General features: G+C 40.6%; 1 protein-coding gene and 5 pseudogenes across 2 annotated transcripts; 1 reads left to right on the top strand and 5 right to left on the bottom strand.

Annotated features, from left to right (window-relative positions):
• Positions 1-6,174: 6,174 nt before the first annotated feature.
• Positions 6,175-74,851, bottom strand: PZP (PZP alpha-2-macroglobulin like). Of its 2 annotated transcripts, none has more exons than XM_039471936.2 (36): positions 74,521-74,851; positions 70,148-70,331; positions 69,220-69,379; positions 69,010-69,062; positions 68,020-68,040; positions 67,587-67,755; positions 67,066-67,150; positions 64,505-64,616; positions 64,055-64,169; positions 63,807-63,916; positions 61,802-61,963; positions 59,936-60,163; positions 58,017-58,080; positions 47,815-47,957; positions 46,779-46,928; positions 34,104-34,268; positions 33,548-33,653; positions 28,979-29,126; positions 28,049-28,277; positions 26,868-26,994; positions 26,406-26,527; positions 25,647-25,698; positions 24,104-24,187; positions 23,670-23,846; positions 23,300-23,387; positions 21,458-21,614; positions 20,461-20,535; positions 19,868-20,048; positions 17,077-17,300; positions 11,369-11,587; positions 11,067-11,194; positions 10,162-10,252; positions 9,551-9,619; positions 8,607-8,709; positions 6,558-6,599; positions 6,175-6,326 (listed from the first exon to the last, which is right to left on the bottom strand). In XM_039471936.2, the coding sequence occupies exons 1-36, from the start codon at positions 74,601-74,603 to the stop codon at positions 6,304-6,306; spliced, it is 4,449 nt and encodes a 1,482-aa protein (XP_039327870.1). In that variant the 5' UTR covers positions 74,604-74,851; the 3' UTR covers positions 6,175-6,303. The 2 variants fall into 2 exon arrangements, with proteins under 2 accessions (XP_039327870.1, XP_003926725.2); XM_003926676.4 differs by having other exon boundaries at positions 28,979-29,129; positions 74,521-74,850.
• On the bottom strand, positions 17,323-19,156 carry LOC104651157 (translationally-controlled tumor protein-like; annotated as a pseudogene).
• LOC141585173 (large ribosomal subunit protein uL30-like 1 pseudogene) lies at positions 34,537-40,283 on the bottom strand (annotated as a pseudogene).
• Positions 58,447-59,251, bottom strand: LOC120364943 (M-phase phosphoprotein 6 pseudogene; annotated as a pseudogene).
• A 1,966-nt stretch (positions 74,852-76,817) lies between the features above and the next one.
• LOC101030299 (SH3 domain-containing kinase-binding protein 1-like) lies at positions 76,818-79,055 on the bottom strand (annotated as a pseudogene).
• A 19,970-nt stretch (positions 79,056-99,025) lies between these two features.
• On the top strand, positions 99,026-101,786 carry LOC101038321 (E3 ubiquitin-protein ligase pellino homolog 1 pseudogene; annotated as a pseudogene).
• Positions 101,787-122,965: the final 21,179 nt, after the last annotated feature.

Below are 122,965 nucleotides of genomic sequence, written 5' to 3'. Positions count from 1 at the left end.
GTGAGGAGTTGTGATTCCCTGGAGGTGAAGAGGCATTCTGGTTTTGGGTGTTTTCATCCTTTTTGTGTTGGTTTCTTCCCATCTTTGTGGATTTATCTACCGGTGGTCTTTGTAGTTGGTGACTTTTGGTTGGGGTCTCTGAGGTGACATCCTTTTTGTTGATGATGAAGTTATTTCTTTCTGTTTCTTAGTTTTCCTTCTAACAGTCAGGCCCCTCTGTTGTAGGACTGCTGCTGGAGGACCTCTGCTGGAAGTTCACTGCAGATCCTGCTTGCCTGGAGATCACTTGCAGTGGCCGCTGAACAGTAAGTGTTCCTGCTGGTTTCTTCTTCTGTTATCTTTGTCCCAGAAGGATACCCACCAGATGTTAGCCTGAGCTCTCCTTTATGAGGTGTCTCTGGATATATGGGGTTGGGGAGCTGCTTGTGGAGACAGTCTGTCCCTTACAGGAGCTCAAGTGCTGAGCTGGGAGCTCCATTGTTCCATTCAGAGCTGCTGGGCAGGTATGTTTAAGTCTGCTGCAGTGGAACTCATAACTGCCTTTTTCCTCAGGTGCTCTGTCCTTAGAAGGTGGGGCTTTATTTATAAGTTCCTGATGTGCTGCTGCCTTTTTTCAGAGCTTCCCTGTGCAGCAAGGAGGTAGCCTAGTCACAGTCTGCCAGAAGAGGTGTTGCTGAGCTGTCATGGGCTTTACCCAGCTGCTGTGTGAACTTCCTTGCAGTTTTGTTTACAGAGGTATAGTTAGAACTGCCTTGGTAATGGTGGTCTGCCTCAGTAATGGTGGACTGCCTCAATAATGGGGGACTGCCTCAGTAATGGTGGATTGCCTCGGTAATGTCAGATTGCCTAGGTAATGTGAGACTGCCTCAGTAATGGCAGACTGCCTCGGTAATGGCAGACTGCCTTGGTAATGGCAGTTTCAATTTATTCAATTTCTGGTGATGTTAAATTCGGTTACCCTATTAAGGTCATATGTGCCAAGATTCTGGCCTATGAAGTTATTTTTTCCTTGATAATTAATAAACATTTTATGGGAGATAGTATCAGGCTGTATAAATATACTCTCTCATCAAAATTTTAATTTATTAATTCCAGCATGGAGTCTTGGTTTCCTTTTATCCAATGGGTAATAATCTGTTACTTTTGTTATTTATTTTTATGCTCAAATTATCCCAGATGTGGTCAGAAATCCCTTCAATTGTACCTTTGTGTCCTTAAGTGAGCTTGATATTGAGTTTTATTTTCTGTACTTCTGGTAATAATAAACTCTTAAAAGTCTTATTTGTATATGTAATCTTTTTCTATTCACTAAATAGCATATTTAAGGTAGGAATTATCTCTTTCTTGAAAGCTTGGTAAAGCTTTGTAAAATATTTTTGTGATACAATCTTTTGCAAATGAAAGAATGCTTATTACTAATGATTCAATTTCATTATGTCATTAATTGACTTAATTTTTCAAGATACTTTTAAGTTGATGTAGGTCATTTCTGTAATTTTTGTATTTCAAGAATATTGTCCTTTGCAGCTAGGTTTCCAAATTATCAATTAATCTTTATTTTAATTTTTATTTCTTTATTAATCTTTACTAATTATTAAACTTTTAGGATATTAACTTTTTGTTTCTTGAGTCTATCATTTCTCTGATTTCCAATTTTTTGGTTTCTGTTCTCCATAATCACTTCTGAAAACACTTTCTATATTAAAAAAAATTCATTTTATAGCTTTTTTAAAGCTCATGTCATCTATTTTTAATTTTTTTCTTGAATGTTCAATTCATGTAGTTTAGTTTTAGTAAATGAAATTTTAAGTTTTACTTTAAACAACTTCACATTTTTTTTTTCCTTTTTAGAGACAGCATCTTGCTCTGTCACCCAGACTATAGGGCAGTGGTGTGATTGTAGTTCACTATGACCTCAAACTCCTGGATCAAGCTATCTTCCTGCCTCAGCTTCCTGTGTAGCTGAGATTACAGGCATGAGCCACCACCCCTGACCCAACCTAGGTATTTTGATATTTAATGCTTTAATTATTTTTGTGACTTTCATTATTATTCACTTTTAATTTTCAAGTTTCTATGACAAAGAGTTTCAAACAAAACAAAATCAGACAAGACAGTATAATGAATCCAGACATACTTACCATACTATAATACTAAAATATATCCACCATGTGCATACCCAGTATCCATTAACCCACGTACAATTTTGCCCTTTCTACATCCTATCCATATTGCCAACTACATTTCACCACTCTCCCTCTCCTACTATCATTTGGAAGCAAAATCCTTAAGTATTTGAGTGTATGTTTCTAAAAGATAAGGATTTCCTTCAAACAAAAACACAATATTATTGTTATATACAAGCATTTAGTAAAAATATTTTCATATCATAAGTATTCAAATATTCAGCTGCTACAAATTTCTAATTGCTTATTAAATGTCCTAATTTGTTTGTATGTTGTTTGAATCAAGATGCAATTTAGGTTTATACTTTGTGATTGTCTTTTAAATCTCTTTTTAACTTATAAGTGTTCTCTGAGATAATGTATTTATGGGAGAATTTGGAATGTTTTCCTTCATGTACAAATTTTGCAGATGACATCCCCATTACATAACTTAACATGTTCCTTTGAACTCTGTGTTTTCTGAAAATTAATAGATAAAGCTAAGCTTGAGCAGAGTTAGTTTTAATTTTCTGGACCTTTTTTTCCAACCTCACAGACAGTATTTTATTCACTTATCAAGATGCCCCAAGTATCTGATTATTTCACTTTTTGTAAAGTTAGGAACCGTTGGTGTGCAAGGCTTCAATCTATTATTTCATTATGAGCTGCAAAATGGTCATTTTGGAGTTCAGCTTCTATGTGGAATATAAAAAGCTGCACTAAAATGTTGCTTTCATTGTAACAAGGAGAAAGCACATGGCACAATATTACAAAACTATAGCCTTTCTTGCACTCATTAGTGATCTAAGGTTGCAAGGTAACCAAGTGGAATGGATTGATTCTGAAAATATTCTATAGGATTTAACCATAAGTAAAAGCTGATCAAGCTTTGCCATTAACGTTTGAGCATTTTATGGTATATAAATTATATCTTAATAAAAGAGAATTCTGTAGCAAATCTTTTTATATATAATTCGTTTATATAACAAAATGTCATATATATGTTGTTAGTATACAGTAAGATATTTGGAAATAAACTAAGATACACACACACACACACACACACACACATATCCTACATAGAAAAAACTTTAAAATACTGAACCACACATAAGGAGACTTGAAAATGACAATTAAAATAAATACAACCTGTTCTTGGTTAAGAGAACTCAACCTCAAAAAGCTGACAATACTCCCTATGTTAATGAACACATTTGATGAGATTCCAACTTTTTTTTAAAAAAATAACAAAGTTGATTCTAAAGTTCATATGAGAAAATAACAAAGGCATAGTTAAGAAAAATCAGAAAAATAAGAGCAATAATGAGGAACCAACTCTATGAGATATTAAAACATATTATAAAGTTCTAGCAATTAAAATGATGTGATATATGAATATACAGAGAGAGCAAAGAAACAGACTAGAAATTCTTTAAAACCCCATAAAACATGGGAATTTAATATAGGATAAAAGCACCCTTTCAAATGTGTGTGTTATAGATGAACTATTTTTTTTTTTTTTGAGATGGAGTCTCACACTGTCACCTGTGCCAGAGTGCAATAGTGGGTTCTCGGCTCACTGTAACCTTCACCTCCCTGGTTCAAGTGACTCTCCTGCTGGGATTACAGGTGCCTGCCACCATGCCTGTCTAATTTTTTGTATTTTTAGTAGAGAAGGGGTTTCACTATGTTGGCCAGGCTGGTCTCAAACTCCTGACCTCATGATCCACCCGACCTCATGATCCTCCCAAAGAGCTGGGATTACAGGTGGGAGTTACCACGCCAGCCTAGGTGAACTATTAAATAAAAGCTTTTGAGATTAAGTTGTATTTATGTTTCACTCTAGTGTGGAATTATATTCTTTTTCTTAATTATCTACTGTTGTCCCTGTAAGGGAACTATGTATATCTGCCCATTGCCACGTGGCTTGTGTGCCTGCCTGTGGGAAAAGTCACAGCACCCCACCATCAACCTTACTAGTAAAGCATTAAAGCCAGTCTTGGTCATCTGACTTGCTTTAGCCAATAGAATGTAAGTGAAACTGACATACAACTCATTTGAGCAGAAGCATTGAGCCATTGCTTGATTCAGTTACTTCTTGTTTCCCTCTTCCAGGAGAATGGCACATTCTCATAAATATACTTTGAGGTAGAACTGAAACCAACCCAATAGTCCCATAGACTGTTATTTTGGATAAACATAGAAATTGACCTGTCTGGTCTTAAAACTTGAAACATATTTGTCTTATTTGACTTCCTTCTTCAAGAAAGGACTTTTAGGTCACTTAAAAAAAAAGTATAAAGAACTGAAACTCACCAGATTACCATATCCAGACAAAAAGACATTGGATCCCTCATTCATCATGATTGCTTCCTTGCCCCCCCACAGTTCCTGTTTTCTTACACATTGTTGCATTTCTTCCCTGCTATATAACCCCCTGGATTTAGTTAGGCAGGGAGATGCATTTGGAACTGAACTCCCAACACCTCAGCTGCAGCACCCAATTAAAGCCTTGTTCCTTGGCAATACTTGTCTCAGTGACTGGCTCTCTGTGCAGCAAGCAGCAGGACCTAGACTGGACCCGTGTTATTTCAGTAATAGAATCTGTTGTTACTTTCATCTCAATGAGGAAGCTGAAGCAGTGAGGTTAAACAGCTGCCCTACAATGGACTAAAATTCAAAAACAGACATCCATGTGGCCAACAAACATAAGAAAAAAAGCTCAACATCACTGATCATTAGAGAAATACAAATCAAAATGACAATGAGATACCATTATGCTAGTCAGAATGGTGATTATCAAAAAGTCAAGAAACAACAGATGCTGGTGAAGTTGCAGAGAAAAATGATTGCTTTTACTCTGTTATGGGAGTGTAAATTAGTTAAATCATTGTGGAAGATAGTGTGACAATTCCTCAGAGATTTAGAGGCAGAAATACCATTTGACCCAGCAATCCCATTACTGGGTATATTCACAATAGTGTATAAATCAGTCTATTATAAAGATATAAACATACATGCACACGTATGTTCATTGCAGCACCATTCACAATAGCAAAGACATGGAATCAAACAAAATGTCTATCAATGATAGACTGTATAAAGAAAACATAGTACGTATACACCATGGAATATTATGTAGCCACAAAAAGGAATAAAAGCATATCCTTTTCAGGGACATGGATGGAATTGGAAGCCAGTAACCTCAGCAGATTAATGCAGGAACAGAAAACCAAATGTCGCATGTTCTCACTTATAAGTGGGAGCGGAATGATGAGAACACATGGACACATGATGGAGAACAACGCCTGTTGCCGCCTGTAAGGGAGTGTGGGGTGCGGGAGAGCATCACAAGAAGAGTTAATGGATCCTGGGCTTAATACTTAGGTGATGGGTTGACTGTGCAGCAAACCACTATGGCACACGTTTACCTATGTAACAAACTTGCAGATTCTACACATGTACCCTGGAATTTAAAAGAAACATTGAAGAAAAAAAAAAAAAGAAACCCTCACAGGGGGAAAGGATAGTGGGGAAAAAAAAGCTGCCCTAGTGACTTAGTTGGTGAGGCAGGGGTGGAATCAGGATTCCAACCGAGGCAGTTAGGCTCTAGGGTCTGGAATTTAACCACTGTACAATGCTACCTCTTTCCAACATAGTCTACATTTACTCCAATTATTTTAGCTTCCTGTCAAATCAATTTTTGATGCTTTTCCTTAGGATATTCTTTCTCACGAAATATTTATGCCTTCCTAATTATTAATCAATATTACATAGTTTTGCCTTTAGCTCCTAAAAGAAAGCTTCCTAGACCAAAGAGCACATTTTTTTCTAATGTCTCTTAGAACACCAGTTATTTAAAATTATCCTTGATTTGACTTTACATGCACATTTGGAATACAAGCAGATGTGTGGCACAACTGTATTCTTTATATTATTTGAAACAACATAACTCATCATGTGAACACGTTATTAATGCCTGATGAATGAATGATGCAACAAACAATAGTTTGGCCAGAAATACACATTTATTCAGCAAGCCTTTTTAGTGTCTATTTTATAGAGACAAACAACTCCATTCCTTCTAAGGAAATGTGTAGGACAGAGAATCCAGCAAAATATACAGCCTGTGTGGTCCTCAAACATTTCCATGCTTTGTATCTATGGAGAGAAGAAAAACATGAGGTTGTAGGGGCTCCTGAGGAGCATTCAGTTAAATGTGGGCAGCAGAGCGAGCTAGTGCAGGGACAGCAAACTTTGTCTGTGAAAGGCCAGAGGGTTAAATATTTTAGGTTTATATGCCACGTGACCTGTCATGACTAATCAGCTCACAAAGGAAGCCGTAGACAGGAAGTGGAGAGCGGGTTAATGGGGTCTGCTGTGATCTCTTACCTGTGCTGCAGGGGGCAATATACTCAGCAACCGCAGACTCATCTGAAAGAAACGTTGGGTGAAGGAAGAAACAAAAGATCTGTCAACTAGGGACCATGGTAAGTCTATCCAGTCACTTTACTACTGCAGAGAAGCACGCCTATCAGAATTGTCAAAACTCCATGGAAATAGAACAGAATGAAACAGAATCATTCACATGTTTATATTCTCTTTCCCTGAGAATGGAGATAGGGATTGAAGCCTGCTCAGACAGCAGCTGTTCACATTTTAAATACTTGGGGAATTTAACTTAGAACTAGAAATACCATTTGACCCAGCAATCCCATTACTGAGTATATACACGAAAGGATATAAATCATTCTATTATAAAGATATAAACTTACATGCACATGTACATTCATTACAGCACTTTTGGGTATGTATAATACTCAAAGGATTATAAATCATTCTACTATAAAGACGCATGCACACGTATGTTTATTGCGGCACTGTTCACAATTTCAAAGACTTGGAACCAACCCAAATGCCCATCAATGATAGACTGGATAAAGAAAATGTGGCACATATACACCATGGAATACTATGCAGTCATAAAAAAGGATGAGTTCATGTCCTTTGCAGGGACATGAATGAAGCTGGAAACTATAGTTCTCAGCAAACTGACACAAGAACAGAAAACCAAACACCACATGTTCTCACTCGTAAGTGGGAGTTGAACAATGAGAACACATGGACACAGGGAGGGGAACATTACACACCAGGGCCTGTCTGTGGGTTTGGGGGCTAGGGGAGGGATAGCATTAGGAGAAATACCTAATGTAGATGACGGGTTGATGGGTGCAGGAAACCACCATGGCCTGTGTGTACCTGTGTAACAAACCTGCACGTTCTGCACATGTACCGAGAACTTAAAAGTATAATTTAAAAAAAGAGGCCAGGTGTGGTGGCTCACACCTGTAATTCCAGTACATTGGGAGGCTGAGGCAGGCGGATCACAAAGTTAAGAGATGGAGACCATCCTGGCCAACATGGTAAAACCCCGTCTTTACTAAAAATACAAAAATTAGCTGGACGTGGTGGCGCGCGCCTATAGTCCCAGCTACTCGGGAGGCTGAGGCAGAAGAACTGCTTGAACCCAGGAGGCGGAGGTTGCGGTGAACCGAGGTCGCGCCATTGCACTCCAGCCTGGCGCCTGGTGACGGAATGAGACTCTGTCTCAAAAAAAAAAAAAAAAAAAACCAGACTACTATCCAAACCTCTGAAGTTCTTCAAGTGTCTCTGCCTGATCCCTTCACATGCCACCCCACCCTCTAAGGTAACTAGTATCTTGAATTTTATGTTTGCCACCGTTGTTGAGTATTGTTACCCGTTTGTATGCATTCCTAAACTAAAATTTCTTTCATTTTATATGTTTTTGGATGCTTTATAAATTGAGTTATGCTATGTATTCTCTGATGAACTACACATTTAAAAAATAAATTCTTGGAAAGTTATCATAATGGCATTAATCTGTAGTTCTTTCTTCCATCACCTCTCTGCTTCTCTTCGCTTTGTTCAGCTTGCTCCCTTAATTCCTTTTCTAAGATTATTGTTCCAGCTTGAAACACTTTTCCTACTTCTATAGACCCCAAAATTGTATTCACCATCCAGGAGCCAAATCAGTTCTTTCTCCCTGTTTGTTCTGCCGAAGCACCAGTCTTCTGTGCTGTTTTGCCTCTCAAACTTATTGCTTAGCTCACTAACACTCAGTTGTCACGAATCGTCTTTGCCTGTTATATAATCTTTTAATCTGTATTATGTTACCTATGTCTCCAGACTACTTGGGGGCTGTGACTATATATTATCATTCTTTTCAAATTCTTCCGTTTCTGACTCAAGAAACACAATTGATAAATTTGCTTAGTAAGGTGTTTTTATAGTGCACATCTTGGAGGAAGGAAACAAAATATTACTGTTGACTAAGTGGGCTAAGAACAGGATCAGCTGTCACAACAGGATTCACTTCTTGGCTCTGGTTAAGATTAACTGCCTCATTTTTCTCTCACTCACCTGTCTCATAGTAATCATAGACTTTAACAATTGCTGGCTTCAGGTCTCTTACTGGGACGTCTTGCAGAACCGTGAAGGAAAAACTTAGTGTCTGATTTGTCACCTGAAAGGAAAAGTGGGAGTAATCAAGCACCTAGAAAGCCTCCTTCTTTCTCCCATGGGCAAAACGTATTCTTTATTGTTCTTTGATTCTTTTTCACCAGTGTCTATAGGTGAGCAGACATTTGTGGATGTCAGGTTTTAGAACGCTTCCTTGGGAACGCTTTACAGTGAACAAATTTCTACAGATAGTCTTGTAAGCAACTGAGACAACCATATTCTTTTGTAGCCCCTTGTTATGAGATTAACTCTCTGGGCCCATGTGAACATATTCTAAGCTGCAGAAACATGGTTTCATACAATCTGTAATTAAAACGACAAAGTATTCTTTCTGTTTGGATACATAACACATTTTCTTTGTTTTATGGTCATATTTGAAGATATTCATGAAATCCACATTTTATTTTATATAGTGCCATATTGGAATGTTAACATTATTATTAGTCAGTCACTGGGGTCATATTTATTCATTTTGTGAAGGTGGGCTTTAAAATAACAGGAATGCATAACAAACCTTTTGTCCTATTATCATGTTAAATTTAATATTTATTCATATTGTCGGGGAGGGTCTTTAAAACAACAGGAATACTGGCAAACCTTTTGTTCTATTGATATCACACTTTAAATTTTGTGGAAATACTCCTATTCCAATTTTAACATAATTAAAATATAACAGAACACTACATGGAGTTCAAAGGAGGTTTCCCCTCTTCTTCTTGGCATAGAGAAACTTTCTGGAAGAGCATGAGTGTTTTCCTTATATTGATTATTTACTATTCTAGTAAAGAGACCCACTTAAAGAGATGATCTATATGTAATATCAGCCAGGACGCCAGAGTCCTCACCTGTTCCACATAAATGAGGGCATGGTTGTTGCTTACTTCTGTCCGGCTCACGGAGCTCGATCTTTCAAGCTGAAGAGAATTGGAAAACCCCAAAAGTTAGAGAACACAGGTGAGAATGCTGTGAGACCTAGAGCAGATTGTAATAAGGGACAAATAGCCATTCTCTGAAGAGAAGAAAGCTAACTGTTTTCAGGTAAGGAGTTCCACTATTCTTCTGTATCCAAGTAACATATTAGACCCTCTGGCATCTTTGATACTTCTAGTTCACATTAATTTTTTTTTTCTTCACAAACTTTTAGTGCATATCAGTCAGTATGGTTCTTAAACCATATCCTATCTCTCTTGGGTTGTTTTATTTTTTGTGCCCATGGCTTTAAATTCCTAACTAAACTGCGAGTGGCTGAAGGATAGGGACTCCTTGTGCATTTATCTGGTATCGTATATGTCCCTTAGCTTAGTGCCAAAGAAACGTTCATCTACTTCCTGGGTTTGGGGAAAATATTTTTTTGAGGCAGAGTAATGTTGACATGGCTTTGGTATTGGTATGGTCTTAGGGAGGGATAACAGAACATCCTTTTGTATGAGGTCTGTTAGGATCAAAATACACCTACCATTTTTACTGTTGGCTTTAGGGGAATAAAACCAGATACCATCTTTACATCAACAATCACCATATTGGAAGCAGGACGGTTTCCTGTGTAACTGTAGTGTCAAAGAAAAAAGAAGTTAGGGTTTCTTATGTGAAAGAAAGCCAGATTTTCCCTTTCAAGAGTCACCTTAAACCTGTCTGTCTTTAAGAAGTTGTCCCTAACAATATTCTGCAAAGATCTGTGCTCCCTGGACATGTGTAACATTGACATCGGCCACATGAATATACATCAGATGTTTAAGCAGCCCTCCAAAACTATCAAACGAAAATCTTCGGTAGTGAATCTTGCTAACTGGCATTTAAAGATATCTATGGTTTTTGGACACCTCATCTATATGGTTCATTTGTTATTTAGTATATATTACTTTTATATTTTTAGTAGAGAAAGGATCATGTCATAATGATAAAAGGCTAAATTCATTTATAGATATATCAATTCTAAATTATATTAATCTAATAACATATCTTCCAAATGGACTATTAATTGCTGTTAGTTCTGGCTGGGTGCAGCGGCTCATGCCTGTAATTCCAGCACCTTGGGAGGCCGAGGTGGGAGGATTGTGTGAGATCTGGAGTTTGAGACCAGCCCGGTCAACATGGTGAAACCCTGTCTCTAATAAAAATATTTTTAAAATTAGCCAGGTGTGGTGGCAGGCTCCTGTAGTCCCAGCTACTCTGTAGGCTGAGGCTGGAGAATCACTTCAACCTGGGATGTGGAGGTTACAGTGAGCCCAGATTGCACCGCTGCACTCCGGCCTAGGCAACACAAGTGAAACTCCGTCTCAAAAAAAAAAAAAAAAAAAAAATTCTGTTAGTTCCAAGTTGCTTTTGGGTGAAAGATCAGTTGATTAGGTCAGAACATCTTGCCTGATGGTTAGTGAGATCTCAAAGCTGGTGTGGGCTTTGTGTCCATCACAAGTTTGGGGCACAGTCTGCACTTTCAAAGTAAATGGAGCGTCCTCTCTCTCTGGAAGGATATTGTATTTCATGGATGTCTGTGAAACCAAAGAGACACTATCAGTTTCTCTCTTTTTCTGGGACCACTCACTTCCTCATTATTTAACAGCTCCAGATTTGTCCTTTACTTTCCCAGGAAGTAAGGAACAGAGCTTTCATTTCAATTGGCAAGTTTAAAGTTGGCTCTCCCCTGTACAACCTTGGAGACTCACCTGAAGATATACACATCTTTCCCCAGTTACTGTTATCACGTATTCTCCAGGCAGCTCTGGCAATGAGGTCTGCTGCAGTAGCAGGAGGTTGTTGTTGTCTACTTGGAAATTTGTGGAAAAGGTCTGTGAATCCTTAACGGTGACCTGTGCAGTTTTCTCAGTTCTGGTGAAAGTGGCTGCTCCATACCTGGACAGGGCATGTAGAGCCACCACTGTGTCCTGGAAGATATGAGTGGACAAGCACCCCAAAGAGTAAATTTTTGGCACCTAGGATTTTCTTCCAAAGTCTGTGTTAACCACCATGAGGGAAGCTGGTTTTTCACCCCTAAAGTAGATCTTCACTAATTGCTTTTCCTTTTTCTGTGCCTTTCAGGCTTGATCAAAATTGTGCTATAGTTTCGCCAAATGAAATAAACGGCTACTAATGTTTATTAATTTCACAATTTATTTTCATCTACAGTCTTCTTCGATATATTCTTCAAAGAATAGGTCTAAAACTAAGAAGTTAAGACAAAAAGAGTGACCTTTTTAAAGTAGATGATTGATGACCAGTTAGATGGAAGAGTGATAAAAATTTAACTGTTCATAACCAGTACCAACCACTCCAAGAACGTACCAAATGGTAAAGAGCATCGACACAATGAAGAAACTGCATCAACTAATGGGGAAAACAACCAGCTAGCGTCAAAATGGCAGCATCAGATTCACACATGACAATATTAACCTTAAATGTAAATGGGCTAAATGCCCCAAACAAAAGACACAGACTGGCAAATTGGATAAAAAATCAAAACCCATCAGTGTGCTGTATCCAGGAAACCCATCTCACATGCAAGGACACACATAGGTGCAAAATAAAGGGATGGAGGAAGATTTACCAAGCAAATGGAGAGTAAAAAAAAAAAAAAAAGCAGGAGTTGCAATCCTAGTCTCTGATAAAATAGACTTTAAAGCAACAAAGATCAAAAGAGACAAAAAAGGGCATTACATAATGGTAAAAGGATCACTGCAACAAGAAGAGCTAACGACCCTAAATATATACACACCCAATACAGGAGCACCCAGGTACATAAAGCAAGTTCTTAACAACCTACAAAGAAACTTAGACTCCCACACAATAATAGTGGGAGAATTTACCACTCCAATGTCACTATTAGACAGATTAACAAGACAGAAAATTAACAAGCATATCCAGGACTTGAACTCAGATCTGGACCAAGCAAACCTAATAGAAATCTACAGAACTCTCCACCCCAAAATCCACAAAATATACGTTCTTCTCAGCACTGCATCACACCTACTCTAAAACTGACCACATAATGGGAAATAAATCACTCCTCAGCAAATGCAAAAGAATGGAAATCATAACAAACATTCTCTCAGAACACAGTGCAATCAAGTTAGAACTCAGAACTCAAAAACTAATTCAGAACCGTGCAACCTCATGGAAACTGAACAACTGGCTATTGAATGTTGACTGGATAAACAATGAAATGAAGGCAGAAATAAAGATGTTCTTCGAAACCAATGAGAATGAAGACAAAACATACCAGAATCTCTGAGACACATTTAAAGCAGTCTCTAGAGGAAAATATACAGCAATGAGTGCCCACATGAGAAGCAAGGAAAGATCTAAAATTGCCAACCTATTAACAAAATTGAAAGAGCTAGAGGAGCAAGATTAAAAAAACTCAAAAGCTAGCAGAAATAACCAAGATTTTTCTGGTTATTCAAGACAAGAAATAACCAAGATCAGAGCAGAACTGAAGGAGATAGAGACAAAAATCCATTCAAAGAATCAATAAATCCAGGAGCTGTTTTTTTGAAAAGATCAACAAAATAGACCACTAGCCAGATTAATAAAAAAGAAAAGACAGAAGAATCAAATAGATGCAATAAAAAACGATAAATGGGATATCACCACCAATTCCACAGAAATAAAAACTACCATCAGAGATTACTACAAACAACTCTATGCACATAAACCAGTAAACTTGGAAGAAATGGATAAATTCCTGGACAGTTGCACCCTCACATGCCTAAACCAGGAAGAAATTGAAAACCTGAATAGACCAATAACAAGGGCTGAAGTAGAGGCAGCAATTAATAGCTGCCTCAAAAAAAGCCCAGGTCCAGATGGGTTCACAGCCAAATTCTACCAGACATACAAAGAGGAGCTGTTACCACTCTTTCTGAAACTATTCCAAACAATCCAAAAGGAGGAAATCCTTCCCAAATCATTTTATGAAACCAACATCATCCTGGTAACAAAACCCGGCAGAGACTCAACAATAAAAGAAAACTTCAGACCATTATCCACAATGAACATAGATGCAAAAATCTTCAATAAAATACTGGCAAACCGATTGCAACAGTACATCAAGAAGTTTATCCATCACTCTCAGGTAGGCTTCATCCTGGGGATGCAAGGCTGGTTCAACATACACAAGTCTGTAAACGTAATCCATGACATAAACAGAACCAAAGGCAAAAACCACATGATTATCTCAATCGATGCAGAGAAGGCCTTTGACAAAATGCAACAGCCCTTTATGCTAAAAACACTCAATAAACTAGGTATCTACGGAATGTATCACAAAATAATAAAAGCTATTTATGACAAACCCACAGCCAATATCATACTGAATAGGCAAAAACTGGAAGCATTCCCTTTGAAATCTGGCACTAGATAAGGATGCCCTGTCTCACCACTCCTATTCAATATAGTATTGGAAGTTCTAGCAGAGCAATTAGGCAAGAAAAAGAAATAAAGAGCATTCAATTATGAAAGGAGGAAGTCAAATTGTCTCTATTTGCAGATGACATGATTGTATATTTAGAAGACCCCACCATCTCAATCCAAAATCTCCTTAAACTGATAAGCAACTTCAGCAAAGTCTCAGGATAGAAAATCAATGTGCAAAAATCATAAGCATTCCTATATGTCAATAACAGACTTAAAGAGAGCCATATCAAGAACAAACTGCCATTCACAATTGCTACAAAGAGAATAAAATACATAGGAATACAACTAACAAAGGATGTAAAGGACCTCTTCAAGGATAACTACAAACCACTGTTCAAGGAAATAACAGAGGACACAAACAGATGGAAAAATATTTCATGCTCATGATTAGGAAGAATCAATATTGTGAAAAGTAATTTAAAGCTTCAATGCTATCCCCATCAAGCTACCTAAGACCCTCTTCACAGAACTGAAAAAAACCACTTTAAGCTTCATCTGGAACCAAAAGGGAGCCTGCATAGCCAAGACAATTCTAAGCAAAAAAGCTGGAGGCACCATGCTACCTGACTTCAAATTATACTACAAGGCTACAATAATCAAAACAGCATGGTACTGATACCAAAACAGAGATATAGACCAATGGAACAGAGGCCTTGGAGGCAATGACACACATCTACAACTACATGATCTTTGACCAAACCTGACAAAAACAAACAATGGGGAAAGGATTCCCTGTTTAATAAATGGTGTAGGGAAAACTGGCTAGCCATGTGCAGAAAGCAGAAACTGGACCCCTTCCTAACACCTTGCACTAAAATAAACTCCAGATGGATTAAAGATTTAAACATCAGACCTAATACCATAAAAACCCTAGAAGAAAATCTAGACAAAGGCATTTAGGACATAGGCATAGGCAAGAACTTCATTACTAAAACACCAAACGCATTGGCAACAAAAGCCAAAATAGACAAATGGGATCCAATTAAACTGCAGAGCTTCCGTAGAGCAAAAGAAACAATCAGTAGACTGAACCAGCAACCAACAGAATGGGAAAAAATTTTTGCAATCTACCCCTCTGACAAAGGGCTAATATCCAGAATTACAAAGAACTAAAACAGATTTACTAGAAGAAAACAAACAAATCCATTCAAAAGTGGGTGAAGGACATGAACAGACACTTTTCAAAAGAAGACATATATGAGGCCAACAAACATATAAAAAACTGCTCATCATCACTGGTCATTAGAGAAATGCAAATCAAAACCACATTGAGAAAACATCTCCCTCCAGTTAGAATGGTGATCATTAAAAAATCTGGAGACAACAGATGCTGGAGAGGATGCGGAGAAACAGGAACACTTTTACACTGTTGGTGGGAGTGTAAATTAGTCAAACCATCATGGAAGACAGTGTGGCAATTCCTTTAGGGCCTAAAGACAGAAATTCCATTTGACCCAGCAATTCCGTCACTGGGTATATATCCAAAGGATTATAAATCCTTCTATTAAAAAGATACATGCACATGTATGTTCATTGCAGTATTGTTTACAATGGCAAAGACCTGGAACCAACCCAAATGCCCATTGACGATAGACTGGACAAGGAAAATGTGGCATATATACACCATGGAATACTATGCAGCCATAAAAAACGATGACTTCATGTCCCTTGTAGGGACATGGATGAACCTGGAAACCATCATTCTCAGCAAACTGACACAAGAACAGAAAATCAAATACCACATGTTCTCACTCATAGGTGGGTGTTGAATAATGAGAACACATGGACACAGGGAGGGGAGCATCACACACTGGGGTCTGTTGAGGGGAATAGAGGAGGGACAGAGGGGGTTAGGGAGGTTGGGGAGGGATAACATGGGGTGAAATGCCAGATACAGGTGACGGAGGGATGGAGGGAAAAAACCATCTTGCTATGTATGTACCTATGCAACAATCCTGCATGTTCTGCACATTTACCCTAGAACCTAAAGAGCAATTATATATACATATAAACATAAGAAGTTTAATAAATGTCATATGCAAAATAAATTTTACTGTTCATAATAAGAATGGTATGAGTCAAGCTGCTCTTTCTTATTTTTCTTTTCATCTAGCTTGTTTTTACTTCCCTCACCCAATCTCTCTGTAAAACAAACGTTTCACTATGTAGATCCTAATGTTGAAAGAAGACAAATGGGAGGGAAAAGCCAGACTCTCTGGATGTTTAATACAATCATTTATACTCTCGATAAAATATTTTCAGAATTATGCTAGAAAAATATATTTTCAAGAGCTTCAGCTTAAAAAAAAATCAACCTAAATGGAAAGTAAGAAGAGCACTCTCAGAGAAAGTAGAAAGGAGTGAAGAGGCAGAGCTACTTGTAGTAGTTGAAATGGAACTTCTCAGTCATAAAAATATCAATGTGAACTTTACTTAGTCACTGTCCTTTCAATCACATTTTTTGGGGGGGGATTCATCTTAGAGGATTTCTTGTTAGATTCTGAAGATGTCTGGAATGCTGATTTCCAACTGGAGGAATTTTTTCTTGTTTCAACTGGAAGTGGGGTGCTACTGGCATCTAAGGGGGAGAGGCCAGGGATGCTATTGAACATCTTCTAATGTGGAGGATAGCTCCTTTACAATGATGATCTGGCTTCAAATATCAATAGCGTTGATGCTGAAAAGCTCTGGTCTAGAATGTGTGCATGGACCACAGCACAGCTTTAGGGGGTAAAGATGCTTGTTTTAAGTCTCCATGTTGCTGATATACTAACATAGGGCTTAGTGAAAATTGTTGTGGGGGATGTCTTAAGTATTTCCTTTAAAGTCCCATGGTCCTCAAATATTCCTTAATACTTCCATGTTTTAATAATTGCCTTCTGTTTTCCTGTAACTGTTCTATTTTTAAGTCTTCGAATTGGCAAGTGAACTTGGAACATAAGACTCTTTGGGAACTACTGACCTGGGTAGAGGAGAAACCGCCCTGAGAGTTCTGCTGCTTCATGATCCACTTCACAATGTTCGTTGCAGTGGTCAGGTCCGCTGACGTGGCGGCCGGCTGGGCCGTGAGGTGAGCGAGGAGCACATAGGACGTCATCTCCACCTCAGCAGAGGGAGCCTGGGGCTGGTAAAAATGCTCCACTGGTGCCTTGGGTTTTTGAGGGCGCTCCCAATGGATGTGGTTGTCTTAAGGGTGAGAAAAAGGAGATAATTGTAATTGGCAAATAAGCAATTGCAACTGGCAAACAAGAGAATGCACATTCATAATACATGGAAATAATACAGGAGAAGCAAGTTCTTCTCTGTGATAAAATCCACTAGAACTCCTAAAACCCACTGACATACTTCTATGTTGAACTTGATTTAGTTCTGTGGGATGAAGGTAGGGTAGGCTGATGGAGGAAGAAGCATAGAGCAGACACACCTATCTCTCAAATGTTTAGTTCGACTGATAGAAAAGTGGTAGAGAGAGTTCCTTTATTGTTTGCGATATTTCCTGAGAACTGCAGTATAGACTAGAGTATAAAACCTAACCATTGATCTCAGATGACTTTTGTGAGCCCCTCTCTCTGGCAAATAGAGATAAAAATACTTTGAAAATTTCATTGCATTTTCTTTCTTCTTTTGTATCTCTTTTCTTTTTTTTTTTCTCCGCAATTGAATCAGTCCCTTTTTATTCCTTTGGTAATCTCTTCCACAGCTAACTACTTCCATTGTAGGTGATAAAATATTTAAGGCTCCACTTCAAATATTGGCACTGCTATACGCATGTTCTTTCCCGTTAATTCAACTCAGAATTAAACCTTTTGATTCTTGATAGTTTGTGCTCCAGTCTCAGACATAGTTTCCACTGTAGAAGTTATCTGTTGACAGTCATATTCTTTCTAGTAGTGGTCTGCAACCAGACTCCAGTTTCTCCAGGAACACCACAAAATGGATTGAGTTTAAATATATACTAAACTAAAAGACGCTCTTTCAAATGAGTTGGAATGCATTTTATTTTTAGACAACCTATATGACATTTTTTCTTTAAAAACAATGCCACCACTCCGAGTACATCATGGTCAAAATGAATGAAGATCTGAAGATGACATGAGACCCACTTGCCTAAGTCCTGGTGCTGTGTGGATGACAAGCAGAATCCAGTTATGAATGATAGGCGATACATCCAAAGAAGCTGCCAAAGTTGTTAACACTTCTCCATTTCTAAACCATAGAAAATCATCTATGGAGTCACACCATCCTCACGGTAATCCAGTAGAGGCGCCGTGCCATGTGGGTTCATGTTTTCACTAATAAAGAACTGGTAGTTTTTTTTTTTTTTTTTTTTTTTTTTTTTTTGTTTTGTTTTTTTGTTTTTTTGAGACGGAGTTTCGCTCTTGTTACCCAGGCTGGAGTGCAATGGCTCGATCTCGGCTCACCGCAACCTCCGCCTCCTGGGTTCAGGCAATTCTCCTGCCTCAGCCTCCTGAGTGGCTGGGATTACAGGCACGTGCCACCATGCCCAGCTAATTTTTTGTATTTTTAGTTGAGACGGGGTTTCACTATGTTGACCGGGATGGTCTCGATCTCTTGACCTCGTGATCCACCCGCCTCAGCCTCCCAAAGTGCTGGGATTACAGGCTTGAGCCACCGCGCCCGGCTAGAACTGGTAGTTTTTATCACTTCTCAGCCTCTTGGCTAAGATCAAGTGAAGAACTGGTAATTTTTGAGATTAGCAAGAGTGCGCTTGATTTGTTCTGTAGCTTCTGTCATAAAAGGTTTTACGCTTTCTGGTCTCTGTTCAAGTTTGCCTTTGACTTTATGTGCGCTTTGATGTACTTCTTGTAGGTTTCTTTTGTGAAGTTAGTTCCTGCAAGTGATTGTTCATGACAATATCAACACCAGTGATTACTCTGCTTCCAGTATCAGTGGAGGCATTTCCACCAATGAGCGAGTCATCAATGTCACCCTCTGTCCTACTGACCATTTTCCCTCCACCTCCAGGCAGTCCTTCCTCCATCTCCGGATCTTGTAAATGTCAGAACATTCCAGTGTGACTGATGAGATCCTGGTAGATAATTATGATGATAGCTGAAAAGAGACTACAGCAGTGCTAGCTTAGCAGGAGCAAGGAGCATGGGGCAGCCAGGATGGTGTTGGGTAGGGAGTTGCGGGGGAGTGTGGAAGAGCTGTCGTACCTCTTTTTATTCAAGTAAGTGGGCCGAAATCATGAAAATTCTGCAATTTATCTGCAGCAGTATAATTATATTCTATTCTGTATAACGTATGCAGTCCCAGAGAAGATAGATTTGTAAGAGGTGTTCTGATCTCATAATGTATGACTTGGCTAAAGAATTACAGATGAAGCTTGTGTACTTCAGCAGGAATATATTTCTCCCCTTTACGTAGAATCAGTGTAAGTGGAGAGGGAAATTTGGTACCATTTACTGTTTGCTCTCACCTTCTTTATTTTTGCACACTTTTTAAAACTTTTACTTTTTATTTATTTCTTTTTTAAATTTTATTTTATTTTATTTTAGATTCTGGGATACATGTGCAGGACGTGCAGGTTTGTTACACAGGTAAATGTGTGCCATGGGGATTTCCTGCATCTGTCAACCCATCACCTAGTTATTAGGTCCCACATGCAGTAGCTATTTATCCTGATGCTCTCCCTCCCCACATGTCCCTGACAGGCCCCAATGTGTGTTGTTCCCCTCCCTGTGTCTATGTGTTCTCATTGTTCAGTTCCCACTTATAAGTGTTCTCACCTTCTTTCACAGCTTCCTCATCAAGTGAGTTCAGTATTTCTCTACGCCGATTTTGGTTTCCCACTAGGGAAAAAGCATAGGCCAGCAATGCCTTGGTGTAGACATGGCTCCCATGGGTCCCCTCCTTTGCTACATTCCAGGCCGACTCCAGGCAGAACAGGGCATTGCGAACAATAGGGTGCTGTAAAGGCAGAAAGATGGTTGTGCCAAACCAGGGTGAATAGAGGCCAGAGCAAACCCAGAGCTGGATATTGACCGTCCTATGTTATTAACAGATTTCAGACAGATAGGCAGACAGCTAGATAGTCATTAAATTTAAATAGAAAAGTATTTTCAATCACTTTGCTTTATAGTTCAATCCCAAAGAGTAAGACTAGAGAACCTGTTTTTAGATTAGTTCTGATACATAGTCTAAGGAGATTACTGGCCAAGTGTAAATCCCTCTTAACACATCAACCAAAGAGCTTATCAGTCTGAGAAATGCCTCATCATTGAACCAACGGAGACCAGAGACTCAGCCCTTAACAGGGTGGCGTTCCAGACAGTAGGTCTACAGTTTTCATGGTAGGGAATGGGATTGAGCTGGTACCTACAGTGACTGGGAGAGGAATCTCCAGAAGGGCAATAGTAACATAGGCGGAAAGGGTCACTTCATCTTCTACTCCTCCCTGTGAATACAACATTGATTTGATTAATTTCAATGCCGAGTGGTAGCACATTCTCTTCTGTTGTTTGATGGAAACAAATTTTCAGTATGTTTCTATCAGGTAAAGTAACATCCCCATTCAAAATATACAATTTCTCCCCCTCCTTCTCTCTCTCTTTTTTTTTTCTTTTTTTTTTGTTGCATTTTAGGTTTTGGGGTACATGTGAAGAACATGCAAGATTGTTGCATAGGTACACACATGGCAGTGTGGTTTTCTGCCTTCCGTTCCCTTGCCTGTATCTGTCATTTCTCCCCATGCTATCTCTTCCCACCTCCCCACCCCCCATCCCTCCCCCATTTCCCCCCAACGGACCCCAGTGTGTAGTGCTCCCCTCCCTGTGTCCATGTGTTCTCACTGTTCAACACCTGCCTATGAGTGAGAACATGCAGTGTTCGATTTTCTCTCTCTTTTTCTTTTACTTTTTTTTTTTTTTTTTTTTTTTGAGGTAGGGTCTTGCTCTGCAGCTCAGGCTGGAGTGCAGTGGCGCTATCATACCTCATGGCAGCCTCAAGCAATTATCTTGCCTCAGCTTCTCAAGTAGCTACAACCACAGGCACACACTACCATGCCTGGCTAATTTTGTTAAAAAAAAAAAATTTTGTAGAGAATGAGTGTTGCTATGTTGCCCAGGCTAGTCTTGAACTCCTGGGCTCAAGCGGTCCACCTGCTTTGGCCGCCCAAAATGTTGTGATTCTAGGTGAGAGCCATTGCATCTGGTCCAATTTCTTCCTTCTCTGTAGAAGGTGTAATACTCTTTCCCTGATGCCGTCCCACACCATCCAGGACTTCATCTTTGCAATTTCCTGTGCCTTCTTCCTCCCCCCGCCCTTGTGGGATGCTACATGGATATGTCATAGGCTCAGAAGTTCACAGAACAGTTCACCTTTATGGCATTGTTGAACAGTGACCCAGAGCTCCTAAAACAGCCATTGTCCTTCTGCATCTGAGAGAGCCATGTGAGAGATTCGGTGATGTGCGCTTCATCAATGAAGATGTAGGTTCGAGCCTGGGCGAAAGTCTTCAGTACAAAAGCTGTGAGCCTTAGGGGGAGGAAGAACTCAGTGCTGAGGCTGTTCTCATTTAGCATCTCACTGCTCTGTTTTGCACACCGGGACCCCCCATCACAATGTGCCCCCAAGAAAGTCAACTGGCTATTACTGAGAGTTTGGAGACTTTTTTTTTTTTTTTTTTTTTTTTTTGTGGCCACAGGTTATTCAATCCATTACCAACTTGTCCTTGCTTCCTACGGCATTTCTATGCCACTTTAGAGATTCAGGTTCCTTCTAGTTTTCTTAGTTGTTAATTAAGATATTTGCTTTTGCATTGTAGGCTTTATGCATTTATTTCTTTTCATAGATGTCTGAGCTTACTTTCTGTAGTGTTTTTTTTTTTTTTTTTTTTTTTTTTTTTTGAGACAGAGTTTCGCTCTCGTTACCCAGGCTGGAGTGCAATGGCGCGATCTCGGCCGGCTCACCACAGCCTCCGCCTCCTGGGTTCAGGCAATTCTCCTGCCTCAGCCTCCCGAGTAGCTGGGATTACAGGCATGCGCCACCATGCCCAGCTAATTTTTGTATTTTTAGTAGAGAGGGGGTTTCACCGTGTTGACCAGGATGGTCTCTATCTCTTGACCTTGTGATCCACCCACTTTGGCCTCCCAAAGTGCTGGGATTACAGGCGTGAGCCAGTGCGCCCGGCCACTTTCTGTAGTTTTAACCCTACTCTAATGAGGCAACTTCTAATGTCCAGCTTTAGTAACTATTTCCCTCCGTCATCCTGGCCTTCCACTTTTCTTTCCTGTGTTTGCCTGTGTGGTAAGACTAACACACACACACACACACACACACACACACACACACAGAGAGAGAGAGAGAGAGAGAGAGAGAGAGGGAGAGAGAGAGAAAGGATATCATCTAGTAGAGGTGGTCACGTATGCTCTTGTCAGTGATGGTTGTAGTTTTTCTAGCATTTTTCTAACACCTCTTAGTGCTGAACAGCAATTTAAGGGGGCAAGTTCCAAACTTATAATATTCCCGTAGCAACATGAGAAGGAAGAGAGTCTGGGTACATTGGATTTAAAAAGTCAACTTCAAAGTAATGTTGCTACTGCTTAGATGTTTGCTCCTGCCACATTTATTTATCCACACTGAATATTAGTTTTCTCCTCTGTAAAATGAAGCTAATAACTCTCACTTCGCAGGGTAGCTGTAAGAATCAAATAGGGTAACATTATGGTTTAGAAATGCTTTCTCCACCAAAACTCATGTTAAAACTTAATCCCCAATGTGGTAGCATTGAGAGGTGGAGCCTTTAAGAGGTGATTGGATCATGAGAGCTCTGCCCTCATGAATGGAATCCATCCCTAGACAAAAAGGCTGTCAGAATGGGACTGGTGGCTTCATAAGAAGAGGAGGAGATGCTAGCCCAGTCTCTAAAAGTAAAGTAAAGAAAATAAAAGAAGAGGAGAGACCTGAGTGAGCACATTCAATCCTCTTGCCATGTGATGCCCTGAATCATCTTGGGACTCTTGAGAATTCACACCAGCAAGAAGACTCTCAACTAGATGCAGGCCCTTGACTTTGGACTCAGCCTTCATGGCTGTAAGAAATAACTTTCTTTTCTGTATAAACTACCTAGTTTCAGGTATTCTGTTATAAGCAACAGAAAATGAACGAAGGCGGCTGATCTCTGTGCATGTTTTCAACTCAGAATAGATTTTCTTCCTTACCAGGTGTTGCCCTGGTTCCAGCCATGCTGTTCCCCAAAGGTGCTGTACGAGCCGTCTTGGTGTTTGTAGTTCAGCTGTCTCTGGTAACCTGAAATGGAAGGCTTCAGATGGTTCACGAAGCATTAAAGACAGGCCATCCATATGTGCGGGCTGATGCATCCAGGAGCCGTGGACATTTTATGACCTCCTGTGATCTGTAGTTGTGCGGATGTTACGGATGTATCAAAACATAACATCATATGAGAGTGTGGGATGATAGCTGTTTTCATAAAAATTATCATCATAGGTTAATATTTGATGATCTAACTGAAGCCTAATTAGGAAAAGTTTCATTAGAGTCACAAAATAAATTTTTTTCTGTCTCACTTACCACTGATGAGATAGCCAATGGCCTTGGCCTTGATCTCCTCTGTCAGCTGCTGGGTTTCATTCAGATAGCTCAAGACATAGATGTTAGGAGCAAACAGGACCATGTTCTGTTCTCCACAGCCATAGGGCATCTGGAGGAGATTCTGTATATTTTGCATAGCAGAACCTAGTATGTCACCTGGGGAATGTGAAAGATTGGATGTCAGAATAATTTCAGCTCATAAGTAGCCAACGTTATTTTTAAAAATGGCTTTTATATTCAGAGTCACATGCTCTATCATTTAGATAAGAAAAGTTCTACACATAGAGTGTGACTTCCAGGATCCTAATAAGAATAACAGCTCTCGAGAACTTGATAATTCAAATACAACACACAGATGAGCCGTGCAGTGGCAATTCTTTTGGTCCAGGTTTACTACATGCAAAGTGACTCACCCAGAACTGAGAAAGAGGCTCTGGCAGATTCTTTGATCACGTTTGATGGGAGCTTCAAGGACAGCTGCTCAGACACCTCAGCACCTTTAGAAACAGACAGCACATGTTAAAGAAGGACATCTATGATTACAACATAATTTACTGATTATAATGTAGTGAAGCCTCAGAGCCACACTGCCTGGATATGGTACTGGCCCTGCTTTGTGACCTTGGGTAAATTGTGATGATGCGATGAAAACATACATGTAAAACATCAGAACAGTATTTGCAACATATTAAATTTCAATGAAAGTGAGCAATTATTATTATTGTGGTTATTTTATTATTATAATTAGCAGTAATACTATTATATCTCCTTGAGAAACTCTGGATGCAATGAATAAGAATTTGACTTAATGATGAAATTACCTTTAATAGTCTAATTTCTTTTGGTACTCTGTGACTTCCAGAGTCCTTCCTCTTCTCATTTAACTATGTTTTGCATTGCTGGGCTCAGTAGCTTTCTAAAAGAAGTCTAGGACCTGGTGGGGAACCATCATTCTCTACTTTATTGAAGCAATATTAAGACTTATGCCCACAATAATACAAATTACTGGCTCTCTTACTCTATATAATATTTGAATAAATTCCCATGTTTATAAACAGATAATATGAACATATCTTAAATTAGCCCTTCTCAAATGACAAATACAGTGTTATATACACTCTGGATACAGAAATAATAACAGAGAGCTGTATAAAAGTAAAACTGGTTCTTAGTGATATGATGAAGTCAAATGTAAGTTATTTTCTGACATGGACAACACACAGTTTTTAGTGAGAAGGGTAGAAAATGTCTATGTTTCATCAGCAGCTGTTTTAGAGACTATCTGTTGGGATTCAAACTTATCGTGACCCTGCTCTCTTTCATTGTTTTTTTTTTTTTTTGACAGAGTCTCACTCTTTCACCCAGGCTGGAGTGAAGTGGCACAATCTCGGCTCACTGCAACTCTGCCTCTGGGGGTTCAAGGGATTCTTGTGCCTCAGCCCCCGAAGTAGCTGTGACTATGGTGCCCGCCACCACGCCTGGCTAATTTTTGTAGTTTTAGTAGAGACAGGGTTTCACCATGTCAGCCAAGCTGGTCTCAAACTCCCAGCCTGAAGTGAGCCTTCCGCCTCAGCCTCCCAAAGTGCTGAGATTACAGCTGTGAGCCATGGTGCTTGGCTAACCCTGCTCTCTTTCTACCTTGTCCTGGTACACTCGAAGCTTCTGCAGCTGGGCTTGTGGCAGCAGCCACTGGGCTATCCAGGTAAAAGAGCTACATGTGAACAAAGAAAGCACAGGTATTAGTCCTTTCTGTGCCACCTGAGCCACATTAACTTGCTCTCTTGGCCTCAATGTCTTCATTTGTAAAACCTATCTAAAGAAATATTAAGTATTACGCTGCCTTTAATGGAACACTCTGACAACTGGGAGATCATATCTATAAATGTGCATTGTAACTTGAGGTTTGTACCCCTGTGTGGCTTTGATCTCACTATGATTATGAGGAGGGACTCTTACCTGAGGCACAGGTCATGGAATTGAAAGTCTTTTCTTTCTCAATACCTTCAGCCTTGGATGAAAAGAAAGAGAAGGAGCAAAAAAATTATAAACATCCCAGCGAGAAGAGAGCCACCACTGATTCCTTTCTTTGATGGGTAGGGCTTTCATGAATGATGTTTAGCATCCTACTTTTTATCTTTCCAACTGTTAAGTTCAAGGGGAGGCATGTAGGATGTGCGGGTTTGGTACACAGGTAAGTGTGTGCCATCGTGGTTTGCTGCACAGACCGTCTTATCACGTAGGTTTTAAGCCCAGCACCCATTAGCTATTCTTCCTGATGATCTCCCGCCTTCCACTCCCGCCCTCAGACAGACCCCAGTATGTGTGGCTCCCCTCCATGTGTCCATGTGTTTGCATCATTCAGCTCCCACTTATAAGTGAGAACATAACGTTCTCTTGTTATACAAATCCATGAACAATGAAGAACCAGGGAGGCTGGTAGAGAGAAAATGCAGAGATAGTAAGGGCAGTGAATCAAAGGTAATAGGTATGAGAGACACATGAATCTTAGGAGAGAGGTGGAGATCAGGAAGTTGCACTCAAATAATTAGTGAAAAAAGTTTTACAGTAGCTGGCAGTGTCTGCTGCAGGGCTTTTAGGATGGGAAATTCCATTAGTCTGAAAGGATGTATTGTGTGAGCAAAATTTAATGGTCTCAAGAGTGACCACCCAGTGTTTTATTCTTACAGTTGTTAGGGTCTCCCCAAAATATGTTACCTCCACCAACAAGGTTTTGATGACTGTGTCTTTTCTTTTAATCTCAGGGACCTCAGAAACCTCATTTCCACAGAGTTCTAGGGACTGCATTGCCTCTGCACTCACTGAGAAGTTCACCTTCCCTAAAACAAGGAATATTGCAAACATGAGTATCCATCTTGATAGTCCAATCACCGTTAAGGGGTCTGTTTTAAATTTACAATTGGCCAGGATAGAAAATAAAGCTGATAAAAAAACCCAACAAAGTTAGTGTGTACTGAGTAGCCAATATCCAGGAGTAGTGATTACGGGGACTAGCCTGGGTGGGAATAGTGGGAGAAGGTCATTGTAGGTAGAAATAGGAATAAAATGTAACTTTACAGAATTATATCCATGGCAAGTAAAGCAGAATATGATGAAAAAAGGGCTCAGATAGCCACCATCCTTGTTGATTGATAGGCCCTTTGGGGTACTGTCACTCACCCAGAGTTTTAGGAGTCACTGTCCAAGACAAGGTTTGTCTCTCATTTCCACAGATACAATAGGATTCTTCTCCCTTTGTATTTTGGGAAGCTAGGAAGGCCGGAGAGGCTTTGAGCTGCACACTGACCTATCACCCCATGTGAGGCAGAGACAGAAATCATCAGAATACGGGAAGGCACGAACATGTAGAATTGGGGCCAAGTGTGGGATGCTGCAGTAAATTGAGATTTGTAAGAAAAATGCATGTCACATAGATTCATCCATGCTTTAAGAAGCATGGAAATGGCAGTGATACAAATCAAGGTTGGTTATGTAGCAGGAGGATTTGGCATCTGCATTACGGTAGGCTGGGAAAGTGTGCAGACGTGGCAGTGGTGCAGGAAACGGAAAAGCAGTGGTTGTATATCGCCCTATGGAGTACTATCTGCTGCTATGTAGATTTCCTTACTGTTTCTTACTTCCTCCCTTCTCCTTTTTCTTACAACGTATATTACATGTCTACTCCATGGGAGGCATAGAACACTGGGAATGATGGATGAGCTGCCTCCGATCTTGAGGATATTGTGTTATAAGAAAGATGATCTATGGGAGGCTAAGGTAGGAGAATTGCTTGAACCAGGACCCCGGAGGCAGAGGTTGCAGTGAGCGAAGATCACACCACTGCATTCCAACCTGGGATATAGAGCGAGACCCCATCTCAAAAAAAAAAAAAAAAAAAAAAAAAAGGAAAGAAAGAAAGAAAGAAAGAAATGATCTATACACAACCACTACTACATAGTTTACAAAGAGATAAGTGCTATAAGATAAATTAAAATGATATATTGTGGAGATTTTGAGACGCGGGCTTAGAGAATGACACTCATGGAACTGAGGAAGCTGAGTTGTGTGTCAGCTGCAAGAATGTTCCTGGCATCAAATCTAATTGCGGCAAAGGATTCTGCAAGTGCTAAGAAATAAAAAAGCAAGCTGTGGCTTAGAGAGCCATGGTTTAAGCACCCATAGCACATATATCACTGTAGTATCTCTCTGATCATGTCTTGCTTTGCTTAGCACTCATTATTCACATTGCGAACACATAATTCTCTGAATTATCCTTAGTATTGGGAACAGAATCAGTAGGTGACTGATCAAAGGAATCTTTTGTTCTATCCACGCTGTCTCTTCACCCTCATTTTCCTTACCCGGATGCATTTGGGAAGGTAGTTTAGGACAGTGGCCTTGAGTGTGAAGACCTCTCCACGGATCACAGAGTAGGGCATTGTGAGCTCCACAAAGAAGGGCTGGAAGGCTCGGAGAGAGGCGGTGGGAGAGATACCAAGTCCAGCGTCTTCGGACAGGCAGAAGGCCCCTGCCTTCCACTCGGTGATGGTGTCAGGGACTGTTACTCCTACCTCAGCCTCACCTGATGAGCTGGGGAGGGGGGTAATTGAAGAATGGAAATAAATGTGAGCCACTTTTCTCAAGTGAGAATCAATCTGCTTAAACTAATGTCAAGAACTGAATTTACTTAAGGGTATATAGGTGTCTGCATGCCTGTGAACACTAGATTAGTGTTCACTGATCCCAGGACATATCCTGGGATCTGAGTCGGGAAAATAAAAGGCACTAAATGGTACCTCTCCCCCTTATCAGCAAGTAGTCATAACCCACATGTCTGTACTTTGAATACAAACGTTTGAATTGTGATTCATTTTGGTCTTTAACTTTCCTTGCTATTGCATAATCCCATAAATAAGCATTTTTAAGAATCATGACCAACAGTTAGACCCTTGGATTAACACAGCCTGATTTGTTTATGTGCCTGCCCCAGCCCTGATATTTACAGAAGGCTCCCTGAATGACATTAAACAGTACATATAGAATTGGATATTTATAGCTCCCATCTCTACTATTTGACAGCATCAGAAATAATTATTTTAGAATTGCTCGGCACTGAGACAATTACATTAATAAGCTTATACAGTTGCAGAATTTAACTTAGGTTTGTCCTAAAAAGTAAGAGATTAAGATAATTATCCAGAACTTTTCAGAAAGATTATCTTAGAATTGAAAATGCTGGAGGAACCACATCCCCTTCCCTCCAGCCAATGGAGGAAAGTCAATTCACTTACTCCACTGCCACCAACTCCCAGATCCAAGTCTCAGGAAAATAACTCCGCATGGTTTCAGGGACCGGCCCTGAATTTTGTTCATTAGTTACAGGTATTATATTATGTTCGTTAAATTGAGGAGAATATGGCATCGCTGCCATTCCTGAAGCTACTAAAGAGAGAGAGAATTGTCTAGTTAGGGAAAAGCATGCATTAATTTCATGGTGCACATGTGTGACTTTGGAGAACAAATCTTCAGTTTTTCTGCTCAGACTGTCCTAAAAGTCTTGTAGAAGTTGTAGAACTTGGGAAATACTTTGTGATCCCTCATTCTCTGAACAGAGAGGAGTCTTTGTCAGAGGTGGAAATTCTGGGTATCCCAGACGTAGCATAATTTGATGTGAATGGAAGCTGGGAAAACAAGATCACTTGGAGACAGTTTTATGGGTTTTGTGGGGAAGGGCCGGTTTTGAAGTTGAGAGAGTATTGCTTCATTCTTAGAGAAACTGAGGTATTGTAAAATGCTCTTTAAGCATTGCGAGTGGTGGCAATACTGAAAATGGAATTACCAGTGGAGTGAACAGAATTTAATGATTTAAATTCTGTGTACTGTATGGAAGTTTGCAGAATGTTATTCTCTGTGTAATAAGATGAGGCATTAGATTTTATTCTATTTATTTTTTGACATCTGAAATAAATAATTCAGATGTCAAAACAGATATTTCCATTAGGAATAGCTGTATGGTTGAGACAAAGAAATCATTTACTATCTTGACAGGGCAGAGAGCTAGACATGAAGGCAATTTTGTGCATGTTGTGCCTGAAATCATGCTTAATAATTGAATTTGAGTTAAGATCTCCCTCCATGTACCCCACGTGATATTTCAGAAATACCTTGTGAAAGAATACTTGTAAGCAAAAACACATTTCTGGCAATCTCACCATAATACTTTTTACCACTGATAAAAGCATCAGTAGTAATTTCTTAAGTGAATATTACACACCTTCTTGCCCCATGTCCTGCCAAGAGGCAACGATTTCTATCTTTGACTCTGATTTTTCACTGATGTTCTGTCTTACACTGTCTTCACTGTTATCTTAAATACTGAAATATCTAAAAGGAGGATGCACCTAAATGAACTATTTTCCATTTTCTCCTGAAGATGTCAAGGGTCCTTCACCTCCTCAAGTTACTGCAGTTAACATGTCACGGCATCTGGTGGAAGATGGCTATATCTTTCCTACTCTTACTGTCAGCTTGACTTTCCATGTGTCCTTTCGTAGTCTCTGTATCTCAGTTTTATTCTCCTGCATCCCAGAACTAATAAACTCTACAGTAAGTGCCTTTAAATCAGTTTCCCAAGACAAAAATCTTATTTGTTTTTCTTGCTGCTTTTTTCCATTTGACTTCATGAAAATGTGCTGAACTCTGGACTAAGCCACTCATACTCTGCCTTGTTGCTGATCCCAAAATACTTGCAGTGAAATGTTCTGTTCATAACTTAAAAAGGGCTGCTCAACCCAGCTTCATAATACTTTTTTGACCTTTAATGCCTTCAAACAAACAACAACAATTAAAACAAAAAAAAAAAACCCTGAAAATTTTCTTTTAATTTAGAATCTAGTGTGATCGAGACACATATTAGATCATGTCACTCCTCTTCTGAAAAGCTCCTTATTTCACTCATAGTATAAAAGTCAAGTCCTTACTATGACCTACAAGCCCCACACAGTGCAGCCTCAGTATTGCTCTGATCTCTCTCTCCAACTGCTCACACTTTATTCACGCTGTTCTAGTCACACTGGTTTCCTTTCTCTGCCTAGAATAATTCAGGCATGCTCTCACCTCAAAGCCTTTGAGAGATAGATTAGTGAGGAGGTTATGAATGTGGGATGTGGAATCAAACTTCCTGACTCGAATCTACCCCATGCCACATCTTATTGGCTATGACATCTTAGTGGCTGAGTTATTTAGCCTTTCTGGGTCTCAGTTTTTCTATATGTAAAATCGTGTTAAGAATACCCACCTTGTAAGGTTACTGCAAGAATTAAGGAAATCTATCTAAAATCATCTATCTGTAACTATCGGTCTATCAATCATCTACCCATCTCCCTACTATCTATATCCTGGAGCATAGAAAGCACTCCATTTAAGTATTTTCTGTTATTGATATTATTTCCTATGACTATAATATTCTTTTTCCAGAGAGTCACATGGCTTGTTGTCTTCCTTCAAATGTTTGCTCAGATTTCACTCTCTTGGTAAGGTCTTTACTGACCCCCTCATTTAAATTTGCAACTTCCTTCAGTCTCAAAATCCCTTCCCTACTTGAATTTTCCTATATAGTATTTATAACCTTATAGTGAGCCATACAATATTCTCTCACTGCCTATTAGAACATAACCTTCATATTGTTGAAGATTTTTGTTCCTATTTTTTGTTATATAAACAGAAACTAGGTCAATTAATATTGAACACATGAATTTAAATTTGTAACTTCTTAATTTTTATAGTTTCAGGTACTAGTCATGTCTTTCATTGTCTAGCATAATTATCTTTCACTCTTCCTCTCTTTTAGGCCCTACCAACACTACTGAATTTATCTTCTTCATATCTTCATATGTACTGTTCTTTTTTTTTCTTTTTTGAGATGTTATCTCACTCGGTCACCAGGCTTCAGTGCAGTGGTGCAATCTTGGCTCACTACAACCTCCACCTCCTGGGTTCAAGTAATTCTCCTGTCTCCACTTCTGGATCAGCTGGGACTACAGGCATTTGCCACCACACCCAGCTAATTTTTGTATTTTTAGTAGACATCGGTTTCACCATGTTGGCCAGGATGGTCTTGACCTCCTGACCTTGTGATCCACCCACCATGGCCTCCCAAAGTGCTGGGATCACATGCATGTGCCACCATGCCCGGCCTCATATGTACTGCTCTATACCATCAAATACCTTCAGGGTGTATGATGGCTTCCCAAATAGTCATGGAAGTGGCTATTTTCCTTGAACTTATTTTCAAGAAATATCACAAGATATTTCAGTTTTCTTAGCTCTTTTATTTCCTCATATACCTGACTGATTTATCTCTACTAATTTCAATCTCCATGGTGTATTCATCACACATTTTAGAAGGCTTTTTTTTCTGAGTGTTATTATATGATCCCAAATCCATTTTTAATAAATTCCAGAACATTTCCTTCATCCTTAACTTCCATGGTTTAAACTTGATGTTTGTTCTATTTAAGTCTCTTGGCTATTTTCCTTTCCCTTATGCTCTATTCTCATTATTTATATGTCTTTGATATATGACAAAATCATGTTTACCATTTTTGAGATATTGTTAGAAACGTGTGCTATCACTGAATGTATACTTAGAGATAAACAGTCCATGGCCCTTTAACAGGTGTCATTTTCTTTTCTTTTCTTTTCTTTTTTTGAGACGGAGTTTCGCTCTTGTTACCCAGGCTGGAGTGCAATGGCGCGATCTCGGCTCACCGCAACCTCTGCCTCCTGGGTTCAGGCAGTTCTCCTGCCTCAGCCTCCTGAGTAGCTGGGATTACAGGCATGCGCCACCATGCCCAGCTAATTTTTTGTATTTTTAGTAGAGACGGGGTTTCACCATGTTGACCAGGATGGTCTCGATCTCTTGACCTCGTGATCCACCCACCTTGGCCTCCCAAAGTGCTGGGATTACAGGCGTGAGCCACCGCACCGGCCGGGTGTCATTTTCTTTATAATAAAGCTCATTTAAAGATGGATATTAACCTTAAATGTAATCCAAATGCCAAGGAACATAAAAATGCTACTTAAACAATCAAAAGGTCTTAATTTGCTTTGGTACATTCTATTTAGTTATCTTGTTGGGCATTTTCCAACATCTTCAAGAACCATTAGTCAAAGTCCTTTAATTTATTAATGGAGGATTTGAGGCTTAGCGTGGAGATGTGACACACCCACTTCACATATAGGACTTCTGATTTCCAATCTGAGCTCAAGGCATATACATTTTGTTAGCAGATGGACATCAGGAATATTTTGGAGAAAAGGGGAGTGGAATCAGGAGAGAGGGATGAGGCAGAGCTGGACAGTGTTCAAGTGTAAATAGACCTGGTGATGGAACAGATGTTTTAATAAGTTGAAGGGTCTTGAAAATGTCTGCTCTATTTGAGTAGTGGTTTTGGCCACGGAATGGGAGATATTTCTGAGAAGTTCATATCGTTTCTTGTCACCAGTGAAGGATTTTGTCCTTCTTTATGTTTTTCAAAATACAGCATTCCTATGAATGTCTTTCCTGTTTCCATAATCAGAATTATTCTCTCCTCCATTGTAAGTATTTTCCTTCTCCTATGGTATATCAGAATCTTGTATTTTATCTGATTTTTTGCCCTGAAATATCTGATGTAGCTAAAAAAAGTCTCTGATCAGTTTTGGTTATCACCAGCTAAGTTAGCAAGAAACAACTAATTTGAATCTTGCTTTCTCTGTGTTTATAAAATGGAAATGGGACTACATTATCTCATTTTATACTTTTGGCATAGTAATATTATTGGACATGAAATAAAATTAAAAGCAAATTGCTATTATACCTCCATAGTGTCCTTGACTCATTCCTCTTACAGGCACAATGGGGGTGACTGAACATGACTTTGGTTTTCGGACTTTTGAGTTAGTGAACACCTTTAATCCCATCTCCTGGAAAAAATGATTATTCCATCAACTTGTAAGCTCGATTAGAATATATAAAACATACAATCCTTAGAAACTGCCTTATGTAATTCCAGTAGCCTTATATTAATTCTATGGTGAAACACCGACAGTAAATCTAGAATAGCGAAATGACTACACTTATGGACTATTAAGATTGTATTCTTTATTTGCTATTGTTTACTTTGTGAAAAAATGCCTACACATAACTAAAAGGTATCTGGATGAATAGGCAGAGATTAGATCTAGCCCTGACTGACAAACTGAGTTTTTGCATGATCCTGACAGAGACTTTAACCTTTTTATAGGCTTCGTTTTTCTCCACTGAAAAATGAGGAGGCAAGTCTAAATAATTATTAAAATTATGCATAGATACAGAGTTTCATTAACATTCAAAAAATCACAAGCCAGCATGTTAAGAAGTAGGGAGAATTTTACCTTGAGGAAGCTATAAACATCTGCTTCATTATTACTTAATAAGGGAACGTAGAAGGCCCCATAATGAAAGATGAAAGGATTGGGACAGGGTTCGTGTTCTTCCTCCTGCTGGTTCACATCGTCAGGAAAACTGGTGAGATCCTTCACAGTTAGCAGATTATATACCTGTAGCAGTGGCGAGATCAAAGGCAGAACTCTTACTATGCTTTTGAAATAGTCAGAAGGAGCTGAGAGAAATATAATAATCAGCAATCCTTTCTAGAGTACGTTCATGTAGCTGGCATCTTAGAGATAAGTTGAAGATTTTGCTTATATTTAACAGTGTTATTTTGTTATAAAGAAATAAAATCTACTTGAAAAAATGTTTCCAAAGATTAATAAAATCTTGTTATGAAGGATTAATTAAAATTTCATTGTAGAATCTAGAGGAAAAAATAGACTATAAAAATATAGGAAAAGATCTGACTTGCATCTGTGTTTGATTAATACTTAATGCCCCAAGGAATTTAGCTACACATTATTATTGCCACCTGTTAAATAACTATGTCTACTCAGGCTTATTCTCAGATAGAAAATCATATAGACAGCCGATTAGAAGCAGCTGCCGTCTGCCGTCTGCAGCACTTACGAAGCGGAATGAAAAGGGGTGAGTAAAGTCAGCACCTTCAGCTGAAATATCCAGGTTCTCACAATGAGACTGGCTAGGCAAGCAAGTGGACCCACAGAGAACAAAGAAAAGCAGCGCGGGTGGAGGTGGAGGTGGAGGAGGGCAACAGAAGGAATCCCCACTGCCAGCCAAGGGAAGCAGTGGGTGATTGTGCGACCTTGCCTGGGAAGTCACACTTCTTCCATGGATCTTTGCAACCCGTGATCAGGAGATACCCTCGTAAGCCCATGCCACCAGGGCCTTGGGTCTGATACACAGAGCTATGTGGAGTCGGCAGAGCAGCCGCTCAGGCACACAGAGACCCAGGAGTTTTACGTACTCCAGGCCCGGCATCCGCGGACAGGCAGGAAATCTGTTTGTACAGATCCCTAGGAAGGAGGCTGAATTCAGGGAGCCAAAGAGCATCATCCTGTGGACCCCACTTCCACAGCATCTCACAAGTGAAGACCCATGGTCTTGGAATCTCAGCCAGCCAATGGCAGTGGGTTGGAGTCCACCTGAGATGGATCTGAGCTCCTGGCAGGAGAGGCGGCTGCCATCTTTGTGGTTCTGAGGACTCAGCCACTCCAGCCTGCAGGCTTGGAAAACACACATGCTCAGGATGCGGAAGGGTCCCCCACAATGCAGTACAGCTGCCTTGCCAGATTGTGACCAGACTGCTTCTTTAAGTGGGACCCTGATCCATTCCTCCCCACTGAGTGGGACCTCTCCTTAGGGGCTTCAGGTACTCCAGCCAGGGTTCTACAGACAGAGCTTTGACCTCTCCCTGGGTTGGAGCTCCTGGAGGGCAGGGGTGTCTGCTGTCTCTGCAGTTTGGTTGACTCTGCCCCTCCAACCTGCTGGCTTTGGAGAATACAGGTGTGGTCCAGACGAGGAAGGGTCCCACCCAATGCAGCACACCTGCTCTATCAAAAAGCAGCCAGACTGTTTCTTTGAACAGGTTCCTGATCCCATTTTTCCTGACCGGGTGAGATCTCCCAATGAGGAGCCATCTCCAACAGTTGCATGTGGGCCGGCAACAAGTTAGTACCCCCGTGGGATGGGGCTTCCAGAGAAAGGCATAGGCTGCCATCTTTGATGTTTCATGGCCTTTGCTGGTGATACCTCCAGGTACGGGAGAAACCAAGGCAACTGGGGTCTGCAATGGACTCCTAGAAAACCACAGCAGCCCTATGATAGAGTGGCTCGACTGTTAAAAGAAAAACAAATAAACAGAAAACAACATCAACAAAAAGGACCCCACAAAAATCTAATTCAAAGGGAAGCAACCTCAAGGGTTAAAGGTAGATAAGCTGCAAAGATGAGAAGGAATTAATTCAAAAACACTGAAAACCCAAAATGCCAGAGGCCTCATCTCTTCCAAATGACGGCAATACCTCTCCAGCAAGGGCACAGAACTGAGCTGAGGCTAAGATGGTTGAATTGACAGAAGTAGGATTCGTAAGGTGGATAATAATGAACTTTGCTGAGCTAATGGAGAATATTGTAACCCAATGAAAAGAAGCTAAGATTCATGATAAAACAATACAGGAGCTGGTAGCCAGAACAGCCAGTTTAGAAAGGAAGATAATCAACCTGATGGAGCTGAAAACCACATCACAGGAACTTCACAATGCAATCCCAAGTATCAATAGCAGGATAGACAAAGAGGAGGAAAGAATCTCAGAGCTTGAAGATTATCTGTCTGAAATAAGACAGGCAGACAAGAAAGAAAAAAAGAATGAAAACAAATGAACAAAACCTCTGAGAAATATGAGGTTATGTAAAAAGACCAAACCTGTGATTAATTGGCGTCCTTGAAAGAGACAGGAAGAATGGAACCAAGTTGGAAAACATACTTCAGGATATCATCCAGGAGAACTTCCCCAACCCAGCAAGACAGGCCAACCTTCAAATTCAGGAAATGCAGAGCAGGCCAGTAAGATCAACCCAAAGACAAAATCGTCAGGTCCTCCAAGGTCAAAATGAAAGAAAACATGTTAAGAGCAGCCAGAGAGACAGGCTAGGTGGCCCATAAAAGGAAACACATCATACTAAGAGTGGATCTCTCAGCCAAAAACATACAAGCCAGAAGAAATTGGGGACCAATATTGAAGAATCCTTTTTTTTTTTTTTTTTTTTGCAGAGACAAGTGAACATGTATTTTTGTACCTTTCCTCCTATGTATATTTCAAGTCTTTTTCACAACAAAGACCCAGGAATCTCCAGATTCAGTTATGTCCCTGGGCTTGTCCACTGCTGCAGGAGTCTTAGGGAGCCTTGTGCAAATGCTAGAGTTACTCAATTACTAACATTAAACCCTAGGATAGAAGATGCAGCAAAGTAGGACTCCTTCCTCCATGGAATGTGCGATTTCAGACGAGGCAGCAGCCAATGTAGAAAATGCTGGAATTTTTCCTTGGAACTGGATTGTGATGAGAGGTTCTTGCCATGATCATAAGCTACTGTTTTTTCTTTTGAGACAGAGTTTCACTCTTGTTGCCCAGGCTAGAGTGCAATGGCACGATCTTGGCTCAACACAACCTCTGCCTCCCAGGTTCAAGCGATTCTCCTGCCTCAGCCTCCCCAGTAGCTGAGATTACAGGCATGGGCCACCACACCCCGCTAATTTTTGTATTTTTAGTAGAGATGGGGTTTCACCATGGTGGTCAGGCTGATCTCAAACTCCCCACCTTAGGTGGTCCACCTTCCTCACCCTCCCAAAGTACTGGGATTACAGGCATGAGCCACCACACCTGGCCAGCTACTGTCTTTTCGTTGACCCTTCCTTTCCAGTTTTTGAAGACAAAGCAGGAAATAATCTCCAAAGATACTTAATACAAATTCTCCAAAACCCGAAAACACATGCTTCCATCTCATTGATAACAATTTATTACAGTTTGGCACTTGGGTCTAGTTCAGCTGGCAGATGAGCTGATTGATGCATCCAGTCTGATAGCCAGGAGTCCCCATGTCCTTGAGGAAGCCCACTCTATTTTTAGTAGCAGGACGGGCCACCGAGAGGTGGAAAGGGCGCAAGACCCATTAGATCTCCTGGAAATGCTTCCCCGTGAAGGTAGTTTCATGAATGAGGTCTTCCAAGCAAATGACACCAAACTTCTCCAGGTGCTCCTCCGGCACCATGTTGTCTGTCAGAGGGATGGTCTTATTCTTGACCCTGGCTTGTCCATGTTTCAAAATGAGTTCCCGGACAGACTTCAGATTTGGAAATCCCCAGGTCACATAAGGTTCCACTATTTGCAGCATTTTTAGGTTCTGGGGGGTGACTTTTATAAAGACACCACTAAAAATGTTCTTTAGGCAAAGTCTTGCACCAGTTCTCTGCACCAGTAAACTGACACCATCATTTTTTTCTATGCACATGACAAAAGCATGTTTACCTGGCAATTTGAAGGCATGAGGCTTCACTTCTAGTCATCTGACATGCACCTTGTCACGTGTCCGCTGCCAGGAATCATGTAGGAATGACTCCAGTCACTCAAACCTAGGCCCTTTTCCTTTCCTCTGCTCCTTCTTTGCCAAAAGTACCTGGTTTGCCTGAGTGGCTTTCAGGGCTTGATAAGCCTTGTTCTTTTTCAGAAGATTTTCTGGAACCAAAGGGATTTTTTTCTTTGCTCTTGCTCTGCCATCCTTCTAGTGTAGCAGCTACTGATCAATATTCAATAACCTTAAAGAAAATAATTTCTAACCCAGAATTTTATACCTGGCCAAACTAAGCTTCATAAGCAAAGGAGAAATGAGATGCTTTTCAAACAAGTGAATGCTTAGGAAATTCATCACCACAAGGCCTGCCTGGCAAGAGCTCCTGAAGAAAGCACTAAATATGGAAAAGAAAGACCATTACCAGCCACTGCAAAACACACTGAAGTACAAAGACCAGAACACGATGAAGTAACCACATAACCACATAAACAAGTCTGCCAAAAAGCACCACAATCAAATTCACACATAAATATATTAACCTTAAATGTAAATCGGCTAAATGCTCCAGTTAAAAGACACAGAATGGTAAGCTGGATAAAAGCGAAGACCCATCAGTATGCTGTCTTTAAAAGTCCCATCTCATGTGCAAGGACAGATACAGGCTCAAAATAAAGAGATGGAGAAAAAACGTGCCACACAAATGGAAAACAGAAAAAAGCAATGCTAGTTTCTGACAAAACAGACTTTAAACAAAGATCAAACAAAGAAAGGTATTAAATAATGGTAAAGGGTTCAATTCAACAAGAAGAGCTAATTATTCTAAATATATATGCACCCAGTACAGAAGCACCCAGATTCATAAAGCAAGTGCCTAGACACCTATAAAGAGACTTAGACTCCTACGCAATAATAGTGGGAGACTTGAACACCCCACTGACAATATTAGACAGATGATTAAGATAGAAGATTAACGAAGATATTTAGAACCCGAACTCAGCCCTGGGTCAAGTGGATGTGATAGATATCTATACAACTCTTCACCCAAATTCAACAGAATATACATTCTTCTCATTGCCACATGGCATTTACTCAAAAATTGATCACATAATTGGAAGTAAAACACTCCTCAGCAAATGCAAAAGAACTGAAATTATAGCAGTCTTTCTGATGACAGTGCAATCAAATTAGAACTTGAGATTAAGAAATTCACTCAAAACCACACAACTACATGGAAATTAAATAACCTGCTTCTGAATGACTCTTGAGTAAACGAAATTAAGGCAGAAATCAGTGAGAACAAAGAACTAGTGAGAACAAAGAGATAATGTATGGAAATCTGTGGATGCAGCTAAAACAGTGTTAAGTGGGAAATTGATAGCACTAAATGACTACATAAGAAAGCTAGAAAGATCTCAAATCAGTGACCTAACATCTCAACTAAGAGAATTAGAGAACCAAGAGCAAACAAACCCAAAGCTAGCAGAAGACAAGAAATAACAAATATCAGACTGGAACTGAAGTAGATAGAGACATAAAAAAACCTCAAAAAAAATCTTGATGAATCCAGGAGCCCCTTTTTGGAAAAAATAAAATAAAATAAAATAGACTGCTAGCTGTACTAATAAAGAAGCAAAAAAAGAGAAGAATCAAGTAGACACAATCAGAAATGATAGGGGGATATCACCACTGAACTCACAGAAATACAAACAACTATCAGAGAATACTATAAACACCTCTGTGTACATAAACCAGAAAATGTAGAAGAAATTTGTAAATTACTGGATACATACACCCTCTCAAGACTGAACCAGGAAGAAATTGAATCTTTGAATAGACCAATAACAAGTTCTGAAATTGAGGCAGTAATAAATAGTCTACTAACCAAAAATAGCCCAGGACCAGATGGATTCACAGCTGAATTCTACCAGAGGTAGAAAGAAGAGCTGGTACCATTTCTACTAAAACTATGCCAAAAATTAAAAAGGAAGGACTTCCCCTAACTTACGAGACCACCATCAGCTTGATGCCAAAACCTGGCAGAGACACAGCAAGAAAAGAAAGCTTCAGGCCACTATCTCTGATGAACTTCGATACAAACAGCCTCAACAAAATACTTGCAAATCAAATTTGGCAGCACAGCAAAAGCTTATCTACCACAACCAAGTAGGCTTCATCCCTGGGATGCAAGCTTGGCTCAACATACACAAGTCAATAAATGCAATTCATTACATAAACAGAACTAAAGACAAAAATCACACGATTTCTCAATAGATGAAGAAAAGGCCTTTGATAAAATTCAACATCCCTTTTTGTTAAAAACTCTCGATAAACTAAGTATTGAAGGAAAATACCTCATAAGAGCCATATATGACAAGCACAGAGCCAGTATCATACTGAACGGGCAAAAGCTGGGAGCATTTCCCTTGAAAACCAGCAAAAGAGAGGGATGCCCTCTCTCACCACACCCATTCAACATGGAAGTGGAATTTCTGGCCAGGGCAAACAGGGAAGAGAAAGAAACAAAATATAATCGAAAAGGAAGAGAGAAAGTCAAATTATCTTTATTTGCAGATGACATGATTTTATATCTAGAAAACCTTATTATCTTAACCCTAAAAGATTCTAAAGCTGATAAGCAACTTAAGCAAAGTCTCAGGATACAAAATCAATGTGCAAAAATCACAACCATTCCTATACACCGACAACAGACAAGCAGAGAGCCAAATCATGAATGAACTCCCATTCACAATTGCTAGAAAACAATACAATACCTACAAATATAGCTAACAAGGGAAGTGAGGGACCTCTTTAAGAGAACTACAAACCACTGCTCAAGGAAATCAGAGAGACACAAACAAATGGAGAAACATTTCATGCTCATGGATAAGAAGAATCAATGTAATGACAATGGCCTTGCAGCCTAAAGTAGCTTTAAATTCAATGCTATTTTCATTAAACTACCATTAACATTCTTCACAGAATTAGAAAAGTCTATTTTAAAATTCGTATCAAACCAAAATGAGCCTGAATAGCCAAGACAATTCTAAGCAAGAAGAACAAAGCTGGAAGCATCATGTTACCTGACTTCAAACTACTACAAGGCTACAGTAACCAAAACAGGATGGTAGTGGTACAAAAACAGTCGCATACACCAATGGTACAGAATACAGAACTCAGAAATAAAACTGCACACCTACAACCATCTGATCTTTGACAAACTTGACAAAACCAAGCAAGGGGGAAAGAATTCCCTATTCAATATATGGTGCTGGGGGTGCTGGCTAGCCATATGCAGAAAACTGAAACACGACCCCTTCGTTACACCATATACAATAATTAACTCAAGGTGAATTAAAGACTTAAATGTGAAACCCAAAACTATAAAGATCCTGGAAGAAAATCCAGGCAATGCTATTCAGGAGATAGGCACAGGCAAAGATTTCATGGTGAAAATGCCAAAAGCAACTGAAATAAAAGCAAAATTTTACAAATGGGATCTAATTAAAGAGCTCCATGCAGCAAAAGAAACTATCATCAGAATGAACAGACAACTGAAAGAATGAGAGAAAATTTTTGCAATCTGTTAACCTGAGAAAGGCCTAATATCCAGAGTCTACAAGGAACTTAAACAAATTTACAAAAAGTAAGATCTCATCTAAAAATTGGCAAAGGACACGAACAGACACTTCTCAAAACAAGACATACATAGAGCCAACAAATGTATGAAAAAAACCCTCAGAATCATTATTTCTCTAATTTCTCATTAGAGAAACGTGAATCAAAACCACAATGAGATACCATCTCACACCAATCAGAATGGCTGCTATTAAAAACTAAAAAAGCAACAGATTCTGGTGAGGTTGTGGAGAAAAAGGACTGCTTTTTAAATGTTGGTTGGAGTATACATTAGCTCAACCATTGTGGAATAAAGTGTGGTAATTCTTCGAAGACCTAGAGGCGAAAATACCATTTGACTCAGCAATCGCATTACTGGGTGTATACTCAAAGGAATAGAAATCATTCTGTTGTAAAGATACATGCATGCATATGTTCACTGCAGCACTCTTCATGATAGCAAAGAGATGGGATCTATCTAAATGCCCATTAGTGGTAGACTAGATAAAGAAAATGTGGTACATATACACACAGTGGGATACTACGCAGCCATAAAAAGGAATGAGTTCATGTCCTTTGCAGGGACATGGTTAGAGCTGAAACCCATTATCCCCAGAAAGCTAACACAGAAACAGAAAACCAAACACTGCATGTTCTCACTTATCAGTGGGAGCTGAACGATGAGAACACATGGGGAGAGCAACACTTAGTAGGGCCTGTCAGAGGTCAGGGTGTGGGGAGGGAGAGCATCAAGAAGAATAGCTAATAGATGCTTGGCTTAATTCCCAGATGTGTTTGTCATACCTCTGAAGTTAAAATAAAAGTTGAATCAATAAATAAAACGTAGTCCATATTTGAAATAAAAATAAAGGAATCACATAGGCACATAAGTGAACTTATATCATGTATATTGGATAGACCAATGTCTATGCAATTGCAAACAAAGGGTATTGTTTACGGAAAAAAGATGACTCAACAGAATCAAGAATCCACAGGGCAGGGCCAGAGGCCTGAATATTTATCCCTGGACTGGTGTTAAGATTGAGTCTGAATCACAGAACTTCCATTTGCCTGGCTTGATCTCAGAGTAACATGGACTGGTAACCCTTGAGGGCCTCTGGCTTCCCCCTTTTTGAACAGGAGTGTCAATAATGATTGTTCTATACCAGTTCTACCATTGTATGTTGAGTGTGTGAGGCCAAATAACTTGAGTACATGTTAGTTCAATGCCTTTGTATTTAGAGGTATTGTACCTGAGGAATCATATCTGAGGGGCATTATCTGTACTTGGACCCAATTTAAATGATATTTAACCTGTGAGTTGTTACTATTTTATAATGAGAATTTCAGGGACCTCAGAGAGAGGATACAGCATATTTTACATGTGGGAGCTCATAAAGTTCTGGGAGTCAGAGGTCAGGCTGTGGAGACAGCTTCCAAAATTGCCCACAACCATCTCTGCCTCCTGGTATTCATGCCCTAACATTATTCGTGCCACAATGAATAAGGTAGACCGCTGTAGCCAACAGGCTATTGTGGAAGTGAGGAGACATGACTTTCAAGCCTAGGTCATAGACGATATTACAACTTTAGCACTCTCGGAACACATTAGCTCTCCTGGATCACATGCTCTGGAGAAAATCAGGACACTGGCAGCTCTAGGACGTCTGTGTGGTGAGGAACTGAGGCCTCCTGACAATAGCATTCCAGAAACCTGTCTTGGAAGCAGATCTTCTAAGCTGTCAAGCTGGCAGGTGACTGCAGCTCTGGCCACCATGCTAATCACATTCGCTACAGATGACCCACCTAGCTAAGCGGCTCTGAATTCCTGACTCACAGAAGCTGCATGTGATAAGAAATGTTGATTGTTTTAGGCCACTAGGTTTTGAAGAAAATTGTTAAGCAGCAGTGGACAGCTAACACAAAACCCTTTCTACTGCTTTCTTTACCTTTGTTTTTGAGTAGAATTAAACAGGTATGTCAATGAACATGTATTATTTATATTGGGTGAACTAATGATTTCTGTTGTTATTCAAAGCAACCAAGCTTAAAGGTTTTTATAATTTTATCATCTAAAATCTCCAGTTATGTTCATAATTCCCTCCCACCTCCACAACATTCAAAGCTTACCAACCCTTACTGAAGCGACTATTAAATGTATACTACTAAACAGAATAAGACGGACGTGAACTGTTGAGAGGCAGACTAAAGTCCTTTACGCCACGCTGAAATTAATAGCTTAGAATAAACTGTCGTCAATACGGAGTATAAAAATATCAGGCATGTTTCCAAACAAAGCACTCAGAAAGTTTTCTTGTTTCAGGTTAACTTCTTGAAGTTGTTTTCTCTAACTAAAATACAGAAACATAGTCATTGTCTCTTGCATAATAGTTATATGCTACGAGGAGATATTTTGACCTATTAATAAAATACAAATCAAGATTGAGAAAAACTTTGATTATAGGAGCCCCCCCAATCTGCGGTTTTGGTTTCCAAGATTTCCACGATCTGTGGTCAACTGTGATCCAAATATACTAAATGGAAAATTCAGAAATCAACAATTCATAAATTTTAAATTGCTGCTATTCTGAGCAGCGCGATGAAATCTCACACCATCCTGCTCAGGATGCGAATTCTCCCTTTTTCCGGTGGATCCACACTGTAGTCACTCCCTGCCCTTTAGTCACCTAGTCTCCTCAGTTGTAAGATTGACTGTCACAGTATCACAGTGCCACAGTATTGAGTCACCCTTATTTTACTTTATAATGGCCCCATTGGACCAGAGTACTGAGGCTGGCAATTCAGAGGTGAGAGAGAAGCTGGGAAGTACTTCCTTTAAGAGAAAAGGTGAAAGTTCTCCACTTGATAAGGAAAGAAAAGAAAATGTATGCTGAGGTTGCTAAGATCTATGGCAAGAACGAATCTTCTATCCATCTAATTGTGAAGAAGGAAAAAGAAATTCATGTTAGTTTTGCTGTCACATCTCAAACTACAAAAATTATGGCTACAGCGTGCGATAAGTGCTTCGTTAAGATGGAAAAGGCATTAAAGTTGTGGGCGGAAGACAGGAACAGAAACGTGTTCTGGTTGATGGCATTGGGTTCAGTGCTATCCACAGTTTCAGACATCCACTGAAGGTCTTGGGACATACCCCTGCAGATAAGGGGGCACTAGTGGGTATGCTCCAACCTCAAGAATGTTAATTTTGATAAGTAAAAATAAGACAGGGTCTCGGCTATAGTTATCTCACAGTTATTATTAGTAGTATTATTATTTTTGAGATGGGTGTCTCACTTTATTGCCCAGGCTGGAGTGCAGTGGTGCTATCTTGGCTCACTGCAACCTCTGCCACCCAGATTCCAGTGATTCTCCTGCCTCAGCCTCCTGAGTAGCTGGGATTACAGGCACCCACCTCTGCAGCCGGCTAATTTTTGTATTTTTAGTAGAGACGGGTTTCACCGTCTTGGTCAGTGTGGTCTTGAATTCCTGACCTTGTGATTCACACGCCTCGGCCTCCCAAAGTGGTGGGATTACAGGCATGAGCTACCGCGCCAAGCCTATCTCAGAGTTTAAAATTTTAATAGACATGAAGTAGAAACTAGAACAAACAAAAGAAAGTTTCATATTTCTAATTTGTCAACCAACATTGAAAATCAATACTACCTACCAAACAGATAAGTTGACTGACCCTTTTAAATGATGATTCATGAGGCAGTTAAAGCTATAAAATTTCTCATAACTTTTTGTCAATGATCAAATCATAACAACCTCATTTTTCTTGTATTATGTTAAAAAATTTCAAATATGAGTAATCTAGTTTTAAATAGGTTAGACAAGTAGATTCTGAGCTTTTCCCTTCCTTCTGAAAATTGTTCTTCAAAAATCTCATATTAGATAGTATTTTCTCCAAATGGCAATTATTAACCAATGTTCACCTTTTATTTTGCTGAGCCTTTTTATTAATTGACCTTCTATAAGGACAATTATTAATTAGTTTCTCATGCTGTCTTATAGGTTTTCTTACTTAATCTGCCCAACATTCTGGAGAGTATTAGTCCCAGTTTAAGATGAGAAAGTGAATTCAGAATAGTTGAGAGCCTTTTTATTAATTGACCCTCTATAAGGACAAGGACTGTGGCATGTTTCCTTCTGTTTCCTCAGCTTCTACAACAGATCCAGCATGTAGTAAGCTTGAAATAATAAAATAAATAAATCATCATGACATGCCAAATGTTACCCTCATGAATTAATATAACTTAGTAAATAGCAGAGAATTAAAATTTTAGTCTGTGAATCGAGATTACTAACAAAGGTGTAGTAGGGCTTTTTTTAAAAAATAGAAAATAATTTTCAAATCACTTATTATCACTTTCACAGATCCCAACAATTCTCGAGACAGAAATAGTTAGATGTGTTAAAAGATACGTGACTTCCCTTATGTTTGCAGGTATTAATTTTACAACAAGCTTACCTACTCCAGTGACCAAAAGTGATTCCCTGAGACAGGGTCCAAATTATCTAATACTTTGGCAACACATTAATTTACTCACTGTTTTAAACATGAGTATCACATAAGTGTGGAATCTTAACAAAATATAGTTTCATTAAGATTATTTTAAGACATTAATTACTGAGGTTGGGATTTGATTCTTTATAGAAATAGAAATTGTGTCATAGAAGGAATCAAAACTTGCAGGCAGAGTTTCAGAATCACATCTCAGCTTATGTCACTCAGTCTTGAACAAATCTCTCAACTATTCCGAATTCACTTTCTCATCTTAAACCGGAACTAATACTCTCCAGAATGTTGGGCAGATGAAGCGAGAAAACCTACAAGACACCATGAGAAACTACCAAGGACTAGACAAATGGTAAGTATTTTTACCGCTACATTTTACTCTCAATAGAGGCTTCTTGCTCTGAGCCCCTGGAATGGCCCTTCCTGGTCCCTGAGGCCACTGGAAACTCACTGAGGACGTGGAGAGTTCAGCCTCAGGCTTCATGAGCAGCACACTTTGGTCCACAGCACGAAGGGCACAGAGAGACTGCGGAGCAGCTGCCACTCGCAGGTGGGCGTGTGAGGCTGGGAGACTTTGTGCCGGGCTGAAGCTCAAGTCCACCTGTGGGAAATGAAGGAAAAGTCAACCAGTGTTTTCCCTACTTCTGTGATCTTGCAGTCACCTGCATTTCCTCAGTCATCTTTATATTCAGTTGATATGACTACGTTGTTAATTTCAGTCAGAAATCTGTTTTACATCTTTCCTTTACTATATTGCAAAGGCTTCTTAGTGGCTTAGTCTTGTCCATGGAGACAACTGAGGCAGAATAAGGATGGATACCTTGTTTAACTTTTAGATGGCCATCTTTTGTTTTGTTTTGTTTTGTGATGGAGTCTTGCTCTGTAACCAGGCCTGAGTGCAATGGCATGATCTCAGCACACTGCAACCTCCACCCCTGGGTTCAAGAGATTATTCTGCCTTAGCCTCCTGAGTAGCTGGGATTACAGGTGCATGCTACCACACTCAGGTCTTTTTTATATTTTTAGTAGTGACAGGGCTCCTTCATGTTGGCCAGAGTTGTCTCGAACTCCTGACCACATGATCCACCTGCCTCAGCTTCCCAAAGTGCTGGGATTACAGGCGTGAGTCACCGCGCCCCACTGGCCATCTTTATCTTTGATACATGATAAGGTAATTCTCGGTATTTGTACTTACTCTTCAGGATTTGGGAACTTTTGAGTCTTAGCATTTTACATACTCACACAACTGAATCAGCAGAGACCATCCTAACACAACACTGTATTTTATTTGGTAGCAGCTTTGTGTAATGGAAAAAGTGCTGTGCTAAATGCCTAGAAATGTGGGTCTTAGATAAACTTGTTGAGAACTGTTGGGCAACCCATTTTGCTTTTCTGAACTCAGTTTTCTCTGGAGTGAAATAGATGGCAGTATCTAGATTACAGTATCATTTATTTGTGTTCTTTGAATTTTATGTTAAATCACTCACCTTGTTGGCTAGACAGTTTTCAATCTCAAAATTTTCAGAGTCTCCAACAACTTCTCCATCTGGTAAAATGGCAAAGATGAACATTCGTGCAATGGGAGCAATGTCTGACTCCACAGGGAAGGTTAAGACAAAACCGCCTTTCACTGGAACACGGAGAGAGTGAGACAAAATGGTGATAAGTCAGGACGCTGTTCCTTGGTCTCACCCAGTTTAGACTGTGTCCATTTGTTCAATGGCTTAGTAATTTAGTTACGTGGTGAGATTAGTAGGCCAATGTATCCCTTCAGAACTTCACTTGTTGCCTAAGTTAACAAAGTTCCTTTCACTTACATTTTAAAAATCTGATATTCCACTTAACTGTTGCCTGAATCAATTAAATATCAGTAGCTCCAAATTTTATGCATATATATGTGACAATATTTTATTTACATTTCAGGCTAGAGGTGATTCTCAATTTAAATATAGAGGTATCATTTATAAGATATAATGAGTTTATTTGATAATATATGACTTTTAAAAAGCACTGTATGTAAAAAAAAAAGTTCATAGTAGTTGAACTTCGTAAAAGAATATTTAATTTTTAGAGTTTTCGTTGCGGTGTTAAATTCTTCTAAGTACGTTAGTATATTTCTACTGGAAGTATTAAATGGTAGCAGAAAACACTTCAGAAAATATTACATTTTAAAGCAGGCTAAAGGGCCATCAGGTAGTTACAAAAGGGTAACAACAATGATAAGACCATTCCATTTTCTGAATAGTCCATTGGTGACTTGAGTAGATGGCCCACATTTAGTTGAATAATGGTAATTATACAACCATGAGAGACTTAAGGACAGCAAAGGTTCTGTGATGTTGGTACATAAAGAGAAGACAGATGCCATCTGGTATTGGTTCCTCGTCTTCCTTTCCTCTACCCTTCTGTCCCAGATTCTCAGCTATATTGCTTTAAATTTCTGTGCTTCCAAGTTCTTTTCCAGTAACTTCTTCTTGGTGCAGTTAGACAATACATACAGTAACGGAGTCTCTAGACATTGCTGAAACTCAAAATCGTAATGTAGGATAAGGACATTCATAACTGTAGAAGAACTATAATTGATTTTATTTTTTCTTGACCATATGTGTTAAAAATTAAGTCTAATATCCTTAGAAATATTTTACAAAGTGTAATATAATATCCGGATGAACAAGGATAGCTATCTAATACACAACATGAAGACTGTAGTTAATAAAATGGTAGTAAATTTTAGATTTCTGCTAAATGAGTACATTTTAGCTGTTCTTGCCACAAGCACAAACACAAATGAGTAAGTAGGTGAGATGATGGTGATGGCCATGTTACTTTGCATCAGTGTAGTAGCCATTTTACTATCTATATGTGTCCCATAACGTTATGTTGTACACGTTAAATAAATGCAATTTTTTTGAGACAGGGTCTTGCTCTGTTGACCAGGCTGGAATGCCGTGGTGCAATCATAGCTCAATGCAACCTCAATCTTCTGGGTTCATGTGATTGTACTGCCTCAGCCTCCCCAGTAGCTGGGATTACAGGTGCACAACACCACGTTTGGCTAATTTTTTGTATATTTTTGTAGAGATAGGGTCTTGCTATGTATCCCAAGCTGGTCCCAAACTCCTGAGTTCAAGCAACTCTCCCAAAGTGCTGCGATTACAGGCAGCAGCCACTGTGCACAGACACAATTTCCTTTTTACAAGTGATGATATTAAAGCCCTGAGATGGGTGGTTCTCAATTAAAAGCTGTTTTACCTCTATGTAGAATACGGAATTTTTCCAACTTTATGTAAATTTTATGTTAGCCTAACATTACCTATTATTTTATATCACTATGTATTTATACTTCAAAACTCTAAGTTTGAGAAGAAAGGAAGTTTAAAATATCATTAAGGCTGTGTCATGCCATTCATATTTCTGTTGAGTTGGACAGATCGAGCTTTAGCTCAAACCTCAAAAAGGAAATAAGTTCCTTTTCTAAAAGGAAGGAAGCCTTTCTATCACTGTGTCTTGAGTTCAACATGGAAAGTGGGGAGATTGAAATGTCATGAAAACATAAAAAAAATGGTGACTTTATTGCAAAGAACAGTGGTAGGAAATTAAAGCTTTTAATAACAACATTTCCCAGCACACGTGTGTGCATGCACCCTGCCTTGCCATGGCTGGCAGCCTGAGTACAATCCATCGCTCCCTACCCCATCACACTGCCACTGACGTAAGAGCATTGGCAGGCACTAAGTCCACCAACCCCACCCCTGCCAGGACTCTGCCCCTGCACTGGGGCTGCCAGTGCAAAACAAGGTGCAAAACGCACAGACCCACCCCTAGCCACGTACAGACACTGCTGCCAGTGTGAATGCACACAAAAGATTCATGCAGTCCTGCACCCACCAGAGCCCCAGCCCCATGCTAACAGCACCATCAATGCAAATGCATGCACAGTTGCTGGTGGGGATCTCCCAATCCCCTGAGCCATACTGCCATGACCACTACTGTGAATGCCGGCACGAAGGCCAGCAGCCTGGCACCTGCTAGCACCCTGCCATAGCTGATGAGTGTGTACTCCACCACTCTGCCACTGCCTCTGCTGCTGGTACATGTGAACGAGGATTGATCCCGCTCCCACTGTCCTGCAAAGTGCTTTGGCTGTGTTGTGATCAGTGGTCTGGGAGTACCTTGGCCCCTTCAGTGCAGCAGGTTCCTAACCTCGAGGAGCCAGAGAACAAAGTTGGAGCCACATACCAGTTTCCCAGAGTTACAGCATGCAATCCAGGAGCCCTGAGCTAAGCCTTGCCTCTCCTGGTCTCTACTGCCCATGAATCTTCTGGTAACAAAGTCAGTTAACTGAACCCACCTTATACCACAACCAAACCCCCAAGGTCATCAAATAACATAAAAGGAAAAAATTGAAACAACAGCAATTTCTTTTTTCTTTCTTTCTTTCTTTTTTTTTTTTTAAAGACAGAGTTTTGTTCTGTCACCCAGGCTGGAGTGCAATGGTACAATTTTGGCTCACCACAGCCTCTGCCTCCATGATTCCCCTGCCTCAGGCTCCCAAGTAGCTGGGATTACAGGCATGAACCACCACCCCTGGCTAATTTTGTATTTTTAGTAGAAATGGGGTTTCTCCATGTTGGTCGGGCTGGTCTTGAACTCCCGACCGCAGATGATCTGCCCACCTCAACCTCCCAAAGTGCAGGGATTACAGGCATGAGCCACTGTGCTCAGCAAACAACAGCAATTTCTGAGACCGAAGAAACATCAGCTCACAAAGATGAGAAAGAACCAGCACAAGAACTCTGACAACACAAAAAGCCAGAGCATCTTCTTTCCTCCAAACGATTACACCAGTTCTCGAGCAAGGGTTCTTAACGGGGCTGAGATGGCTGAAATGACAGAAATATAATTCAGCATGTGGATAGGAATGAAGATCATTGAGAGTCAGGAGAATGTTGAAACCCAATCTAAGAAGCTAAGAATCACAATAAAATGATGCAGGAGCTGACAGACACAATAATAAGTACAGAAAAGATTACAACCAACCTGATAGAGCTAAACAACATTCTACAAGAATTTCATAATGTAATCACAAGCATTAACAGCAGAATACATCAAGCTGTTGGAAGAATCTCAGGCACTAAGTCCACCAACCCCACCCTGCCGGGACTCTGCCCCTGCACTGGGGCTGCCAGTGCAAAACTAGCTACAAGATTGACTTTCTGAAATACAACAATCAGAGAAGAATGAAGAAAAAAGAATGAAAAGGAATGCACTAAACCTCTGATTGAGAAATATTGGATTATGTATGTAAAAAGACTTAATCTGCAACTCTTTGGCCTCCCTGAAGGAGATGAGCAGAATGAAAGCTACTTGGAAAACATATTTTAGGATATCATCCATGAAAACTTCCCCTCCTAACTAGAGAGACCAAATTTGAATTCAGAAAGTACAGAGAACCCCAAAATATACTTCACAAGAAGGTCATCCCTAAGACATGTAATCATCACATTCACCAAGGTTGAAATGAAAGAAAAAAAAGTGTTAAAGGCAGCCAGAGAGAAAGAACAAATCATCTACAAAGAGAAGCTCATCAGATTAACAGCGGGGCTCTTAGCAGACACCTTACAAGTCATAAAAGATTGGGAGCCTCTTTTTCTTTGAGACGGAGTCTCTGTCACCAGCTGGAGTGCTGTGGCAAGATCTCATCTCACTGTAACTTCTACCTCCTGGGTTCAAGTGGTTCTTCTCCCTCAGCCCCCTGAGTAGCTGGGAGTACAGGTACACACCACCACACCCAGTTAATTTTTGTATTATTGGTAGAGATGGGGGTTCATCATGTTGGCCAGGATGGTCTCCATCTGACCTCATGATCTGCCCACCTCAACCACCCAAAGTGCTGGGATTACAGGCATGAGCCACCGTGCCCAGCCAACATTCTTAAAGAAAATGAATTTCAACCTAGAACTTCATATCTGGCCAAACTAAACTTCCTAAGTGAAGGAGAAATAAGATCCTTCTCAGACAAGCAAATGCTGAAGGAATTTGTTACCACCAGACCCATCTTACAAGAGCTCTAGGAAGAGGCACTAAATATAAAATGGAGAGACTATTACCAGCCACTACAAAAACACACTGAAGTACACAGAGCAGTGACACTACAGAGCAACTACACAAACAAGTTGACAGATAGCTAACAACGTGATGACAGTTTCAAATTCACACATCTCAGTATTAACCTCAAATGTAAACAGACTAAATGCCTCAAGAGGGACACTGGCAAGCTGGAGGAAGAAGCAAGACCCAGTAGTATGCTGTCTTTAAGAGACCCATCTCACTTGCACTGACACCTATAGGTTCAAGATAAATGGAAGGAGAAAAACCTGCCAAGCAAATGGAAATTAGAAAAAAGCAGTGATTGCAACACTAATTTCAGACAAAACAGACTTTAAACCAAGAAAGCACACACACACACACACACACACACACACACACACACACACAAAAAAAAAAAAAAAAAGACAAAGAAGGGAATTGCATAATGGTAAAGGGTTTCATGCAACAAGAAGACCTAACTAAACAAAATCTATATGCACCCAACACAGGAGCTCCCAGATTCATAAAACAAGTTCTTAGTGACCTTCAAAGAGAGTTAGACTCCCACACAATAAAACTGATAAACTTCCACACTCCACTGACAGCATTAGACAGATCATTGTGGCAGAAAATTAACAAAGACATTTAGGATCTGAGCTCAACACTGGATGAAAATGGATCTGGTAGATATCTACAGAACTATCCACCCCAAAACAACAAGAAGTATATTCTTCCCAACTGCACATGGCACTACTCTAAAATTGATCACACAATCAGACATAAAACAATCCTCAGCAAATTGAGAAAAATGAAATCATGCAATCCACACTCATGGACCACCATATGATTAAAATGGAATTCAATATGAAGAGAATCTCTCAAAATCATACAATTACATAGAAATTAAACAACCTGCTCCTGGATGACGTTTGGGCAAATAATACAATTTAGGCAGAAATCAGGAAGTTCTTTAAAACTAACGAGAGCTGGGCGCGGTGGCTCAAGCCTGTAATCCTAGCACTTTGGGAGGTCGAGAGATCAAGACCATCCTGTCAACATGGTGAAACCACGTCTCTACTAAAAATACAAAAAATTAGCTAGGCATGGTGGCGCATGCCTGTAATCCCAGCTACTCAGGAGGCTGAGGCAGGAGAATTGCCTGAACCCAGGAGGCAGAGATTGCGGTGAGCCGAGATCGCGCCATTGCACTCCAGCTTGGGTAACAAGAGCGAAAACTCCGTCTCAAAAAAAAAAAAAAAACCCAAACAAACAAACAAAAAAACTAACGAGAAAAAAGATACAATATACCAGGATTTCTGGGACACAGCTAAGGCAGTGTTAAGAGGTAAACTTATAGCACTAAACGTTCACATCAAAAAGTTAGAAAGATCTCAAATTAACAACCTTACATCTCAACTAAAAGAACTAGTGGGTCAGCTGTGCTGTGCAGGGAATCCATGCCACACCCTAATCCCTACTTGATCTGCAGAACCTGAAAGTTACAGCAATGGAGGCTGCAAGACAGAAAAAATGGCAGCCAGCCTGCCTCTCCTTCTCTGAATTCTGTCTCAGGGAAATGTTGAGTTGCTACCAGCCTGAAAACCCTGATGGGGGTGGGGTGGTGGTGGCTGGAGTCCCGGGTTGTGGGGTCCCCCACAATGAGGAGAAGTGGGATTCACATAAAAAATAGTCTGATCAAACATCCTTGATGAAGGCTGATGCAAAAATCCTCAACAAAATGTTTGCAAACCAAATCCAGCAGCACTTTAAAAAGCTTATCCACCATGATCAAGTAGACTTCATCCCTGGGATGCAAGGTTGATTCAACATATGCAAATAAATAAAGGTGATTCACCATAGAAACAGAACTATAGACAAAAACTGATGGTTACCTCAACAGATGCAGAAAATGATTTCAGTAAAATTCAACACCTCTTCATGCTAAAAACTCCCAATAAATTGGATATTGAAAGAACATACCTCAAAATAATAAGAGCCATCTATGACAAACTCACAGTCAACATCATACTGAATGGGCAAAAGCTGGAAGCATTCTGCTTAAAAACTGGCACAAGACAAGGATGTCCTCTTTCACCATTCCTATTCAACATAGCATTGGAAGTCCTGGCCAGAACAATCAGGCAAGACAAAGAAATAAAGGGCATCCAAATAGGAAGAAATGAAGTCAAACTATCTGCGTTTGCAGATGACGTTGATTCTATATCCAGAAAACCCTATAGTCTTGGCCCAAAAGCTCCTTTGTACAAAAATTACTAGCATTCCTGTACCAACAACAGCCAAGCCAACAGCCAAATCAGGAATGCAATTCCATTTACAACTGTCACAAAAAGAATAAAATACTTAGAAATACAGCTAACCAGGGAGGCAAAAGATCTCTACAATGAGAATTATAAAACACTGCTCAAAGAAATCAGAGATGACAAAAATGGAAATATATTCCATGCTCATGGATAGGAAGAATAAGTATCATGAAAATGGTCATATTACCCAAAGCAACTTATAGATTCAACGCTATTCCTATCAAATGACCAATGGTGTCCTTCACAGACCTAGAAAAAACTATTTTAAAATTCATATGGAACTAACAAAAAGACCAAATAGTCTAGGCAATCCTAAGCAAAAAGAACAAAGGAGGATGCATCATGCTACTCAACTTCAAACTATACTAAAGGGATACGGTTACCAAAACAGCATGGTACTGGTACAAAAACAGACACACAGATCAATGGGACAGAATACAGACAGCAGAAATAATACTGCACACCTACAACTATCTGATCTTCAAGAAAGCCGACAAACACAAGGAAAGGACTCCCTATTCAATAAATGGCGCTGAGATAACTGGCTAGCCATAGGCAGAAGACTGAAACTGGACCCTTATACAATATACAAAAAATCAACTCAAGATGGGTTAAAGACTGAAATGTAAACCCAAAAAGCATAAAAACTCTGGAAGACAACCTAGACAATACCATTCTGGACATAGGAACTGAAAAGCTTTCATGAAGAAAAGGCTTAAAGCAATTGCAACAAAAGCAGAAATTGACAAATGGTGTCTAATTAACCTAACGAGCTTCTTTTGCACAGCCAAAGAAACTATCCATAAAGTAAACAGACAACTTAGAGAATGAGAGAAGGCTGTTGCAAACTGTGCATCCAATAAAGATCTAGTATCTACCATCTATGAAATTTAAACAAATTTACAAGGAAAAAACAAACCGCCACATTAAAAAGTGGGCAAATGACATGAATAAACACTTTTCAAAAGAAAATCTACATGTGGCCAACAAGCAAATGAAAAAAGCTAAATGCAACTGATTATTAGAGAAATGCAAATCAAAACCACAATGAGATATCATGTCACATCAGTCAGAATGGCTATCATTAAAAGTCAAAAACTAACAGACATTGGCAAGGTTGTGGAGAAAAGGGAATGCTTGTACACTGCTGGTGGGAGTGTAAATTAGTTCAGTCTTCGTGGAAAGCAGTGTGGCAATTCCTCAAAGAGCTAAAAACAGAACTATCATTCAAGTCAAGAATTTCAGTACTGGGTATATTCCCAAAGAACAGAAATTGTTCTGTCATAAAGACACATGCACACTTATGTTCACTGCAACCCTATTCACAATTGCAAAGACATGGAATCAACACAAATGCCCATCAGTGGAAGACTGGATAAAGAAAATGTGGTACATATACACCATGGAACTATGCAGCCATAAAAAAGTACACTATTGTGTCCTTTGCAGGAACATAGATGGAGCTAGAAGCTATTACTCTTAGCAAAATAATGCAGGAACAGAAAACCAAATGCTGCACATTCTCAGTCATAAGTGGGAGCTAAATGATGAGAACATAAGGTTACAAAGAGGAGAACACCACCCAGTGGGGCCTATCTGAGGGCGGGAGGAGGGAGAGCGGAAGACACAGGCCTACTGGAGGGTGGAGGGGGGTGGAGGAAGAAGATCAGACAAAGTAACTGTTGAGTACTAGGCTTAGAACCTGGGTAATGAAATAATCTGCACAACAATCCCTGTGGCATGAGTTTACCTATATAACAAACCTGCACATATATCCTTCAAACCTAAAATAAAAGATTAAAAAACAAAATAAAAATAAACAGTAAAATTTGAGAAGCCTTCATTATTTAAAATCTGAATTCTGAAAATTAAACAGACAAATAGTTTAGGAATAATAATTTGGATGGTGTGAAGAACAGTGTAAAAAGAAAACAGTATGAGGAAGCTCAACTTGGACAATTTGAAAAGTTTTAAAAATTTGAATTTAGGCAAATTGTGAACAAATTTCTTTCTTGTATCTTAGCGGTGTAAGGGCTTTCAATAATTCTTCTGTGGAAAGTAAATCAGTAATTAGAAGTATTAAAATTTGCGGTTAACTTTTTTTTTGATGAAACAATTGATGTAATTAGCTATATAGAGAAATTTTTTCTAATTGACTCAGTTACTTTCAATACAATGTGGCATCTTCACAAAGTAAATAATTAAATAACGCTTCCTCATTTTACTATATAGAGATTTTTACACAGGCTCTGCCTTTTATGGAGAAAATTCAAGTTGAAATATTAGAAAAGAAAAAAATAAATATTTTAAAACCTTCCACTGTTGCTGTGAATGTCATGCATATAGCAGTATTGGAAGAAAATTATTCACCAAGAATTGAGGGGGTGCAATCTACACATTGGGGTCCAGTCTCCATATCTAAATGTCTCTACACTAGTAGTTGGAAAAACCAATATTCAAAACTGGCAGCAATCTTTAATGCTTAATTAAAATAATTATTTATTATTAGAGTACTGATTAATAACTTGTATAATTCAACCTTCTCAAAATTGTTTCAATTTTCAAAATTGAAAAATAAAAATTAAAAATAGACATTTTATTTTTCCAGCTTAGCAGGAGAGAAAACACAAAAAGAGAAAATATTAGGCATGAAGCAAATCCTAGTGGTTATTAAGTTTAGCTCAGGGGTGTGGTGAAAATTGGTAAAATGTTTGCCTTAGTTTAGCTTAATTACAAAAATGTTCATGGGTTCTCTTTTCAGTGGTTTAACCTCTACATTATTTGACTTAGAATGGAAAATAACCTTGGTTCCTTAGTCCCCATTTTATTCTTGAAGGGAATCCAACTTCATGCATAAAGCACTCATGGCCCAGCTCAGAAAAAAAAAAAAAAAAATCAGCACCTTTCTTCCTTCCCATTTCCCATAATCACTCTGTTCTTCTCGGCAATATTAACATAATCAACGTACATTTTATTAGGGGTGGAGATGAATAGAAGTAAGCTTAGATTTTAAAAAGATTTTTATTTTACTGTTAGAAGAAACTAAAGTGAAAAAATAGTGTCCTTTAGCAGAGTGACTGATACAGAGTAGAAAACAAAATGTATCTGTGGAGCGTTGAATTTTAAAATGCCAAAGAGTCACAAGAAGAGTGTTTTCCTGTGTGTCGTCCTTACTGTGAAGAGGTGATAGAAATGATTTCCCCATTGGTGAACTGTCACCGAGGGAAGGGTAAGGATGTGTTAGGGAAGCAAGGAGAGATGAACCTGAGGATACTCACTGTCTCCTGACTCCACAGGCAGAGTGTGGGTTCCAGATCTGACTATGCCTCCTTTAGCCATGACCTGAAATGAAAAACAGTAAAGAACTTTTCTTGAGCTGGACACGGATCTCAGCATCCTATCCTCACATGACTCACTTTCTTTTTTTTTTTTTTTTAAATGTCAAAGTAGATTTTTATTACAGAATAATTTTTTCTGTTAATTAAATGCTTTAAATAAAGCAACATAATACCATAAGCTGATAATGACCTCGTAGCATGTAAATACATAAGGCCGGAGAGGCATGTTTATTCTTGATAAATATAATAAAGGGCAATTTAAACTTTGGCATTAGTTTACATGAGTCAATTCAAGGTCGAGGGAGTGGGAGGGAGAAAGGGAGGGGGAGGGGGAGGGGGAGGGAGGAGGGGGAGGGGGACTGGAGAACTGGAGAACTGTATTAAGAGAAACCGGAGGTCAAAATACTCTTCAGGAAGGAGCCCTCTAACAATGTACATTTGAAGATCAGGGGGCTAAAAATCCACTCTGAACACCATTAAGCCAAGGATGTACAACATCCATCAACATCTGTTTCAAAAACAGCATGTTTCTAAGATGATACATGTCTTTACAAAGTAAACATTACAGTGTTAATAACTACAGAGACACCATTGGGATGAGCTCCAGATCCGCCGCTGACTTCCATGGAGCCCCCGTGGGCCATGGCTTAAGGCATCCATCTTAGTCCTGGGGCTTTAAGAACATGTTCTTTGCTTTAATCGGTTGTTATGTCTCCATTTTCACCTTCTTCATAATTGGCATGGTCTGTCTTTCTGGCAAACTTTTTCCCAACTGTCCCCACCACGGTCTCGTATCTTCTAGCCATCGCTTCATCTGACACATCGAGCTCCACCGCTGCATCTTCCACTTCTGCTGCATTGAGCCTAGTATTCACACGAAGCATCAATTTCTCAACCTCAGGATGAAATCCTCGGAGTGACGTTCTTCCATGGAGAAAACCTTCACGTAGTAAGAAACTCGGCTCTTCTGTTAGGAAACTCTCTTTCTCTTTAAGCTCTGGCAGACCCACGTACCGGCGCTCTTCACTAACGATTTTCTTTTCTTCCCCTGCCAGTCGTCTCCTGGTTTCTGAGTCCAGTCCCCTTTGCATAAACCTCCTGCGTAGCCGATTCTTGGACACCTTTGTCTTGCGCTCGGCTGCCACGTGGCTCCGCCCAGTGCCGCACTCGCCGCGAGCCCCACCGCACGCGCCCACTGCCCGGGCCTGTTGGGAGGATGGGCCGGGCGGGTGGTTGGGGGAGAACCCGGCCCAGCCCCACGTGGCTCACAGGCAGTGCTCTGTAAAGAGTTGTTATAATTTAGCTGCACGTTAGCATTTTAGTCTTTGGCATTTTACTGTTTGGGAGGTAGATTCATACAAAGTATATTCCGTAAAAAAAAAAAAAAAAAAGGCTTTCAGATGTCGAGTCTCTGCTGGAGAGAATCAACCTCATGGAAACTCACGAAATGGAGGGCGCGCAGAGAACGCAGCATGGCTGTGTGCACGTACTTTGTTTGGACATTCCTGAGCCTACTGATGACTTTTGCCCACTGACGAGCTGCAGTTGTATTCCAAGGCTTCATTCTTTTTTATTTTTTTATTTTTTTATTTTTATTTGAGACGGAGTTTCGCTCTTGTTACCCAGGCTGGAGTGCAATGGCGCGATCTCGGCTCACCGCAACCTCCGCCTCCTGGGCTCAGGCAATTCTCCTGCCTCAGCCTCCTGAGTAGCTGGGATTACAGGCACGCGCCACCACGCCCAGCTAATGTTTTGTATTTTTAGTAGAGACGGGGTTTCACCATGTTGACCCGGATGGTCTCGATCTCTCGACCTCGTGATCCACCCACCTCGGCCTCCCACCAAGGCTTCATTCTTACCAGGTGATGGAAACTGATCTCCGACAGCTCTCCCACGGCCTGTCCCTTCAGCACGTAGTGTGCCCTGATGGTCTGTGTGTGGCCGCAGGGCAGAGTGCCAGCCACAGGCTCCAGGTCCACGTAACTCCCACTGAGGGAGAAGACGTGACTTGCAGCGTGCTGCGCAGGCTCGTGGACTTCTGCTACCCACGAATAGGGCAAACAGAAGCTGGGATGCTCACTGGAAACCTGAGCAGACACAAAAACAAAGTGGGAAGATCGCCTTGGGATTCTTCGCCTTAGCTGCTCACCGAAATGAATAGTCAAAACTGTGTCTTCCACCCTAAAATACACTACGGCTCTCCCTCATACGGGTTGACAGTGAAATAAATGAATTTTCAGCCTCCCAACATTCAAATAAAAGGAAATCATCCACAAATTTCTCTCTTTTGCCCTGATTCTGCTAACTCATTACTACTTTGACATTTTCCTTCTGCCCCTCAGAACTGGAAGAAAAATGACGTCCCAGTGAGAATGATAAATAACTCCAACAAGTGGAAATGGGATTTTTCAGGTATTAGAATTACCTCATAAACCAGCTTAATTAAAATTAGGTTTTATATTAATATAACATTCTATTAACCTAAGGGCTTCAAAATTGTTTGTAGTAATCCTTAGTAAATTAGCATTTATGCCTCTTATCATTACTATGACTTCCAACCTTAAAACCTACGTGGTTTCTGAAACTTTGAGCCTCGCATATACTGTTCACCACATGATTCTACCCATTTCCCTTGCGGTAACTGCTCCTTCGCTTTTCTCCAGAGTGCACTCATTTTTTCCTAAATTGATGAGGCATATGTTATGGGCTCCTCTATTTGCTCTCATAATAAAGTTCCTATTTAAAAAAAAAGCCTTTTGCATGTAAGCACTTCATACTAATAATTCACAGATCTGTTAACTCTATGAAAATAGGAATGTTTGAAGTGTAGGGACACTATTCACCTTTTAAATCCTAGGGAAGGCAAGCGTCTATCACATAGAAAACATTAAACGTCATTACATATTTTTAAACTGAATTAATAAGTAAACATTAAGAAACAGAAATGATTTATGTTATTTATCTACATGAAATCCATAAATTGTGGTCTTTTATCACTTCTTTGTCTAAGATAACCAGCATGAAAACTTTTTAGCTATAGAAATGTTTCGATCATCATCATTAGACAATGTGTATTGTGTGTGTGTGTGTGTGTGTGATCACTTTACAAAATTTCTAAGTACACATGGAAAAAATAACATAAAACAAATTACATGAATTACTGAAGCAGCTGATATTGTTCAAGACCCAAATCAAATAAGATTTTTTTTCATAATATATAAAATGTTATAGATAATGATAGTGAAACGATCAGGCAATTCTGTAGTGCCTTTTCTTTTTTTTCTTTTTGAGATAGAGTCTCGCTCTGTTGCCAGGCACCAGGCTGGAGTGCAGTGGCATGATCTCGGCTCACTGCAACCTCCACCTCCCGGGTTCAAGCAATTCTCCTGCCTCAGCCTCCCAAGTAGCTGGGACTATGGGCATGTGCCACCATGCCTAGCTAAATTTTGTATTCTTTTAGTAGAGACGGGGTTTCACCATGTTGGCCAGGATGGTCTCAATCTCTCGACCTTGTGATCCGCCTGCCTCAGCCTCCCCTGTAGTGTCTTTTCTAATGCCTTTATTATTTTTCATGAAATTCTATTATCGGCAAATTTATAACCTCAAAGCTAGATATGTTCTTATTTCTTACTCTTATATGCAATCTGTGTCTTTCTTCACTTCTGAATATGTCACTGTTCTTAATATTTCCTTTTGACCTCAGAGGTTTGTCTTTCCATACTTACTGTGACAAAAAGAGTACTAGCCATGATATTAGTAGTCTCGATTGAAAACCGTACAAGACCCTGTTCATTGGTGGTTGTATTAAAGTGATAGTTGGCTTCATTCGCAGAGATGAAGATGAGTTTATTGGGGATGGGCGCACCTTTCCCATCCACCAGAAGCACCTAAAGAAGAAAAGTACTTGATAATTGATGTGGATAACACCCAGAGAGGACTGAAGTCATATGGACAAATGCTTTTGCTGCTGTAACTAAAACAACAACCTCCTTCCCGCCCAGAAACCCCCAGCAAACCTGCATATTTACTACAGAATGTTTCCGCCTATTTGGATCCTAATTCCTACATAGCTTATCTATGACACTTTGGAGCATTTCCGTTAGAGTCAGGGAGGCTTTTAATAACTACAACATGCCGCTTAATATGCACCTGGTGTTAGAAAAACAGACATGAATTTAAACCGGCTGTTTTCCCTTTCACGTAGATGGAGGCTGGAATGCTTGGCTGCGTACTGAACTCTTCTCTGGCAGCTAAAAATGTCACGTAACCTTTCTGTGCTTCAGTTTTCCACCTTCATTAAAAGGGGGATAATAGTATTGCCTCCTTCATATAGTAGTATTGAAGATTAAATAATTATTTAAAAATACATTCGAGGAGTAGGGTGACTATAGTTTTCAATCATCTGTTGTGATTTAAAAATAGCCAGAAGAGAATCATTTGAATTTTTAACAGAAAAAGGACAAATATTTAAGGAGATGAATATCTCAATTATACTGATTGGTTCTTGACAAATTATTTGAATGTATTAAATAATCACATGTACTCCCCCAAACTGATAACTATGATGTATCAATTAAAAAAATTTAAATAATAAAAATACATTAGAAGATATTTGGTATATGATAATTATTCCATAAACGTTAGTTAATAACATTATTATTATCTCCTACAACAAATCACCTAAAATAACCCACCTGAGAAAGTTTTTTCCCTTCCCTTCCCTTCCCTGTCCTGCCCTCCCCTCCCCTCCGTTCCCCTCCCCTCCCCTTCTCTTCCCTTCCCTTCTTCCCTGTTTTCCTTCTCTGCCTTTTCCCGTTCCCTTTCCTTTTCTTCTTTTCTTTTCTTCCATAACAGGTCTTTCTCTGTTGCCCAGGCTGGAGTGCAGTGGTACCATCATAGCTCACAGCAGCATCAAAGTTCTGAGCTCAAGGGATCCTCCAGCCTCAACTTCCCAAGTAGCTGGTACTACAATGCATGCCACTAAGCACCAGCCTGCTGCTTTTTTTTTTTTTTTCCTTTTTTTTTTGGTAGAGGCAAAGTCTCACTATGTTTCCAGGGCTGAGCTAGAACTCCTGGCCTCAGGCGATCCTCCCCACCCCACCCCTCACCCTGGCCTCCCAAAGTGCTGAGATTATAAGCATGAGCCACTATGTCTGGTCAAATGTCTTATTTACTAATTATAAAACTGGTAAAATTATGTATATGAATGAAATTAATATTTTATTTGTTTTGTTCTTGTTAAAATATATACATTAAACATATAAACAATACAATAATAATAACCATGAAAGGCACACTATTTTAATACCTATACCTAAAATTAAAGACTTATTTACTATGTCTAAAGAGAGTAGCAGATGAAAAAAGGACACAGCCAGCCATAAATGTTATAAACTCTGAAACCTCTGATGCTGGCTGAGTCATGACAGAAATATCATTTATTCTAAACTAGATGAAAGAAGAAATTTGATATAATAACTAAGTCACATTACATTAAGTATCTTTATTAGCTACATATTAAAACAGATCTCTGATTCTCATAATAGTTTAGTGTGTGTCTGTACATTTCATCAGTGATATTTAGAAAGGAAAGTATTTCTCCTTGGTTTCATGGTTTTGGTCATATTAATTAACTGGTAATACCAACCAAATGTGGGCTACAACATTGTAGCACCTGGGCTTAGGTGCATCTGGACAGTTTGCTTACCTGTGAATTAAAATATATCCCACCTGTCCAGAAAAGGGGACTCCTCGTCTAAAGTGTGAATCCACTTTCACGAATGTGAGTTTGGATGCAACGTTTGTGATTTCACTTATCCCATTTGCAGTGACTACCACATCTAAAAAATATAAAGAGTCAGTACTTTTAGAAGTTACTTTAGTTCTAAAATTTCTTTCCTACAAATGACCCTTATTTTGTTATGGGAAGTCAATGAATGTTTATTGTTTTCTTTCCCACATTCGTTCCGTACTCACACCTGTTCCCTCTTCTCTGATCCTGGCTTCCACTCTGAGCTTCATTTCAAAGCCTGTATTTTTAATCTGGAGCATGTTCGCTTTTACTTGTTGGGTGATGCAGCCATTGCTGTTGAGCTGAGAAAAATACCAAAACCAATAAATATCATACCAATTAAGACCAATAGTCACTAAATCTACTATTCTCTCTATAATGACAAGAAAACTTTTTTGTGTGGTAAGCATGTTAATTGACCTTCAATAAGTCAATACTCAGATCTGCTTTGTAACCTCCACAGTTAGTCATCCAAAGGAGAATCTTGTTGACTAAGAACAGAAATTCCTTTTTTGGTTGTGTATATTTTGGGATGAGCTTGTCCTGATACCGTCTTTCTATGTCATAAAATGGAGTCATGGAGTCTCTCACTGTTTGTAGAAAGTGACAGCATTGAGAGAGAATACCACTTACTAACCTGCTGACTGAATTCCTCACAGATCTCCTTGATAGCACAGTAAGAAACAGGAAAATGTTTTCTACACAGGCTCACAGTTGCAAGTCCTGGGACAGGCTTCCCATAGGTGTATCTGGCATATGAGAAATAAATCAGGAATTGAGAACAGCCATTTGCATTTTCCACTACCAGTCAGTTCCCTACACATCTATCATCTGGGCACCCATCAAGTAGAAACCTGTCTGGAAAATGTCTCTCTCAAGAAATGTTATCCATTAAAACCTTTGAAACTTGACTGCACTGTACCACCACATTTTCTTTGGAATTAATTTTTTTCCCATTTGTCTAGGTGCAGTGACTCATGCCTACAACCCCAAAGCTTTGAGAAGCCAAGAAGAAGGATCGCTTGAGGCCAAAAGTTCCCGACTAGCATAGGTAACACAGCAGGACCCAGTCTCTACAACACTTTTAAAAAAATTAGCCGGTATGATGACATGCACCTGCAGTCCTAGCTCCTTAGGAGGTTTAGGCAGGAGATTCACATGAGCCCAGGAGTGTGAGGCTACAGTGAGCCAAGATGACTCCACTGCGCTCCAGCCTGGGGGAGAGACTCTTCCTTTTAATCTATTTATTTTCTATCATTCTTTTTGATTTTGCTTTAATAATATCAAAGCTTATTCTGTATACCATGTAACCAAATTTAGATGACAAACTGAATACAAATAAGTACATAATAACTAAGCAAATCTAACACAAAATGCACAAACACAAAAAAACAACTTTTACACACATGCGAAGAGAAGAGAGGGGAGAGGTAGAAAAAGAGGCCAAAGAACACCGTGAGGCATGTAAAAACAAGCTAATTCGTGGGGATATGTGTGTGCACGTGTTATATTAGTTCTTTCTCTCATTAGAAGACAGGTAACAGAATAATAAACAATAATTATTTCTCGGGACATTAGTTTTCCTTTCTCTTTGCAAATGCCTCTGAAATCGCTTTATATAAAAAGGTAGAATCCAAAGAGATTTTTCTGAAACTCCTCTCCAAGATATAGACATCTGCAACAGGGCACTATCAAGTTAGGCACATAACTCCTTGGCCATTGCTCTGAGGCTGAAATGTGGCAGAGGCCTCAGCGTTTTGGTGATTCTGGTATATAGCATCGAGGCTGGCATATTTCTTTACCCTGCATGCTTTCTCTGGGACTGCTTGTAGGCAATCAGTTTGGCTTCTCGAGGCTAAAAGGAACTGTAAGAGGTATCTGTAATCACAGAGGGCAACAGTGGAAAGGAACCTCACGGGTCAGGTTCATGCCCTCTGTCTACCGCTTAAGGGATAGAGGTTCAGAGAAGCCGCAGAATGCCGAGTTAAACGGGAAGTTCTGGTAGGGGATGCACACTCATCACTGCCGATTCTGGGTCTAGTACCCTTCCTAGTCATGACATCAGTCACTGGATCATTTATATTAGGTCTAAATCACTCCTATACACTCCTAATTATTGGCTTTTGCCCGGTAATTGTGACCTATGAGCTTTAGGCTTCCATGTCGCATTTTTGGTCCATCTTATCAGCTCATCCTCTTTCCTCAATAGAGGATTGGTGTTTATGGTACACATATGAAGAAAAGGAGAAAGTGAAATCGCCTGGATTATCAAAATCTGGGGAGAGAGTATTTCAGGTTATTAAACAATTTGTTCTACCACTGCACTATTTCTGGTTATTAAACAATTGTTCTATGACAAAAGATCGATGTAAAACATTCAATGTATCCTCTTAAACTTGCCCAGAGGAAAGATGAGGCATAATTAATTCAATGTTCCATGAGGAAATGAGCAGGCAGATTCAGCAAACGAGACTTTTAGGGGCCAAATAATGATCTTCAGTGAAATGTCATTAAAAAAGGGAGGTTAAAGATTTAAAACCTTTAAGATATTTATAGCTTCCTATGGCTTTCTTTAAAGTATTAGAGCTAAAAACTACACAGGGGAGGAAATGGGACAAAAAGAACCTGGAAAATTTTTAAAATAGGTGATAGGTGCATGAAATTATATTTTAATACTCTTGTTAATTTTTGCATGTGATTGAAAATTTACACTGTAGAGCATTTGGATAAAGAAGGTACTTAGGAGTCATAATATCCAAAACCAGTGTGTGAACACCAGCTTTATGAGACAATTATTAGGAAAACTGAAGATACTTGACTTTAAACTTGGAAATAGTTTTGGAAAATTAATTTTGGTAAGTGTGATCATGGTAAGTGGAAAAATGTCTCTGTATTTTAGAGGTACATCCTACTGCATAGAGAAGCAAATATCATGATCTTTGTGACTTATCCTAAAATGTTAAAGCAAAATATATAACAAAACAATGTGGAAAGATGTTTATCATTAAATCATAATTAAGGGTGCTTCTATTCTTTTGTGTATTTGAAAATTTTAATAATAAGTCATTAAACAAAGAGAAGCCAATGGAGTAATATTACCGAAGTGCAAAGGGAAAGTAAATTTATAATTTTGAACTTACAAAACCACTCAGAATTGAGGCAAAATATAAAATTATAGATAAAAACAGTATAACTCACTTTCCACATACTGTTATGTTCACTTTTTCATCCATGATACTGATTATCTTTGGCACCTGAATTTCGACCTCAAACTTGGAAAGCACTGTTAGTAGAGACAATATGAATAAAGAAGGTGGTAAACATGAATTGGAAATACAAAGAATTTCACTGTATCAATGATTTCTCCCAAAATGATACCCTGAATGTTAGATTTATTTTTTAATGTATCGACTTTAAGATGGTAAGGTTGATCAGTTCATGCAGAATCTAACTGACCTCTTGAGCACAGCAGACCTCAGTGATACTAACAAATGACGGTGGTTTCATTGAAGCAGGAAGTTTGGTACTTGGCAAAGCATAATTTTCTACTGAAAATCAGCAAGGTCAGTAGCTGATTAGCTAATCCTAATAGTCTTTGAAGCAGGTATGTTTGACTCTACTGCAACTTCAACATACCTATGGGAAATTCAAGGGATCTAAGTGAGCTCCCACTCTAGCAATCAAAACGTCATGCCTTTTTCATCTTCCATAATCCATACCAAATTCCTCCACGGTGAAGGGGTGCTCTATCCTTCCACCTGATTCTGTGTGTACCACCACCTTGTAGGAGCCCTGAATGGGTTCTGATGAGAGGGGAAATGACAACTGATTGAGGCCACCCTCTAGCTTGAGACTCTGCCATTGTGCGACTCGATTTCTTCTTGGATTCTGAAGGTAAACAAGAAGCATGAGGAGTAATCATTTAGTCGCAATAGTCCTTGGGCATCTCAAATGATTTTGAGGTGATAATTGGCATTGCCTCAGGAAAGACAAACACAGAAGGAAGAGAAAATACAATCAACCTGAGAACTGGGAGTGAGAGTAATTCAGATCTGGACGTTTTTAGAGTATTTCATCTGTCTGAAATATTATCAGAACCTCTTACTCTCTAAAAGTACTAATTTATCATAAGATACTTTTTCTGATACTTACCTCAAGGTATATCAGAGGAATCTATATGATAAAAGGAAAAAAGATATGTGATTAGAATTCCAGCAAAGGCTATACAATTTCAGACTTGTGATCAAACAACCTACTGAGGAAGAATCCTATCTGTAGCTAAATTCAATAAGAAACATCACAGAATTGAAAAAATCTCAGGGAAATTATTCAATAGTTCCAGGATGAGCATAAACAATATATTCCACAATTATTATGTGCTGCCATTTTCCTGAAAATTATTGGTGAATGATATTATTGAATCTTTATGTATGAATATTATTTGGATACTAAATTTCTCCTAATGAATAGTATGACCAATTGATTACTTTCATAAATTGAGAAATAAATATTAATAGAGTTATATATCATTATGATTTAAACCTACAGAAAGATAATTCCCAGAATTATTTGGTTGAAAGTAAAGCAAGAATATTTCTTCTGATTTTAACATTGTCTATTTTCTACCTATTAAAAGCAGCTTTGTTCCTTTGTGTTAATATTGAAGGTGAGTTGAAAAGAGGGAAATTCAATTAGCATAAAAAATCTTTGTGTATAACAGATGCTATACTATGTGTATAGATTACATAATAAAATTATAATATAATCTATTGTGTATACCTGTATATTCAGAAAAGTATAATTTGTTGCTTTTTAACCATAAATTCATTGAAAGTATGACTATGAATAGTGCCTCTTATACGCTTCTTCATTACTCTTAATGTAGTGTGTTCAGAGCAATACATGTCGCTGTTGCCAGACTGATTAGCTACTGTTATAAGAGAAAGAACTTCCTCATTTCTTGTCCCTCAATTTTGTGTTGTATAAGACTGCAAATCTGTGCTGGGGCTGGAGCCAAGTTCAGAAACAAGTGTCTTTCATCCCCTTACTTTTTGTACCTTTCTACCTCACTCTGGGTGAGTTTCCCACTCTACCCGCTCCCCGCCGCTCACCCGATCCAAACTATAGATGTTGGATGCTTACCAGTTCATTTTGAGGGCGAAAATTTTCATCCACAGAGACAACACGGAATCTTACTGAAAAAGTAGTTCTCTGATAAGATTCAGACACAGTAAAGCAGGTAATTTGGGTAATAAGACAGAAGGCAATGGGGCTAGGATAATGGAGACTTTGGAGGCTCAGGTGACCCTTCCTTCTCAGTGTTGGTCCAACTGGTGGAATTTCCCTACATACCTGTCTGTCCTGGTTTGTAGATGGGTTTGTCTGTCTGGACAAAGACCAAACTTTGGGCGTTCTTTACCAGAAGCGTGTTCCTCTTCCTGAAATCCTGCGTAGGCCCCTTTATGTGGATGCTAAGGAATGCCACCTCTGATAAGGCTGAGATCCTTGGGAGCTAAAAAGCAAAGGAGTTTTTACTACTGAGGAACTGTGCAGTCTTCTCCCTCTGCATTCTTCAGTCATTGTTATTTCCTGTCTCTCCTTCAGCTTCAGCAAGGAGCAGGAAGGTATGAATATTTCTCCAGACACAAGAATGAAGCTATTACCACGAGATAGAGGAACTGTATCAGTAAGAGCAGCCATCATTAGAACCCAGATTTCCATGGAGTTCACCTAGAGCTCTAGTTATTAAATTAGATGCCTTTTAACTGAGTATATATACTCAGAAGGAATGGAGAGAAGCATCTTTGAAAAAATACAGGAGAGCACAGAAGCTGAGTATCCCAAGTTAGGCAGCTTTAACGAGGTACTAAGTGTTTGCTTAGAGTATCCTGCATGCACAAAAGATTATGTTGCATGCAAAGCTCTTTTAATCATGTAATTTTCATCTGCTCTATTTCTAGGCAATGTTCAGCCCCATCCTTAAAGAGACACTTACAATCAAGACTAGAAAACTCTTCTAAGTCGCAATTTTTTTTTTTGTGGGCAGTAGGATTATTATTTAGGAAAAAAATTAAGAAATGTATTTCTTCCTTACTCTGGTAAAAGAAAAACGCTCTGTTCCTTAATAGTTGAAAGTTTACCATTTTTAGTCATTTCTGAAGTCCTAACTACATTCTTAAAGTCATTCCTTGGGATTGCACACCAGAACTCCTCACCATGACGTACAGAACTCAACAAAACATATCAAGCAGAGACTGCCAGATGGCACTGTAGCACTCACAGTGAAGGAGACACATTGGAATAAGCCCTTCTCCGCCACCAGGTCAGTGAAGAGGCTCCTGTTTCCCCCGGAAGACTCCAATGAAGCGCTTAGAGTCACTGTCTCATTCAGGTGGCTCAGAAGGACACAGCCCTTCTCAGGGGTCTCAGTGTGGAGAAGGGAGGGGACCAGCACCATGTACTGCCTGGGAAGGGAAGAAGCCTAGCTTAGAGAAAAACTGATGATTGTAAGCATTTTCATCCATAAGTGTGTTTTCATAACAATATGTATGAATTGCTGCAATCAGCTTTATTCTAAAAGTCAATGAACTAAGAACAATACGACGGTGTTTCTGTCACAGACCAGCACAAGAATGATATCTTTTACTGATCGGTCATGCCTCGCCACCTGGAGCCACGAAACACTGGAGAGTGCTTTCCAAGATGTGACAGTTTCATGGGGTTTCCTTGCTTTAAAGAGCAATCTGAACTCTTAAACTTCAACTTTGAACTTTAAAAGGTTTCTGAATTCTTGAATATATAGCCATAAAAGTACGTGGCTACGCAGACACACCCACACATATAATAAATTGGGAGTGATTATTCATTTAAAAAAAGACTGACTTTAAAATCTGCCTAGATAAACATCACTTTGGAATGAACACCATGACTAGATTTACACAAATTCAACGGAAGGAGCTTCAGCAAGCATATACCATTACCCGAAATAACACATGTGTATATTGCAAATCATTTTCAGCAACACTGAAAAAAGTATTTGTTGTTTCTCTGAGGCTCCTCAGATACAATTCAGTCAAAATCAGTATTATATCAACAGGTTTGAAAATTTTGTCAATTATTTACACTCACAACTCTCTCTCACACACACTACACAAACACACACTGCATTTTATTATCACTTCCCTTTATGTCCAATTCTTTGGGGTAATCAACATTAATAATTTAATATTAATATGTCCAAATATATTGTTGTTTCAGAATCACATGGGTGAATAGGTTATCTTTAAAAAAATTTTTTTTTAAAAAAAACAGGCTCAGGCTGACAGTAGAGCAGTGGCTTACACCTATAATCCCCAGCACTTTGGGAGACTGAATCAGGAGAGTCACTTGAGGCCAGGAGTTTGAGAACAGCCTGGGCAAAATTGTGAGATGCCCATCACTACAAAAAATAAAAATAAAACATTTAGCCAGGTGTGGTCATGTAATGGTGCATGCCTGTAGTCCCAGCTACTCAGGAGGCTGAGACAGAGGGTCATTTAAGCCCAGGAGGTCGAGGCTACTGTGAGTTATGATTGCACCACTGTGTTATAGCCTGGGTGACAGAGTGAGACTTATATAAACTTTTTTTTTTAAGTGACAGAGTGAGACTCTGTCACTTAAAAAAAAAGTTTATATAAGTACTATGAGTGCATATTATTTTGAAAAATCTTTTCTTCTTTATTTAAATTGTTGAATGTTTCAGTTTTTCAGGGCACAGGCAGGTTCTTGTGTAAGCCTCATATTGTTGCCTTAGCTTTATTGATGAGTGCCCTTTGTCTCTAATGCCCTCTGCTCATAGTTTCCGGTCACTTTCCATAAGCATTGAACTCAATATAATCTCTCCACACTCTGAACTCTCATGGGCTGAAAGAGAGTATGTTTTTGTTGTTGCTGTTTTTGAGTATCTGCCACACAACTGGAATTGTTAAGCAGTTCCTGTATTGAGCCATTTAATTTTCCCAGCAATGCTGCAAGGTACATGCATGACACAATTATCCCTGTTTGTGGAAGCTAACACATGAGATCCTCATCAGTCCCCAAAACTGGAATACATAACAGAAGGATAAAATCCCTGGCCCCATGCCAAATCAGTATATTATGCATAAAATGTGACTCCTCAAAGCTTTAATGATTCCAGGATTAATGAATGATGCAACATCTGCAGGGTTAAGCCATTTCTAGAGTAAATTCGCAAGAAAAGACTATTATTTTCTTACGTTATTTTACTAGCCTTACCTTTCCATTGCCAACATAAACTCTTACATTTTAAATTGTTTTCTGGACAGGCACTTTGACACAAGAAACCTAGTTTTGTTACTTGACAAAATTAAAACGTGTGAGACTAGGAGGTGAGAATCTAAAGATAATTGAGTTGTGGAATCTGGAACTCAAATTTGGTTCTCTCATCCTCTACATAGTCTACTCCAGCACACCAGGCTTGCTACATGTGTTTTAATATGTCCCTGGGCAAAACTATCTGCCATGAATCTCTAGAGCCACTCTTAAATCATTAAAGTTTCAGATTATTTTACTGTATGAGTGGTAAGGTTTTGTTTTCTAACAGAGATGCTGAGGGCGGTTAAGTAACTTGCCCATCCTCATTCAGCTAGTCCCTTTTATCTAATCTTTTTCTGGTATCTGGATGATTCCGATCCCCTGATCACTGCTCTTTTAAGGACATGATAAACAATAAAAATTTATCATATTTTACCTCCCCATCCAAAAATTTTTTCATTAGTTCTTTGATCCCAAGAAGGCATATATATATATATATATTTTTTTTTTAAATTTAATATATATATCTTTTTATTTAATACTACTTTTATTCTTATAAATTATAAGCCTAAATGGTATCACAATTCAAAATTAATTCCACATATATTTGATATTTCAAAGAACTGTTCTATATGAGTTCAGTTAATATTTATTTAATAATTATTGAAATTGGAACAAACCCATCTTGACAAACTTGCCCAAGATTTCACTGGTTGTGAGCAGCTAAAACGTTTTAATACATTACTCAATCACGAATGTTTGCATTTTAAATATTTGCCTTTTTAGCAGGGATTAAATTTAGCAAATATTAAACCAATAACGTTTAATTTTCTCTTTTTCATTTTATTCTGCTGAAACCTCCATCTCTCTGAAGCTTACTGCCCCAAGGCAGCAGAGAACGGCTATTGGGTCTCTTCGGCAACCTCTCTCATTTATCACATCAGGGGTTAATTCTGGAGCAATAAGGGTAAGTTTTCTCCCTACGCCCCTTCTGCTTGTGGTAAGTAGGGCATGAGGCTTGTTGCTCTTTGCTCGATGGTGGACACGACGTGAAAGATCGGTTTCAGTGGTAACATGGTGGTATGCAGTATGGGACTGCGTCCAAAACCACGAATTGCTTAAGGTTTCTGACCCAACACACGCCCCGGCTTTATCCATTCAGTCTGCTCTTGGAAAGCAAAATAACCATCACATATTCCCACACGCTTTCTGGAAGCAGGAAGTGGTAGCGCCCACAGCTGCAGATGAGGCACAGGGACAGTGAGGGGAGAAATGTACCCCTTCCGATTGTCAGGAAATCGTGCAAGGAAAAAGCCTGAGGAGAGCAGGAGAGTTCCTGGATTAAAGTCCTGATTTCTGCTTTCTGCACTTTGACCTGAAGAGGGCTCATTGCGTTACATGAATAAGGGTAACGCACAGGGCAGAGGAACCCCTTATCCCTCCCCGCATCTGGGACTCAGAAGACTTCCCTGTATCAATCTGGAATACAGGAGACACGGTAGGCATCTAGAAGTGCGGTGTGGGTATGCAAGAGGTACAGAAAAAAAAGCCATACTATTGCAGGCAGGATGCATTGGAAAGGCAGGAATTCTATGGGTTATGAAACAGATGGAGTGAGTCAGTCAGAGAGGACTGCGGGATCCTGACCGCACAAGAGAAACCAGATGGCTAAACTCCAACAGCGCATGCTAGCGGGCACGAAGAAGTCAGGCTGACAGCAGTCAAGAAGGACGGAGAACTTTGAGACCAAGGACTCTGACACTTTTCTCTATCAGGAGATAATGGAGACCACCAGCTTCTCGACACTATGGAAAAGAGAAACTGGGGAGAGGGGGAAAAGAAGTCTTACAGTTATAGAATTTACCAACTTACAACTGCATAGGATTAAATTATCCCACCCCCTACATTGATGCCCCACTGGGGGGGCTGTTGGTGAAGACTTGATACATGGCTGAAAAATAAAGGAGCTGTACTTTCTGGATATAGACGGCCTACAATACATGTTAAGTTGCACCTCGCTATACAGTTTGAATATCTTTATACTCAATGCCTTCCATCCAAAAGAACAGTTCTGTGAAGGCGGGATCTAAGCTTTCAGTGTTTTATCTAATCATGCTTCCTAGTGACTACTTGTATTTATAACTCTGATTGGCCCAACGTAGAAAAATGATTTCAAGAGTAGGGGACAAATGAAAGATAAACAAGGCATTAAGTGTAATAATTTCCTGTGTTTGGAAAGTATCCTAATGAGTGGAAAGGTTGCATTTACAAAGGAAGGCAAAGCGAAGACATAGGAAGAGACTGAAATGCACTCTGGAAGAAAGAGCGAGTGAGACTTACGGTTCTGCAGAGTCTGAGTCATTGGCAGAAAGCAGGAGAAGCAGCAGCGTGAGACATAAATGAAGAAGTCTGTCTTTCCCCATTGTGAGGGATAAATCTCACGGCTGTGCCCAACTCTCTGCCCTCCGCCTTATCCCTGAGACCAGCCAAGTTGACTAGGCTTTTATGTGGCCACTATGTGCAAACAAGCCCCACCCGAAGGCCCCTGAATAGAGTTCAGAATTGAGCACGGATTCCCTAAAAGGGTCATGACTCTCAGTGGTTGCCTCATTTTTCTCAAGGTTAAATTCTGACGGTTGTTGAGGCATGTCTGGAGGATAAAATTCATATTCCATTTAGAATGAGCTTTGACAGCAAATCTCCTGATGAGGAACCTTCAACTTACCTTTCTCCATCTCTTTCAAAATCCTTACAAGCAGGTGACAAAGGACACTGACAAAAAATGTCATGTGACATGTTACCATGATAGTTACTCAGGCATTGCAGATTCATGTCTGGGACGGAGTGAGTTATAACTATAAACTATAGGGGTTTGAGGGTATTTTTAGCAGTTGATTGAGTACATGGTCAAGGAAGAAAATAATACAAAATAAGAATTTCTAGAGTAGAGGATAAATGAAAGAGAGAAGAGAAAAAAGATGAAAGAGATGTTAGAAAGAAGTTCTCAGAGATCACCCTTGCCTATTTCACAGCGTTGATCTGATCAGATTCTTAGTTGCTCTTATGTGTCCTTGCTACTGTCTGGGAACTCTAACATTTGAGTCCCTTAAACCATGTCATTCACTTTGGTTGACAAAAAAAAAAAAAAAAAAAAAATCTGAGAATTTTTTTTGAGCCATACTGTGTGTTACTATTCTGGTGATGAAAATACAATGTTGAACAGGATATTCAGTATCCATGCTCTTATAGAACTTGTAGGAGAATGATGATCACAGATAAACCATCAGCAGATTTAATGCCATCTGAGACTGCAGACATTGGTGTGTCTATTTACACACTACTCTGCTTGAAACTTTTTAAAACTCGACTTTCTTTCTGTTTCTGCATATTTCAGCTTAAGCGCCCCTTCTTTGGAGCGCGAATCCCTGGCCACACTGTTTAAAGCAGATTCCTTCCTGTTAGTTTTTATTTCACATCTTTGCTTCTTTTGTCACATTATCATAGAATGAAATAATTTATTTTACATTATGAAATCTTTTATATATATACTCACACATACAGAGAACAAGATAAAAACACCCGTAACTTACACACACCCAACCTTAATAAAATTAAACACTAGCCACATTTGTTTAAGGTCATTTCTTCTTAAGAAATGAAGCATGGTAACGGTAGGACTTTTTTGGAATTTGTCTAGCAGGTTCTCCAGTTTTTACCAGATCCCGCCCACCCTTAAAAAGAAGTAAAGCAGGACAAATACGGTTGGAGTTTCCTTTGTAATTCTCTTCAGTCTCATTTCCCTCCCAATGTTGTGGGATTAGGACATTTACATGTATTCTTCAAGATAGGTTTCTCTGTTCTTAATCCATAGTTATGTAAAAACATATAGCATAATTTTGTTTTTCATATTATATATATAAGTGGTATGTACATATTGCAAAACTTGTTACTATTTTTTATTTGCATTTTACTTTTGTTTATTTTTGCTTTAATAATGCATATTCTGTTCACAGAAAAGGTGCAAAGGGCAGAAAGCAGGGGTTTAACTTGGCTGATGAAAAATCAAGCAGGGATGACATTTCCAGTTTCATGAACGACCTAAAAGTAGGAGAAACTTAGAAGTCACAGCTGGTACCACGAAGCACGCCAAACTTCACAGCTGTCTTCTCTTAGGACCTTTGGCTAGGGTGAGAGAAGCTTTGAAGACAGTGGCCTCTAGTGGACTTGGATAAGTGGCAGATTTATTTTTATTTTTAAAATTTTTTGAATCATGGTAGCTGCATCACAAAAGCTCCAATCAAAAGGGTGGGGAAAAGAAGGCACAGATCATTGCAAATACCAGATTTTCTCTTTCTCTTTTTGTAAATATACCACCATATATAAGCTAAAGTTTCTCTTAGGGTGGCGGGGCTTGCTGGCAGGGGAAGGGACAGCTTGAACCTAAAATTGAATATGTAATCGAATCCTAATGGGGGACAAAGAGCAAGGCAGCTCTCAACCTGAAGCAAAAGAAAAGGACACTTGCTTCTGACTACATGTAGTACAAACACTAGGGGAGTCTGTGACAAAACGCGATTAAAAAAATCATAAAATTATAAAGCTTGTAAATGAATCATCTGAAATTCCATTTTATTAATGGAAAATATCATCAAAATAGTACCACTATGGGCTAAACTGCCTGAGTTTTCGTTTCGCATTGAGATCTCAGAGTAGAAAAGCCTTTAGCACAATTTTGCTCTGTGTAAGTCACAACAAGTGCCAGCCCCGGGACTAAACCCTGGGGAAGATTCTCCTCTTGGATGGAATTTGTGTTGTGCCATCAAGACTTTTGTGCTCATCTTTCAAACAGAGACATGTTGAGGCAAACGTTTCATCTTTTGGCACAAGATTATTTTGGCTGGGGCGGAAAATTTGAGTCTCAGACTCAGGATGAATAAGGTGACATTTCATTGATCACGTATTGATTTTGATTGTAGAGCTTTCTTTATGTCAGTCACTTCCATCTGCAACCGAAGCCAGATTTTCCTCTCTTCATCCAACTCAGACAATAGCTGCTTAATCTCTCGTGTCTGCTGGTCCTTCATGTTCTCGATGATGCTCCTCAGCTCGCGGACCTGTGTCCTTAGCTCCTCCACAGCCGCCTGGCTGCTGGCCGCAGGCTCCGTCTTTGCTTTTCCTTCTGTGCTGTACAGAGACCGGGAGTTGGCTCTGCGTCCATCCCAGAAAGGATGACAGGCAGGAGGGTGCCGTCGAGGACAAAGCGGCTGGCCCAGCACCACCTGCTGCCACGGTCCCCGGCTTGGGTGGCAGGGGTGCTTTGTTATCAGACACTTGGGATGTGGTAACAGTCTTGGAAGTTCTCTTTGATGCGTCCACTCCCCGTGCGCAAGTGAAATATGTTCCTCCTTATCCTCTTCGGGACTTGGGGAGTCGAAGATGTCAGGGCTCGAAAGGGATGAAGATGTGAGGGACTGGGAGGGAGGCCACCTCCCCGTAGCTTCTGGTCTGCTTGTGGTCGGATGACTGAGTTTCTCAGTAGATGACACCATGGAGTCAAAACCTTCTAGGTCGGTGTCATTGCTGCGGTCCGAGAGATCTTTGTCCAGGATGCCAGAAAGCGAACTGTCCCCAAGTCAGTCTTTGGACCGTCACCCCTGGTGTGTGTCAGCGGACCCACCGGTCGCTCTGGCCTTCTTGGGGGCAGTGCACCAGGTCTGCTGAGAGAATGGGTCTTAGGTGGCCGAGGCCTTTTTGGTCGTATGGCAGGAACGGAGGGCCTCTGTAAAGCCAGTTTTGGCTCTCTCTGGTCTTTCTTTTTCTTCTATTCTGTTGGGAAGCATTTCTGGTCTTTCAGGAGGTATCTTTTTAAGTTCATGTTTGCTCTCAGTGGTACCTGCCCCTTGTTTGATGACAGGAGCGAATGGAGGTGGTGGCTTCTTGGTCTATTTGCCTCCTTTTCTTTTCTTTCTTTCCTTCTTTTTTTTTTTTTTTTTTTTTTTTGAAAGACAGTGTCTCACCATGTTGGTCAGGCTGGTCTTGAACTCCCGACCTCAGGTGATCTGCCCGCCTTAGCCTCCAAATCCCCTCCTTTTCAAAGTCCGGTGGAAGTAACTTCACCAAGTTATCGGGCACCCGGCCTCGTCTGCCGTTCAGCTCTCCTTCCCACCAGCCAGCGTCAACGCAGTCCTTATTGATGACAGTGACTGTATCTCCTTCTTTGATTGTCAATTCACTACCATTCTGTGCCTCATATGGAAATATTCCTTTGCAGTAATCCTTGCTTTTTGTCCTGCTGGCGATTTCTGCTTTCGACGAGTCTGTAGTTGCTGTAGTTGCAGGTACCTTCTTCCCAATAGTCTCTTCTCCCATCATGCAGCCAGCCCCCTCTCTTCAGTTTCATGATTATGTTTTAAAGACTTATTAACATTGATAAAGAGGATATAATTTATTAATTTTAATGATCATCTACATGACACTCTATGAATGTAGCGAAACCTGTTACTCTGTTCCCTTAGTGCTGGATTTTAGATTCTTCATAGTTTTTTCAACATTACAAACGATAGTGCTACAAATGTGGTATGTCTACTTAAGCATATTTACAGGAGTTTCTCTAGGGTATACAGCAGAGATGGAGTTATAGGCTATATATGTAGGTATATCTTGAAATCTACCAGATATTGGAAAATTGCTTTTCAAAGTGGTACAAGGATTTCAATACCCATCTGCAGTGTGGTGGGATATTTTCAGTTTATCTTTACCATCAGTTTCCTTTGCTAGGCATTTTACTTTTTGTCAGTCTGATGGGTGAAGCTGTATCTTGCCTTAATTTTCATTATTAATGACTTTACACATCCTTTCATATATTTAGGGACCATTTGAATTATACCTTCAGTTTGATATCACAACACTATATGTGAAGGGTCTATCAGGAGCCTCTCCTTGTCCCAATTTGGAGAGCCTTGGACTCTAGATGCTGACATTTTATTTACTAAAGGCTTTAAAATGTGCTTCTAAATCTCTCAGCCGAATATTCTGGAGCCGTTAAATACCCTGAGGGGAAAGTGCCCTCAAAGCACAGAATTGCCTCTCTGGGTTGTTATGTTGCTTCTGAACTTTGGGATTCATAATTATTCACAGTCTTTGCTTTTCATTACCTCCAGTGAGTATACATGTAATCAACCATTTTTAGTTTAAATAGGAAGTTTGATCTCAATTACCTTGTATATCATTACTGGAAAGGAAAGTCCTAAGTATGTATTTTTATTTTACGTAAATAGTATTGTGACATAGACCTTGCCTGTTTCTTACTTTTTTTGATCATTGCTAGTTTTAAAACATCCTCCCATGTTTATACATATGTATCTTATTAATTGCATTTTACCGCAGTATAGCTCTCTTTGGTGATCATCTACCACATTTAGTGTTTCCACTCTCCTGACAATAAAAACAAGATTGTTATTGTCCTGCATTATCAAATACTGCTTTGATAAATATCTTCTTACATATACCCTTTGAGACAGGTAAATCCTATTGCAAGACATGTATGCAGGAGTGAGAATGCTCTTTCAGAGGCATGTAGTTCAGTGACTAAATAGTGACAAAGAACTCTCCAGAATAAGGTTACATCGCACTGCAATTCTACCAGTACTGCATGAGGGTTTTCATATCACCATATTGCCACCAATACTTGGTCTTTCCTAGCTTTTACATTTTTCTTCCAGTATTCCTTTAAATAAGCTCTCTGCTTGTTTCCTTCTTTTCTCCTTCCGAGACTCCCATAATCTGTGTATTTGTATTCTTGATGGTATTCCACAGGTCCCTTACACTTCCTTCACTGTTACTTAATCCTTTTTCTTTTTTCCTTTAATTAAACTATTTACATGACCTGTTTTCAAGTTGCTAATTTTTTCTTTTGTATGGTCCAGTCTGCTGTTGAAGATTTCCATTAAAATATTCAGTTCTATTCTTACACACTTTTTGTGTTTTTTTCTTAATGGTTTCTAATTCACTATTAAACCTCTCTTTTTGTTAATGCATTGTTTTCTAATTTTGTCTGTGTTTTCTTGCATCTCACTCAGCAGTGTGTGAGATGATGATTTTGAATTTTGAATTTTGGGGGGAAATTTGTAGACCTCCATTTGGGGTGGGGGTTAGTTACTGGAGTTTCCTGTGGAGGTATTGTGTTTGGCTGGTTCATCATTATCTGTGTAACTCTGCATTGGTGTCTATGCAACTGAAGAAGCGAACACCTTTTCCCATCTTTGTAGACTGGTTTTGCAGGTAAAGCTTCTCAGGATGCTTTTGCTGGGTTCCCAGGATGACAGGATTTCTTCCAGAATAGTGGTCAACTGGAGGCACAGCCAGGTCCCATGGTTTTGCTGGGTCAACAGTGAGGTCTGTGGTTGGCAGGCCTGTTACCTGGGGCTCCAGTAGGCTTAGATTCTGCCTGTTCCCTGGGTAAATTGGACTGCCTCCCAGACCTTGGTCAGTAGGTCTGGCACGGAGATGAGGGTCTACTTCAGAGTCCACCGATTGTGGGCTAGTTACCAGATATGTGATGTGGATGGACGTGGCTTCCTCTGAGTCCTTAGGAGGGCTCCTGCTGGGTCACCAGGTAGGTTTCTAGGCAGACAGTAGTGGTCCAGAATGCAGCTGAGAAGAATGGGTACCAAGTAACAGGGTTGCTTCAGGGCCTGTATATAGCTGAGACCAAGGTCTTCAGGCCTGCCTCTGGTTTATGAATGGGCATGTCTCCCGGAGAGGGCCTGGAGCCAGTTTACAGTGCTGTTTTAAGATCCACAGTAGGACCAAGGTCAGCCTACAATGGTAATTATGAACAGAAATCTCCCAAGAGGTCCCTGTGAAGCCAGGACTGCTCTCAGAGTGCAGCATAGAAGAGCTGGCACCAGATTTGAGGGCCATTCTAGGATTCATTGTATGGGAAAGAAAGTACTCAATGATCTCTCCCAGTTTATTTTCTTTCATTGAATGTTAGAAGTAATATGTATAGTGGAGGCCATGGTAGAAACAGCAATGACAAAAAACATAACTGTGTATGAAAGATAATAGGATAAATGTGTTCCAAATGAAGGAAAGAGAGTAGTTTTGTCTTAAAATATCTGATTTTTCAAGAATCTGAAATGGGACAGTGAAAGAGAAAATCTAAATAAATGTACAATAAGGTTTGCAGGAAAGGAAACTATTTCCTTCATTTATTTTATAACGTTGAACCTGAAAAAAAAAAAAACCAGTAAATTTTTTCCACAGCTGGCTATTTTTCTGCAATGTTTAAATGGAGATGAATTCCCATTATGTAACATTCATTATGTTACAGTTTACAATTCAGTGGCTGTTAGTATGCTCATGGTGTTGTGTAACTATCACTACTGTATAATTATTGAACATTTCCATCATCTTCAAAAAACAAAAAAACCACATACATGTTAGCGGTCACTTCCTGTTTTCAATATGTGTAAATACTAATTCATGCATTCTCTGGCAACCACTAATCTACTTTATATCTTTATGAATTTACCTATTTGGGCATTTCATATTAATAGAATCATAATATATGTGACCTATTGTGTGTGGTTTCTTTCACATAGCATGATGCTTTCAAAGTTCATCCATGTTGTAGCACATACATAGCATTTCATTCCTTGATATGAGTGAACAATGTTGAACAATGTTCATTCCAATGTATGGATGTGCCACATTTTTTTATCCATTCATCAGCTGATAGACATTGAGTTATTCTCATTTATTAGCTATTGTGAGTAATTCTGTAAATATTTGTATACAAGTTTTTGCAGGAGCGTATGCTTTCAGTTTTCTTGGGAATATATACAGGAGTGAATCTGTGGGTCATGGGTAGCTCAATGTTTAACTTTTTGCAAGACTGCCACGTCATTTTTCACAGTGACTGAAACATTTTAAATTCCCACCAGCAACGTATGAGCATTTCATTTTCTCCACATTTTTGGCAACACTTGTTTTTCTTTCTATATTTAGTTTTTAGAACGATAGCCACAGTGGACATAAAGAAGTATCTCATTGTGGTTTTAATTTGCATTTTCCTAGGGAGTAATGATTTTGAGCATATTCTCATGTGCTTACTGACCATTTATGTATCATCGATAGAGGAATGTCTGCTCAATTCCTTTGCCTGCCTTTTAATTTAGTTGTTTATCTTTTTATTGTTGAGTTGTAAGAGTTCTTTATATATTTTGGATCTTTGATCTTTATCAGACATATAATTTTCAAATACTTACTCCTGTTCTATGAGTTGTCTCTTCACACTTGATAGTGTCCTGAGACATATACAAGTTTTTGGTTTTAATAAAATACATTTTAAAACATCTTTTGGTTCATCGTGCTTCTGGTGTCATGTTTAATAAAGTATTGCCTAATCCAAGGTCACAAGGACTTATACCCATGTCTCCTTCTAGGAGTTTTATTATTTTAGCTCTTACATTTGGATTTGTAATCAATTAATTTTTTTGTATATTATGTGAGTTAGGAGTCCAACTCCAATCTTTCTTTTGCATTTGGGTATCTGGTTTTCCCATGATTTATGTTGAAAATATTATTCTTTCCCCATTAAATGTTCTTGGCATCCATTTCAAAAATAAACTGACCAAAACTGTGTGGATTTATTTATGGACTCTCAATGTTCTTCCATTGATCTGTATATCTATCCTTATGCTAGTACCATGCTGTCTTCAGATTGCTACAGCTTTTGCAGTAAATTTCAAAATTAGAAAGGAGTCCTCTAACTTTGTTTTTTTCCCCCTTTAATATTGTTGTGACTAATCCAAGACTTTATCATATCCAAATGAATTTTAGAATCAGTTTGTCTATTCTGTAAAAAAGATGGTTGCAATTCTTATAGAGTTATATGAATCGGTACATCAATTTGCGGAATATCATCATCTTACTCTGATTAAGTCTTTCAACTCATGAGCATGGAGCTATTTTGGATTTCCTTACTCTTCCTTTTATACTAGTGTCACTTTTGGCTCAATTTTAGTTGGCTTATTCATTTAAAGGCCTATAAAAGATTTACTGCCAAATATGTTTATACAAAAAATAATTTGACTTTCTTTTTGTTAAATGATATACTGGTTTTAGAGTGCTTAACAAGGGTTATGGGATTATTACTTACTTTCTCTTGCAATATGTTCAGATGGCAGTTATTTGATGTCTCACTAGAATATTTTTCTCTGTGTTGACTTTACAGTTGTGTTACCTTTTCAAATGTTAATTTGTAAATATTTCCTTGTCTTTGTTTATGTAAGTGTAACTGAGTATTATTTCTTGACCATAAAACACTATTCAGTGAAGTAACCAGTGGCAACTCTTTCTTTTGCCTTCCAAAAATGGTATGTTAAAAAAAATTTTAAGGCAGTTTTAAAATCAAGTTATTTGATGTTTTTCCAACTGAGTTGTAGGAGTTCCTTATATATTTTGAAAATTAATCCATTATCAGATATATGATTTGCAATTTTTTTCTTCTCATTACATACATTTCCCATTCATTTTGTTAGCTTTTTTCTTTGCTATGCAAAAGCTTTTTAGATTGATGTGATTCTACCTCTCTCTCTCTTTTTCTTTTTTTCACTTTTGTTTTCTGGGTTTTTGGTGTTGTGTCAAAGAAATTATTGCCAAAACCATTATCAAGAAATTTCCCCCATGTTTTCTTTTAGTATTTTTATAATTAGAGGTATTATATTTAATTTTTAATCCACTTTGAGTGGATATTTGTGCGTTGTGTAAGGTAAAGGTCCAGTTTCATTTCTTTGCATGTAGATATCCAGTTTTCCCAACACCATTTGTTGATGAGACAATCAACAAATGGTGTTGGGAAATTGTGTGTTCTTGGGACCCTTGTCAAATCAGTTGACCTCATATGTATGAGGTTATTTCTAGGGCTTTTTCCATTCCATTTGTCTATATGTCTGCCTTTATGCCAGTACCATGCTGTTTAGGTTCTGATAGCTTGGTAATATATTTTGAAATCAGGAACTGTGATACCTTCAGCTTTGTTTTCTTTCCTTAAGATCACTTTGGCTAGTCATAGTGTTTTGTGGTTCCACATACATTTTACAATTGCTATCTCTATGTCTGTACAAAATTTCATTTCTCCAAAGAATACATACAAATGGCCAACAGATATATAAAAAGATAATCAGTGTAATTAATTGTCATGGAAATGCAAGTCAAAACTACAACTATGTATCACTTCACACTTGTTAGGTAGCTATAATATACTTTAAAAAAAAAACAAAGATAGCAAATGTTAGTGAAGATGTGGAGAAATCAGAACCCCTAAGCACTGTTGGTGGAATGAAAGCAACTATGAAAAATAGTATGGAGGTTCAAAAAATTAAAAATAGAATCACCATATAATCCAGCAATTCACTGCTGATTATATATTCGAAAGTGTTGAAATCAGCATCTTGAGAAGATATCTGCACATCCATGATTGTGGCAGCATTCCTCATATTAGCCAAGAATCAGCCCAAGCATCCATCTACATGTGAATGGATTTTAAGAATGGTATACGCATACAACTGAATATTATTCAGCCTTAAAGATAAGGAAATCCTGCCATTTGGAGCAACGTTCATGAACCTGGAGGACATTATGCTAAGTGAAATAAGCCAATGGTAGAAGGACAAATACAAGAATATTCCACTTATATGACATAACAGTAGTAGTCAAACTAGGAGAAACAGAGAATGCAATGCGGCTCTTGGGGCCTTGGGAGTAGGGGAAATAAGGAATTGTTGTTCTATGATTGTAAAGTTTCAGTAATGTTAGAGAAATAAATTCTAGATATCTACTGTGTGATGTAGTGCCTGTAGCTACCAATACCATATTTTGCACTTCAAAATGTGCTTTATTGTTGTTTCACCACAACAAAAACAAAGAGACACAAGAAAGCTTTGGGAGACATTGGCTATGTCTTCTGCATTGATTAGGTGATAGTATCATAAGTGTTTTCGTATTTCCAAACTAATCAAATTGTACATAATAAATATATGCAGTTCTTCCTGTATTCAATATACCTCAGTAAAGGTGTTAAAAGATTAAATGTTAAGATGTCTTTTACTATATTTGCTAGGTACTTCATTAACATTATAACAGCTACTTGAGAAGAATGATCAAATCAGAAGAAACAGCCTTCCATAGGTTAAATTTGGATAGGTAAAATGTTATTAATGTAAATGTTTCAGAAATTGTACCCTTTATACGAAGGCACTAGAGATTCGTCAGTGCCTTCACCATGCGTAATATGTTCTTACTCTCAGAGAATGATCCTGCCAACACTTTGAAACAGCTATGTGTGGTATTCCCATAGAAAGTTTTGCTCCCTTCCATTCTTACATTATTGGTTATACTAATAAATCAATCTCATTATTAAGCAGATTTCTGCTTCTTTATGCTTGCTGAAGGTGTCTGGAAAGAACCCTAGCAGACACTTGGAACTTTGATATTTCAAAGAATGGACTCTTGAATTCAATCTTCTGAGGTGTTATTCCTTTGTCAAATTTCATATTGTACCAGTGGCTTGAGGCAGGGCTTCCAAGACTCTTTTAAGTTCAGAAGTAAATCCTTAAAAAGAATGCTTGACACAAGATCAAGCAAAAGAAGAATTACTGGGACTGAAAAAAAGAGAAAAACCTCAGAAGAAAAATTAAATTGTGATTATGTTTTTGGAAGATGGTAGGCATTATTTTAATTGTATTTTTAATGAATATGAAAAAAGTCCTTTCTCTTTCTTTTTATACAATATCTAACTTAATTTAGTAGATTTTACTTCTGTGTATTGCATTAAAAATTTTAAAATATCTGATTTGGGTGGACTCCTTCAGAATTTAGAAAAAAGAATACTTTTACTGAATCTCCTTATTTTTCATGGCATACAGTTATTTACATTATTTAATAAAAATCTGGTTTCATTTTAACTTGTATATAATTGGGTACATTGATACAATTATATTAAAGTATACCTGGTGTGTTAATATTTGAAAATACTCATTTAATCAGGCATGATAAGCCCGCTATGAGAGGACTTCAAAAAGTCCTAGCAATCCTAAATATATGTACCCAATATAGGAGCATGCAAATACATAAAGCAAGTTCTCATAGATTTATGAAGAGACATAGATTCCTACACAATAATAGTGGGATATTTCAACAGGGCATTGACAGTATTAGATCACTGAGGCAGAAAACTAACAGAGATATTCAGGACCTGAACTCAACGCTTGACCAAAGGGACCTGATAGACATCTACAGAATTCCCTACCCGCAAACAACAGAATATACATTCTTCTCCTCTGCACATAGAAACTACTCTGAAATTGTCCACATAATTGTCCACATAATTGGATAAAAGGATCATCAGCAAATTCAGAGAAACCAAAATCATACCAAACATAGTTTCAGACCACAGTGCAATAAAAATAGAAACCAATACTAAGAAAATCCCTCAAATCCATACAATTACATGGAAATTAAATAACATGCTCCGGAATGACTTTTGGGTAAACAATGAAATTAAAGCAGAAATCAAGAAATTATTTGAAATGAATGAGAACAAAGATAGAAAATAGCAGAATTTCCGAGACACATCTAGAGAAGTGTAAAGAGGGAAGTTTATAATGCTAAACACGCACATTGAAAAATTAAAAGATCTCAAAGTAACAACCTAGAATCATATCTACAGGAACTAGAAACATAAGAGTAAACAAGAGTAAACCATCCCCACAGCTAGCAGAAGAAATGAAACAACCACAATCAGAATTTGACTGAAGGAAGTTAAGATGCAAAAAAACATACAAAAGATCAATGAATTGAGGAGCTGGTTTTTGAAAGAATAGATAAGGTTGACAGAACACTAGACTAATAATGAAAAAAAGAGAGAAGATCCAAATAAGGACAATCAGAAATAAAAATGAGAGTTTACCACCAACTCCACAGAAATGCAAAAGAATCTCAGACACTACTAAGAACACCTCTCTGCAAACAAACTAGAAAACCTACCAGAAATGGATAAACTCCTGAAAACATTCAACCTCCCAAGACTGAACCAAGAAAAGACTGAATCCCTGAACAGACCTATAATGATTTCCAATATTTAATCAGTAATAAAATGTCTACCAACCAGAAAAAGCCCAAGACCGCACAGATTCACAGCCAAATTCTACCACATGTATAAAGAAGAAATGGTACCATTCCTACTGAAATTACTTCCAAAATTTGAGGAGGAAGGACTCCTCCCTAAATCATTCTATGAGGCTAGCATTATCTTGATACCAAAATCTGACAGAGACAGAACAAAAAAAGAAAACTGTAGGCTAATACACTGAATGTACATAGATGCAAAAATCCTCAACAGAATATTAGCAAACTGAATCCAGCAGCACATCAAAACGTTAATTCATTGTTGGATGTATGGATTGTGAAGATTTTCTCTCACTCTGTGGGTTGTCTGTTTACTCTGTTAACTGTTCCTTTTGCCATGTAAAAGTTCTTTAGTTTAATTAAGGCCCATCTATTTATCTTTTTAAAAAATTATTATTATTGCATTTGCTTTTGAGTTCTTGGTAATGAAATATTTGCCTAAGTCATTGTCTAGAATGGGTTTTCCAACGTTATCTTCTAGAAGTTTTATGGTTTTGGGTCTTAGATTTAAGTCCTTGATCCACCTTGAGTTGATTTTTGCATAAGGTGAGGATTTTTGCATAAGGTGAGGATTTTTGCATAAGGTGAGGATCCAGTTTCATTCTCCCACATCTGGCTTCCTGATTATCCCAGCACTATTTGTTAAATAGAATGTCCTTTCCCCATTTTATGTTTTTATTTGCTTTGTCAAAGATCTCTTGACTGTAAATATTTGGGTTTATTTCTGGGTTCCCTATTCTGTTTCATTAGTCTATATGCCTATTTTTATACCAGTACCATGTTGTTTTCATAACTATGGCCTTATAATATAGTTTGAAATCACATACTGCGATGCCTCCAGATTGTTTTTTGTTTTGTTTTGTTTTGTTTTGTTTTGTTTTGTTTTGTTTTGTTTTGTTTTGTTTTTGCTTAGTCTTTCTTTGGCTATGTGGGATCTTTTTATGTTCCATATGAATTTTAGGACTTTTTCTCTATCTCTGTGAAGAATGATGATGATATTTTGATAACAGCACAATTTGCAATTGCAAAAATATGGAATCAGCCCAAATGTCCATCAATCAATGAGTGGATAAAGAAACTGGCATATACATATATGACAGAATGCTATTCAGCTGTAAAAAGGAATGAATTAATGGCATTCACAGCAACCTGGATGGAACTGGAGACTATTATTCCAAATGAAGTAACTCGGGAATGGAAAACCAAACTTTGTATATTCTCACCCAAAAGCAGGAGCTAAGCTATGAGGATGCAGAGGCCTTAGAATGATACAATGAACCTTTGATTTGTGAGGAAAGGGTGGCAAGGGGGTGAGGGATAAAAGACTACAAATTGGGCTCAGTGTATACTGCTTGTGAGGCTGGAAAATAGGGTCTGGAGGCAGGGAACATAGGGCTGATTCGTACTTCAGCTATAACAGAAAATATCCTCTCCACAGGGCGTAGGCCAAGTCAATGACTTTGTAACTTTATTCCATCCTTTTCATTTACTTAGGGCATACCCCAAGTGGAGGGTATTTAAACTACCAAAAATTCTGTAACGGGGCCTTTGAGCCCCTATAATCAGGCCCACTCTAACACTATGGAGTGTACTTTCATTTTCAATAAACGCTTCATTCCTTCCTTGCTTTGTTAGTGCATTTTGTCTAATTCTCTGTTCAAGATGCCAAGAACTTGGACACCCTCTCCCATTAACACTTGTGTGATGGGCGTACCAAAATCTCACAAATCACCACTAAAGAACTTACTCATCTAACCAAATACCACTTGTTCACCAAAAACTGATAGAAATAATTTTAAAAATATATTAAATAAACCTATTCCAAAAAGAAAAGCTAATCCACCATTATCAAGTGGGCTTTATTCATGGTTTGACACATATGAATCAATAAATGTGATTCACCACATAAACAGAACTCAGAACTAAAAACAAAAACCACATGATCACCTCAATAGATGCAGAAAAGGCTTTCAATAAAATTCAAAATACTTTCATGTTAAAATGCACAAAAATCTAGGCATTAAAGGAACATCCTTCAAAATAATAAAAGCCATCTATAAAAACTTCAGAGCCAAAATTATACTGAATGGGCAAAAGCTGGTAGCATTCCTCTTGAAAACTAGGATAAGACAAAGATAAGATGTCTTCTCTTACCACTCCTATTCAACATAGTACTGGAATTCCTAGCCAGCACAACCAGGCAAGAGAAAGAAATAAAAGGCATCCAAATAGAAAGAGAGGAAGTTAAACTCTCCCTGTGTGCAAATGATATGATTCTATGTTTAGAAAACCTGGTCTCCCTGCCCAAAACCTCCTGATCTGATAAACAACTTTAGTGAAGCTTCAGGCTACAAAACCAATGTATAAAAATCAGCTGGATTCCTATATACCAGCAACATCCAAGCTGAGAACTGATCAAGAAAACAATCTCATTCCCAGTTGCCACAAAAAGAATAAAAGACCTAGCAATGTAGCTAACAAAGGAGGTAAAATATTTCTACACTAGAATTACAAAACACTGCTTGAAGAAATCACAGATGACATAAATAAGTAGAAAGGCATTCTATGCTCATGAAGAGGAAGAAGTAATATTGTTAAAATGGCCATACCGCCAAAAGTAATTTACAGATTCAATGCTCTTTTTATCAACCTACCAATGATATTCTTTGTAGAACTAGAAAAATCTATTTTAATATGGAACCAAAAAATAGCCAAGGCAATTCTAAGCAAAACGAACAGAGCAGGAGACATCATATTACTGAATTTCAAACTACACTACAGGGCTACATTAACCAAAATGGCATGGTACTGGTACAAAAACAGACTTACAGACCAATAGAACAAAATGGAGAGCCCAGAAATAACGCCACACACATACAACCATCTAATCTTTAACAAAATTGACAAAAGCAAGCAACGGGGAAAGGACTCTATTCAATAAATGGTGTTGGACACGAAATGTTCATGGCAGCACAGTTTACAATAGCAAAGACCTGGAACCAACCCAAATGCCCATCGATGATAGACTGGACAGGGAAAATGTGGCACATATACATCATGGAATGTTATGCAGCCATCAAAAACGATGAGTTCGTGTCCTTTGTAGGGCCATGGATGAACCTGGAAACCATCATTCCCAGTAAACTGACACAAGAGCAGAAAATCAAACACCGCATGTTCTTACTCATAGGCGGGTGTTGACAATGAGAACACATGGACACAGGGAGGGGAGCACTACACACTGGGATCTGTTGGGGAAAATAAGGGAGGGACAGCTGGGGGTGGAGAGTTGAGGAGAGATAGCATGGGGAGAAATGCCAGATACAGGTGAAGGGGAGGAAGGCAGCAAGTCACACTACCATGTGTGTACCTATGGAACAATCTTGAATGTTCTTCACATGTACCCCAAAACCTAAAATGCAATAAAAAATAAAAAAATAAATGGTGCTGGAATAACTGGCTAGCCATATGCAGAAGTTTGAAACTGGATCTCTTCCTTACACCATATGTCAAAAGCAACTCAAGATGGATTAAAGACCTAAATGTAAAACCAAAAACTATAAAACCCTGAAAGATAACCTAGTAAATACCTTTCTGAACATAGGCTTTTGAAAAGATTTCATGATGGAGATGCCAAAAGAAATTGCAACAAAATTGACAAGTGGGACCTAATTAGATGAATGAGCATCTGCACAGCAAAAGAAACTATCAACAGAGTAAACAGACAACCCACAGAATGGGAGAAAATATTTGCAAACTATGCATCTGGTAACAGTCTAATATCCAGCGTCTCTGAGGAACTTCCTTGACAAATTAACAAGCAAGAAGCAAAACACACCATAAAAATGTGAGCAAACAACAGGAACAGACACTTTTCAAAAGAAAACATATATGTGGCCGAAAAGCATATGAAAAAATACTCAGTATCACTAATCATTAGAGAAATGCAAATCAAAACCACATTGAAATCCCATCTCACACCAGTCAGAATGGCTATCAGATGGTGGCAATGTTGTGGAGAAAAAGGAATGCTTATACACTCTGGTGGGTATGTAAATTAGTTCAGCTATTGTGGAGAGCAGTTTGGTGATTTCTCAAAGATCTTAAAATGGAATTACTATCTGATCCAGAAATCCCATTATTGAGTATATACCCAAAGGCATATAAATCATTTACCATAAAGACACATACATGCAGTTCATTTCAGCACTATTTACAATAGTTAAGACATGGAATCAGTCTAAATGACTGTCAATGGTAGACTGGATAAAGAAAACGTGGGACATATACACTGTGGAATACTATACAGCCTTAAGAAAGAAGGTGATCCTGTCCTTTGCAGCAAATTGATGGAGCTGGAGACCACCATCCTAAGCAAACTAATGCAGGAACAGAAAACCAAATACTGTATGTTCTCACTTTTTGTGGTAGCTAAACATTGAGTACACCTGGACATGAAGAAGGGAACAACAGACACCAGGGCCTCCTTGAGGGTAGAGAACAGAACAGTGAGGATTGAAACACTTCCTATTGGGTACCATGCTTTTTACATGGGTGATAAAATAATTATACCTGAAGCCCTCACGGCACTCAATTTACCTATATGACAAATCTGTGCATGTACCTCTGAACCTAAAATATAAGTTAAAAAAGAACAATCTTTGGTTAGGGGAGACTCTGAAAAAAATTATCAGAAACTCGAAAATAAGGTAAAATGATGGTTGCACATTCTTTCAACACTATCTTGGAGTGAGGGTAATTTAAGTATTATCTAGGGTAATATCCTTAGTTCATCTCACTGTTTATCATAAAGATTCCAAACTTACTAAAATTACTGGTTGACTTTTATCAAGTACTGATATAAATAATTTCTGTCCGATGGAACAGAAACCTAAGATTTTTACCATATTTTATGTTAACCAGTTTTATACCTAACATGTGACCCTTATCCTAACACACTTTTGTTTGTTTGTTTAATTGTATGTAAATATCTTAGCTTTCTATACACTCTTTGAGTTGGTAATAACACCCTAGTGGTTATTTCTTTGATGTGTGTTCTTTTTAGATTTGCTTAAGAATCATGGTTTTATCTTTTTAAAATTACGTTTTTATCTAAAATTTGTCAAAACAGAAAGTTACCCTGGTTGGCTAGGTGCAGTGGCTGTAATCCCAGCACTTTGGGAGGCCAAGGTCGGTGGATCACCTGAGGTCAAGAGTTCAAGACCAGCCTGGCCAACATGGTGAAATCCCATCTCTACTAAAAATGCAGAACTAGCTAAGGGTTGTGGTATGTGCCTGTATTCCCAGTTATTCAGGGCACTGAGGCAGGAGAATTGCTTGAACCCGGGAGGTGGAAGTTGCAGTCAGCCGAGATTGCGATCATTGCACTCCAGCCTGGGCAACAAGAGTGAAAGTTCATCTCAAAAAAAAAAAAAAAAAGAAAAAAAAAGTTACCACAGTTCATAATACTTATCTCTGAGCCCAGTATGAATTATAAAATATTTTATAGGAAAGCGCTCTTTAACTTACACACTTTGATAAAGGCATTCCCTTTTATTTTTAATAATTTGGTTTTTTATGCCTGCTACAAAAAGGCAATTTAATTTTGCATTAAGCTGCTCAGTAATCTGGAAAGAGTATTTTGGGACAAGTGTTATTCAAGTGTACTGATGATGAAAGTCTTTTGTTAATACATTAACAGACTTTGAGTAATCAGAGATCATTTACTGGACATGACAAGTTTCATCCTGTCTAATTAAGTACACATTAAATCTTGGCACAGATTTTCTTAGGCAAAACTTTGCTCAACAACAACTTGAATCCACATAGAACCCTCGCCTTTAGTATCTTGAATATTCTTTGTTATTGCATTAATTCACATTCCTAAATTTTACAAGGCACCTGAGACTAAGTGAAATGCATAAAGATATTTCTCATATTATTGCTGTTTAAGTGACTTTTTATGTTTTAAAAATTCTTGGCCAGGCATGGTGGCTGAGACGTGTAATCCCGGCACTTTGGGAGGCCAAGGCGGGCAGATCACAAGGTCAAGAGATCGAGACCATTCTGGCCAACACGGTGAAACCCCATTTCTATTGAAAATACAAAAAATTACCCAAGTGTGATGGTGCGTGCCTGTAGTCCCAGGACTCTGGAGGCTGAGGCAGGAGAATTGCTTGAAACCCGAAAATGGAAGTTGCAGTGAGCCAGGATCCTGCCACAGCACTCTAGCCTGGGGATGGAGCAGACTCAGTCTCAAAAAAAAAAAAAAAAAAAAAAGATTCCTAAGAAAGGTCTTCAGCAATGCTTCTACTTTGCATTAAATAACAATCAAACATCCCTTTGGGGGTATGTGAGACAGATTAATAAATCAGCCCTTCACTCAGACATTCACGCATAGATTTGCTTTTTTATTACAAATCACCCTTTAGTTTTCCTTGTTACCACAGAAATAAACAAGAAAGTGGTTCCTGGAGAACTTTAAGAACACAGAGATTTGTCTTTGTGAGATAAGCTCTAAGCGTAACAGAGGGCTAGAAATGGAAAACTGAACCTCACATCTCAGATTTTCTTATTTATATATATTTTAAAATAGACATGAGTTCTCATTGTGTTGCCCTGGTTGGTCTCCAGCTCCTGGGCTTGAGCAATCCTCTTCCCTCGGCCTCTTGAATAGCTGGGACTGTAACTGTGAGCCACTGCACTGGGCCAGATTTTCATATTTTTTGGCTTGTTTTAAATGACAGAAGACATTTTCATTGTGAAATTAAACTCTGTGGAAATACGTAAAACATGTGTTCTTCCTCCACTCAACCATTTGGATCTGCTTAAAAGACAATAAAAAATTTGCTAAGTAAACTTGGCCAACGAATGAAAAGATACTATTTTAATTGGAGGTTATAATAGTTGTTTAGGACTGCCGTAAGAATACTGCAAAGTGGGCGGCTTACCACAACATAAATTCACTCTCTCTTGGTTCTGGAGGGTCGCAGTGCAAAGTCAAGGTATTGGTAGGATCCTGATCCCACTGAGCGCTCTGAGAGAGAACCTGCTCCTTGCCTTTCTTGTAGCTTCTGCTGCCGTCAGCAGTCCTTGGTGTTCCTGTGTTTGTCTCCGTCATCACACAGAGTTTTCCTTGTGTGTCTGTCTGCATCACCTTTCCTCTGTACACAAATCCTTTCTTCTGATAGGATACCAGTCTTACAGGGTGAAGGACCCACACTACTCCAGTATGACTTTATCTTAACTCACATCTCAATTACATCTGCACGGACGCCATTTCCAAGTAAAGTCACATTCGCACGTACCAGGGGTTAGGACTTCAACATACATTTTTGGGGGACACAACTGAAACTATAACAAAGATCATTTTTATTTACCTTTCTGATAATTGTTAACAGTTTCTTTTGCAAGATAGTGGCCATGATTTCCCATTTAGAGCTCGCTGAATATGAAATGTACTTTTAAACAAGTTTTGCTCAAAGTCCCAATAAATAACCAAATGTTTTTCCTTCTCATTAGTTTGACTTTGGAAAAATATCAAAATCTTATTCCTTAAGGTGTCTGTGAAACATTAAACAATTCAAACCAGGTTTGGGTCAAAATGATTTTTCTAGCTCATTTTTCCTACTAGCGTGGGCTTAAGTAACCTTAGTGTTACTCCATTTCTCCTCTAACTTTCTACCTACAGAAGTTGGCTCACTCAGGCACTGACACGCTCAATCACTCCTTTGTTTTAATGAGTGCCCACAACTTCCCAGCACTGTGTTCGGTGAACAGGCTGCACAGATATGATTAAGATATCGGTTTGGCTTTCAAAGAGATATGAGTATGTGGATGAGAGTAAAATAAATCATTTTCAAAGTGTAGAATTGTGTAAATGTGGAATAGAAATATGTCTCCTAAATCATTTCATTAAGCCTGAAGAAGAGAGCTCAGCTCTGCACAAGTGGGTTGTGAACCTGGGATTCAGGAAAAACTTGCTTGCTTCTTCTTGCCATTGGCTGGAAGATGACTATCCATGAGGCAAATCGGAACTATTCTCTTGCTTAAAACCTTTCAATGACATTGATCAGCAAATGAGAAATACTGTTCTAGTTTTTCACTACCTTGTGAAAAATCTTTTGTCTCATGTATACATTTTAAATTTTTTCAAAGTATCCTACAATATATGTCCATGAAGCTAATCTTTAACTACGTAGTTGAGTCCAAAGTTAGAAATTAAGTCAGAATTAGAATTTGCTTCATGTAAATTGAGTAAATAAATATAAAATGAGTCTGAATAGGGAAGATTAAATGCAAAAAAATTGACACTCAGGACAATTATAAATTCATTCATATATTCAATCAAATTCCAAACAAGACATAATTGACTATGGGGATAATGAACTTAAAAGATTCTAGAGTTTTAACTTGAACAAATAATGATCTTAGTAATTCTGTTACTCCATTCTTGCATCACTATAAAGAAATACCTGAGATTGGGTGATTTATCAAGAAAGGAAGTTTCATTGGCTCACAGTTCTGCAGGCTGTACAGGAAGCATGATGCTGGCCTCTGCTAGGATCCTCAAGAGGAGAGGCCTCAGGAAACTTACAATCACGGCAGAAGGTTAAAAGGGAGCCAGGCTTCTAACACGGCGAGAGCCTGATGAGCAAGGTGTGGGGGAGGTGCTACACACTTTTAGATAACCAGAACTTGCAGAACTCTATCATGAGGACAACAGCAAGGGGATGGTGCTAAACCATTAACAAAGGATTCACCTCCATGATCTAATCACCTCCCACCAGACCCCACCTCCAATTCTGGGGATTACAATTCAACATGAGGTTTGGTAGGGACACAAATCAGTAATACAAGAAAAAGTGAAAACAGAGAAATGAAGAAATGAAAAGACATCGGCCATAGCAGTTATTAAAACATTTTATTAAGCTACAGTAATTCAAATATTTTAATCCTTATGAAAGAATAGACCAGGTACTCAATGGACTAGAATAGACCATTCAGAAACTAGCCTTAGTATACATGATCACTTATTATGTGATAAAGGAGGCATGGTTTATTTTATTTATTTATTTATTTATTTATTTACTTATTTTTGAGACAGAGTCTCACTATGTTGCCAGGCGCCAGGTTGCAGTGCAGTGGCGCGATCTCAGCTCACTGCAACCTCCACCTGTCTGCTTCAAGCAATTCTCCTGCCTCAGCCTCCTGACTAGCTGGGACTACAGTCACACACCACCACACCCAGCTAATTTTTGAATTTTTAGTAGAGACGGGGTTTTACCATGTTGGCGAGGATAGTCTCTATCTCTTGACCTCGTGATCCGCCTGCCTCAGCCTCCCAAAGTGCTGGGATTACAGGCGTAATCCAGTGTGAACCTCATTTCTATCATCAATTTCTTATAGCTGCCTTATTTCTCAGGTGCAACAAGGTCATATGCTTGGGGAATGTTTATTACTGGAACAAACTAACCTTCCAGCTTGTTATTTTGTTCACTTTCCTATAGAAAGGCTAATCCTGTTTTTTCTTCAAATAGAATCTAGAGCTAAATATATTATTCTTTATAAATAAAAATAAATGAACTGTACATGTACCTCCTGAATCTAAAATAAAAGTTGATTAAAAAGAGCATATGTAGCTCTGTCTAAGATGGTTATTCAACTGATGAAGGGAAGAATAAAAAGTAATTGAATACACCAAATATGGCTCTTACACGGAAATTATGGTCACATCTCTTCCATTGGCAGTGAGACTAAAACAAGAGGAATGGATATTTGCTAATCAAGATGATTTCAGGGATGATTTTTTGTTTGTTTCAACATTGAATGAGTAGGAGACATAAACAATAAGCAAGAAGATAAGGTGAAGTATGTGGTTTAGACAATGGGAGTCAAGAATGAAAAGACAATTGACTTTAGATGGGCTGGAAAAGGCTTCACCAAAGCAGAGCCTAGGGTGATCACCAATGCATGGGGAGCAGAGGAGAATGGGGAGGCAGTCCCAGGAGAGGACCACACGGAAATACACACAAAGGTGGAAGGGAGATTCATGGGGGTAATAAAAATTTATTCTCTAGGATTTTTTTTCTGGTAAGGAAATATCTTGAATGACTCCTTTGTTTTCAACTAGAACATTACTCCTTGCCTTCCCAGCCAATGAATCTGCTGTATTAAAATGTTTACTTTTTTTTGTTTTTTAACACTTTTTACTGCCATCCTAATTTTTTATTAAAAAGTAAACTTAGGAGACATTCAAGCATGCAGAGAAAAATTTCTCTAGGCCTGATGACAGTAGAAAAGAATTTTCAAAGTTAGGCCCTTTTCAGCTTTTCCTCATTTCCAGGTATACTTGAAACACACTAAGAGACTATGCAGTAGTAGAGTATCTGCCAAAAGTTGAATTACTCTCTTTTGTTCAATATTACAAAAACCACTTCAACTTCCATATGAAGATATGAGAGAGACCGTTAATATCCACATGGGCCTTCCCATTTCTCAGCCTGCTTTGCATTTAAAGCAGGAACATGGGCAGAAGTGAGGAACACCATTCCTGGTCCTGGCTGTAAGAGTCACATGCAACCTCCTTCCCCATCGGTATGACCCTGAAAACCACATTGGTGATGGCAGAGTCACCAGAGGAAAGCAACTGGTTCTCTGATTCACTGTTTGCTAGGGAGCTGTTCTGGAGAGTGTCTGAACTTACAAGTAGATTTTCTATGAGCAAAAATCAAACTATTATGTGCTAACCCACTGAGATGTAAGAGTTTGTCTGTTACTGCAATTTAATCTAATTCTGTCTAATTCAGGTATTGAATCCACCATAGATAAGGAAGATTTAAAATGCCAAGACTATTAAAGGCAAAAACAAAAAGGTATTTGATACTGATGTCAAAGAGAAAATAACAATAATTGCTTAAAATCCTATATTTGAGGAAAAAATATTATTTGAAGTTAACTTACCAAGAAATTGCTGCAGTCTCAAGATGCAATACTTAGAAAAATAGCGAGCCTGGTCGGGTGCCGGACAAGGCATCCCTTTTTTCTTCAGCCGGGGAACTACAATTCCCAAGAGCGCACTCGGCGCAGCGACCCCGCCTCCTGCTGTGGCACGGCCCCGCCCCCGCCCTCAGTCCCCGGCTTCCGGCTAGTCCCCTCCCCTTCCTGAGAGCGCGTTTCAGTGACCCGGAGGCGGCGTGGGGCGGCCGGACGGTCTGGGGGCGCCGCCGCCTCCAGCAGCGGCAGCAGCGCCAGCCGAGCGGCGCGGTCGAAGGGGTCCCCGGCCCTCGGGGGCGCACCGCAAAGCCGCCCCACACCCCTCCCTGCGTCCGCGGCTCCTCGGCGCTCGGCTCTGCGGTCACCTTCCCTCCCTGGGCTCGGCCTGCGGCCGCGGAGCGCCGGGCTGTCTGCTCGCGCTCCCCGCGCGCGGCGCTTCACCCTTTCGCCTCGGGTGGCGGGGGCGGCGCTGGGATCCCGGCCTCCAGCAACTGCCCGGAAATAATGCAAAAGGTGTCCCAGAGCTCCTGACCAGTGAACGCAGATTTGAGAAAGACAGCCAAGCTCGTGTTTTCTCCTGATCAAGAAAATCATCCATCTAAAGCACCAGTAAACCGTGGGGAACTCATTGTCTTAGGGTATAAAGGGTCTCTCCCAAATGGCCATAGAGGAAGGAGGAAAAGTAGGTTTGCTTTGTTTAAAAGACCTAAGGCAAATGGGGTGACGCCCAGCACTGTGCATATTGCTTCTAGGCACCAGCATAGCATATCATACACTTCATCTCGGCCCGGACTCTGGTGGTTGAATATACTCATGACAACAACACTGGTACGTTTCAGATTGGCCGGTCAACTGAAAGCCCCATTGATTTTGTAGTAACTCACAGTTCCTGGAAGTCAAAGTAATTCTGATACACAGTCAGTACAAAGCACTCTATCAAGATTTGCCTGTAGAATGATATGTGAACAGAATCCTCCCTTTACAGCACGGATTTATGCTGCAGGATTTGACTCATCAAAAAACATCTTTCTTGGGGAAAAGGCTGCCAAATGGAAGACATCAGATGGGCAGATGGATGGCTTGACCACTAATGGCGTTCTTATAATGCATCCACACAGTGGGTTCACAGAAGACTCCAAGCCTGTACTATGGAGAGAGATATCAGTGTGTGGAAATGTATTTAGCCTGCATGAAACCAGAACAGCTCAGCAGAGAGGAAAAACGGTGGAAATGGAAACCAATCAGTTACCAGATGGCTCGTTAATCGACCTTTGTGGTGCAGCGTTGCTATGGAGTACTGCAGAAGGCCTTTCCCACGTTCCTACAGCGAAGCGTTTAGAAGCTTTAAGACAGGAAATCAATGCAGCACGATCTCGTGCCCTGTAGGGTTCAACACCCTAGCATTTCCTAGTATGAAAAGGAAAGATGTAGATGAAAAACAACCAGGGGTGTATCTAAACTGCCATGTACATGGCTATCATAACTGGGGAAACAAAGAAGAACGTGATGGAAAAGATCGTGAATGTCCTATGTGTGGGTCTGTCGGTCCCTATGTTCCTCTGTGGTGTGGATGTGAAGCTGGATTTTATGTGGACGCCGGCCCTCCAACCCATGCGTTTAGCCTGTGTGGGTTCAGAAAAGACAACTGCCTATTGGTCCTAGATCCCTCTTCCTCATGGTACTCATACTTTTCATGCAACCTGTCCCTTTTGTGCACATCAGTTGGCCACTGAACAAGGCAACATCAGACTTATTTTTCAAGGACCTCTAGACTAACAGACTATTGTCCTCCAAGACTACATTATAAATTTATAAGCTAAGTGAGTTGGGTTTTCAAACCTGTCCACATCACAGTTTTTCTGCTCTGGTCATTTGCATTAAGATGACGAATTTTTTTAAACATTTATAATGAATAGAAGCAATTTCTGAGCAAAAATCTGGGAAACTCAAGCAAAGGAATTTCTGAAGGCACCAGTCTTCTGAATTCTGAGTTTTGAGAGTATATTTTGAGGAGAAAAAGACATAGTCTAATTTGATGCCTCCATTTTAGTGTTTTTGAATCACCCATCCTCAGTGCTGAAATTGTTTTGTGTAACTGAGAGTACTGTTGGTTCAAACTATGTTAGTTTACAGTTTGTTGCAAACATTGTAAAATACAGCAACATGTATGTTAACTTTTTTCTATTTATCTTTATTATAGAAAATACCTTAGAATGTTCTTGATAGAGTAGCATGGTAACGATGGTGGCACACCCTTGGTGTGAATGGTAGCTTAGTGAGCACCTAGCTTAAGGATTTGCAAAGTTAGGAAGAAGGACCAGAGAGCCTCCTTCCCCACCCCAGTCTAAATAATTTGGTAAATTAGAATATTTTGTAATTTGTAAGACCAAATTCATATTAATTACCATGTATGAAAGGTGTTTGTTTTTAATCACATTGAAGATACCTAGGAAAGACTTTTTCTTAATGTTTCTCTCAAGCGTAGTACTATAACAAAAACTTAATGCTAAGAAACATTTTATATGCTCCTTTGAATATGCAATTTAATCTAGATTATCTATTTTTCTCCCATGATAACTAATCTGTTTGTAGTATCAGCAACATTTGGCAAGTTTATTTTTTGGATGTAAACTGTGGTTCATCTGTTCACTGTTCCTAGAAAAAAGTCCTTCCCATAAGAAAAAGTATAAATTAGCAAGAAAGGAGAGTGACATGATTTGCTTTTAGAAAAAGAAATGCTTAAGTAATTTTTCTGTATTTGGCTTTATTCAGGCATTAGGAAATCTAGAGATCTGAAGGGTTGAATGACAATAGGGCCCCCTTTTAGCAGACCAGCCTTAACTCTGGGTTTGAATCCTAAGGGATTGCCACAGTGAGATTGAAGCAAATGTTTGCTTGGCAGATGCAGCTGAGCACCAATGATTGCAGTGTGGAGTGACCACCGCATGGTCTGTTTGTTCTCTAATTCCAGTATGTCCTTTCCTTCTGGAAGAAAAACAAGTTTCTTCTCTCCCCTCCTTCCCACCCTTTTTTCAAAGGCACCACAAGTATAGACAGTTGCACTACATCAAATCATTTTTTGACACTTGTAGAAACCAGTACACTTAGATTAGACAGTCTTTTTTTAAAATATTTTGATTTGTTTTCCTTTAGTTTGAAAAGTTGTTTAATACTTAATTGACTGTAGCAAAGTTTTACATATGGTAGCATAGCTTTACTTTATCCTATTACAACACTGTTCTGAATTTTCTTTTTGTTTTTAAAAAAACAAAACTTGTTGCTTAGAAGTCATGAACTATTTTATTTTACTTCAACTGTTGAAATTTCCTTGTTTTTAAAAATGATCATTTGGGTTCACTCAGGAAATGCATGTCAGGAAAGATGTATTATAAGTTTATTTGTTGTGATGTATCAGTAACTGCTGTTACCCCCTTTTCAAAGAAATGTAATTGATTTTAATCCACTCACCCCAGGAGCACTCATCCCCGGAGCACTCACCCTAGGAGCACTCACCCCAGGAGCACTCACCCTAGGAGCACTCACCCCAGGAACACTCACACCTGGAGCACTCACCCCAGGAGCACTCATCCCTGGAGCACTCACCCCAGGAGCACTCATCCCTGGAGCACTCACCCCAGGAGCACTCACCCCTGGAGCACTCATCCCCAGAGCACTCACCCCAGGAGCACTAACCCCAGGAGCACTCATCCCAGGAGCACTCATCCCCAGAGCACTCACCCCAGGAGCACTCACCCCAGGAGCACTCATCCCCGGAGCACTCACCCCTGGAGCACTCATCCCCAGAGCACTCACCCCAGGAGCACTCACCCCAGGAGCACTCATCCCAGGAGCACTCACCCTAGGAGCACTCACCCAAGGAACACTCACCCCTGGAGCACTCACCCCAGGAACATTCCCTCCCAGAGGCACTCTCATCCTAGGAGCACTCACCCCCAGAGCACTCACCCCAGGAGCACTCACCCCAGGGGCACTCACCCCAGGAGCACACACCCCAGGAGCACACACCCTAGGAGCACTCACCCCAGGGGCACACACCCCTGGAGCACTCACCCCAGGGGCACACACCCCTGGAGCACTCATCCCCAGAGCACTCATCCCAGGAGCACTCACTGCAGGAGCATTCACCCCCAGAGCACTCACCCCAGGAGCACACACCCCAGGGGCACTCACCCCAGGAGCACACACCCTAGGAGCACACACCCCAGGGGCACTCACCCCAGGAGCACACACCCCAGGGGCACTCACCCCAGGAGCACACACCCCAGGGGTACTCACCACAGGAGAACTCTCCACAGGAGCACTTGCCCCAGTGGCACTCACCTTAGAAACCAGTTGTCCTGGCAGAGAAGGGGTCAGGCAGTGTCACTGGCTTTCTAAGGAGAAGGCCCAAGGGATAGAAGACTTCTGTGTGGGCCCTGCCAGGAGAGGCACTACCACTTGCTGGGGGGACACAGACACCAGCCCTAGCAGCAAGGCACAGACACCTGCTGGGGAGGGACAGACACCTGCTGTGGGGCACAGACACCTGCTGGGGAGGGACAGACACCTGCTGTGGGGACACAGGTACCTGCTGAGGGGGACACAGACACCTGCTGTGGGGACACAGACACCTCTGTGGGGACACAGACACCTGCTGGGGAGGGACAGACACCTGCTGTGGGGACACAGACACCTGCTGTGGGGACACAGACACCTCTGTGGGGGACACAGACACCTGCTGTGGGGACACAGACACCTGCTGTGGGGACACAGACACCTGCTGGGGAGGGACAGACACCTGCTGTGGGACACAGACACCTGCTGTGGGGACACAGACACCTGCTGTGGGGGACACAGACACCTGCTGTGGGGACACAGACACCTGCTGTGGGGCACAGACACCTGCTGTGGGGACACAGACACCTGCTGTGGGGACACAGACACCTGCTGGGGAGGGACAGACACCTGCTGTGGGGACACAGACACCTGCTGTGGGGCACAGGCACCTGCTGGGGAGGGACAGACACCTGCTGTGGGGACACAGACACCTGCTGTGGGGCACAGACACCTGCTGGGGAGGGACAGACACCTGCTCTGGGGACACAGACACCTGCTGTGGGGCACAGACACCTGCTGTGGGGACACAGACACCTGCTGTGGGGCACAGGCACCTGCTGGAGAGGGACAGACACCTGCTGTGGGGACACAGACACCTGCTGGGGAGGGACAGACACCTGCTGTGGGGACACAGACACCTGCTGTGGGGCACAGACACCTGCTGGGGAGGGACAGACACCTGCTGTGGGGCACAGGCACCTGCTGTGGGGACACAGACACCTGCTGGGGAGGGACAGACACCTGCTGCGGCCCACGCCTGAGTCAGGGTTTCCTGACTTGGTGTCTCCACTGCAGGTGCCCGCACTCCAGCTCCAGGCAGCCTCCGTGCCCTGCCCCAAGTCCCTGGGTGTCCACAGAGTCAGCACTTCAGGAGCGCGGGCATCGGCCCGGGTGCGCTCTCCACTCCCGAGGTCGTTTACAGGCACTGGGGTGATGCCGCCTCCGGGGAGGGCCCTGTCCACTCGGGCTGAACCCGCCCGGCTGGAAGGTCGGTCTGCGCTGAGCCGCTGCTCAGGATCGGCCAGCAGGGGGCAGCAGAGGGCAGCTGGTAGTCCCCAGCGGAGGGCGCGCGGCGCGCAGGGCGGGGGTCTGCAAGCCTGGGGTCGGGGGTCTGCAGGCCTGGGGTCGGGGCGGGATCGCGGGACTGCGGTGTGTCTCGGGTAGTCTGTACTTTGACAGAAAGAGCTGGGCCCAGAAAGTGATTTCCCAGCTCTGCAAAGATTCACAGTAAGAGCAGGTCATCGTGTTCAGAGCTTTCATTTATTTTCTTGTGACCTCGTAACTCTTTATGGCCGGCAGGTCAGCAGAGCAAGAACTGTGACTTATCAAGGCTGAGCAAACAAACACAGGGAGGCTGAAGATGCACTTCGGGTCCTCGGGTCACAGCCGGGCTGGGAACACCGTGACTCAGAATCCCAGTGCCCCAGCCCTCGCCTGGCCGGGAGGGTGGGGGCCCTGCCCCAGCTCCGCCCAGCTCTCCGTCCACCCTGCTACTGGTGGGCCGCCTGGGGCCCACGCTTCTCCAGTTGTATCCCATCCACCGCGATACCAAGGAGCCAGGGTCTTGGTCTGACACCCCCAGGCTCACAGACACCCACTGAGACTTATTTTTAGAGCTCGGAGCACTTGAAGAGCTCCCTGAACCAGCACGCATGGGTCAAGTTGGAGAGGGCACATTCTAGAATTCCTTCTTTTCAGTTGGTTTTATAACGCCTTTGTTTGAATGTATTGACAGAAGACTCAGTAACGGGCCCCTGAGAACGAGTCACCCCACTTAATGGTGTACTGCCCCGACGGTGGCACTTCTCAGGAGGTGACCCACTTGGGCAGACAGCAAAGTTCTGAGCGCCACGATGGTTTCCCTGGGAGAAGGCAGATCTGAGCTGCTGATGGAGAAGGGAAGAGACAAAGGCACATCTTGGGTCTCTGGGAGCCGAGGAGCCTCCTTTCTGGAGCAAGCAGAAAGTCATCTTGTCAATCAACTTGACACTTCCTCCCACGAGAAGGTGAGAACACTCACATTGTTACGGAGCCTTTGATGTACGAAGATCTTTTTTCAACATATAGAACTTTTAAGTTACTCAGATAAATGGGGGAACACTTGACATTTATTGTGCATAATTTAAAATAGGCTCCTAGTGAAGGGAAATTACCAGACACGTGTGCCTTCCATTCTATGCTTCTGCTTGACGTTCAGGCTCCGAACTACCTTAGAGCTGCCCTGATTTTTATAATCTAAAGAACAAAACTGTATTTTGGAATATCATGAAGCTAATATTTTTATTTTTGAAATGAAGTTATCCCCACCTGTGAATTATTTCTTAAAACAAACAAACAAACAAAAAAAACTCGAGCTGGGCACCATGGCTCACGCCTGTAATCCCAGCACTTTGGAAGGCTGAGGAGGGCAGATCACTTGAAGGCAAGAATTTAAGCCCAGCCTGGGCAACTTGGTGAGACCCGTTTCTACTAACAAGAGAAAAATTAGCCGGGTGTGGTGGCACACGCCTGTAATCCCAGCTATTTGGAGGATGTAACACAAGAATCACTTGAGCCCAGGAGGCAGAGGTTGCAGCGAGCAGAGATTGTGCCACTGCTCTCCAGCCTGGGCAACAGAGCCAGACACTGTCTTAAAAATAAATAAATAAATAGGATCACAGACCTAACTGCTTCTTGGTCTTTGGCTACGATAACTGTAAAATAGATCACAGACCTATACGTAAAATGCAAAACTATAAAACTCCCCCAAGATTACACAGAAGAGTATTTTAGTGACTTTTCGTTTGGAGATGAATTTTAGATATAACACCAAAATAATCCATAAAAGAAAAATATGACAAGTTGTACTTCATTAAAATTAAATGTTTCTGCTTTACGAAAGACAGTGTTAAGAGAATGAAGGCCGGGCGCAGTGGCTCACGCCTGTAATCCCAGCACTTTGGGAGGCCAAGGCAGGCAGATCACAAGGTCAAGAGATAGAGACCATCCTGGCTAACATGGTGAAACACCGTCCCTACTAAAAATACAATTAGCTGGGTGTGGTGGCACGCGCCTGTAATCCCAGCTACTCGGGAGGCTGAGGCAGGGAAAACTGCTTGAACCCGGGAGGCAGAGGTTGCAGTGAGCCACGATTATGCCACTGCACTCCAGCCTGGGTGACAGAGCAAGAATCCGACTCAAAAAAAAGAAATGAAAAGACAAGTCACATGCTGGGGAAAAAGTTGCAAAACACATACCTTAAAAAAGATTGCATCCGAAACATACAAAAAACTCTTAAAATGAAACCATAAGAACATAATCCAATTTCAAAATGGACAAAAGATCTGAATCTCATAAGTGAAGATATTTACATGGCAAATAAACATATGAAAAGATACTGAACATCATACATCATTAAGCAATTGAAAATCAAAACAATAGGCTGGGCGCAGTGGCTCATGCCTGTAATCCCAGCACTTTGGAAGACCAAGGCAGGTGGATCTCTTGAGGCCAGGAGTTCAAAATCAGCCTGGCCAACACGCTGCAACTCCATCTCCGCTAAAAATACAAAAATTGGCTAGACATGGTGGCACGCCCCTGTAGTCCCAGCTACTTGGGAGGCTGAGGCAGGATGATGACTTCAAGCCAGGAGTTCAAGGCTGCAAGAAGCTATGATTGTGCCCCTACACTTCAGCCTGGGTGACAGAGCAAAACTCTGTCTCTAAAACAAAAAAAAAATAATTCATTGAAAAATTAAAAGCAATTAGGGTACTATCTTGGTTTAAAACGTCTCGACAACCTTTACCCCAGATTCATACTAGTGTCTTCACAACTCTGAGTTCACGTGCTGGTTCCCTTGCCTGAAGTAACATCCCTGTCTGCCTAAAAGGCCAGATTTTAGACCTTGTCACCTCCCTCGTGGGAAGAGCACCATCCACTCCGAAGTCATCAATGCCTTCTCCTTTGTTTGAAGCCGTATCAGTAAGTCTCTCATGGTGGGATGATTGTACCGCGAGGCTCACGTGTGCACGGAGGAGGGTGGCAGGCAGGTCTGTCTGATTCTTTCTGCAGCCATCCATGGGGTCACTGTGCCCCAGCGTCACTCCTGCGCTCCTTGACGGGCCCAGGACACTTGGGAGGCCTCGGGGAGCAGGTACTGATGCAGCTCTCCACTGAACAAAGCAGGTGTGCGGGTAAGACACACCCCATGGGCCTGCATGGCTCAGCTGCAAACATCAGGCAACAACCGTGGCGCCATTCTACAACCTGGTCCACGTTCAGGTCCAGCCCACATTCTGTCAAATCTGCATAAACACACGGGTTTAGGGTCCCTGTCGCTCTTTCCCTCTGTTGGTGTCTCGCAGGGGAGGGCTCTGGCTCTCCATCAGCAGGCAGCCATGCCGGCGTCTCTCAGACCCATACCTACGCTCCGGGCCCTTGGCCAACACCCTTCTTCACCGTCTGCTGGGGGCCCCTCAAGGTCACCACAAGACCTCTTCAGGGCCTACACATTCACACACATACACAGAGACACACAGACAGACACACAGAGACAGAGGCACAGAGACACACACACACACAGAAACAGAGGCACAGAGACACACATACAGAGACACACACAGAGACAGAGACAGAGAGTTACACACAAACACGGAGATACACACAGACACAGACACAGAGACAGACACAGACACACACACAGTTACACACAGAGATACACACAGACACAGACACACACAGTTACACACACAGAAAAAGACAGAGACAAGCACATGCAGAGACACACGCAGAGACAGAGACAGAGACAAACACAGAGACAGAGACACAGATGTACACACAGACACATGCACAGAGACACATACACAGAGACAAACACACAGAGATAGAGACACACACAAAGACAGACACAGAAATACAGAAACATACACAGACACAGAGGCAGACACAGAGGCAGAGACACACACAGAGACAGACACAGACACAGAGACAGAGATACACACGGACACAGAGGCAGACTCACACAGAGACAGAGACACAGAGACACATGGAAAGAGACACGCAGAGACAGACACACACAGAGACAGAGATACACATACAGAGACACACACACACAGAGATACATAGACACACACAGTAGACACATTCACAGGGACACAGACAAACTCAGACACACACAGAGACAGATATACTTACAGAGACAGGAATACGCCCCAACAGAGAAACATGGACACGGACACACACAGACACCCACAGGCACCCTGAGTTCAGTCCTCACCCATACAGGGAAGCAGCTCTTCCACGCCCCTTGGGGACACTATGGGGCAGCCTGGTGCCATCCAGCTGTGTCCCCTTCCTGAGGAGGGCCTGGGGCCTCTGCTGAGGCCACTGCTTCAAGGATCCTAAAGAGGCTGCTGGGTTCCTGGCCCCCACATTCTCCAACCTCCCTGGGGATGCATGTTCACTCTCTGCGGCTGCTCTAGTTAGTTACCAAAATTCAGTGGCTCAAGACAGCACAGATGTTTTCGGAAGATTCTGCAGAATCTCGAAGCAGCCTCACGGGGCTGAAATCCGGGCTGGTGTTTGTTGGAGGCTCCAAGGGAGCAGCGAGCCCTCACCTCTCCTACCATGGGGCCGCCTGCCTCCCCACTGTGGCCAGCCTGTCAGCCTCTGCTCTGAGTCACCTCCCCTCCCTCTCCAGCCCTCCTGCCCACCCTGTGATTCCACCTGCCCACCGGGTCTCCCAGGATCCTCTCCGTCTCAAGACCCTTCATCAGTCACCTGTGCTCAGTCCTGTGTTTCACAGGCTGCAGTCACAGGTCCTAGGGATTAGGATGTGGACATCTTGAGGGGCCTTTCTTCAGCCACGACAGGTGCCAATATCCCAGCCCCGCAGGGTGGACTGCTTTTGGCAGGCTGGCTCCTCCTCCGAGGCCCGTCTAGCTGTCCTCTAGGACATGTGCCCAGACATCCAACCGAGACACAGGGCCGGGAGCTGGCACACAGGGCAAGGGGCCTCCCACATTTTTCTGTGTTACACCTGTACTTCAGCTCATTATCTTAAACTGGACAGGGAGGCCTTCGAGAGTATGTCTTATACCTGGTTCTAAGCGAAAGGCCACGCCTCGAAGAACAGGAGCTGGTGTACCTGATGGGAGGAGTCCAGGGAAAAGGAAAGGGGACAGGGTTTGGTCCCCCACAAATCCAGTCCCCTCCGGCTACCTGGACAGGACCTCAGGAACTCATGCCTCTGCCTTTGCAAGGTTAGCATCAAGGCCATGCTACCAGACACTCTCGGCTTATCCTTCCACATAGAGGACAGGAACACCAAACTCCAGGGAGGTGGGATTCCTTCCCAGTGGGCTGGTCGTGGAGGGAAGCTGGGAACCAGAGAGAAGGGTTTGGCAGAAAATCCTGGGAGGCTGCTCCAAGGGCAACCTGGAGAAATTCAAGGGAATGGGAGCCTAGAGAGAGAGCAGAGCCTCCAGCAGCCACACATGGAGAATAAGACTGGAAATCCTTAAAAGAGAGGGCTATTGGGAGGAAGGGCTAGGGAGTTTCCACGAAGCTCCCCTGGCCAATCTGCAAGCCGAGGATGATGGGTCAGGAGCGGCCTCTCCAGCCACGGCACAGGACCCACTGAGTGTTCCCCGCAGCACCAGTGAAGCAATCAGCCACAGAGCCGGGTAGAAATCCCGCCCCACTGGCATCCTCCTGTCCTCGTGCACCAGGATTCCAGGAGGCGGTGACCAGCGAGTTCAGTCACTGCATGAGGGTGTTCTTGCCAGGCAGAGCCAGTGCTAAGGCCCCTGTGCCCTTGCCCCCGACTCCGTCATGAAGGGTGGAGTGTGGAGCATATGCCCCTGCACTGCTCCATGTTTATGACATCCAGACTCAAGGCTAACAGCCCCAGCCTCAAGATGTGAACATACCTTCAACTGGGCTTCAATTCTTGGTGATTGCGAAGCCGTAAGCGAGCGATTTAATCCCCCTAAGCCTCAGTTTCATCATCTGAGAAAACAGGATGGCAATACTTGGCTCATAGAGCTTCGTGAACACTAAATGACGTGTGTGTGAAGTGCTCAGAGCTGTTCTGGACACTCGGGGCGTGTCCACGGTGCCGCTAAGAGCACAGTCGACCCCTCTTCACACCTGCACCTGCCAGCTGCCCAGAAGGTGGCCCCTGCTGAATAAAAGCAGTAGACTGCTCATACACAGCTACAGCGTCAGCATGTCAACATGAATCAGCGATTGAACAAGACACTGAGGCTGGAAGATAGCAGGAACGGCAAGAGGAGTAGTGAGGATAGGAAAGCGCCTGTATTTCTGCACATACACGAACCTGCTTTCTTTCTCTGCCATAACAGGTTACCGCAATCTTAATGGCTTACAACAACACCTATTTATTATCTCACAGTTCCTTGGGTCAGAAGTCTAGGCAGTTTGCCTAGCTGGTCTGCTTTGGGTCGCAGGAGCCTGAAATCAAGGTGCCAGCAGGGCTGCATCCCTTTCTGGAGGCTCCTGGAATGACTCTCCTTCCGGACTCTGCCAGGCAGCTGTCTGAATGCTGTTTGTTTGCTCAGGTTCTCATCCTGGTGCCAGCTCTCAGTCGGGGGCTAGACTTGGCTCCCAGAGGCAGCCCAGATTCCTGCTCACGCCTTCCACACACCTTTCCAGCACCTGCAGGCCAGGTCCCTCTTGCGCGCTGATGCACTCTAATTCTCCTTTCTGCTGCATGTCTCTGACTGCAGCTGGAGAAAGAGTCTGCTTTGCAATGCTCCAACAATTAGATTGGGCCCATACGGATGATCCAGGATGATCGGTAAATCCTGGAACTTTGAACCCATCTGCAAAGTCCCTTTTGCCATGCAATATGACATGGCCACAGGTTGCTTCTGGGGATTGGGGATGGACATCTGGAGGGCCGTTATTCTGCTGACCACACACAGGCACACATCTCTCTTGTTCCTGTAACCCTGATGTTCTCTCTGCCACATTCAATACAGCATGTAGAGATGTTTTGTTTGAAATGAGGAAGGAGTGCAGAGGAAGAGAGGGGACAGGCAAATGCTCCAGGCCAGAGAAGCAAGGCCCAGGAGACAGGAGCAGGTTCCGTGGGGGTTTCCTTCTCAATTCCTAGCGCAGGTCTCATCACAGCCTTTTGGCCGTCCCTCTCTTCATACCTTCTTCCTTTTCTCTGTTCCTTCATTTCTTCCCATCTTTCTTCCCTTCCTTCGGTGTTTGACAAAAATATGAGGATCAGATCTTTTCCGACAGGAAGAAAGAATGATGGAAAGACGTCTAATGCCTCGCTGGCTCCAGCAGTAGGAGGCAGCCATGTGTCAAAAGTCAGACACACAAAGCAGCCCCCGGCCTCTATCTACCCTCTCCACGCAGGCCCTCCTGCCGCTGCTTCTCCAGCCAGCCCACAGGCGTGCAGACAGGGTGCCTTCTACTCCAGCAAGCTTCGCAACGTGGTTGATTTTCTATGGGATGATTGCACATCCTACCCATAGGCTACATCCATGATAACAATGAGATTGCTACTAAGTCTGAACTTGAAAATAATCCATATTTGGTATTTTTGAATACTATTTAGTAGTTGAAATCTAAATAAATCAAAAATATTTTAGGCCAGTGCAGTAGCTCATGCCTGTAATCCCAGCACTTCGGGAGGCTGAGGCAGATGGATCACTTGAAGTCAGGAGTTCGAGACAAGCCTGGCCAACATAGTGAAACCCCATCTCTAAAAAAAAAAAAAAAAAAAAAAAAAAAAAATTAAGAAGTAGTGTACTCGCAACTACTTACAAGGCTGACGCAGTAGGATGGCTTGAGCCCAGGACTTCGAGATCAGCCTGGGAAACACAGAGAACCCCGCCTCTACAAAAAATTTAAAAATTAGCTAGCAGCTACTTCCGAGGCTGAAGCAGTAGGATGGATTGAGCCCAGGAGGTCAAGGGTGTAGGGAGCCGGGATCGCGCCCCTGCACTCAAGCCCGGGCAACAGAGCGAGACCCCAGGCACGGGCGGTGGGCAGGAGTACGCGCTCAGGTAAGACCCGCCCACCCGCTCCGCCCCCCGCTGCCCAGCGCGCCCTCCGCCGGCTGTTCCGCTAAGAACCCACGCTCCCATTGGTCGACGCGGACTGGGGGCATGTTCGGCCCCGCGGCCGCGCCGTCTGTGGCCGCCGCCGACGTCCTGCCAGAGTTCCAGAAAGTAGGGGCAGCGCTAGTCTTCAAGGGAGCGCCGGGCGCACACCGGACCACGGCGGGAGGCCGAGAGCCGAGGAGCTCGCCTGTGCCCGCTGGCTTCCATCCGCAGCCGCCCAGGCATCCCCTTCCCACACCAGAGCGGCGCCGGTCCGGGGTCAGAGTGGGCTCGCGCAGGCGCAGTGGGCGTCCCCGGCAGCCGCCCCCAGCCCCGCCCCGCCCGCGGCCTGTCCGCAGAGGCGCAGGGAGATGACGTAATCGAGCAGAGCGACGGGCTTTGGGCGCCAATTCGAAAAAGGAAAAAAAATCCCTCCCGGGCGGCGGCGGCGGGGGCTGAGTGCTTGGCTGCAGCGGTGCGGCGGCCGTCTCCCTGCTTCGCCGCGGTCCCCGCCCGTCCCGCCGCCGGCTGCCATGGCACGTGAGGGACCTGCGCGGACGGGGGCCGCGGCGGCGGGCCTGACCGCCCCGTTGTGTTTGCAGGATCCGGAGGCGGCGGCCGCTGCCCCGCGGACGGCCACGACTTCAGTGGTGCTTCTCGCAGGTCAAGGGGGCCATCGAGGAGGCCGGAGGTAAGGCCCGCGCCCCGCCCCAGATCCTGGCGGGCCGCACGCGCCGGTGGAAGGCAGGCGGGAGGATGGGGGCCCGGTCGGGCGGGGCGGGGTTCGGGGCTCGCGGGCCTCTGTCCGCGGTCCTGCTCCGCGGCGGGGCTTCAGCCAGTCACCGAGGCCCCAAACGGCCTGGCGCTCCGAGCCCGGTGCGCGCCGGGGGCTGCCTCCTGCGCTGGGCGGAGCTGAGGTCACCGCGGCGGAGCCCGGGCCGGGAACGGAGTCCTGATCCTGCGCTCGGGCGGCTCCGCACCGTCGCCCAGACGATGGGGACGCTCCTGCGGCTCCCCCGATCCGGCTCTGCGTTTTCTCTCCCGTACGTTCTCGAGCAAGCTGGTTGCCTGGGTTTGTCTACCCTTAACAAGAGCACTAGCTGGTCATGCCCAAACGCAACCTTGATGGAGAGATGTTGGTGAGAGATAAGAAGACATGGGTGGCTGGGTGCGGTGGATCACTTGAGGTCAGGAGTTCAAGACTATCCTGGCCAACATGGCGAAACCCCCCCTCTACTAAAAAAAATACAAAAATTAGCTGGATGTGGTGGTGTGTGCCTGTAATCTCAGCTACTTGGGTGGCTGAGAGATGGAGAATTCCTTGAATTTGGGAGACAGGTTGCATCAAGCAGAGATCACACTACTGCACTCCACCCTGGGTGACAGAGCCGGACTGTGTCTCAAAAAAAAAAAAAAAAAAAAGATAAAAAGGAGCAAGCTGCTTCTGCCAGGAGAGGATGACTGAAGCTCAACAAGTGAAGAAACACTGGATTTTCATCTCCCGTTTAATTCCCAAATAGGATATGTGTTTGAGCCGAATGGCACCATTTAAATAATTGTTTCTCTCTCTAACTCATGTAGGATAATTTGAATTAAATCCAGTTATGATGAGATCCCAGTGTTCATAGAACATATTTTCTCTTGAGTGTCATGCTTCAAATATTCGGATTTGAATACGTTTGCTTGGTTTAAGCAGGTTTTGTTTCAACAAGCAGTCTGACTGAAATCCAGCATTTTCAATCGATTATGCTACACTGTTAGAGTATTATGGTTCTAAACGTCTAAATATCTTCTTTAATTGGGATTTTGAAGCATGGCAATGGGGGCATGAATCAGAGAGCTTTGTGACTTATTTATGACTTGAGCAGCTCCCTGGATACCATGTGCATCTCAAAGGAAGCAGAGAGTTACCTTGGACTGTGGAGTTCTGACTCTGAATCTCTTGTTTTTTTCTGTATGTATCTCTAGGACCTGAGGTGATCTGAATGACCATACCTGAGCTTTGGCAAAGTATTCTATCATTGGGTTTTGCTACCTCGTGTTGTGATTTCACAAGAGAAAACTCAATTTAGGCTGAGGCTGAGCCCCCAGATCAATATGGAGCTTCAGTGTGTCTCTGCCCTGTTCTTGCCCTATGTCATCCTGCACTCGGTTTTGACTTTGTGACCTCTACTGAAATACTTTCAGAAGGCAGATACATGGTTGATGGAGCTGGGGTCGCTGTCTCACTGACAGAATGGTCAGAATTCAGTCATTTAGAAGGAGCAGCTAGCCTACTTTTACTAGCTTTAAAAGGAACCAACACTCTTCAGGCTTCCATGGAAATAAATGAATTTGCCCTGTAGAGGAAGCTGTGGAAGGATTGATCAGGAATAAAAAGGGTTCTCGAAGGGCACGTGTGATCCCTGCAGGTGCTGCCCTCACATTTCATCCCCACCCTGGTCCTCTGTCTTTGCCTGCTTTCTGCCTGGCCTTTTTCTTGTTCAGGCTCTCTTTGTAAATTCTCCCTCTTCTCTTTCCTTCCCATGCCTACCTCTTTCATTCTCTGATAAAAGACAGAGGAGGCCTGGGCAGAGCATGCTCAGTAGTCACAGGTAGGTTGTATGTGTAAGGAGGTGGCCACAGCAGTATCTCTCCATGGTGTTTCTCTTGTTTATATGAGCGTAATTCACTAGATCAGCAAACATATAAGCTGGAAACTTCTTGCTTTATGACAGAGCAGATCAGTTCAAACCAAACGTTTACAAGAACATATTGCTGGGCAGCCTACTTTGGCTGTGAAGAAAGCGAATTCTGCTCCCACTGGTGCTGACCACTTCATCTCAATGGCTTGCTTTTAGACACCCACATACATGCTGAGAAAAGGATAAAAATTGTAGTTAGCTTGCCCTGTGTTAGCTTTTAACCAACCACGACTCTGTAAGTGGATAACTTGTTTTAGGGAAACAATTTCCCCCAAGCAGAATTTGGACATTAATATTATTATTATTCTTTTTGAGGGAAACAAAGGCAATGCTACATAATGACGTAGTCACAATTAACTTTTTGGGCTGAAGTTCCCATAAACAAGATTAATATCAGTGTCATTATTTATCTCTTTTTTTCTTTTTTTTCCCCAGATACCACTCTTGTAGAATTAGGACTAAAATGTAGAGCTGTTTAAGATGGACATGTAAGTCTGTTATTTAACTCTTGTCATCCCAATTCCCATGGTCATTTAGAGTTCTTAGGTCATGGCCTAAGAACTCTAAAAATCACCAGGAAAGAGGGGAGCAGGATGTTAATACCAGAGTTGAAAGGAAAGGAAAGACTAGAGACTTGAAGGAGTTTCTTCAAGTCATGCCGGCATTTCTGGATTGTGGGGAAGGATGATTCATCTGCAATTGTCTGGGGAAACAACTGGAAGGGACCTTCTCTAGCTCACCACTGGAACATGCATCTCAGGGTGGCAGAGGCCGCAAGGGAAGGAAGGTGGGTTTAGGCAGTTGTTTGGGGGTCTTTGTATGTCTGGTGGAATTTGGCTGTGACTTGATCTGGTTGAGGTATTTTTTTTGGTTGGTAGGTTTTAGTTACTGATTGAATTTCAGAATGTGTTATTGGTTTGTTTAGGGTTTCAGCGTCTTCCTGATTTCCTCTTAGGAGGTTATGTGTTTTCAGGAATGTATGCATTTATTCTAGATTTTCTAGTTTGCATGTTCAGAAGTTTTCATAATAGTCTCTGAGGGTCTTTTGTATTTCTGTGGGATTAGTTGTAATTTCTCCTGGTCATGTCTGATTGTACTTATTCAGGCATTCTTTTTTTCTTTGTTAAACTAGCTAGTGGTCTACCTTGTTTATTCTTTCAGAGAACTAGCATTTGTTTTTATTGATCCTTTTTTAATGATCAAATATTTTATTTTATTTTAAATGATACTTTAAGTTCTGGGATACATGTGCATAATGTGCAGGTTTGTTACATAGGTATACATGTGCCATGGTGGTTTATTGCACCCACCAGCCTACCATCTACATTAGGTATTTCTCCTAATGCTATCCCTCCCATAGCCCCACACCCACATAGATTTTTGGGTTTCAATTTTGTTGGGTCCTGCTCTGATTTTATTTGTTTTCTTCTGCTAGCTTTTGGGTCAGTTTGTTCTTGATTTTCTAGTTTGTCTAGGTGTGATGTTAGATTGTTAATCTGAAGTCTTTCTAACTTCTTTAACTTCCCTCCTCCTTCCTCCTCCCTTCTCTCCCCTCCTTCTCCCCTCCCCTCCCCTCCCCCTCCTCCTGCTGCTGCTGCTGCTTTTTTCTTCTTCCCCCCTCCCCCTCCTCCTCCTCCTCCTCCTCCTCTTGATGGAGTCTTGCTCTGTCACCCTGGCTGGAATGCAGTGGTGCAATCTCTGTTCACTGTAACCTTTACCTCCCGAGTTCAAGCGATTCTTCCACGTCAGCCTCCTGAGCAGCTAAAATTGTAGCTGTATGCCACCACATCTAGCTAACTTTTTTATATTTTTAGTAGAGAAGGGTTTCACCATGTTGGTCAGGCTGGTCTTGAACTCCTGACCTCAAGTAATCTGCCTGTTTTGGGCTCCCAAAGTGCTGGGTTTACAACTGTGAGCCACCATGCCTGGCCTCAACTTCTTAATCTAGTCGTTTAAACTATAAACATTCCTTTTAACCCTGCTTTTGCTGCATCCTGGAGATTTTGTTGAGTTATAGCTCTGTCATTTATTTCAAATAAATTTTTTTTTCTGACTTAATTTTGTTGTTTATCAAGAAGTCATTCAGGAGCAAGTTTAATTTCCGTATAATCGTGTGGTTCTGAGAGAACTTCTTGGTATCGATTTCTGTTTTTATTCTGTGGTCCAAGAGTATGCTTGATGTTATTTTAATTTTTTTGAATTTATGAAGCCTTGCTTTATGGCTGAGCACGTAGCCAATCTTGGAGTATGTTCTGTGTATCGGTTGAGAAGAATGTATCATCTGTGGTTGGTGGAGTAATCTATAGATGTCTGTTAGGTCCAATTGGTCAAGTGTCCAATTTATGTCCAGAATGTTCTTTGTTAGTTTTCTGCCTCAGTGATTTGTCTAATGCTGTCAGTGAGGTGTTGAAGTCACCCACTATTACTGTGTGGCTGTTTCAGTCTTTCTGAAGGTCCAAAACTACTTGTTTCATGAATCTGGGTGCTCCGATGTTGAGTGCACATATAATTAGGGTAGTTAAGGGTTGAACTGAACTCTTTGTCATTATATATGCTTTTCTTTCTTCTTTCTTACTGTGGTTGGTTTAAAGTCTGTATTATCTGATATAAGGATAGCAACCCTTGCTCTTTTTGGTTTTCCATTTGTGTGATAAATCTTTCTCTATCTTTTTACAGTGAGCCTTTGGCTGTCATTACTCATGAAATGGATCTCTTGAAGACAGCAGACTGTTGGATCTTGTTTTTATTTTTTATCAAACTTGCTACTCTGTGCCTTTTTAGGGGGTGTTTAGACTATTTACACCAGGCATCCCCAAACTTTTTACACAGGGGACCAGTTCACTCTCCCTCAGACCGTTGGAGGGCCGCCACATACTGTGCTTCTCTCACTGACCACCAGTGAAAGAGGTGCCCCTTCCTGAAGTGCGGCGGGGGGCCGGATAAATGGCCTCGGGGCCACATGCAGCCTGCGTAGTTTGTGGACGCCTGATTTACACTCAAGGTTCATATTGATATATGAAGTGTTGATCCTTCTGTGATATTGTTAGCTATTTGGTTTTTATTCTCAATTCTGTAGTTGCTTTATAGGGTCTGTGGACTCCAGCCTTGGTGACAGAACAAGACTCCATCTCAAAAAAAAGTGTATTTCTGTGGTAGCAGATACTGTTCTTTAGTTTCCATTTATAGAATTCTCTTAAAGATCTCTTGTGACACCGCTCTAGTGGTAACAAATTCCTTTAGCATTTATGTGTCTGGAGAATATTTTATCTTTTGCTTATGAAGCTTAGTTTGGCAGGATATGAAATCTTGGTTAGAATATCTTTCCTTTAAGGATGCTGAAAATAGACTACCATGCAATCTTTTGATATATGCTCTTGAACAAACACTTGAGCTAAATTTTTAAAAAGGAAAAATACCAAGAACTGAGAAGATACGATATACATAAACATATTTTAATCCCATGAAACCTCTAAATTCTACTGCCATTCACATAGCTTTTATTTCTGTTAATAAAAGTTATGAAAATATCAGAAATAATTATGTAAATCAGTACCATCAAATAGAACTTTCTAAAATAAATAGTGTCTACACCGTCTGACAGTGTGGCTGCCATCTGTGTGGAACTGTTGAACACTTAAAATGTGGCCAGTGTGACTTAGAATCTAACTTTTTAACTGTATTTAACTTTAGGTAATATGAATTCAGATACTCACTTGTGGCTAGTGGCTACCCTACTGAATAGTGCAGCTATAAGAGTAGGTACAAAATATAAAAATTGAGGAAGGCAGGTATAAGGGGAATAGATACGTCTGCTCAAAAAGTAGCAATAATACCTGTTACTTACAGAGTCCTTATTCTGTGTTGATAATTGTACTTCATCACATACACTTTGCATATATTCTACTGCAGTGAGTGCTGAATCAGTGATGTACATTTTTGTACATGTGAGTTTGCATGTTAATTTTTGATCGAGAAACTTTTCCTGACTGTTGGATTAGGCAGGAGCAAAAACCACCTTAAACTTGAACTTCCTTTAAGACTAGTTTCTATGGTTTTTTTTAGTGACGTAACTACAAACCAAGTAAGGTCTTACTGTCTTGGAAGAAGGGCATAAAAAGACTTTTGGTGGCTTGAGTGCTTTAAAAGTGATCGGTTTTAACTCTACGCCTGTTGATGACAGATTGTAAGATTTACATGGAAATGTAAACCACCTTAGAATAGCTAAAACAAATTTGAAAAAAAGGATAACTTGTAGGCTTTTCACTTCCCAATTTCAAAACTCACTCTAACGCTGCAGTTATTAAGATGTGTGGTACTTGGATAAGGTTAGATGTAGACCAGTGGAACATATTGTGAGTCCAGAAATAAATCCTTATATTTAGCATCAGTAGTTTTTTTTGGTTACAGAAGTGTCAAGGCAATTCATTGGAGAAAATGTAGTTGCCTCAACAAATGGTGATGGGACAATGGGATATCCATATGTGTGAAGGTGAACTTAGACCCTCACCTCATGCATGCCATACACAAAAATGAATCACGGACTTGAGTAAGAGCTAGAACAGTAACATCTTTGGAAGAAAATGGAAAAAAATCTTTGTGTCCTTCAGATAGGCAAAGATTTTTTTAGATATAACACCAAAAGCACTGTTCATAAAAATTGATAAATTGGATCTCATTAAATTAAAAATTTCATTCCTCAAAAAACACTATTAACAATATGAAAAGAAAAGAAATAAATTGGGAGAAAATATTTGTAAAACACATAAAGGATTTGTATCCAGAATTTATAAAGGAATATTAGTGCTCAAAACTAGCACAAACAACCCAAACAAAAAAGGACAAAAGATATGAACAGACATTTCACCAAATAACATGTATGAATGTCTAGGAGGCACATGAAAAGATGCCCAGCATTATTTATCATTAGGGAAATGATTGACATTCACAATAGAATGGCTGTTAAGAAGAGAATAACAAATGTTGCTGAGGATGAGAAATAAGAACCCTCATACATTGTTGGTGGGAATGTAAAATGGTGCATCTGTTGTGGTTATTGTTTGCCTTTGCAGTAAGTTAAACAGCTTCTTAAAAAGTTAAATATAAAACTATCATATGACTCAGTACTGTTCCTAGGTGTATACCCAAGAGAAATGAAAGCCTGTCTCCACACAAAAGCTTTCACAACAATGTTCATAGCAGCATTACTGATAAGAATTTCAAACTGGAAATAGCCTAAATGCCTGCCAACCTTGTTAAGATTGTCCAGGTAAATGTAACTCTTATTTAGGGTTCACAACTTATATTTAGAATATGCAAACAATATTTATTTTAGCTCTGCCAGTATAGCTGTGTTTCTGGCAGAGCTAAAATATCTTTGAGCTATGCATCTTTGGGTAGATTACTTAATCTTTAAGTCTCAATTTCTCCCCTTCTAAATGGGAATAGTAACGGAACCTAACTCATTATTGTGAGTATTAAAAGAGTAAATCCTCAGAAAGCCCTTGGCACATAGTGTGTCTTCAATAACTATTAGTAGCTGTTTTTCTTTGGGAAATGGGATCTGGAGTATAGTATAAAGAATATTAGCCTAGAAGACTGGTTTTAGGCCCAGTCTGCCCATTAGTAGCTGGGAACCTTGTGGGTACTGCTTCTCTTTCTTGGGTCACAGTTTCATCTTTGCAAAATGAAAAGAATGAAGTAGATGATCCCAAACGATGCTCCTGACTAGGTCACTCTGTGAATTTGTGATAGAAGAGTTAGTCCAGTTGGCTGATTAAAAGAAATTCAAGTTAAAAATGATTGATTTATATAATCCCAGCACTTTGGGAAGCCGAGGCGGGTGGATCACTTGAGGTCAGGCGTTTTAGACCAGCCTGGCCAATGTGGTGAAACCTCATCTTTCCTAAAAATACAAAAATTAGCTGGGCCTGGTGGTGTACGCCTGTAATTCTAGCTACTCAGGAGGCTGAGGCATGAGAATCACTTGAAACTGAGAGGCAAAAAAGATTGATTTAAATTATCATGATTGTGTTCATTACGCACAATATTGGTACGCCAGAGTTGTTCTCGCCTATTTATTTTGACAGCACAAACTTGGCCTAAAACATGAATTTATCTTCTTTTGTTTCTTTTATTCCTCCTTGGCCAACATTAGGTTTTTCTGACCTGTTTGTTTCATGTTCTGATTTTCTGAATTAGGATGAAATTTTGTTACTCTAAACCTGTCTCTCTCCAATTTGGGTTACAGTAGAATCCACTGCTTTAAGAAATCCCCAATTGGAATAAGAAAATCCTCATAAACCCTGCCGTCTTAGGGTGTGTACATGGGACCTTATTCTGTAGACTTTCATTACTTCTTGTTGTGATTTTTTTTATTACTAGTTTTTTGAAAAACAGGAGAAGGAAGAGAAAATTGTTATCATCCCTTGGGCATTTTATAGTTACAGGAATGGAAGTTTTACCATTGGTGGAGATTCCATGGGAATTTGAAATAGTTTTACTACTTACCCAAACTACCTGCTATTGAAGAACATAACCTCTGCCACTGATTTAATAACAGTTGTTCAACTCAATTATGTAAACACTTGGCACTTTTGATCCTTTCAGAATATTATTGAATTTTAAAAATACCTTTTAGCATACTAAGGATAAAATTTATCCTGTCTGCCAATCTAGAAGCATAATATAATATGAAGGTAAAAAAATATTTTAAGAAGTTTTTTTGATATATGTAAACAGTCTAATTTTCACCTTCAGTTATTAATTACACATAATTGTGACAAATAATAAATTTAGCCAAAGTCAAGTCTGTTTGGCTGTTGTATGCTTTGGCTATAGTACCTTCATGTTTGTAAAATTTGTTGTTTTCAAAGGTGGAATGTCACTCCATAGGAGTGAATTAAATATTCTGCTATGGTTACCTGCCACTAGATGAACTATGCATTTGAATTCTTGAGCTAAAAGATACTGCTGCCCTTAAGGTTCAGATGAGAAGAAGCAGGGCTAAAGTACATGATCCGTTCATCTGCATTATTTTCTACAAAATACTGTGTAACCATAAAAAAGGATGAGTTCATGTCCTTTGCAGGGACATAGATGAAGCTGGAAATCATCATTCTCAGCAAACTAACACAAGAACAGAAAATCAAATACTGCATGTTCTCACTTGTAAGTGGGAATTGAACCCTGAGAACACATGGACACAGGTCCAGGGGAACATCACACACTGGGGTCTGTTTGGGGGTTGGAGGGTAGGGGAGCGATAGCATTAGGAGAAATACCTAATGCAGATGATGGGTGTTGGATGCAGCAAACCACCACAGCACATGTATGTCTATGTAACAAACCTGCAGGTTCTGCGCATGGACCCCAGAACTTACTCTTGGTTGACTTTTTCCTTTGCTGTCTGGGTCTGGGTTTAGCCACTCTTCTGTTGTTTTAAAAGACTCATTATTTATATTGACAAGTAAAAATTGTATATATTTATGCTGTACAATGTGATGTGTTTATGTATGTAGATAATGTGAAACGGCCAAATCAGGATATTTAATACATGCCTTACTTCACATACTTATTTTTTTGTTAAGAATACTTAAAATCTATTCTCTTGGCAATTTTCAAATATACAGTATGTTGTTATTAACTGTAGTCATTATGATGTACTACAGTTAATAGATCTCTTGAACTTATTCCTTCTGTCAAACTGAAATTTTTCTGTTTGACCAATATCTTCTCAATTTCTTCACCCTCCAGTCTCTGGAAATCATCATTTTACTCTTTGTTTCTAGGAGTTCCAACTTTTTTACACTCTACATATGAGATCTTGAGGCCTAGGTTGCAGTAAGCCAAGGTTGCGCTACTGCACTCTAGCCCAATGACAGAGTGAGACTCTGTTTTTTTAAATAAAGTTAGCTTTTAAAACAGTCTCAGGCAGGTCCTTCAAGAGGTAGTCCATAAGAAGGCATTACTATCATAGATGACAGCTCTATACATGTTATTATCCCTGAAGACCTTCTAGTGGGATAAGTTGTGGAGGTGGAAGATAGTGATACTGGAGATTGCCCCTGTGTAGGGCTAGGCTAATGTTGGTGTTTTTGTCTTAGTTTTAAACAAAAAAGTTTAAAAAGTAAGCAAATTAAAAATGCTTATAGAATGAAGATAGAAAGAAAGAAAATATTTTTATGCCTGTACAATGTGTTTGTGTTTTAAACTGTTACTACAAAAGAGTCAAAGCTG

This window comes from Saimiri boliviensis, chromosome 7 (genome assembly GCF_048565385.1).
Source record: "Saimiri boliviensis isolate mSaiBol1 chromosome 7, mSaiBol1.pri, whole genome shotgun sequence".
Lineage (NCBI taxonomy): Eukaryota > Metazoa > Chordata > Mammalia > Primates > Cebidae > Saimiri > Saimiri boliviensis.
The sequence above is the reverse complement of the archived record's forward strand: the minus strand, read 5'-3'. Positions and strand labels throughout refer to the sequence as shown.

Coding starts and splice junctions, on each gene's coding strand:
- PZP (XM_003926676.4), bottom strand. CDS start 74,603: ATGGGGAAAGACAGACTTCTTCATTTATGTCTCACGCTGCTGCTTCTC. Junction 60,164..61,801: donor CTAGTACTCTTTTTGTCACA/GTAAGTATGGAA, acceptor GTGTCTGCTCAG/GTTTCCAGTGAGCATCCCAG. Junction 20,536..21,457: donor TGTTCAACAATGCCATAAAG/GTGAACTGTTCT, acceptor TTGTATTCACAG/GGAGGAGTAGAAGATGAAGT.